General features: G+C 30.8%; 1 protein-coding gene and 1 long non-coding RNA gene across 8 annotated transcripts; one reads left to right on the top strand and one right to left on the bottom strand.

Annotated features, from left to right (window-relative positions):
- Positions 1–26,468: 26,468 nt before the first annotated feature.
- On the top strand, positions 26,469–114,931 carry LOC134693062 (D-glucuronyl C5-epimerase-like). Of its 6 annotated transcripts, none has more exons than XM_063553762.1 (8): positions 26,469–26,655; positions 65,051–65,203; positions 92,722–92,796; positions 103,481–103,617; positions 104,478–104,652; positions 105,251–105,422; positions 106,796–107,035; positions 108,239–114,931. In XM_063553762.1, exons 4-8 carry the CDS (start codon positions 103,502–103,504, stop codon positions 109,270–109,272), a joined length of 1,737 nt encoding a protein of 578 aa, XP_063409832.1. In that variant the 5' UTR covers positions 26,469–26,655; positions 65,051–65,203; positions 92,722–92,796; positions 103,481–103,501; the 3' UTR covers positions 109,273–114,931. The 6 variants fall into 6 exon arrangements, with proteins under 6 accessions (XP_063409832.1, XP_063409834.1, XP_063409833.1 ...); XM_063553764.1 differs by lacking the exon at positions 26,469–26,655 and adding an exon at positions 47,864–48,020; XM_063553763.1 differs by lacking the exons at positions 26,469–26,655; positions 65,051–65,203 and adding an exon at positions 66,785–66,888.
- On the bottom strand, positions 90,291–101,779 carry LOC134693063 (uncharacterized). 2 transcript variants are annotated; one of them, XR_010102323.1, is made up of 4 exons: positions 101,723–101,779; positions 96,272–96,386; positions 95,340–95,471; positions 90,291–90,405 (listed from the first exon to the last, which is right to left on the bottom strand). It is a non-coding gene; the product is annotated as an uncharacterized LOC134693063 (long non-coding RNA). The 2 variants fall into 2 exon arrangements; XR_010102322.1 differs by lacking the exon at positions 90,291–90,405 and adding an exon at positions 93,025–93,185.
- Positions 114,932–144,179: the final 29,248 nt, after the last annotated feature.

The following is a 144,179-nucleotide window of genomic DNA, read 5'->3' on the forward strand; positions in this document are numbered from 1 at the left end:
TTTTTAACCCTGTATGAGTACATTGCCTATGTAAATTTTAAAATTGTTTGTATGCACATTGAACGACAAATTTATGTGATGTATATAATTTTTCTGACGTCAGACACTCAAATTAATCCATGTGTTCGTAGATAGTAGATGTTTTTGTGTCCTGTTTAATTGTTCCTTTTAAAAGTTTTGGATTCTCATAAATTCTATGTATAACTGTTGGACTAGTTTGAATCTCGGTCTATTTTTGTAATTTATTCTTACATACTTTTGATTTTTAACCCTGTATGCGTACATTGCCTATGAAAATTTTAAAATTGTTTGTATGCACATTGAACGACAAATTTATGTGACGTATATAATTTTTCTGACGTCAGACACTCAAATCAATCCATGTGTTCGTAGATAGTAGATGTTTTTGTGTCCTGTTAAATTGTTCCTTTTAAAATTGTTATACGATGATGACTGATGTTCCCATATTTTGACTATTTTATTAAATGTGACTGTTTATTTAACGCATCATGTAAATGTAGCGGAATTTGATGAGACTGTTATTAAAGTGAGAGGGTTAGCGCTATCGAACCAGGTTTAATCCACCATTTTCTACATTTAAAAAATGCCTGTACCAAGTAAGGAATATTACAGTTCTTGTCCATTCGTTTTTGATGCGTTTTGTTTTTTGATTTTGCCATGTGATTATGGACTTTTCAAATTGATTTTCCTCTGAGTTCAGTATTTTTGTGATTTTACTTTTCACAGACTAAGACGTGAACATTCAATTCTGAAGTGATATAACCTATTGAGATCAAGTAAGAAAACCAGTGTCTTCTCGATGTCACTACTTCTTGGTTTAGAGATAAGGAATATTACAAGGGAGATAACTCTCTCTCCCTCTATCTTTTTGATATATTGTCTACCGACGAATTGCTCTTATACATCCCCTCTTGTGCTTATGTTATTTTCTTTTTTTTTCGTATTTGTACAAAGTTATGATGAATTGTAAATACTTAAATAGTTTACAAGGACGAATTGTATTCTGTTTTTATCTATTTGAGCACAAATTGAATTTTAAAGCCATATCAAATTTCAGAGTTTAAAAAACGTTGTTTCTTCAAAGAACTTCTTCAGTTATCGTTCTAGTTTATCTATTATTTAAATTATTCTCTGAAGGGCTATCGTTTAGGTGATAGAGTGTCTCATTAAATTAAGATGAGCTTCAACTAAATAATTAAGAAATTTACTTTTTTCACTGTCAATACTTATGGCGTCATTATGACTCCAAATGATGCTTGATAGTAATCGGCAAACATTTGAAAAGATTCCCAGTCTTTAAATATAATCACGACTCTTGAGGTAAATATCGTCACATCAAAAATACAAGGATAGATATTTTTTGCATTTGCGCTAAACGCGCGTGCCACCTACAAAAGACTCAGCATTGACAACCAAAATTTCCAAAATTTTTTGTCAAATACAACTATTCCTAAGACAGAAATTCTTTGTATTTCAATAATTCTAAGTTTGATAAATGTATAAGTCAGACCTTGTAATTGACAATAAATGTCAACACAGAAGTCTAAATTATCATGATAACATTTGGTATCTGAAAGACCATCACACAGGTTCAGTATTGTGCATTAATCGTCATAGTTATAGTGGTACTTGCTTTGATTCAACACGTCGACATATTGTACAAAGATATCTTATAGGAGTAACACAACACGTGTTACAAGTAAAGCAGGATCTGCTCAGCATTTTTTGCTGTTTTTTGTCATGACATTGTCCTCTTTTTACTAATAATTTTGAATGTTCCTTTGGGTTTTTTATCGTCCCATTTTGCATATGAAATATCAGATGTTAATGTAAAGCCTTGCCTTCGAAAATACGTACTTTAAATTTTGAAACAATTTTCTTTGACTTAGTGTACGAACATTTTTGAGTGAATTGTTGCTAGTTTAGCACTTCTTTATTATCATTCTTTGTCCGCTCAATTCATCAGTGAAATTTCATTTACCTGTGTTTCTACTTGATACCTTTGCTATAGGAACAATATTAAACGAGAAAAATCAAACATATACCAAACTTAATGAACACTTAAGCAAACATATATTGGTTTAATTAAGCAGTTATATATTTATGTAATTCCAAAACATCTATTGATTTTGAACTTCAATGAAATTTATGTATCAATTTAGTTGAAACATGTGTCAAATGTTGTAAGTTTTTACCCTAGATAGCGAAGGAATTATGTTGATTATGGTCGCATTGTTTTGTTTAAGGGAAATACGAGTTATTTCGGTTAACATTTTCTCTGGAAATAGAATAGAATAAACAAAACAGAAAAAGAGTCCAACGTCTTCTATCTGTTTGAGTGAAAGTTTTATCTATTTGTCGCAATGTTGTAGCCAATTTGTTTTGTTTTATAAAAAATAGAATTAAGTAATTGAATCCCATGTTGTCTAACAGAAAACGAGTACAAACAATCTAACAAGAAAGAGAAATGATCATAATTATAAAAATAATACACGGAGTAATTGATAATAAAATTTAAAAGTCAATTTTGCAATAAACAACGTAACAAAGACTATAAGTTAAACTAGCTTTTATGGAGCGAATTTATGACACACGCTATCATCTGTTTGGATACGAACACTTGCGACAACAAAATGCCCATTCGAATAACTTGGTCTATTTTGAAAAAAATGAAACGAGAAAATCGGAGATAAAGACAGTAGAGGGACATTCAAACTCGTAGGTCGAAAATACACTGACAACGCCAATGCAAAAAAAGTATACCAAAGACTTAGGAACACGAACGCCACTAAAACTTGTGGTCATCTCAGGTTCTCCGATCTATTATCTGTTTTCTGTAACTTTACTGATTGAGTCCTTTTCGTCATGACATTTTGAGTGAACATTGAATTGAATGGCGGTCGATGCGACTTATGACGTCACAAATCACCCACCGGCATTCATGCAATACTGCAAGTATTTGTTGGTCATCTTGATTGGTATCTTGTTTGTTTTAGCATTCGGTGTATAAATTATTGCTAATTATCAATAAACTATCGTTGGCTAGATTAAAGCATTCGGATTTTTCCCTCTTTTATGTTACCTTGGAAAAGAGAATTGAAATCTGATTCTTTAACAGACGTACAAGAATCGTTTCAATTGAAATTAGATTAACCTTTGATCTTTTTGTGTAAATGTGTGAATTATTTCATTTTGCGTCGACACCTGGTGTAACACATATACATGACAACAAAGCATATATATCTCTTCCATAATAAGGTCACCATTCACAGTATCACATCTGGTACATCAAATAAGTGAGTGTAATTGTATACTGTTGATAAATTGAGCGGATCTACGTACCGATCCTGTACTAATTGTTATTTTCAATATACCAATAGATTTTCCATGTTGTATTTCAAACTGATCATCTGGTGAACCGTGGTAAATTTGTAGATGAAAAACAAATTCGTACCATGCATAGTCAGTGATTTACTTTATGTTTTAGTAACCAAAGAATAAGTCTGAACACTAATTCTACCTAAATGTACATAAATGAAAGAAACAAGACAAAATATTGTCGTCGTGCATTATACGAAAGGATATGATCATATCACTATTTGGACCCATTAATTCGAAAATTAAAAAGTATTATAGATCTATAAATCTTTGGGTGTACGTAAGGCATAATTCTGTCGGACATCAATATTTATCTTTACATATTGGCATTAAAACGTCTTACTCTATTCCTGTAATTTAATGTAATCCCCTCAGTTGTATGTTAAAATTGCAATAACGTGTGCGGTTTGACTAGCAACACAACCATATAAAACCTACAACTTTTTTTCATAAAAGTGCTTTGTAACATGTGCAGTATATGGCAGTTGTGTTCTAATAGTTCATTTAATGCACGTTGCATTGTCGTTTGTTTTTTGTTGCACTTCAGTGTTTCTGTTGTTTCGTTGTTTTCCTTTTATAGTTGATGTCTTTCATTGAAACAGCGGAGTATTAATGTTGCCTTTCTTTTGCAATAAGTGTAACCCGGCAAAACCTTCAAAGTCAGCCTTGATCTTGTCAAAATTATATAGATTGGATCAACAGCTTTACCAAACAGATATGTTTCTTAAAGAAATATTTTACAGTTATATTTGTTTCGGTAAAGCTATTTCTCATCTATTTTTTTTAGCCAAACCTATGCGTAAAATAATAATTTAAGATCGTGTACGGAAATTGCAGATGCAATAAACAAGTCATAAACGTTTCCATAGATTGTTTTGAATAGTGTTTAAAAAATACAAAGAATAATAAGCAAAGATCATTAGGTCTCCCGGGCAGATACGTTTTTCCTTAGATTAGAATATTCACAAAATGTCAACACTTGTATGATGTATGGACCTGCTGGCTCCTTGTTGTGAAGATTCGAGTAAGATAATCAGTGTCTGATTTAAATCTTTCTCGACACATAATTTAATAATAGGTCACTTTATTATAAAGTCATATCTTTGAGTAGATATTTGACTATGAAAATGATGAAAAAAAAGATAAATAGCCTTTAAATTATATGTGATTAATTCATGAATAAACTAATCTATTAACAACTATAACATTTACGAACATAAACAAAAATTGACTATAAAGGATTTGATAACATATTTTTTTTGGAATGAAGATTTTTACAGAAAAAACGTCAATTGCAAGGTATGGTTCCGAAATAAACAAATAGTAGTATTTTTAATGTTTAGTCGCAAATGTTATGTGATAAAATAGAGTCGAAAGATACAACAGCGATATTCAAAGTTGACGAAAAATAAAAGTACACGAAATACTATGTAGAAATGGTTAGAGTGGACAAAATACACTCACCAAAAAGGTGGTATCAGGTGCTCTGACAGGTTAATGTATGATTTGTAATTTTTGTTGATTGTGTATAACTTGGAGTTAAGTATGACGTCCATTATCACTGAACTAGTATAGATATTTGTTTAAGGGACAAATGGACGCCTCCGGGTGCGGGAGTTTCTCGCTGCATTGGCGACCGGTTGGTAACCTTCTGATGTTGTCTGCTCTATGGTCGGGTTTTTGTCTCTTTAACACATTTCCAACTTCCATTCTCAATTTTAATCATACTCAGTTATTATATGATATCAATGATAACGGATGAATGGTTTGGTTCGAGATAGTCTTGTTTAGAAACTGAACAGCTATTCACTTTATTGAATCAGAAAATTGTCAGGTAGTAAGAGGTAATTGTGAACAGGTATCACTTACATTTGTCATTCATATATAGGACGATAAAAAATTATTATTCATCTCTGTTAAGTGATTCTCCCGGGATTATGGGCAAACATTTGTTAGCAAAAGCTTAATTTAAGGTTGTCACTATTTTGTTTAGCAAACGTGAATATCGTTTTTTTTAATATTCCTCAAATTCAATTGTTGAGATTATTTTTTATTTTTATTCCTGTTTTCCCCAAATGGTTCGATATATCCAATAAGATGATTCACACAAACATAAATAAGATAATGCAATAGCTCAACGCAATTTAAACCTGCATACCCTTCCGGAGCACCCGAGATCACCCCCAGTTTTTTGTTGGTTTGTGTTGTTTATTCTTTAGTTTTCTGTGTTGTGTTGTGTGTACTGCTGTTGGTCTGTTTTTATTTTTTTCATTTTAAGCCATGGCGTTGTCAGTTAATTGGGTTTGACTGTCCTTCTGGTATCTTTTGCCCGTTTTTTAAAAAGTGGTTTTGTCGGGAGAAGCAGTGAATTAAAAAAAAAACACTTGAAAGAGATAATTGCATGACGTTTGCGGTAATAAATAATAATACACTTTTTTTAATGATGATTAAATCTCAATTTTCAACTCAGAACATACATATCAATGTAAAAAAAAACTGTTGGAATTTTGTTTTAAAACAAAATTAAAAGCATGAATTGAAATTATCTTAAAAAAGTATACTTTTAAAAGTACTATCTAGCTTTACAGTTTACATGTTAATACTCGGTAAAATGAATTAACATATCTACTTTCATTCAGAATTGAGCGTATGTTTGGATGTGTTTCGTTTAACCTTTTCATGATTTATTTTATTAAAAAAAAATGTTTAACAAAATTGGTATTACAGAAACACATGGCATGGCAGCCAAAATTAGAACCAATTTACTGTTAAAAGAAACAGTGAGCAACCACACCCCCTGTTTTTGTTGTATATATTTTCATAGCAAAGGCAACTGTTTGGCATTTTATATGAAATAAGTAACATTTTTACATTTTAAGTTGAGATTTTGTATTGTGAAATGATGTAATCTTAATTGTAACGGTATGAATGGAATATTTTCATTAATTTTCACTGCACTGATGCAATATCATAAATAAAATTCAACATGCATCTGCCAATTATCTTAATCTGTACACATTACTTTATAATTCGCTACATCATGTAACAGAAGCCTTTTCAATTATTTTAATACTTGTGAAAATTATATACATAAGCCTCTTTCTTGCACAAGATAATCAACTTATTGAAGTTTTCCTGTGCTGTTTCTGCCGTCTGTTGATTTTAAACACAAACAAACACTATATGAATCCAGCGGTCACAATCACGACTGATTAGGAACTCACGTGGTGAGTTGTACCTTTATAGCAGGATATGCTATAACCTGGACACATTCCCCGTTTCCATTATCTATTATAAATTAACAGTGCCTCAGTTTAAGTAGGATTCAGAAGGAAAAAAAACTTTCTCTATATTTCAAAAGTTTACTAAATTAGTTATGTGTCATGTTTCCTCAACACAAACTCCATTTGTCCTGGTTTACAAAACTTAATGTCCCTAACTAATTGTATGAACTATTGTAAACACACAAATAAAAAATATACATTTATGTAAGTTCAAGTATTTTTCTTATTATAATGCGAACATGTAAACATTGAATAACAATGGGCAATTATGTAGTGTTTTGTGTATAATCATTTGTCTGTTAGTCTTTTTTTACCAATAGGGAATGTCAGTTTATTTTCGATATATGAGTTTGAAAGTCCCTATGATATCTCTCGTCTCTCTTTTGTAAATGAATGGATTGTACTTTTTGTAGAATATGAATGTCTTTTCTTAATGTACATGGACAACCTAAATGTAATTATTTCAATGAGCATGTATACAAATAAATATTGCGTGTTGAGGTCTATACTGCATTACTTTTTACAAATTGTGACTTGGACGAGAGAATTGTCTCATTGGCACTCGTACCATATCTTGACATATCTGAATAAGAATAAGTCGGATGCAAATAATTTGATTCGAATTTCATCTATTTTTATTTTACTGAACGAATTATACAAGCCATTTAAAAAAACTTTAGATACACACTAAAAAAAAAAGGTAAAATGCGAGCTGCGTCAAAATAGAAACCGACCTTTAACAACTGCACTGGTACATGTACATCAATAAGCCTCTTTGTTAGTCTTGTATGATTTTAAATTTTAGTTTCTTGTGTATAATTCGGAGTTTAGTATGACGTCCATTATCACTGTACTCTTATGCATATTTTAAGGGGCCAGCTGAAGGACACCTACGGGTGTGGGAATTCTCGCTACATTGAAGACCAATTGGTTGCCTTCGGCTGTTGTCTGCTCTATGGTCGGGTGGTTGTCGCTTTGACATATTCACAATTTCCTTTCTCAATTTTATCTTGATAGATTTTTGAACATTTTTTACGAACTAAAATATGAATTATGCAAACGTATAGTTAGAGACTTTGCATATATAATTTGTCAATCCGAAATAGGTTATCAGATGTATTGATATTAATTGGCATAAGGTCCATGTCTATCCGACGCAGCTCATATATAACACGACCATGCAATTCGACAACACTAAATGCTTTGTTTGCTGATTCAGTCAAATATTTATTGTCATTATGATGGGCATATAATGACAGATGATATCCTTTATAAATTTATATAAACAGAAAGAACATAAATTTACTTACTAATAAGAAAGAAATTTTTTTACAAAACGTCGATTTATATTTTTTTGACTTACAATTGACTGACATGATTAATATTGATTGCGGATAAATTTGATGAAGTCGAATTTAGTTAGCGGTTATATTGTATGTAGTCGAAGTTAGTTTCCGTATATTCCAGACCGACATTTTATCTAATATTACTTTGAATACTATTATTACGCTTAATATATTTTAACATGGAAAGGATCTGTTTGTGATTAAAAGAACGTTTGATAGAATACATTTGATATATTAAATTTGGCTAGAGGTAAACGAACCAATAAAACATAAATGATAAAAGATTTTTGTTTGTGAATTGTTTTAATGTTTCATATACATTATTACTAAAAATATTTCTAAACTAATAAAAGAAAAACAATTATTAACATTGCAGCACATCCGTTGTTCGTCTAGTTGCACAATTTATCCGAATAAAGATGATGTTTGGATATGATGTTTGAAATAACGGCATACGTTTAACAAGAAATCGGTATTTAACAAGCCAGTAGCCTTCTGAATACATTCACGGTTATAAAAAGATTGGTTATTTCAATGAGCATGTATACAAATAAATATTGCGTGTTTAGGTCTATACTTTGACCTATAATGCATTACTTTTACAAATTGTCATTATGACGGGCATGATTACAAATTAACCCAACATTTAAACAGTTGTATCAAAATTGAGATTTTGACATGTGTATCTTTTGTGGGGGATCATATACAGAGGACATCAAACAAAGGCAACAGTACTGTACCGCTGTAACATAGTCATGAATCGATTACGTAAACACAATGTGGGTCACAAACTAAAACCGATGGAAACACATCAACTATAAGAGGAAAACTATAGAACAACAAAATCACTAAACTGTACAAGGCAAACGCTAACATAAAAAGAAACGGACTATTTGATAACAACTGTCATATTCATGACTAAGTACACAACATTTTGAAAATATCCAAACCTTCAGACACGTTATACAGTTTTATGCTTCAGACGTGCTTTTCTGCATTTAGCTTCCTCTGGAATCCTTAATGACGAATGGTTAAAAGGATGTATAGGAACTGCAACAGATAAGAGTTATAGGACTTATTAAAGAACCTTAACAATAAAGCCTAATTCATGTCAACTTTACCTAAGAGAGTCAAAATCAAAGTTTTTAACCAATTTATAAAACGAGTAATTTTAAAGGTTTGTCCTTTACTAGATCTAAACTCCTTGACACTGCACTCTAACTGTAAACTTCACCTTACAGAATATGATATAAGACGTAAACAGTATTCAGTTTCTTCTTCAATGGTATTCTATCTTTTTATTAGGTTTTAAAGTCGGCAATCTGCCAGTCGTGTGTCAGGATGCAATTAAATAGTGCTTTGAACACTCTACTGTGAAAACGACATTATCAAATAAACATGATAAATATAAAAGGCATAACCAACATTTCCGATAAAATCTATTATTTAAAACTTTCAACACATTTACATAATGTTGAAAGTTTCATATGTATATAGATATATAACATAAAAAAAAACGGAAAAACTTAACCACACACCTTAAGAAACACAATTTAATTGCTTAAATTTCGATGCTTAGAATTGTGTGTAACAACTTAAATAATTTAGCTGAAAGCGGATCTATTAGCTGATGTACTTTGTCTATATTCCTGTTTGTTTATCTTTGTTGACATATTTTTTTGTAGAGAATAAGTTTGGAACACAATGTTGACTGTGGTACCCCTATTTTGACCATTTTAGTTTTATGTTATTCTGTTCGCACATTGTTGTTCATAAAGGAATTTGGTACGATTGTCATGCAAGTTAAAGTTTAGCTAGCTATAAAATCAGATTTGATCCACCAATTTCCATAATATCCATAGTATACAAAGTCAGGAATATTACATTTGTTATCCATTCGTTTAATGTGTTTGAGCTTTTGATTTTGCCATTTGATTATAGACAGGCCGTTTAGAATTTCCCTCGGAATGTCTATAAATTGTGTATATTTCAGCATATTTTATTCTTCATTTGGGAGGGAGGGATTTTGAGAAATTAAATAGATTGGTACACATGCCAATTCAGCACTACTTCATGCAACAATACCGTTTAAATGCAGCGAATCGTTGAGTTTGTCGGTTATAAAGCATTCTATGTGCCTAAATATGTAAATGGATTGAGAAACACGACAATCAAACGAATACAGTCTACTCTCAATTTAGTTTTTGTTTTGAGAAACTGATGTAAATTTTATCGTTTCTGAGTTATTACAACCTGCAAGGCCATTTTAGACCCTCTCACCATGCGTTGCATATGACCTTTAAAGGATCTTCAATTGTTTGATAGTTTGTAATAGCATCAATCACTTGATTTGGTTAAGAACCAGTCTACAATGAACAAAAAGATACGAGGGTAAATGGAAGGTGACAAACCGACTATTTCGGTAATATGCAAATCGACTATTTGGTCAAGTTTTTTGTCTAGTTGACGTTTACCCCGCATTCTGATTCTTAAAAACATGAATATGTTGACTCTAATATAGAGAGTAGGCGAATACTATCACACGTTGTCCAAACAAATGATTATTAATTAGACAAGCCCCTGTAAATTTGATTCAAAATGGAAGCTATAAAAAACAAAAAACGGAAATTGTTTAATTGTATATTAATAATTTTTCCAATCAACGACAATTTTAATAATTGTTTGCATAATGTATTGTAACGCCTTTATAGCATATTTAGATTTATTATCGTCAATGTTAATAAACAACAAAATTATCTAATTTGTTTTTGAATGAAAATGGTTATACATTTCATTGATTTAATCAAGTGAGATTTCAACTCCTGTGCGTGGCGTTTTCTTTTTCGGGTTTCCCGTTGTGATTTCAAATATAACCTCTCTTAAAAATAAGTGACTTCTCTAAAATATAAGATATATAACAATATAGATAATGCAACAACTTAAACATTTCCACCTTACGATACGTAATTTACGTTAAGAAGCAATTTCCAAATCGACTCTAAATGTGAATACTTCCAAATTCAAAATCTTATCATAGTTTCTGCTCTTCAATTTAGAACCGTGTTACATTTAGATTTCATTTATTACTCAATAATATATCCTTACACAACATCTGATATTATTATCACTTTATATTCGATTTCCATTTCGCTTTTGTTTCAGGATCTTCTTGATATAAAAAAAGAAGAAGATATGGTATGATTGCCAATGAGACAACTCTCCACAAGATACCAAAATTATGTAATTTCATAGTCACATCTCGTTCTCCTTTGTTAAATAAATTTTGTTTTCAAAATTAATTTGTGTTAGGTCAAAAATACGTAGATTATTTACATCGAAAAAGAGGCTGAAGTAACCAGTGAAATATTCAATGCATATGTCGTTAAAAGGAAAATACGTTTAATAACAAAAGAAATGAGTGCATAATCTTCACTAAATCTGGTGTTAATAGCACGAACTCTGGAGGGTAGCAGGTTCACGTATATTCAATTACGTTTTACTAATTCATTAGTGCGTCCGTACATTTTATAAAGGTATTGCTTCAGTTATAGCATAGGTTTAATAGCTTTCCTGTAAGCAGCAACATGCTACTAAGGAAATCATGATCGGAACCGCAAGCTAGATGGAATATAACACGAACTATTAATTATGTGTTCCATCTGCAATAAATGCAAGAATGAAATTCATATTTATCATATACTATATTTTTTAATATGAGTAAGAAAAAAAACCTGTTGGTCTTACAATCTGCCTATACCTGAGGTTTTGGAATGATTTACATAATACAGAACAATGAACAAAAGGTGCACAATTAAAAAAGAGAGAGAACAAATAGGCAAAATAAAGAAAACAATATAATGGGGTATGAGACTCAAAGTATAGAGAAAAATGGCAAACACAATTTAATAGAGAAATATATGTCTTAACGATTAAAGATAAACCCAAGTTTTGGTGGGCTTCGTGTTGTTTTGGTTTTCTATGTTGCGTCTTGTGTGTACTATTATTTGTCTGTTTTTCTTTTTCTATTTTTATGTATGGTGTTGTCATTTTATTTTCGATTAATGAGTTTGAATGTCCCTCTGGTATCTTTTGTCCCTCTTTTATAGAAGAACGAATAGACATCAACATCCTTATACATCTGGTTTATACCTACTGAAGAACATGTTATGCATTTATATTTAACAAGGAAGTTGTTTTCCAACCAATAGTAGATCAGTTTAAGTCAAGGTTAAAAACAGATAAAGATGTGGGTTGTTTTGTTTTAATTTTTTTTTCTTTGAATGACACGTAAGCCCTAAATTGAGACGTTTATTTAAAAACTTAACATATGTATTGCACATAAGTATCCCTTGATGACTATTCGGATGTTCTAATGTTTGTGCAACACATTAAGTATTGCATGAATAACAGTTTAGATGTACGTTATTAACTATATAAATTATTCATTACATAAAAGGACTGAAACATCAAATAAGTCATAATAAGCAAATAAAGAAGTATAAAATTGCTACACTTTAGGTCTCTGTTGCATATTGCATGTCAATATATATTCACTTTACCAGACAAAAGTCTGCCTTTCCATGATAATGCATGTTATTTTGACAAATTTTCTACGCAAATGCCTAGAATTTTATTATAGTATTGAATTATAGAATCCTGTGTTGGTATAATTCGAAATCAGGTTGTAAAAAAGTCCATAAACATTTTTTTCAATTTGATTTCATGCTGTTATCCTTTCATTCGTCCCATGTATTAGCTTCATATATTTTTGTCGTAGTGACATTATGGTTTAGATCATTTAAATTGTATATGTATATAATTAACAGAATATGTACTTAGAGTCTGATAAAAGAGTTAGCATACGGGACGGGTCGTTACAAAAACTTAACTTGTTTTTCTTTAGGGGTTCATTGTCGGGTTAGTTCAAGGTCAATGTAAATATTAGGGGAAAGTCTAGGGTCATGGTTAGGTTTGATAAGGGTTTAGTTTATTACTAAGATTAGTTTAGCACAGCTTTATATAGACAAGGATATGTTAGATCAAAAATTTCCCAAAACCATGGGTTAAAAACATAAAAAATAAGTTTAAAGATTGTTTTCTTTGAAATAATTCCAAAAAAAAATGATGTTCATGTGTGGAAAAGCATTTGTTCTTTTTTCATTAATTGGGTAAATACGTTTTGACACCTAAAATGACAATCATTGTAATATAGCTTATTAATTTTTGATTTTCTTTTCATATTATGGATACCGTTTAGTGTGGACTGTTAACTGTTTTACATAAATAAGGCTGTTAGTTTTCTCGTTTGAATTGTTTTACATTGTCTTATCGGGGCTTTTTATAGCTGACTATGAGGTATGAGCTTTGTTCATTGTTGAAGGCCGTACGGTGACCTATAATTGTTAATGTTTGTGTCATTTTGGTCTTTTGTGGATAGTTGTCATATTGGCAATCATACCACATCTTCTTTTTTTATGTTAGTCGTCGATGTCATAATCAGCTAGGAAGTGCGTTGACATTGCCTATGTTATATACATTTGTTTTATCATTTTTTTTGCAGATTAAAAGCATACAATTAAATATCGGTTCAGACTCTTTGGCAATTGATTTTATTCTTGGCTATTCTAAGGATCAATTATGTTTTTGGGGATTTGTTTCTTTCTTTTCCTGGTGACCGGAAATCAGGAAAAGTGTTTCGAATGTATTATGCATCAAAAATGGGAAATGACTATGCTGATATCACCCAAGCATTGCAATAGAATATACAACCATGTTTCACAGTTATTTGAAAAATAAAGATGATTAAACAATTGTATTGAGTGTTCTGTCAAAATTTATGATAGACATGGAATCATCTGTAAAACATAAAATAACAGAAATATCGAACTCTAAAGAAAATTTAAAACGAAAGTCAACTGAATAATCACTAGAACCCTGTTAAGTCGACTTCCATAAAAAAAAATATGTATTATTCAAAGTGATGTGTTGTATCAGATTGTACTTCAACAAACATCTCGCTTGTTAAACATTTACCATATGCATCTATGGACAACCCAAGACATAAAAAACAAACTGTTTGCGTATGCCATTCAAACACAGAACTGGACACCCTTTCAACAACACTTGCATGCGTTTTTACGTGATAATTCCGATCTGACATTAACGTCCTAACAAAGGTATCTAATCAACATAGACATGAATTCGTTGTTTTAGATATTAGAAGCGAGACACAATAATAGTATTATGGTGTTAGGACAACTGTGCACATCAAAATTGATATTAACAGTGCCATTTTAACTTTTTAACTTAAAAGTGTGATAACTTACAAAAGAAAACCTCTTGCAAATACTACCCCAAAACATCTATTTGAAATCATAACAAAAATAAAAATCTCACCATGAAAACAAACAACATTATTTTAACTGCTCTAATGACGCTTATATTTTCATTTAAAACAAACTTCAAAAAAAACATATCATTAAAATTTGATTAATATCGATTAATAGAATCATGACATTAATTTTTCTATAGATACGTATATATATTTTTATGAGATTATAAATCGGTTTTTCGTTATACACACTCTATGCATGCTGTGTCACGCGAATGGCGTACGACTAACATCAAAGACATATCTTTGTCAATATATAAATGTATGTTATGTATATCTGAAACATGCTTGAAGGATTTTTAATTTATTTTGCCAAATGTCTGTTTAAATAGATTAAATTATTCTCCTTTTCTGTAAATGAGCATTTAAGAATGTTTTCGTAAATGGCGATACAAATAGTATTCGGTACAAACAAAAAAGGCAATCAAAAAGGCATACTATTACTTTCATCAATGCATCAATATTTTTGTTCAAAAGATGTCCATGTGATCAGAATTATGCTCTGTTATCTTTTAAGGAAGCTGGCTTGTCATGTTTTGGATTTTTTGTCAGATTTTCGGAATCCTCTGGTTTTATCCATTTGAATGCCTTGAAAAAATTTGTCCGGTGACCCCCTTTTTTCTTTTTGAAAATCTTTTACATGTATAAGGATAAGCCATCTGAAAAAGTCTTATTTTAATTATTTTTTAACAGTTTTTGAGAACTTCAAATTGTCAATGATAAAGCTATGACTAGTCACGAGAGAGTATTTTCCAGCCAAAATTTCAATGGCTAATATCTTGAAAACAAGCACGGTGACCTTTATATTTTTTTGACACTTTGGATTCCTTTATCAATTCCCTATCAATATAAACTAGTGTTTTGAAAAGTTAATTACTTTGCAACTGAGACGCGAACTCCCTTAACTGTAACAGGATTGATGCTCAAAGATTTTAAACAGGACATGTTTGTCTAGACGTTTTAATACATATTAAATATCTCAAAAAAGAAGTAAAAATTCAAAAAAAAAACGAACATTAAAAATTCAATTAGGAAAGTACCTAAAGAAAGATAAAAAAAAATCGCAATATCCTTTAACTGTACTTTCCGCTATATAGATGATGTTCTTTCACTAAAAGATTCAAAATTTGGTGACTATGTTGAACGCTTCTATCCCAGCGAACTAGAAATAAAGAATACTACAGATACAATTAAGTCTACCTCATATTTTGACTAACATCTACAAATTGACAATGAAGGTCGGTTGAAACCAAAACTTTACGACAAAAGAGATGATTTCAGCTTAACAATTTTGAACTTTCCGTTTTTAAGTAGCAACATTCCAGCAGCACCTGCATACGGAGTATTTATCTCCAATTTATACGATATTCCCGTGCTTTCATTTCCTATCATGATTTCTTGATAGAGGGATGCTGCTCACAAGGAAGCTATTAAACAAAGAGTTCCAAATGGTGAAGTTGAAATCATTCCTTCGTAAACTTTACGGACGCCATCATGAGTTGGTTGACCGTTATGATATCGGATATGTTCCGTACGTCGTAACTACAATCCCTTCCCTTTCATTAATGTGACCTACCGATTAAGACTATATACCAGATTTGTTATCACTTAAGTAACATGACGGGTGCCACATGTGAAGCAGGATCTGTTTACCTTAGATCGCCCCTAGTTTTTGGTGGAGTTCATGTTGATTATTCTTTAGTTTTCTATGTTGTGTCATGTTAACTATTGTTTGTCTGTTTGTCTTTTTCATTTTTAGACATGGCGTTGTTAGTTTATTTTGGATTTATGAGTTTGACTGTCCCTCTGGTATCTTTCATCCCTCTTTTATGAAATGGAAAAATCAAAGCTCTTACACATCACACGAATGAAACACAATTGTCATTTTCCTAACTTGTTACAGACATTTTCCAAGACATTTTGGTATATTTTGCCCTTTTTTCAGATTGTTTACACTCCAACAGCACATTTCAAAACGTTTCTGTATATTGTAAGTGTCCATGTTCTTTTATCTCTTAGCTTTAAACAAGGTTTATCCCATCTTTTTAAGAATGAAAAATGGTTGCTGTTTTGCTCGAAGTTAAATAATGCTTAATTTCAACAGTTTTTATGACCTTTCTCTATTTGAATTTTCTTTGGAGCTCGATATTTTTGTTACACCTTGTTATACTTTTTTATATATTCAACTGGGTTAACGATTTTAGATTTACTTCAGTTGTCTCTTATTGTGTTATTATGTCTCATTAGATTCTTTATCTAAATAAAATAATAATTGTTGACATCCGTCTGTTCCCAGTCTCTACTCATTAGAGAACGTTCACGAACACTTAGGTATTGAAATAAGCAATACTGTTGTTAAGCAATTACGCCTATTAGTAAAAAAATACATTTCGTGTTCTTTTCTAATAAATTACAAACAGGAGTTAACGAAGTCCTAAAATATGTCATTAAATGCAATGTTTGACTCTATAATTGTCATTGACTGTCAAATACAGTTCAGCAGTAAATTTAACGGAAATTTTTTACTGAAGATCTAATACTAAGGACAATTTTTAGAGAATAAAAGGAGGCGATAAATTCATAGGGATATTCAAAATTCACAGGACGTAGAGAAATGTGGAATGCACAAAAAAAAAAAGAAATATGACGAAAAGACAATCAAGTCCATATATAGTTCTCAAAGGTACCAGAATTATAATTTAATACGCTAGACGAGCGTTTCGTCTACATAAGACTCATTAGTGACGCTCAGATCAAAATAGTCAAACAAGTACATAGTTGAAGAGCATTGTGGATCCAAATTCCGAAAGGTTGTGCCAAATACGTCTAAGGTAATCTATTCCTAGGTTAAGAAAATCCTTAGTTTTTCGAATAATTCAAAGTAGTGTTTCAGCGCTTCATACAAAATGTACTTATGTCATCCATTTTCATCCAAATAAAATTACAAACAAAAGCATTCAATTCTTAAGTTTTATTGTTTCGAAATTAATTTGTCAACAAAGTCTAAATAAAGTTCGACTTGTTTTTTTATCATCTTTGAGGCGAGTTACTTTAATTATTCCTTGTACTTTAGACGACGACATTTTATTTGTGTGGTGTCTAGTAGATTAACGATGAATGAAAGAATGCGCTAATGCAATGTATTGAGCTATTGAAAGTGATAAAGAATATTTTCATCCGAAATATTGACTGAAAAACATGTCAATAAAAATCAAGACACGATAATAGCAATCACATCATGACCTTGGTTTTGATATTTATCCGTTGATTGATGTTGATATCTGTGCAGTCCCGGATTTAATTTTGCTATGGTTAAATTTTTACCAGCACTGGTTTTTTGGGGGGTTATCATTCGCATGAAAACGGAACGTTTATTGTACACATTGGTCTTTTGACTCTTATGAATTTTGTATTGTGCAATGCTTTATAGTTTATTGCTATTCAAACACCTCTCCGGTTGTTTGAATAGCAATAAACCATTGAACATTGCACAATACCGAACATTTATAAGTCTAGGCGTAGGGTGGTTCACTACCCCTAAGTAAAAGAGGGGAAACACGAACCCCACCAAACACTAGAGGCGATCGCAGGTGCTCCTGAATGGTAAGCAGATCCTGTTGCAATTGCAACATATGGTTATCTAGAACCAAGCAAATAAAAGTGCAAGAAATGAACACCAGGAACAATGTGTCTCAAATATCTTGAGGATTTCGACTGCTGCTATTAAAAAAATCTATCATCAGTGGCGTATGAATATGTTTAAAGTTACAAGCTTATGTCAATGTCAACAGAAATCCTATTTTTGCTTGTAAACATTATTTGGCTGAAATGATTCTATGAAATGGTGTAGATGAAATTAATGTTGCATTTTTACGAAAACTATATAATAGACAGACAAGAACTATATAATATTTCATTAGAAGTACCTTGGTTTTTTTTTAATTTCGATGATAAAAGATCTTTTTTCATCAAAAGGTGTAGGAGGTACAAAAAAAGGTGAGACGCGGAAACATTTAAAAGTATCGAAGCGTGTAAACTATGTCTACAGGTACAAAATGTATTAGTGTTGAAACATAGTACTGTTTTACCTTTAAAATATGTGTGAAATGTTTCAATTTGTAACAAACATTATAATTAACCTTATCTGTATCTTTCTGCTTACTGGTCAAACTATAAATCTTACAAGGTCCAATAAAGCAAATCAGATAAGATACAAAACCGGTTAAAGAAGACAAAAAGGTTTGACTATCATAAATGGTTTCTTTGAAGTGAACTGATACAAAATATTTCGATTACTTGTTGGGATATTCAAACTAAAGTATTTACTTTCTTATGTTCTGTCGATTTTTTTAAGTATACATTACGTTTATCAGTTGTATCTCTATATCGTTATCATTATATAAAATCCTTTAAAAAACAACAATTTTTTCTTCACAAGTTAGATATCAAACGGTATGCACAATAAAGAAAAACAGTGAGAAAATTCTTTAGAATACAGTAAACAGATGTTGAACAATGTTAAGAATTGATCTGAACAGATATGTAGAAAATAAGTCGCGATGTTTTACTAAAGTTGACTACTACATGCGTTTATCATTCTTACTGATATATAAATTGAATAACTTCCAAGACAATGTAGAGATATATAGTGTGTATTGTGAAATTGAAAATATTGAGAATTTATCTGAATAGATATGTAGAAAGGGTCATTTAACTGTTTAACTGAAGTTGGCTGCAACATGTTTTTATCTTCATACATAAAACATGCTTACTGATAGAAAAATCAAATTTATTCAAGACAATGTTGAGATATATTGAGTTCAACATTAGCTTAGAACAATTATCATTTTACTATTTATATGTCGAATGGGATATCAAAATGATAACATACCGGTCGAGGAAATTATAATTCGAATATCATACTGGTGTTATAGAGTTTAGTGTTTTTATACTGATTTTACTGTACGTCGTTTTATGTTGAGTCCGTTATTTACCGTTAAAAGTACCAACCTTTAATAACCTAGATTCATCCAACATTCTTGTTCCTGTCCTTAAATTTGTAATTAAGGAATATGTTGTTTACGCTAAATCACTGATATGTTATGTTATTCAAATTGTTAAAGTCTTTGGGTAATTTTAGTGTTCTTGTTTTTATTTGTACTTAATTCCTATCACATAATACTGTCATTTTAACGATATTGTTAACAATGTCATATCAACGGGAGGTTTGGCTAGCCATAAAACCAGGTTCAACCCACTATATTTGTTTTACAATGCCCTGTACCAAGTTAGGAATATAGCAGTTGTTATCAAATTGTTTGTTTCTACGTATGTTGCATAGGCGTTTGGTTTTGTTACACTTCGTTGTTTCTGTCCTTCTGTGATTTTTCTTTAATAATTGGTTTGTAACCCGGATTTGTTTACTCTCAATCGATTTCTTACTTTTGAACAGCGATATACTACTGTTGCCTTTATTGAATCTTGATAGTTTGTTAATATTTCTGTTTTGACCCTATGTTGACCTCTTGATGTATTTTACTATGTGTTGTTGAATTGCTGTAAAATGGCTATATAACCCTCACATGTTATTAATATAAATAGTACGCTAAACACCACAAGTATTAATAACATAATAAGTTCAAGAGATATCGTAATCACGAATAGACAAATCAAAAATTTGTCAATCATCTTTTTTAATGATGTTTTGAAAGTATCAATGGATATAAGTTAATACAAAATAAATACAGAACAAAAACAAAAACAAGTCTTGCTAGGAGGATGAAAACCGCATGAGAAACTTATTTCTCTATCATACTTCAACAGTTTACATAATATTGCGAGTCAATGTTCTCTCTTAAATTATAAAGTATGTACATTTGTATTTTACCTTCTGTAATAGCGTTTAGAGTCTGTATATTTATCAAGTATGTAACATTGAAAACATGCACATGATGCATACAGAGTCGAAGCGTGAGTTAATTAGGGTTGATAAGTTAGTATGTTGCGTGAAATTGTGTGATGTATTTTTTGCTATATAATTACTTATCTATCAGTCATCTGCGATTGCATGGCAATCTTCTTGTAATTTTTTATGGCGTCTTCTTTTGTTTTTGTTTGATTTACATTTATTTACTACAATTTTTTAGATAGCATTGTTGGAAGACAAACCCGCCTGTTTGTCAATATTTTGGCATTGATTAATATGAATGACGTCCAAAAATATAATTTTTCGTGATTATTTTTTCATAATGAGGTTGCAATTCTGTGAGTCAGATTTCGACGTTTCATGATTAGTGATTCTCTCAACCAAACTTGTTAATCGATTCGAATCGTTCGTCTTCCTTTCACCAACGCTACGTTTGTTAACTTGGGATCTGGTAATGAAAAGAAGAGGATATCATTCAGCAGTTTTCCCCAAAGGAATTCATTAAATTCAAACAGTTCACACCTGATTTTTGGTGGTGTTCCTACTGCTCGATTGTTAGTTTTTCTTTGTTTGTGTTTTGTGAAATGTTGTTGAATGTCCCTTTGGTATATTTTTCCTTTTTAAATTCTAAATGTGAACTTATCAATTCTCTGCGCCATCATTCCATCAGCACTTACATACAGAGCAGGGTTTCCGCTGGCGGTCGCCATTTTTGCAATTTGCGAAAAAATAATAATTGTGGCGATTAAAATTCGTCATTGGCGAAAGAATTTGGCGAAAGAAATATATATAACGATTTATTTTCAGCCATCTTGTTTGTTTACTTTTTTCCAGTTTCTCTGACTTTACCGATCAGACAATACTCGGAATTCACCTTGAACTTGTTAAGATTTCGACAGAAAATCAATAATCAGCTGATTGCATTTATAGCTATCGACATCAAAGGACTAATTAATAAAGGTGTTGATTGTATGATATGACAAAATGATATGGTTAAATGGCTTTTGTCACATGTCTTAAAAGGGATTTATTTACCGCTTTGCGACGCACGTGTTTGAAGCAAAATTTAGGCTTCCTCTCCTTCTTTTGAAAAGAAAATTATTGTTATGACGAAAAAATGTTCAAAAGCTAGAAAGGTCTCTGATTTTAAACTTTATCATTTAACTTGCATATATATCATTGATTTGAGTGGGTACTTCAAAGTCGTTTCAGTAACACAGGTGTTTCAAGCATATTACTTATTAACGATGGTCTAGAAAAGAAAACTGTCGTTATGAAGAAATCTATTTAAAAGGTTGGCATGAGAGTAACCCTTCAATTTAATGACTACACCTTACACGAGGGATCAATTCCAAGTAATAAGATTCTTCGTTTTGTTGTAAAAAAACACTTCTTATTTTTATTTTATTGTTGGTTTTTTTTTTGGGGGGGGGGGGTGCTAGAAAAAAAGAAAATTTTAAAGGAAAATATATTTGGCGAAAAATAATAAAGTGGCGAAAAATATATTGTTTTGGCGAAAGAGGTGGCGAAAAAAATAATTGACCCAGGGGAAACCCTGCAGAGTATATATCTTCATGTTGATACGATATCCTAGAGCTAGTGTTTCCTATCATGAGTTCTTGCATAGAAGGTTGGTGATTACATGGCAGCTATTGGAAGCGGTTGTATCGTATCAACGGTTACAAATGGTTTAGTTGAATATAGTTATCAAAGGTACCAGGATAATGATTTAGTACGCCAGACGCGCGTTTCGTCTACATAAGACTCATCAGTGACGCTTTGTATTTTTAAAGCCAAACACGTAAAAAGTTGAAGAGCATTAATATCCAAAATTCCAAAAAGAATTGTGCCAAAAACGGCGAAAGTAATCAATGCCTGGGATAAGAAAATCCTCAGTTTTTCGAAAAATTCAAAGTTTTGTTATCAGGAAGTCATCCCTTTGGTCGATTTACGGACGCCTTCATGGTTTGGTTGACCTTAATAATATAGCTGGGGCAAATGTTATACGGATATGTGCTACTTGTGATAACCTCAATCATGTCCACTTTTAATATCGATAGTGAAATTGCCAAAAGCGACTATTTTCTTGAAATTTTCTTACTTTAATAATTAGAGAAGTGTGCCACATATGCGGTGTTAAAACCAAAACAATAAATTCCAAAAGGAACACGTTTATATCGTTGAAAAACAAAACATCATTAAGCTTTAAGAAGTTTACCTCATTATGACATTTTCTGTACGATATAAAGCAAATTCATTGTGTAAGGGACGAAATCATAAGTTCAAAGTAGGATAAAAAAAAAACACTTTCATTCATATAGTTTTTTCACTGACCCCCTACCCCTTTCTGAACTTAATTTGAGGAAAATTGATTACCAATAAGGATATATATAAAATCGATGGCAATTAAACAAAACTTGTGGCAATTTTGAAAATTATTATTAAAATAATTTCGTCAAATTGGAAAAGAATGTTTAATAAAAGTCTCTTTTTTTTTTTACATTTCCCTTCAAAGACATTATTAATAATGAATGATATATATCTTTATAGATTATTTCCCAATATCAAATGATGCAAATGACTTATTCAAAAATAAATGTCAACTTACAAAAGAATGCTTCTTCATATCGTTTTTTGTTTTATTTTTCTTCAAAGTCAATATTCGTAATGAAAATTGTATATTTCTACGGATTATTTCAAAATATTATAAAAAAAACTTCTTAATTAAACTTATGAAAGTAACCGACTTATTCAAAAAGTAAATATCTTACATTTTTTCAATTGAAATTGACAGAAACAGCTGTTTTATTAGAAGCCATTTAAAAACTAATTTCATGACTTAGTTTTTTTTAATACTTAACACACGCCGCGAGTAGTAAACAATTTATGCTACACGTGGCGAGGTTATGCATTTTACAAAAGTATTTGGTGATTTGATACGGAGATAAAGATACGGAAGCTGACATCGGCTTGTCTAACTCGTTGTTTACATGCAGGTATGAACCTGTCGAATGGTTTGAAAGATAAAATAAACAGATAGGGAACTTGTTAAATATATTTTTTTCACATCATCAATTTTATAAAGGTTTCATGTCGTGTAATATGAGTAAAATTTAATATATTCTGACATAGTTAAATATCTAAAATATTTACAATAAATCATAAGATAAATGGTTAAGGTTGATGAATAATGACAATATTTAAGTTTTGTATAATAACATCGCTGATGTATGGAAAGATATAAGTCTATTGACTGCGTGAATACCCTTTAGTATATCAGTAATTACACTTAACCATTCAAATATGTCTGAATACGGTTTTCTTAGGGTTGTTGCCGATTATCTTTTTTGCGCTTGAAGTGGCATTTCTTGTATCACACAAACTCCCTTTTTTAATACTAAATGGAATGTGATATGAATAAGTCATGTGATTTTTTTTTAATTTGACTGGTTTATCCTGCATTGTGTTACGAAGTTACGACATTTCCATCAGCTACGTGTAAGGTTTATGCTGACTTTCAAATGTCACATTTCTTCCTTGGCAAAGTGATTTGTCTTCATTTTTTCAAAAATACAGACACTGATATGTTCCACCTTAGAATATTATTTTTATTTTGGTCAAATTTGATTCCATTCTGAAGCTATAAAAAACTTTAAAACGTCTGATATTAAAAATAATCAGGGTTTACTTACATACTATGTCCACTACCGCAATGCTTTAAAAGTGAGATTGCGAATAATAAATTATTTTACGAAGTTACAAGTCTTTTTGAATTTAAGCAAAAAAAAATAATAACTCGTAATACATTAATATTGGTCGGCTATTCCTCGAACGTAGTGAAACCTACAATTCAGTATCTGCATAACTGCTGTTAGACCAATAATGGTTCGGAGGTTTCTGTTTGGTTGCTACAGCACAGGCTCGGCAAATCGTATGTTCATACTCAGATAACATATAAGATTGTACATGCAATATAATTCTCAAACGTGAGCAGCTTCCCTGTAGTACTGTTCGTTGTAAACAAGTTTAAAAACAAATTCAAAGGGGATTTCAAATGCTCGCATAACCATACATCTTGTTGTTCTTTTGATGTAGTGTCTAACATATTTGCTAGCGGATATTGAACAATTACCCATTACTCAATCAACCAGCCAATAAGTCAAGTTTTTGGTTTTATCTGTCGATTCTACTTTCTTATTGTTCGAATATCAATAATTATATTATAAGAAACTGGTATTAACATTGTCTAAATTTCAAAAATATTTGCTCTTTACAAAATGACAGTTGTATGTTATATGTATAAAATACAGCATACATGTGTAGGTTATTGAGCCACTTAGTTCAAAAGCAGCAAGAAGATTTGAACTTTTGGGGGCAAACATATATATCAAAACAATATATAATATTACCCACGTATAACACAATATAATATTTTGTTCTCCTCTTATATTTAATGCGTTTCCCTCAGTTTTAGTTTGTTACCCCGATTTTTTTTAATGTTTTTATTTGTCCATGGATTTATGAGTTTTGAACAGCGGTATACTACTGTTGCCTTTATTTAGGGACACAAGTCACATGCTGAATACAAATGTAATAGAAGAGTAAGATACTTGTTTGCCCCCCACACGTCGTGCAAAGAGAAGACATGTTACAAAAAACTTAGAAAGCACGCGAATCTTTCATAACATGTTTTGTTTAGACATTGTACTAGTATATATTTTTAGCGAATTTCTTAGATTAAAAATAGACTGATTACTATTATTACAATCTGTAATTAGAATTTCATTTTCGGTTAAAAATTCTGTAGGCAACAAATTTGTTTCTGTGCAATGACAATATAAAGCTTTCCAAAGAAGACATGGAGATGTTTTACTCTGTCTGAGAATATGTTTAACAAACGTCTTACGGCATCATCAGATAATGATGATTTCTACATGGTTGAGCATACATGTACCTTGAGATATCATTGATAAAATACATTCTTAATTGGTACGGGAAAGATTGTACGCTAGGTTGTAGACGTCAAATAATTGCTTTCAAAAGAGGGACGAAAGATACCAGAGGAACAGTTAAACTTGTAAATCGAAAATAAACTGACAACGCCATGGCTAACTGTGAAAATGGAAAAAGACAAACAGACAAACAATAGTTAACATGACACAACATAGAAAACTAAAGAATAAGCAACATTACCCCACCAAGTTTTAATTGTTTAATTATTTAAGAGGCATATTATTACATTAGTTATAATGAAAACTGATGTTAATGTATATACTAATTATATACTAATATTGATCTTATTATTTAAACAAAGTAATATACACCAAGCAAGACGTTAAAATAATTTGTTTTAAATTATCTTCATGCGAAATTAAGTTGGTCATTAAAATGCAACTTTATTCATAAAATATAATTTAAGTAATGCTATCCTGCTTGTTTTCGCATATATATCGCTAGTTGATTAAAGTTTGAAATATATACGGATTATATTCTGTCATAAAACCACAGCATCATACCAACATTTTAAATTAATATTCCTTCAAAATGCTAGGTTTTAAATAAACTCGATCAACGGGAGTGGATATATTATTCTTACATACAATTACTGAAAAATGAAAATATATTGTAATCACCAGCGGAATGCAAAAGAACGCGTAACACAACAAGCTGGTAAGAGTAAGAAATGCTATAGCACTTTCAATTCAAAGCGTTGAATCTCTTTTCTCACTTCGTCGTTCTATTATCTTTTTAAAAAAATACTTTTTTGTCAAAACCATTTCTTTGTGTCGTTGTCCATTCTTTGCAGTCGTCCGTAGCATTAGCAGACGTAGATTGTAGTCCACGTGCAATAGATGATTAAATTATGGAAAGGATTTAACACTATGTGAATATCTTCTATACGTTTAGTATTATAATGATATATAACCTCTTAATCAAGCGTAAAGATGATCATAGACCCATTACAATGAATGTATTACTTGTAAGGATTTAATCCATACTACTATATGGGATGTTTCACCAATCACAGTACAGGGAAGAATTAAATCCTCCTCTTTCCATTCATAGAAGTAACTCGAGCTTTTTGCCCACTTGTGGCTGTTTTAAAACTTTTTAAAAATAGAATACTGTTGATGCGATAGTCACTTGTAGGCTGGGGATTTTAGCTCATGTAAACATTTATCATAGTTTGTATAACGTGCATTTTTTGTCAATATTGATATTGTCAGAGATAGAAGGAAGTTAAAGAAGTGAAGTTGACATTTTTTCAATACATTGTTTTCATACCTACCTCGGATAACTTGGTTAACGGTAAGTGTTTTATTTTATAGAAATCATGCTTCATATCCTATTACTCCAGTAAATACCATGAATATTTTGCCTACTTATTAACTCTAAATATAATGGCAAAACATGTGTACGTACGTCTATTTATAAACAAGCCCTTCATTACTATGTATTTTTACTTCTTTTACCTCTAACACAGAATGATTCTTTGCAGTTGCGAGATGAAAACGCTTGGTGATATCTAGTATATGAATTCGTATTTCATTATTTAATATAACTGTTTTTCAGATAGAATGTTAAGGGTTAAATCAGTTTATTTTGCAATAACACTGGTCTGGTAAAGCGAATAGTAAATTTTTTTTTTTGCATGGTATCAAGTGATGAAATGCTACCACAAAACATCTTCTTGCTATCCAAATGTTTGCCACTTCAATCACTTACTTAAATATATGTCTATACGCAGTGAATTTTAATTGCGTACGCAGTACTGATTGAGTGTGTGTATGTTTGTGAAGCAAATAATTTTTTTTCTTCAAATTTCTGTTGAAGCAATATCAAACAATTAATGAATAGATAATTGTGTTCGTTGAATGATTGATTGCATAATGTCTGATAAGAAGTTATTTCTGAATAGGATTAAATGAGAGAACCTTACTAGAAAAAAATCAAATAACTAAAGACACAACTTCTAAACATAAATTACACCTATGTGCTCCCAGGACGTCTTTTCAAAATTGAAATCATTTATAAACGATATTGATGCATATTGAAATAAATCAGCATGTATTTAAAGGATTAAGAAGGCTTATTATTTCCATGTATCAACGTAAATCACTTTTAATATTTAGTTGGTAAAGTCTGGCATCTTATCAACTAGAAAGTCCTTAATGTATTATGACATAATTGTAAATTCATGCATTTCAGTGCATTTCAATGCATTTTTTTAAATTAGAACCAACTCACTGCAGCTGAATGCAGTTTTTAAACTCTATCAAACTAACGCTTAAACGAAGAATGCAAAAGCTGCATAATCTGTTTCAGTATAAATTTAGTGACAAAGGGTATACCGTGCAGTTATGTCTAGTGAAAATTGGAATCTGTTTTTATAGCAATGCAAATTTCATATTGAAAAGTATAATATTTTGCATATTACTGCTGGTGTTGAATATACGTATTTCCACATGATCAATAAAAGAGCTTTGGTTTTGTTCGTACCTGAATGTTGGTATACGAGGTCTGAATTTATATACAATTTCAAAAGTAAGAAACCTTGACAAATGGTTTTTACTTTATTGCAATGCATATTTCATATTGAAAATTAAACATATTAGATATAACCATTGATGTCGTTTTAAAGTGTTTTCACATGAATTAAAGAATTCTGCTTTTTATAGTTATTAAAGAGTGTTATGAGTATGATATTGCAAAAGTTAGTGACATTGACAAATTCTTCTTCGTTTATTGAATTCCGATGCTCTTCATATTTAATTTACATGGGCTCCTTATCAGGATTTGACAGTTTCTTAATTATTCCGACTTTCTGTCCCGTTACCTATCAATCATTTGAAGAAAGTTTACCAATAACATTTATAGAACATGTACGGGTTAATGGTAGATTATCGTTTCGTTAACATTTATGTGGAATCAACCGCAAAATTGTCAACTCAAAGAATAGTAAATATCCGAATGGAAAAGATTATTCATATCAGCGTTCGATAATATGTTGTCAACTAACAATGAGAACTACAGTTTTAGTCAAAGTGTATTTCAGTGGCTTGATTGCTGAGATTTCAGAGGTTTAGTCCAACTTTTAGTCAGAGGCAGACAAGGTACATCATATATACATATCTATTAATTTTCATTTTGTTACTTCTACTTACATTTGCACCTTCTTTATGTAAACTTATTAGGTCATTTTTATGAGAAAACACCTTTTCTGCTTTGAAAGAACATTTTACCTTAAGAGGGTACGATCAATCTTACCATTAATGTGAATTGCAATACATTTGATCATTATTGTAGAAACTCATTGAATGAATATGTGAATTTAAAATGGTCATTGATATAACCCCAGTTAATGCGTCTGATAAGGTCTTATTGTGCTGTTATTTAAAGAAGTACATACAAAAAAACAACACACAAAGACATTTAGAGGTCAACATAAGTACTAAGGTCATCAAAAGTGTGACTACATGTTTGTATTGAATATTTACTTTTATATAAAACTTATAACAAGTCAGCAGTGAAAATTGCTTGAGAAACTGTAATAAGTTAATGAAAAGGTAAACAGGCAAATTAAAAATATGATGTCTTTATTCATGTTTGATACCCTGTGAAACTGCAATTTTAAATACATTGTTAGTTCCCTATATACCAAAATAATCATAGTCGTGTAAAAAAAAATTCAATTTATGTTTTGATAGGTTTGATTATAACTATGTTCATATTCGAATCCCAAGTTTCAATAACAGTTGTACCGTTATTTTGCACCTGATTGGCTGTTATATTTACGAATATAAATGTTTATCACCATCACATTGATTTGTTAAAATTGGTATACTTTGTGTCGAAGCAAGTGTTTTATGCGTCGTGGGTAAACAGTCATCATTGTTTCTTTATTTGGAACTTTAGTAATTCACACGTTAGTCTCGTCTCCACGAGACATGTCAGTGGCAACTCCAAACTGCTAGATTTGTTGTCCATTGTTTATTGTATGTATTTATTTGAATAAAACTTAATTTTTAAGCGGATAGCTAACAGTATCGGGTATTTCTCTCTGTCATCATCATCTTTAAGCACGGATCGCAGCTCTGTAGTACGTAATTTGTTTAGGTCCTATTTCTCAATTTGATATAAAAATAGTGGATAGTATTAATGCCAATGAGACAACGCATAGCCAGAGATATAACGACGTAAAAGTTAGCTTCTATATAGGTCATAATCATAAAATTATTCCTCACATAGTTTTACTGTCAGCAAACACTCTTAAAACAGTAAGGTCCATCAACTATTGTATTAAATCAATTTTCTATATAAGATCAGGTTTAATCTATCATTTTCTACATAAGAAAATGCCTGTACCATGTCAGAAATATGACAGTTGTTATCCGTTCGTTTGATGTGTTCAGGCTTTGGATTTAGCCATTTGTTTAGGGACATTCCGTTTTGATGTTGTCTCAGAGTCTGTTATTTTTGTGATTCAACTTTTCTCAAATCATTTGCAATTATATTGTTGGTTTAATCCTATGAGATGAAATGTTCATTTTTATTTATTTCGTCGCTATCTTTATTCTTTGGTGTATTTTAAAATCAAATTAACTATGGATCGGTTTATCAGGATCACATAAAACCTAGTGGAGAGTAGAAAAATATAGCACATCTTTCCTTTATTATATATTAATATTCTGTGTGAGCCAAGGCTGCATTTTAAAGGCCGTACCTGGACCTATAATGGTTTACTTTTCTAAATTGTTACTTGGATGGAGAGTTGTGTCATTGGCACTCATACCACATCTTCCTATATCTATATATTACAAATTTAACAAAACGTCAAAGTGTACATTTTTTTGGATTTTATGTCAGGAAAAGAGATTATTTTTATGACTGTACATATTAAATTCTTCCTGTATAACCTTTGTATAAAATTTGCCGATCATTGATCTTCATGAGATCTATTGGTATCAATTATGTCATCGGGAACATTTTATAGTGTAATACCAACAGTAACGTCGATACTTATCACAAGACTATCGGTGTATTGCAACAATGTAAAAACATACATTATCACGGAGATCAATCGTCTGGAATGTGACCTCTAGATGTGACCTTATGATTCCAGGGTGGTAAAACATCATCTTTTACAGGTAGATCTACCTACATTGAGAGAGGTTCTTTAAAGGATTGTTCACGATCTTCGTTGTTTTTTATTAATCTAAGTACATATTCTTTGATCGGATATTTGTATCGATATCTAGGAGGATCTTCAAAAAGTGAAATGCACTAGCAATATTGATAACATTACCGATTTCTAAAAAAGGTCTATCAACATAAAAAAAAAAAGAGTTTGACAAAGGGATAAACCAACACCTAACACATTCAAAGGGTCGAATCAAGAAACACTGAAAAGGCGCTATTCGAATGGTTTGACTATATAGCTTGTTTATTCTTTAGTTTTCTATGTTGTGTCATGTTTACTATTGTTTTTCTGTTTGTCTTTTTTCATTCTTAGCCATGGCGTTGTCAGTTTGTTTTAGATTTATGAGTTTGACTGTCCCTTTGGTATCTTTCGTCCCTCTTTTCTTGATTAATATAGGCACCTGTTATTTAGTAGTTGTCGTTTATTGATGTTGTTCATAGGTGATTCTTTTTCTCTTTTTATATATAGATTAGTACGTTGGTTGAGGGCCGAACCAAGGCCTATAATGGTTTCCTTTTGTGTCTCATATAGAGAATTGTCTCATACCTCATTTTCTGATATCTATCGTCAAAGATTTTTCAAAACATTATTTAAGTAGTTCCGTACTATAGGATAACTGCAGTAAGGGAGATACCATTTTATTTTTATGGGGGGGGGGGGGGTCTAGGATGATCCTAGTTTATCCTGACTTTTTATACCTAAATTGTCGTCCTGACTTTTTTTTTTTTGCAAGTGTCTTATCCTGCCTTTTTTTTTTACTCAAAACTCATGTCCTGCCTATTTTTTCAAATTTCATCCTACCCCCCCCCCCCCCCATAAAAATCAAATGATAGCTCCCTAATATTTATAAACAGAGGAATATTGTTCCGAGCATTATCCCATACTGACCGAGCCTGCGAGTGCATTTTCATATAATGTAAGGGCAAATGTTCCTCCATATAAGTACAGTCACGTTTTTTTTGCTTGCATGCAACTATTATTATATCAGTAATCTCTCTAGAGCGTTTCATACTTTAAGGCAAAAGTCTAGAATCAACTATCAGTAAAAATAATATGTTTAACTCATTGAAAATGATTTGTAGTAAAGCTATCAGTAATATTGCGTTTTGTACAAAGATATTTGCTTGAAAGATTTCATAATATATTGCATATTAACAGATAAAAATACTGCATGCTGGCAGAAATGGTTAAACATCATGTATTTCTGAAATTGTACATTTTGTAATTTCAGTGAAAGGTTAAATGAATATATCCGTTTTAAAGTTGGTCTCCGTAGTTAACCAATACAATTCCTCAAATAGCTAACTTTTATAAAATGTTGTACACATTACAGTTAAAATTTAATAATTTTTTTTAACAAAATACACTTATTCAAATATAATATAAATCCATTTCCGACATTTCTTTGGACAAAATTAATATTTTCGTTTCTTCTCAAATACATACGCAAACATTTAACGAAAAGATGATAATATTTTACAGCCCTTTCATTTATAAGTACCCTATTCAAATGGGTACATCAGTCTGATTGTTCTTGATTTTCACTTATCATTAAGAATCTCATCTTTTAAAGGGACCACCGAAACCGATTATCACTAATACTTTGCGTGCACTGTGCAATAAAAAGATTCATCACTAAGATAATTTTATTTAAATACAGAAAATAGATTATGAATAGTTAATTTGAAAGCAATAAGTACCAAAAAGAATACACCAAAAGCATATTTTATTTAACAATGAACAAATTCCTGACCCTTGAAACACCCATGAACATTCGTCATTTACTAATGAAATCTTAGACACTATAACAAGGTGGCCATTTTGTAAAGCACGAAAGATCTGTTTCTTCTTCCTCCATATTGTAAATACCCATGATGCAATAAACACTCACCTTTTGACCTTCTGGGCGATCTGAAAAGCAATCACCGATGGTCTATTGTCAAATATTGTCGAGTGGAGATAATAAATTGTAAAATACAAAAGATCCAAACCTGTTGGTGTTCAAAAATGTATGCATACCTTCGGAGGGTGGTCATTCAATGCACACTATTAGAGTAATCCCATTAAATCAACACTTGAAAGCAGATTCTCTGTTACTATCATTATACAGTCCGTCCATGTAATCTGTCTATTGTTACGTTTGCATATTTGAATCTCCACTTTATCATTATAATTTATTCACTGTTGATACAATGTACCCTTCTGACCATCTGTTCAGACCACAATTTAATTGTAATTTAAAATGAAGCTTGTTAGGAAGAAATATGACATTTGATTATTTTGTTTCTTAATTAGGACACACTATCATTTGATACTTGTATTTAAGTAAGGAAAAGTCAAGATTAAAGTATTCTATAGGAGAAGAAAGGAATTATTTGACCCTGGTGTTTTTCTTTTTATTCAAAGAATCATTAAATAGAAATAGTCGTACCAACTATGTTATCGCGGATCCAATTTTTACACCTGTGCATTCCCAGGGTACTATCAATTGTTCATCCATACAATTCTTGTCCTCACTGTCAGTGATACTTGAATTGGCTACAGTTGACCAAACGTCAACTTATCTATTTGATTTACGATGATAAACGTACAAAAATGACGAAACGTTTTGACACCTAATTTTCAACAGTCTAAGTTGAACTTTATTTTAGTTTAGTTTATAATTTGATAGAAGTAACATTTGATCAATTTATAAAGAAACTAAAGCTTCGACTCCCTTAGGCACCGTTGACGTTAGATGCATTTGGCTGTTGGTTGTATGTCCTTTTATTGTCAGATGGCTCTTTTATACATACTTAGCTTTAAAATATTGGACTTTGAGCGCTCCTGGCGAAAGTTAATCAAGAAATGCATTTGAACATGAAATCTATAAAATGCTCAGAATGTGCCGCTCTGTTCATAAATTTCAGACTTTTATAACCTTTATTAACTTATATATTACAACCATTTAACAAGATAAAACGGCAAGACCAATACAAATTTATTTTAAGAAATTATACATTATTTTTTGTGAGTCCTTTTACATTTCCTTATAACGTAATGATCATTGTAACGCATCTACACATCAGCTACTAACCCTACTTTCATTAAGATTGTACCTTTCTCGCTCATTGATTTTATTTGAATTATTTAAGTCTATCGCCGTGCCCTGTATAAAAATATCTTTCTCAAGTTTGTCACTCGAAATATTCTAATATGGGAATCACGATGTCTCCTTCTTGTTTTTCGTTAATCAAAACGCATTTCCATCATTTGTTTGAGGCAACAAACATTTGTTAGTCAAACGTGTTTTGTCTCCGTCAATAAATATTGTAACAATCCACCACAGATTTCCATAACCTTACAATTATTTTCCATTCACAATAATGTCCTTTCCCTATAATCACTAATAAACAATCAGGAAAAGCATTAGATAAAAGTGTTTTATTGATGAATTCCTTCATCAAAATTCATAATAAATGAACACTCATGACTTTGCTTTAAATATCCAATACTTTTTTATTCCCTTCAATTGGAACAAATAATGATCTCATGTCTGGGACGATTTTTAATGGCGAATCAACTATGCACTTACGAGTTTGTTAAGCGGTATGAAATATCGTTTTCACGAGTTTCGACAGACATGTTCAAATTCTAGAAACCACATTCTTGTCCTCTACTTCAAATGTAAACTGCTGTGTAAGATCACAGTGGTTGTACTTACATGAGCATTACGTTCCTTACCAGTCATTAAAATAAAACATCTAGATGACAGAGATACTTCCAACCGGAACTACACATACATGCTTTACTCTACCTGTACCCCAGTTTTGTTTTTTCTGTTTTTTCAGTAACCTTATTACTACTATAGAAATTACGTGGGGAGGTTGGGTGGGTAATTATCAGGTGGTAAGTAGAAAACTTCATTCATAAAATCTGAATTTGAAAACAAATTTAGAATTTCATTTCATTCATTTTCTACTTACCACCTGTTTTCCTTACTGTAGTAACTTAGTTCATCTCTTGTTTTTTTGTTGGTCTCGAGTGCTTTAATTAGTATATTCAAAAATCCCAAAAGGGAGTTTGAACAGGTTCCACTGTATCTTTGCAGCTCCCGAATGACGGAAGAATTGACCAGCACATACATACATCAAGTGTTGTGTTGCTCGTTGGCCAATTGATCTGAAAGTATACGTTACTATTTTGCCTGTATGTCAGTTAATATTATAGCATTTGTGATCATCTTTCCCCGTTCTATTCGCCAAATTTTTAAAAACGTCTTGAACAGTGTTATACAAAATGCCTCTTTCACACTGAAAGACTTGCCAGAAATTGCATTGATACTTTTCTTAAATTGAATAGTAAGATGATGTTATAAGTAAAAAAGTAAAACGAAACTATTGACAATTGATTTCACCAGATGCATATGGATGCATAACACGAAAACCCTTACTTGTTACTTGTTATTTTTAGGAAATTAATAACAAAAATACCGATCTCTAATGTTAATTCCAATAACTTACATCATTAGAATAGAATTCATCGATATATTTTGTTCGTCGTTGGTTGTTAAAAAAATAATTCTATCCCTCCTTTTAGACGATTTTGTTTTCAAAATGATTCCTGTGAGTATCATTTATTTGTTTGTGCAGTAACTTTTTGTGTTCAGTTTGAAACCCTTGGTGTTGGCATCAATCTATCAAAGTGAGTAATATTTCCATTTTTTACCCAATCTGATTAGCTTTTTCTTTGAAGTTGTACATGTGTTTTGCAATCATTGCCGAGGATCTTGTTTTCTTGTGCCAACATGCTTTTGATATATTGTTCGTTAGTATGAGTTAAATCGTGCCCACACAGGTGCGTTTTAATCGGATCTGGCCATACTTTCAATGTTTCTAACTATTTTGGCATTTCTAATATCAACACTTCAATTTGATTTCCACCAGTGTATCTAACAATATCTACTGCCACTATTTCTTTCATGTTCTTCCTAAATACCTGTCATACAGACCCCCAGCGACGATCAATACCTGATATCACTAGACTATGACTACGTGTGTCGCGATTTTAGCGTGCTACCGGAAGTCATACTTGATAAACTACATGAAAGTAAAACGATTTTAGGTACATCTGCAAATATTATCATGCAGTACATCAAAAGTCGATAATTGACCTTGCATTAATCTCCATATTGTCAAAACGCAGTGTGAATTCACCATGACAAAGGTTGTAGTGCGGTTGATTAAAATTTATTCTAGCCATTGCTTTCGTATTGACAGATGTCAGGAAGTTGTGCACTGCATCAAAGGTTCAATTACTGTAATCAAAATGTCGAGCAAACGGGTAAAAGTTTATAACCATTTCATTGAAAATCTTCGATGCAAGAAATGAAAGTTTAGTAGATTTCCCTGGTGTGAAATGTGCAGCGAATATGCAACCAAATTTAATTAAGTTCGACAGTTAACAGGGTCGATTTTGGAATTAACCAACCGAAGTGTGTCATTGTGATGGAATTGCTTTAGTAAATGGTTTAATGGATAATAAACTGTTTCATATGAAATAAAACTTGAAAACACACGATTTATTGAAAAAAATCCGTTACACAAAAAAATACCGATGTGCATCTTAATCCCATACTCTTACTAGTAAATATCATATCGCATGAATAAAAATAAATGCAGAATAAACGTAATCGAAAGACTAACCAAAACATTTGGGACTAATGACCTTGACAAAGGTCAAAAAGTCAAAGGTCAAGGTCATGTCCCATATAGCGAATTTAGTGTTTTTTACCTTATTTAAAGGATTTTCAGTGTGTTTTAAAGCTTTTCAATACATTCTACGTCTATTGGAACATGTATTTTACATTACAAAAGGAAAAACCTCTCAATTGTTCAAGAACAATTGACAGTTTAATTGTAATTGTAATTGTTTTAACACCTTCACTTGTTATTTTATTTCAATTTACAACAAAAAGAAACAATTGACGTATGTTCATTAGCATTTTCTGACGATTTCTTAATATTGTGTATAATGGTAAATGGAAGCTATATTTCTTATGAAATATAAGTTTCATACAATTAACAATAAGTTCTTGCTGTTCTATAATGGAAGTATTTGTTCAGTGCTTCCAGCACCAGATGGCAAGGGATTCTAAATTAGAACCTAACGATTAACAAATGATTGGATTGAGTGAAAACAGTCTTCATCAAAACATTTAATGATTACTAAAGAAAGAAAAACGTCTTATCTTAATTCAAAGGAAGTGTTCATTAAATCCTGTATCAGATGGACAGCGGCTAATACCATGATTTGATTATTAGGGTTACCAAAGTTAGATGTTGTATAATTCAGACGTCGGAAACAGACACATGATCATCAACACTTTATTTGATTATGCGGTTGGAAAGACATTTCAAAATGATCTGATTGGGTATACTGAATTCTCACACACAATTGTGCTACAGTGCTTCAATGTGAATGTATAGAAACATTAACCAAAATGTTAAACGCAAAACTAATCATTATAGCAATAACCGGTTTTTCGAATGCAAGTTACTGAATCTAACAGTTCATCAATTCCTTTCGATGACATTAATAATAAAAAAAAAGGATAAACAAACAAACCGAACTTTAATTTAAATTCAACGTCCCGTCCATTTAATATGAAAAAATCAAATGTAAGGCCACATCAACCAATGGAATGAAAAGATAACAACAGTCATATATTTGACATTGTCAGTGCGATATTTATAGATTATCGTTTTGAGCCGGGACAGCGAAAGCGAGAAAAGCAATCCAGTTGAGATGACCAATGATAATCTGTTAATCGCTATTTTACCTATGGCGATGTTGTCAATTTCATGTCAATTTCATTGGCAACGCCCACGTGCATCCTTAGTCGAGCGATAATTTTCCATCTCAAGCGAGTAGCATGACAGGAAAAATTATCAAAAAAAGAAGATCAAAGGAAAAATGCACAAAATAGCGGTAATTGGTGATATTATCCTACTACATTCATTTGTTTAACTCCTCTTAGATACCAATAAGTTCTGTTGTTTTTGTATATTGAAAAATGTTGTTTTTTAATATAACCTCTATACAAAGTACCATCATTTGTTATGAATAACATTAAAAGGCCATCATTAGTCCATTTCTGTCTATTTAATGCCAGTCTTCAATATTCATAAATTTCATCAACTTTTAAGCATTGTTTATGATATTCAATTAATGGCAAATTTATAGATTTATCCATAACACAAACATAACGGAAAATAATAGCATTAATTAAATTAATGACACTTCCATTAGCGAAACATAACAGTACTGATCCGTAGTGGTTGTTAATCATTATTACAATACTTATAACATAGACACTATAGTTTTAATTGTTACAAGTATGACAGTGCCATTATTGCCACTTTATCTAATCCTCAGGCACACTTAATATAAAGATGACATATTCGTACGTGTTATAAGTGATATTTTCCTGTTTTCAATGGCGTTATGAGACAGAAGATATATCATGAATAGTTGGTTCATGCATATCAATTCTTTAATTTGCATCTGATGTAAGTTTGGGGTAAACTTTCAGGAATGAATGTTTGGAAATATCTTGCCAAAATTTATTCGGAATTTTTGGTGCTCGAATCTTTTCAATTTTTTGTTTTGAGCGACACTAGTGGGTCTTTTGTAGACGAAAAGCGCGTTTTGCGTTCAAAGTTATATGCCTGGTATCTTTGTAGAGGTTTTTTTCTTTGAAAAAAACACACATACTGTGGCCGCCTTCATTCAAGTTTGTTATAAATGAGCTGTGTCGTATCACGGCATAGTCTTTCAAACACACAATCTATGCCAGATTTTTAAACGGGAACAACTTTTTTAAAAATCACTTAAGGACTTTTGATTTGAGTATCACACTACTGAAATTTCTTTATTGTGCAGAAGAAAGTATTTTTCGTCCTTCAAATTGACTCAGTGTCAAGTTAAAACGTAATGGTTGGTAGTGTAAATATAAAATGTACATACAAGTGCATGTATATGGCACGAAAGGTTGTGATATTCGGCGAACACATACGTTATGTGGTTCGCTATATTAGTAACAGCCGCGTACATGAACATTTATTAATACTTTAATGTGCATCTGTGGAATTCAAAATGACGAGCTTCGCAGTATGCAAGATGTATGTTTGATTGTGGGAAATAATGCAGAATGAAGCAGTAGGCGACTTGATAGCTGTAATTATTACAAACATAAGTTACGTTATGCGAAATATATATTTAAATACCTTTATAAATGGCTATCAAATTTCACTGTGCAAATTGAATTTTAATACGTAATATTAAATTACATTTACTTTGTATGGTCTATAATGATTTTGTAAATATTGTATTTAAGCGGGTCCAAATCGCCTTTTAGTATTACAGCTCCTCGTTTAGTTTATAGAAGTCAAATCACAACTGGTACTCCTACCTCTAAACTAGTGATTTGTCTGTGGTCAATAAGACCATGGAAGTTATATGTCGACAATATAATACGTCATTGATTACAGTAACTACTACATGGTGTGGTTGATAAATTACAATGTATGTCTTATTTGATGACTTGTTATTCATGTTTTAAGTGTCTGTAGAACAGTGTCAAAGTAAAACTCAGTACTAGTATGGTGTTTCCACTACACCAAAAGAAAGAAAAAACAAATTTTAAATAAAGGTAAAACCAGTGTTTTATAACAATAATAGCTTTAGTAACCGGAAAAATGGTATGACAATTTCAAAATCAACTTTCTGCTGACTCGTTTCATTTAGCTTTAAGCGTGCCTGGACTGTACCGTTGGCCTATTTCTATAAGGAATTTACGTGTAGAGTGTTTCTTATTTGAAATTTCGATGTTTTAATTATTTTCAATCTTTATATGTGCTTTCAGATCCATTAATTTATGAAAGGTTTATTCAACAAGTTATGGTAGATAATGTCTTTTATCAGTTATATTTATTAACAACAGATATCAATATTCGTAGTAAGAGTTTAAAACACAAGATGCATTTGTCGCGATATCTGCAATATTTTGAATAACTCAAGAAACTCTGATGCGACCAGAATCCATCTGTTATTAAATGAGTAATGTCAACTAATTATGGGGACTCGCTAACTGAGTGGGCCAAGTTGTTCGTCGCTATCGTAACAACACTAAAGTTTTTCAGTTTAAACCGCGCTAGGCAGGTGGGTTTGAGTCCAAACTTAATCGACAAGGAATTGTATGTTCTCTTACCGCCTGTCGTTGACTCGATCTGGCATTCTGGTTTGTTTCCACCAAAAACTAATGACAAAAAGTATAGCAAATATCAATGAGAGTGTTAAACACCAATTAATATGTATATCAATCTACTTTATAACCGTCTGGGTTTATTTTGTCGTTGCAAAAGACAGTTAATACCCTTCTAGGGTTTTTTTCGTTCCAAAAGACAGGTAATACGTGAAAGGTTTCTACTGTAACTGTTTGTAATATAATAAATCATCTAAACACATATAAACCCCATAATTTGTAAAGAACCTTGAAAGTGACAAATTATTAAAGATACCAATTACATTCTTACGCAATAGGTGTCATCCACAAACCATTTATAAATAAATATATTCTTTGAGGACAATCAAATATAAATGAAATTACGTGCGTCTCAAGGATATCATTAGGGTTCCTTTTCTTCGTCAATGTCATTCCTGTCGTATTGTTGAAAAGCATCTGTGTGTATAATCGGTTAAAGTCTAGTTAAGCAATAGTTAGATAATGGCTAGGTGTCTATCAAAATCGTCTTCTATTAATCAGGAAAGAATAGAAAAATATTTTCAGTACAATAGTTGTCTGCGAGCTGTCATTAGAATCCCTCTTCAAAATAAATTATACTGTCTCAGCGGTAAAACACCATCTGTATTCAAATATGAGAATAGAGACAATTATTTCCATGAAAGAACTGAACGAATTAGTTGTTCATGTAACATGAAATTAAACGTAAATGCAATTTGTGGGTGTTATGATGCACGATGTATGGGATTTTCCGTGATGTGTACTTCAATCAACGTCACGCTGTTTCTGTTGAAATTATGAGGTAAGAAATTATCTCTCTCCTCTGTCTCATGTTGAATAGCCGAAAATTTCTTATTAATGTGATGAAAAGTCGAATATATCGTGATCATAGCAAAAACATCACTTTAATTTTTATATACTAGACGTGTTTTCTACCATCTAAGATGTATTATATCATGTAAACTAATAGTTCACCAAACAAATTTGTTCTATGTTGATTTATGAAGTTATATAGTATTGGATCAGATATCGTATATCATTCTTATATACGATGTTATCAACAAATTCTATTGCGTTCGATACACTATTTAATCACAGCTGTAAGACTGTATAACATATTCATTTGTCCTCCTTTAAGGTTGCAATATGTTTGAATGTCATTACGTTATACAATATACGGAAAACTAGTGTATAAAAGATCTTCCTGTAGTTTTAGTACAGACACTTTTGAATTAATAACATTTCATGAGATTGATACGAGAATTATTCCATTTTGTCTTATGCGAATATATATTGTAGCTCGAATGAAGAATCCTCTATGTCATCCCTTTATAAAATTAAAATTATCTTCATCTTTTTTGTTTGGTTTTTAATTATTACTAATTCTGTGTTTCTGTTTATTCGTTCACGAAGGACTTTTTGTCTCTATCAGACAGTTTGTAACTTAGATATTCATCATCTGTTAAAAATCTTTCCCCAATTAAAGTTCCCTGATGATTTATAACAATGCGAGCTGCCTGTTACAGTCTGTTGTGGGGTATCTTGACATGCAATGAATTTACTTTATTCATTGTGAGGCGCTGCAATTGTCTATAATGATCTTTGTCTGACTTTGAGGCTTCATAAATTTAAAATAACTTTTACCTTGTAGATATATTTCATATTCTACTAGTGTTGTTAAACAGCAACATAACAGTTTCATAATTATTTTTCTTTTCTGCAAAAGTCAATTATTTTCTTATATTTTTTCTACGCACAATGCAAAAGCAATGATTTTAAGTAGAATCAAATCCTTTCATTTCTTTTGATTTCGGAATTGAAATATTAAGTAGTGAAGTACTAAATAATTTAAGCTTATTATGGTAACACAAATTGACTGATACTATAACATGTATAAATAGCTTTAATATCGTCAGTCATACCTAGCAATAATACTATGATAAAACTATTGATATTGTCTTCCCGTACAGTTTTATAAGACATTGCTTTATGCCAACTAATCAGCTATGACGGCGGCACAATTTACCATCAGTAGGTGAGGTACATTAATGCTGCTTTCATGGTCTGTGAGCGTTGCATAATCAGGTCAATTTCGTCATTGTTTCACATACGTATACTTGTAAAGTGTTATTATTGATTAATCCTCTTTTTTCATTGATTGCCTTTTACTTGATTTTTATTGAACATTTGTTAGGGTATCATTTTCCACTAATCGAGAGGAGACTGGAATGGTTTAAATAAAAATAAATAGTTTTGCATCGCTATTGCTATGTCGGGAACTCCTCCAGGCTAATATTTTATCCGTCCCTGATGTGTTGTTCTCCTTAAGGAGTTGAGTGTTGATAGCGAATATTGATCTTTAAAATCTGTTACCCATTTGTCTAAAAGAGGGACGAAAAAGTCAAACTCATAAATCTAAAACAAACTGACAACGCCATGGCTAAAAATGAAAAAGACAAACAGAAAAACAATAGTACACATGACACAACATAAAAAACTAAAGAATAAACAACACGAACCCCACCAAAAACTAGGAGTGATTTAAGGTGCTCCGGAAGGGTAAGCAGATCCTGCTCCATATGTGGCACCCGTCGTGTTGCTTATGTGATATCAAATCCGGTAAATAGTTTAATTCAGTTTAAAGCTATATGTTGATCCGGTTGATGACAAAATTTTAAGACCCCAGATTGTCAGCTGAGAGAAAGGTTCCAGTCCGCGGATTGTCAGCAAGAAGTGGACAGATATTTTTTTTATGGATGCTGTACATCCAACAATCCATCTTCTCCTTCTAATAGTTGCTGTATTACCCCTCATTTAATTTTAGACTATTGTCCTGGGTTGAATCAAATCATCAAACTTCATCTATAAAGTTTACTAGTGTAAAGTTACATCGACTCCATAGGTGTGCCAAGATTGTCCTTAGATAACCCGTCGTCAGATTAACATGTATTAATAACTAGGATCATATGAACATTACTTCACTATACAATAGTTATATTAACATTACTGGAACCCATTCATCCAGTTACTATACCTTGCTCGATTAAATCTGAACTACTATATAAGGGTATTAACACTAGGATCGCATTGAAAAGACCTGCATAGTGACTTTTTATCTACTATTCTTCTTTGATGTGAATAACTGTATACTTGTCAAGCATCAATTTATTATTAGGGATGTAACATTTTAGAAATCCATATTATATAGAATATTGTCATTTTATCTGTAATGTAGAAAATATGTAAATATAATATTTATGAAAAAAGGAGATTAAACATTCAAATATGCAGAATGTTTCTTTAAATATAGACATATTTCCTTTGTACATGGCAATTTTGATCTTATTTCTACATTATAAATGGAAGTCCGAGATTTTAAAACATTTTCAGTAGAAGGAACTGTATTTTAGTATGTTAAAATGATTGTTCAAACGAAGCGATTGACATTTTCCCACTCTTAAAAATAATAAAACTAAATTGTTCTTCCATTTAACATGATGTACATTTCGAGTAGGAGTAGTTTTATTTATCAGGCAACAGATAATGCATCCATAATGTTTGTGAAAAAAAAATATATTCTCTCTTTAAAATGTAAATGTAAGCATTCAATAAAAAAAAAAGGTTTATGACGTGATAACCCAAATTTCAGTTTGATAAATAAATTCAATACAGTTTAGAAAAGAATCAAATATAGAATGCCCTAATTTGTAGAAAAAAATTGACTGTTGTGGAATTTTTTATTTTTAAATAATTCACACAATTCTTAGAAATATGTTGTTTAAAACATTTTTTGGCATTTATATATCAGTTGGTTCATTGTTGTAACATTTCTCTGCACATAAAGCGCTGTATGCATTTACTTTCAAAAGTGTAAAGTGAATACAGTGTTTACCTTTTTAAGCATTATAGGACACCTTTTCTCTTCACATATCCGTGTCATATTAACACGTTTATAAGAAATGTCAATGTTAGTGTATGAAAGACTCTCAATATAATTTAGACGGCCAATTATTTTTTTACTTTATCAGGATTCCCCCTTGGGCAACAGGTAAGAGCTTGTGTTTTCTGCAATGTCCTTACTTCAGTAAAGTTATTCTTGATTTGACACATGTCGCACATGTCAGTACCCCAATAAGTGGACAGGTGCCCGTCAGGTTTCAATGTTAAAGGGTTAATTTTATGTTAATGCTATATTTTGCGGGTATTTAATTACCATAAACTAATTGTAATGTTGTGGTTATTTATAAGACATCTTCTTAGGGTGGAACATTTTATTGCATATCTCTACTGAGGCATACAAGTAAGTAACAATAGAAATATGCTTAAAAAGTCGTATAAAGTTTTGTTCGAGGAGGGTCAAAAGTTCTTGTTTGGAATTCATTTATATAAAAACGATTTCCCTTTTAAAAGACATACTGTCGAACATCATAAAACCATCAATATAACAAATCATAACAGATGGAAATATGTTTAAAGTATTCGGATCGTCATGCTAGTCAAAATTTTATTTGACAAAACAAATATGTTTTTGCCACTTCAGTTGTAAAAATTGCTGACCATTCACTATTGACACAGAATCAGATTCTCTTAAATTATCCCTGATTTGTAACCCTTGTGTAGTAAACCCTCTCTCTATCCACTTTTTTGTCGGTTGAAGTTAAAAGCTTATTTTGTTGTCATTTTGAACTAAAACTTGAAATGTATTATCTCTTCAACTTTGTATTTGTTTGGCTTTTTAACTATTTTGATCTGAGCGTCACGGATGAGTCTTATGTAGACGAAACGCGCGTCTGGCGTATACAATTATAATCCTGGTACTTTTGATAACTAATTATATATTTCTCCTGACTATTGACATGTTTCGTAGAGTCAGATAATCTGTGGTTTCAATGGTCTTCATACTTGTATGGAAAAAACATCATTCTATTCAAAGATAAGTTGAAAATCAAATATTGTTCTTCTTTTCATTAGAATTACCCCTACTGTATTCCATATTTAGTTTATGTTTGTCTACTGTATTACCCTAACTTAATTATCACTGATTGACTGGAAACCATTTTTCGTGTCCAGCAATTAGTGCCTTTTCATAAAGGTAAATATTTAAATTGTATATATAAACATATTTGTCAAAGTTTAGTTTACGTGATATAATATTAAGTATTCAGTCTACTGATTGAGTGCTATTTCTTGCATGCGTGTGTCAATCGGATGAATTACGAGAGGTAAATTGGTTCTATGTTGATATCCGGTAATGTTCTACATGATTATAAAAATAAATTGTAGATTTTGTAGATAAGTGAAACTTTTTGATCTATTTAATATCGTTTTTATCAAATTTTGATAGCACATAATAAAATTGGAATGTTGTTTCGCTTTAGATAAAGTATACAAAAAGATTGCGTGGATAATATTTTTAATGTAATGGTACAGTTGAAAAGGAAAATGAGAGAAATTATAAAAGAGATTACGAAACATTATTATAGGAATGACAATTCACATCAAAGCGAATGATATAATTTCCGTGCTCAATACATAAACTTCCATTAGGTTTGCTAAATGAAACAACCAAGAAGTTAAAGATAGTTGCCCCCTTAGTTTAAGTATACAATTGATGTTCGATTTACGTGTTCCCCAAAGGTAAGCTAAATAAAATGACAGTGACTTAATTATATCTTTGATGTTAGTACCTGTATGATTCCACAACAAAAAATAAACACGGAATTAAAAACACAAGTTAAGCATTTTCTTTATTTATTATACTAATTCTTAAGTGATCACCATCAAGAAAAGAAAGGGACGTGGTTTTTTAATCTAAATGAAAATGTTTTTCTTTCCTTAAAAAAGTCTTTCAAAAAAACATATGGATTACATGTATAGAGTACGTCATAGAAAACATGAAAAAAATGTTTTCGTCTTTTCTATCTAACCTTCATATTTTCCATCAATTGCCATTTTCAAAATATCAACTAAGTATTGATGTAAAATGTTTACCATTATCTGTACCGTCCCTGGGGTGTGACACGAGACACAAATCCTTCTTCAACGATATGTTTGTTGGACAGAAGTAGTTTCATTACCATTTGAATGCATATCGTGTATTTAAAATCCCATGTGTTATAATTCAGATTTTATTTCCATAAATGTTAAACATAAAGCTGGCATTTCGGTTTATTCTATATCAAAGGAAAGTGCATTTCAATATATTCATGCTGTTCAAACATCGATGAGTTTACTTGGTGTGCACAAGTGGCGATTAAAAATGACCTCGGTTTCATTTGAAATTATATTTGCATATTCATTATACAAGGATGTGTTTTGAAGCTCGGATTTTAATTCCATGTAAGTAAACTTGTACTTTTTGCACTTGCTTGTAACCATTATTATAATGCATCATTACATTAACTGATTTTCGCGATTAGAAATGACCTCCCTGAATTGATGGTTTCATTTGAAACTTGAAACTTGCATATGCTTTACATACAGATGTGTTATGGTACTCAAATTTCAATAAAATAACTAGAAAATTATTTTAAATAACTTGTACTTACACAGCTACTTTTGCATAGGTACTATTTCTGACCACAAATCTTAAGTACTGGAAATCTACTTTTAATATTCAGTACTATTTTGTTACTTTAAAATTATTGTAATATTTATGTACCTGTATTTTACAGTACTTGATTTGTACTTGAAATTTAAGTACTACAGATTTTCGGTTACACGGTTACATTTTCAGCATTTTTAAAGTTTGTATTTTTCAAATTACATAAAGTTATGATGTTCCAACATGGAATACTGTGGTCATTGTTGGTATTATTTATTTTACGTACAAATCAAGTACTAGAAAATACAAGTACCTAAATATTGCAATAAGTTCAAAGTAAAGAAATAGTACTAAATATTAAAAGTGAATTTCCAGTACTACAGATTTTGAGTACAGAAATAGTACCTATGCAAAAGTAGCTGTGTACTTGAATTTACTTGATACCATAGTTATACTTTATGAGTTCATTTGTTGACTTTCTGCATTGTTAAGTAACGGCGATAAAGATTCCAGTTAGAGATCAAAAATATGAAAGTCAATGAAAGACAGGGAAAACCAAAATCATAACAAAAAACGAAAAGACGAACAAAAGTCGAACATAACCATGCACACAATCGAAATAGGGAATGTGTCAAAAAGACGACAATTTGACCAAAGAGCAATTACCAGCCGAAGGCCACCAATGTGTCTGCAATGCAGCGAGAAAATCCTGCATCCGGGCGCGTGTTTCAGCTGGCCCCAAACACATTTGCTGTCAAATTTCTATATTACAAAACTTTTAATGTTGTTGAAAATATTAAGGATCATACGAATAGATATCATTCGCTGTATTTTGCAAAACGTTTCGGAATTTTGGATTCTCAATGGTACCTTTGATAACTATTTACTGAGACTTTTAATTCGAGTTTGATAAGTAATTGGTATAAAAATAAAACAATTATACTACAATAAGAAGTCCTTCATATTAATATGTCATAGAATCTTTCTCGTTTAGCTAGGAAAATTTTAACTGAAATATGGATAGTCTACAGAATTTCTTCGAACATAATGTGTTGCATAGATAGGAGAACTTAGATTATTGGTATAAAGTTATTACTTCTTTTGCATTTGATATTCCAACAGCACGACCTATAATTGTCTTTCAGTATTGCCATATTCAATAGAATAGGTGTTCAAAATTGCTATGAAACACAAGTGTTGTGGATATCGAATACAGCAATCTACATTCAATTGCATATTCCGTGTTGGTAGCCGGTAGTAGGATGCGATAGTCCTATATTCAATTGATGATTGATTTTCTTGATCTTGTCAGTAAATTCTTCTAATTCAACCAATCTTTAGTAACATCTCATTCCATGGTCGTATCCTATATAGCACTCCTTTCCATTAAAATGATTATATCTATAAGGTATGAAATGGTACCTACATATACCTATGTCCTTGTGTTATATTATGTAGTTAACACGTGAACTACCTGGTACAGGTGTTTTAAATGTACCTGTTAAAACATCGGATTCCTTTGTCAACATAACTTGTATATTAAAACGATATGTATACATTGTGGCGATTACATGTTCATGTCTTATGTTAGAATGTGAGGATTATTCTTTCGTAAATCAGGACAAAGACCTCGACCATACAAAATCGTAAGTAACAAAGTTGATATGATAAACAGGGAATGATGTCTATATTAATAAAATAAATATGTGTAAAAATTAATTAACTTCGAAATTAAAATCATTAAATGTGGCGATAATGATGTTTAAAGTAAAATGAAAATCTGTATTTTTAATATTTTCCTCCTGATTTCCATTTTAAAATGGATTTAATATTCGTGACTATCTGTAAGCTATTGTTGCCTTTAATATGTTATGAAAACGTTCGAACATTTTATATTCACCTGCCAACGTCATTAGAAGAATAACTATATAGATAACCCTATAGTTTAAGATTCAAATCATCTTAGAATTTATATCTAAAGGAATCAAGTGATGTACATACTTGATGTCTTGTTAATTGAACAGACTACTATACGCTATAAGAGACAACAAACTTACATCTGAATTACCAAGTGTTTACATTGAACCATTAATTCAATAATGTTTGTTTTTGGAATCTACTCTAGGGTCTCCAAATATGTTCTTGTGACTGCAGACTCTCGCGTTCATCGCCAATAAAGATTGAAATCCTGGTATCTATGCTGAGTTTATTTACATGTTAGATTTCAGTTTAATATTCACTTTTTTTTGTGTTTGCGTGGTTTACATCTTGTGTATCTACGCTTACTTTCGTATCTTTCGACCCTCTTTTACTTTCAATATCCAAATGTGAACATCATCATCTTATCTTTATTTTTGCAAACTCCAAATAATGCACATAACTCTTCGGTCGAATTCATAGACGGTTAAATTGTTCATTTTATATACAAAATGACTATGTTAAACGAAGTGTCATACATGCATATATTTCATTCATATCTTATTAATTTCTATTATGATGAACAGTAATCATGTAAAGTAATTGGTTCTACTTTTGACCCAGTTCTATTTCGAGGACATTATTTCGTCGGAATTTGTCATCATCAAAGACATGTAGTACTTCTTTTGTTCTATTTTTATCTTCGACTTTGTCAAATAAGTCCGTTAAGAGATGAATGAAGTTGTTATTTAATTGGCTTGAGGGAGGTGACAAAACACCATTATCTGTCAGTTAGACATCTGAAAATAAAACATCATTATCAATTAGGGATACTTGAATGAATCTTAAACTCATAGAGCCATATATTTGTTTCACCTTTTGTTACCTGCTTTTGGTCGATGACCTCTTACGGTGTTTCGTCCATGATCACCACCTGTATATATCTTCAGTTGTTTGCTGATCAATTTAGTGTATCTTCGCTATACCAGACAAGAGAGTGCATTGTACATAACTTTTCAATAAATCCAGTTGTTTTGAATTCTTAAGCTAATGTTGCTTATTTGTCCATTCAGAATTCGAAATGCCATAGTTCTCACAAGTATTTTAAATGACCTCTTATTTGTGACATTTTTTTCATGTAATTAATGTAATACCTGTTTTGTTATTAAACACTACCATGAAAACGCTCCAATAGCTTCAGCTGATGAAATTTATGATTTTAGTTAGTCCAGCGGCTTTTGCTTTTTTTAGTACTTTTATGCACGTGAAAAGCAGATAAAATGCGAAAAGGGTAATCCTTCAAAAGTCGACCCTCACAGATATCAGCGTCGTTGAAGTAAAGAAACTGCAAACAGGTTGATTGTTGACTTTTAAAGCCACTTTCAGAATATATATCCCTCATGCAAAGCTCTGATTCCTTTTCTGGCTTTGTTAATACTTGTTTGGATAAAAGCTTTTTATCCTATGAATATAAGCTTTGGATTTTCAAATATTTTTGATTCGATCATAACTGTAAAGACAAATAAAGGCAACAGTAGTATACCGCTGTTCAAAACTAATAAATCCATGGACAAAAAAACAAAATCGGGGTAACAAACTAAAACTGACGAAATGCTCATCTGGTACAGAAAATTTGGCACCGTTATTGTAATGTCAGCACAACTTGTTATATCGTAACGATCAGTGCTAATGTGGGAGACAGTCGGGGTAGTATACCACTATGGGGCCCCTTATACTAAAATGAAAAATACAAACTCTTCATGGTCCGGAAACATATCATAGCGAGCATGATGGTGCAAGAAACTCGACACGATACGCATTAGAAAGAAATCAAAAGATATACTAACATGAAACGGGATCGTACATTGGCGGTCCTAACAAATATGCATTTCCAAGTCCATTGATTACGATGGTAACATATAATAATATGCACAGGTCATTACAACTAAGACACTTTGTTTCAATTTGGAACTTAAGACAATCATGTGTATGGCAAGACGCTCGACATGGCAAAAAGTGGTATCTACGTTTAATGTAGCAATTATAAGTAGTGTGTTAACTAGTTTTTTTTCAATACTGTTTTGTACTCGATGTCCCGATCTATTTTGGTGTTTATGTTGAGAAACATTTAAGTATGCATAATTATAAATCAGTTGTGCATAAATGATCTAAAATTCAGTCTATTAAATAATACATGGTATGCGTACATAGAGACGCCTTGTCATTATGAAAATTACCATAATCAAAGCATCGGTTTCTGCAATATAAGAAGCATATATGTTTGCCCTCCTGAACCCTACCCTTGTGTGTAAGATACACATCTAACCTATTGAAGAATTAGTTCCACTGGGGATTCAATTATCTGTCATCACAATAGAGTTTACAATTATGTACTGACATATAAATATCTTAATTATTTAACACAATGTAGGTAGAATCAACAAATTATATGCATTTCGTTTGGGCATTTACCGTGAACTGGCTATTAGAGGTTCGAAGTTTGACACTGTTTAAGGTTAAATGTAAGGTACAAGTGGATTATTGTTTTTTGAAAACACTATGGTCTGAGTAAGCAGCGTTAAGTTCAACATACAAATAACTTATTCATCATCTTATATACAATATTCATTCCCATGAGAGAAGGTTTATTGGTTTATTTATGATAAGCTTATGTTTTGGTCCTCAATGCTCTTCAACTACGTTCTTTTATAAACTTGGTTTTATTCGAGCGTCGCTGATGAGTCTTTTGTAGACGAAACGCGCGTCTAGCGAAAATATAAAATTTCAATCTTGATGTCTATGATGAGTTAGTGGTATTAATGAAGCTATATTCAAGTTAAACTGTTTGCTGATGTATGCATTTTCTGGTCAATGGATGCATAGATAGTTTGGTTTTGAAGAAAAAAATGTCACTAATAAAGACTGTTTGTATTGCTTTAAAACAAATTGTTGTATCTCATTTACTTACTCTAAGATTCTGTGAAATACTCCCCGATAGCAAAAATATGAAAATATAGCGTTATCGGCTATTTACAACCTTATACATGGATTGCACTCACAATTATTCCACATGGTGTGCATGTAGTAATACGTCCGGCCATTTGGCTTTCATTTGAATTTCTCTATTTTTTGAGTTTTTTGTTTTCTGTGGAGGGATTCCCAACTTCTTCCATACATACTAATTTGTTTTCATTTCATTTCTTTTCCAAAACCAATTCTATTCATTCGAAAATGTAGGAATGCTAACGGCATTTTTCAACTGTAAAACGTAGTGGTGCAGACTGTTTTTGGTTACTAAAGAAATGATGGTTGAGATTCAAGTATAATTCAATCAATGTACATCTCATAAACTACAGAACGGAATTCTGTCGATTGCTTTTTCGTTATGTAGTTCATTTGTGGATTTGAGGGTTGACGAGACAAGATTTAATTGTTTTCTGCATTTATGTTCCTGTGGGATATTAAAGAAGAGCTGTTGTCAAAATTTCTATGTCTGAACACAGAGGCGAGTATTGTTTATTCGGACTAGACTTGTCTGGATCTGTCTCTGTTTCTGACAAACCTAATCATACGATTAACCAACGCGTTTTCTGTTCATTTGCTATAAGTGATCACTCAATATGTCTGAATTATAAATGATTTAAAATCAAGCCATATATATATAAATCAAAATGTTGTGATTCTTAGCATAAAACTTGGGTTATTTTTTCTCAGTTAAAAAAATGTTTGCATCTTAAACTATAAGCTCAGGGCAAAATCTGATTTCGTACAGACATAATTTCGAAAATTTGAGTATAGCTGTCACCGTAACGAAGTGGTGCATATAATTACTAAATTTCCAGTACCTGCAAATTTCTCCAATAGCACTCAATACTTCAGATCTATAATTATAACTGTGTAGTATACATGTAGTGTTTTGAATATCTGAAGTCAGGTGTTATGGACAGGTGTACCAGGTAGCCATAAAGTCTATTTACTTTTTGTGTTATATGAGCCAAATTGCTAAATAGGGGTAATCAAAAACGAATCTTTAACAAAGAGTATAAATTATATATGATTAAAATAATCATACAAATTAAATTATCTTAGCATCCGTTACTACAAATTATTTTTTCTACTTATGTGTTATTGGACCATGAGCATCGACGTATTTATTGACTTTTTAGTCGTGCATGTCAATTTATAAGTCTTAATCTTACAGTGCATTATCGATAAAGGAATGAAATAATGCCAACATGCAGGTAGGAATGTTATTTTACATATTATATTTTTAAAAACATACGTTAATCAGGCAAACTGTGTACAAATAAAAAATAATTGAGACGATATTTGGGACAAATGGACATAAACTGAATGAACTCAAATGTCCTCAAAAATGAAATGCATGCACTTTCATAAATTTATCTCAACTGTAAAGGTTTTTTGTATGCGCATTTCTTGTAAGATCTACTATGTCTTTTGTATCTACTTGTATAACTTTTTTCTTCGGAGCTGCATTTAGAATGGACTCTTTGGAAGTAACTGTGTTTAGGTTTATTACATTAGTTTGAATGTTCTAAACGCATTGTTGAGATTTAGATAAAATATCTTGTAAACTACTGTTGTCTCTAATCGTTTAACTATCGATTGCTGCTGCTTTTAACATACCTATTTGTCTTCGGTGGATAGTTGATGAAAGAAGTTATAATAGCGAGTGTAAATATGGTTTATCATTTTAACTGAAAATGGTCCTGCAGTTGAGTTTAAACTGATGTCATACAAGCGAGAGGTTTCGCTAGCTTTAAAATCAGGTTCAATAATGAATTACCCATTTTCCACATAAGAAATTGTATGTACCATGTCAGAAATATGACAGTTGTCCATTTGTTTTATGTGTTTGAGGTTTTGTTTTTTGCCATTTGATTGAGAACTTTCCGTTTTGAATATTCCTCTCTGTTCAGTAATTTTGTGATTTTGCTTTTTGTTATAAGACATGATTTTTATTTGAATTCTGTTGACGAGTAAATAATCGTATTCGATTATTTCATACAGTTTCATAAAGCGAAGTGCAAATAAGACTGGTATCGATATCAACAAGAATGAAAGCGATTTCTCTTCTAGGAATTAGAACCTCAAGGGCAAATAGTCTTAGTTAAATCTTCTTATCATTTGCGAACTTTATTACGATTTGAAGAAGCGCATATTTGAGTTTAAATTGTATAATATCAAATCTTTAAAGCTATTTAAAAGTCTTCTTATCGAAAACAAGCCATCTAGAAGTGTTCAGATCTACAGAGAGCAATTGTATTGTATTGATTCACTGACAAGCCTGAACGTGATGTATGATGAAACTTGGTCTTTACTTATGTTTATCTTATTTTTTACAAGATTCCTGTATATTGGAGATCAAAATACCCATATGAAGTAATCTTTTCGTAATAAGTTGTCTGTGTCTATTGATAAACTGTCAAATGTGTAAATCTTATATTAAAATTTGCGTCAGTGTTTTAAGCTTGAATAGAATTTATGATAGGATTTTTTTATAAATGCATTAATCTTCCGCATATTTTGTATTCCACAAGGACGTGGATAGCAATCCAATATAGGTACTTATATCAGATTAAACATATGTGCAGATGTATGAGGGTGTGAATCGACAAATAATTTTGTATTTTACTTGTTGTTATTGCAAATTCAATTTTTATTCTTCAGAATAAATTCCAGCTGTGAAAAAAAAGAAATTGCAATTTATTTCATTCGAAACCCAACAATGGGTTTTCAGTTTCAATATACGATATCTATACTAATATTGATATTAACTTCTTTTAAATCAAGTCTTTTGTTGTTTACTGGAATGTGGTATTACATTAAACCACAATCATCGTTCGGTATATATCATTCAGTCTCCTGTTCGTTGAAATTATTTCAAAGCAGGCTACACGCGTAATCGGTAGGTTGAAGGCTTAATGTCTATGTCAATAAAGAAACTTGAATTTCATATTCATATAGTTGTAAAATATATCAGATTGCCGAATGACTGTAGTTCTCTCCGTGCACTCATTTGTCCTAAAGCAAATCTGGCAACCGCGCTTCAGCCAAGATTCCAGAGTGGTGCCACCAACAATCAATTAATCCATTATTTTAAAAGTTAGGTTCTTATCGATAATAGCAGTGCTCGTTTATATGTTTCGTTGATTCAGCGGCTTCTCATGGTCAAAAATATCCATCTCTGTCAGTATATTTTTCATGTTAATATTGAAAGATCAATCTGATTATTCCATGCAGTGCAGACGTGATATAAACACGCTTTAAGAATCGAACAAGCCAAATTTCAAAGAGGTCTTTTCACTAAACGAAAAAGCGAATATGCCGGTAGTTTCGGGACTCAAATTTTATGTTGTTTTGTTGCATTAAAAGGAAAGGGGTTGTTTAGTTGGTTTCTGTTAATCGAACTGGTCACCCTTATTCCTTATACTGCTCTTTACAATAAAATGATTATCTTAAACTGGTTGTTTTCTCAAAACAAGACCGTACGTCAGGACCATAAACTAAATGTCTTTTTGCTAATCAACCTTAAACTTAACAATTAAATTATGACAGTGACTTTAATACGACAACCATAATCATGTTCATCGTAATGTTTAAAGGCGTGTAAGCATGTAGGGCATATTACAATAGCACAAAAACCTTTAAGATCAAGACCTGTCAACTATGAAAATATCTGTCACATATATGTGACTTCTAAACTTCTTAATTTCAAAGTTTGTTTGAAAGTTATATGGTGCTCTGTATTTATGGCTGGACTATACATTTTTGTTGGAATAGGAATATTTCATTACCGACACAAATGAGTGGTAGAAATTCGTAATGTATTAATAAGTTAATTTCTAAATGTTGTATCAATTTTGTTGCAGGATCTATATCATATTATCATACACTCTAGGTCATTTTCATTCAATTTTTTTCGCTATGTTTATGTCTTGGTATCATTTATGATTGGCACATATTCATTTCCATATTATTAGAGAAGAAACTGTTTGATAAAATTATACGCTAAATGTTTGATATGGGAAAATATTAAATAAACAGCTGTTTCGGTGTTAGCAAGGAATTGTCAAGGATTTGTATAGCAACAAACTTTCGTGGTCAAACATTCACGTCATTAAAAAATATTTGAATTAAAATCATGAATACTTTTCGGTACATCGAAGGTCAAATGAAAGTAGGATGGGACAAAGTTGACAGCGCTGGACAAATGATTATTGTTTGTAATATTTCATATCTATAATGTTTTCTTTGTGTTTGTCTGTAACCTATATGGTCATCAAATATGGTACACAGTAGACTTATGGGATTATCGTATGTTAGAACGTGATTTCAGTAAGCCGGAAATTATGGTCATTATTACATATGAGTGAATAAATCTCGTTTCTGTCTGAAGCTATTGATGTAGAATTGTAATAAAATGAGATTTAATTGATCGTGAGACTTACCATCGCAATTCCAGATATATTTTTATGAAATAGATACTTATTGCATAACTGTTTGTTAGCTGTTATGCTTAAATCAGCCTGTCAACCTTTGATTAATTGATTGATTGACATATCTATTGGTATACGTAGCTGCTTGGCGTCCAGCGGCAAACTTTTTATGCATATTCAAGACCATGTCATATCATACGAGGATACGCTACTTTTTCTGTGTTGGGTTTAATATTCGACAGAAAAGTCGAGCCATTAAAATGCCGAGCAGACCCGTCTTTGCTGAAATTATTAATACCGCAGAGAGTGAGCAAATATCAATTTTGAAGAACTGAGGTCCATGGTTTCACCCAGTTTAGAATTGGACATAACATCGAGTTGTGTCGAAATTTGAGTGGTAATTCACAAAGTACCTTTCCGCAAAAAAAAATTAGTCTTACTCTTCCACCGAATATCTCATCTTTGCTCTAACTGCTAAATGCCGTGGATAGGTCTCAAATGTCAGCTTTAAAGTCTATGGTTTGACCCAGAAATAAAATCGAACGTAAAAACCGAGGTTGATGCATGGATTACAGATAAAATAGACCTTTAGTCAATGTGGTGTATACGTGATAAATTACGAATTAGAATTACCGTAAAAAGTAATAATTTGATATAAGACATATGGTACTAATATTAAGTTTATGTTAAATTTGTTGTAATTCTATCTAATAATATTTTAACACATTGAACGAACGTTTGCATGCACATATAAAACGATAGCTATAAACTATGTAGACAGGTGCGGATAAAGCATTTTGAAAAAGGACCCCTGATTATACAAAGTTAGGAGTAAAATGTCTATGCCCTACCTACCCTCACTCCTCCCCCTTCTAAATCCGACTCTGAATGAAAGAGACAAATGTAAGTGCGGACGACACGAGCTCTATAAATAGCATTCATTAGATTGGTTTTTAATTGAGGCAACTTTTTTGAAGATATATTGATAAGTCGTTAAGAACTTTAAGGCAACAAAAATCAAAAGAGCTTTTTATTGAAGTTCCCAGACGATCAGAAGTGGTGAAAGGTAACATAGGTATGATCAAATCCATAAGTCGAATACGAACTCGAAATTGACATGGCGAAAAAAACGAAAAACTATCAAAAGACAAATTACAGTATACAAAACGCATCATAGAAAACTTTAGACTGAGCAACACGAACCTTCAGAAAGTCATATTGATAGCCTGTAATGTAAGGTCAATCCAAAATAATAAATAGTTTAATATCGTGTTCAATTTACACAATCTCATTATTATAGCACTAAAATACAACTATGAATGGTCCCTAGTTACGAGACTTTAGACTTCAAACAGTACTCTTTTACATAGTTAGATTATTATATACAAGAAGATCACGGTCAATAGAGAAAAATGTAAAATATATATTTAAGTGCAGTATATATTTGACAAATACATATAACGTCTCAATAAAAATGAATTGTTAATTGTTCATCGGATTGATATGTAATATTCTATTATATCAATCTAGTTTACTTACTATTCCCCCGGAGATTAAATTGTGATACGGGAAAGGCTCAATCTATCAACGGTCCTCAAAAGAACAATATACCTATACAAAAACGAACGTAATCGAGTCAGATTTCGTCGGACAATTACTACTTTTAAAACTTGACAAAAACTTAAATTAACATGATTAAAGCTGGAATTTAAATTGTATTTACCTATAGGTATATATGATGTAATGAAAGTGGATTTGTTTAACAATGTTAACAATAAGGGAACATTTGAAATGCGGCGTTCCAAGTAGGTATATTCTTTACAGAATAATTTCAAATCAGGACAAAACTATTGCTTTTATCAAATTTTAATTGAATTGTCATCTTTAGAAACACGAAATCAGAAATTATATTTATTCGGGTCGAATTTCCCTTCCGAATGGCCCTTGTGGGTACCGTGATGTAACTTCGGATTTCATCTTGGCGGCTGTGTAATTAACTGAAGTATACCGCCGGTTCTAATAAGTGCTTTGAAGTCTTTAGTAAATAATTCAAATTATTATTCAAACTTCTTTCCAGAAGTATTTATTTTGAAACTTATGTCGATGAATGAATTTGAAATGAGATTTCGGGTTTAGAATAGGTGTACTCGAAAAGACTATCAGCCTTCAGGCTTATGTCTTAATCAGAAAATTAATTCAACAAAATGATGAGACACGGAGAACCAACAAAGTGTGAATTGCCCCCCGTTTTCAAATAAATATTGTCATATCAGATAAAATAATCATGACATAAAGTATTAGATTCATAAGTATACCTTATGAAGATGATTCTGGTAATTAAATAAATTTTGTTTTTCCTTTATGATTCTGTGCAACTTTTTCGGTCAATAGCCATGCTTGATTGGACTATACAGCATGTATAAGCTGAGAATCACGGCTCAATTGTTATGGTACTGTTCACACACATGTTTGTAATGTTATACTATATACCATTATGTGTGCATGTATTCTCCGTTATAGTTCTTCTCCTCATTTTATTATAACTTTACTGAGACCTGTTGGTGACCTTCTGCTGTTGTTTTTTCTATTGTCGGGTTGTTGTCTCTTTGACACATTCCCCATTTCCATTCTCAATTTTACTTTATCAAATTTCATTCGTTTTTTTTTCTTTCTCAATTTTATTCAAAGCATTGTTATCGTGACACAGTGAACTTATTAAAACTGGACGAATTTGACTTTGTTCAAAGTAACTAATATCTTATTTTACAAAAGAATGACCATGCATGATAATTCAGTTTCATGTCTATCTGTTGCGAGGAAAAGCGACCAGCACATACCCAAAACTAAAATTATACTCACAAGTATGAAGTATATACCAAATATTGCGAGAAACTAAAAGAATGGGGTAATTATGCATATGAGTGTTTATTAGGGGAAAACGTTTTTGTTGTTGTTGAAAAAGTAAAGCATAAACAGATTTAGAGCAACAACACTTCATTTATATCTTAAAACAAAAATATTCAACCTCATCGTGTTTTGGCGTTCTTGACGAAGGAATTAAGAAAAAAAAACGCTTTTGATGCACCATAACATTTTTTTCTCAAATGGCTTCTGTCTTTTGAAAACCAAAAAGATAAGGCATTACAAAATGATCTACTGTCAGCATCATTGCCACTGACTTAGCATGCATTTTATTTAAGAATTGAATGCTTCTTTTTGTAAATTTATTGGGTGGTAAAAGCGTTGACCGAAGTACATTTTGTATGAAGCGCGGAAGCGCTTCATTCTAAAAATGTACGCACGGTCAACGCTTTTACAACCCTATAAAGTTTCAAAAAGAAGTATTCAATACTTATAATTACACATTGCCAAGAATCTGTCCGGTTTAAGGGAGATAACTCAATTTGATAACAATTAATAGAATCGACAAGGACGATAACCCATCCTCGCTCCACATGCGGTTACATGATAATTTGACATGTGCGATAAGACGCACAATTGAGGGGTCGAACACCCGCTGTTTTGTAAAGATAGTTTCAGTGAAAACCAATACCAGATGTTATCTATAAGATAATTTCGAATATGTTTTCTTTATTTTGTTGCAGTTTGTTAAATGGATTGAAGGCCGGAGAGATCTTCGATCTATGTTAAAACCCGGGACTTCTAAAGAAGATTATAAGTCCTATTTAAAACGTCTCACGATGTTTGATCTCAATTGGTAAATGTTAGATGCATATAAATAAAAATAGATATTATTTTTTAAAATGAATTGAGCATCAAACTGACTGAAATGTAATTGAAATTTTAGTACAACTATTTCACATGTAATTGGCTGAAAGGCTGTTGTCTAACGATTCTTTTTTTTTATTCATATAATCTGATGTCCAGTAGTTGTCGTTTGTTTATGTGATTCACAAGTGTTTCTATTTTTTTTATATACATTAGACCGTTGGTTTTACACTAGTAATTTTTGTGACCCTTTATAGCTTGCTGTTCGGTGTGAGACTAAGCTCCGTGCTGAACACCGTACCTTGACCTATAAAGTTTTATTTATACAAATTGTGACTTGGATGGAGAGTTGTCTCATTGGCACTCATACCACAGCTTCCTATATACCTGGTACCTCAAGAATTCGAAATGTTTTTCATTTTATTTAATTTCAAACATTCATCGACAGTTCAAAATTATTAAATTTAACAGTATACTTTGAGTGCGGATAACAACACAATTCCTCGAGTAAAATAAAGTGTTGGTTAATGTCGGTCATATTTTTTTTCGTAAATTGTTTTGTTATGAATGTAGTCTTCTCAATTGAATAATCTTATATTTTTTCATGTTGGGGCCTTTTATAGCCGATTAAATGGTATGTGTTTCTCATTGCTGAAGGCCGTACGGTTGCCTATAATTAAATACGTCCACTTCATTTGAACTTTTGAGGATAATTGTCTTATTGGCAATCATACCACATCTCTTTGTTTTTTTTAAATATTTTTTTGGATGTGTACTGGTGGATAATTTATCTTCAAATCGGTACTTTAGATCTTTTGTATTCTGTAGATAAGTTTCGTACCAATCTGACAAGGAAGCCTTTTCTACTAATTTCAACAGTTTTGTCGTGTGTTGTGCTTTAATACCACAGATATATTTGAGCACTCACAAACATTTTAACCCCGCTGAATATCACGGTTTCTAGTTCCGTTTTATAAAGCCAGGAACAAATTACTTGTAACTATATATGTGGTTGTCGTTTCTTGCTGTCTGAAATATTTATTTTCTTGGTGTTATTGATTAAGCATATACCTGTTCGTTTAATTGGGTTTCCCCCTATTTTCATTGTTTCGACATTTAACATATAATCTGTTATATAGCACGTTTCACCCACCGCATTTTTGTGCTTGTCCCAAGTAAGGAACATCTAGCCTTTGTTAGTCTTGTGTGCGTGCGTGCAAGGTTGTTTTTTTTAAACTTTGGTTCATTTATGTTACGGAGTTAGGTGTGGCGTTCTTTTTGATGAAATATAGTTAACTTTGTGTATAGGGGCAAACTAGCGCACGTGGAATATTCTTGTGTTGCATTTAAGACCAATTTGTGGATTTGGGCCGTTTTTTGCTCTTTGGTCGGATTGTTGTCTATCTTTTTTACACATTTTTCGTTTCCATTCTCATTGCCAATCATACCACCTCGTCTTATTTTGTAAATTATCGTATTAACTTCTAAGTTAAACCAGAGATATAAATAAGTAGATATACAGTACATATATCTATGAATATCTATGGCGCTGTTTAAATCATTTATGAAGGAAAAGAAAGTGTTTCATACATCATGACAGCCAAATTATTCAATTAAAGTTTACAGAACCCTATATAGTAGTAGCCTGTGAATTTCGTGGGTGGAGAGTAGGTCATCCCGTTAAAATTACATAATTAATATCTCAATAGAGACGTAAAAAATAATTAGAACAAACAGAGACATGTATACTAAATGTATTTATATGTCTCTGGAACAAAGGACGAAACAGATTTTTGTCAAACAACATTTTATATATGTATATGAAATAATTATGTACATTAATAATAGAGTATATATCATGGAGGACAACTTTCAAAATAAATCATACATGCATTAAGATGATAATTTCATTTACAATGATCTATTAGAATTAAATTGTAAATTTTACGATTCTGATGATTTTTTAAATGAATATCAATACAAAATAAACAAAAAAAAAGTCTAAAATATTTATAGTTAATGTTTAAAAAGCCAACCTCACCACTTCCTTATATATATACAAATATTAAAATCCGAAAATGTCTTTTAAATTTCCAAACGCATTTAATCCCATTAATTAAAAAAAAAGTGATTGTGTATTGATAATTAATACAATTCGTTTAGATTACGATTGCATCCTCATACTTTATTTAATATCGGTTATAAGCACGTGAAAACAGACACAAACAAAAACTTTGATTATAAATAACTTCAATTATAAAAACGTGAATTTCATATTATTTAGTGTTTTGTAATTCCTTCAGCCCTAAACATAGTTAATACAAAACGTCGTTTAAACTATATCACATGAATTATTATGTCTCAGCGTGACTGTATAAATAAGATGGTGTAACAGGCTGCTATCTGTTTACACAAACAATGTATCCTGTTGTCAAATAAAAGTTGATAGAATAAAAACTTAAAATCGCCTACTTTTAAATCAAATTTGGTGCAAGTAGACAATAACCAATTTAAAAATAAACTACACCACATTAAACTATAACTTTTCATCTTTCTCTTGGTCTCAACAGGTAAGGAATGTCATCAGTAAAAGTATTTTATTTATTTTTTCAAAACTGACCACTTTTCTTAAAAATGACATTTTCTGCAAGAATAACGGCAAATGTAAGCCATTTGACATCCCTTTATGAAAAATCTAAATTTGTTGCATTAAGTTTAAACATTAATTTAAAATAATTTATATCATTAAAAAGAAGACACATTAAGGATTATGGTGATCTCAACAGTGAAGAAAAGAACTGAGAAGAAAATCGAATATCGTCTGTTAAAGATTATTTTCCATACAACTTCTATATAACGATTGTATCCATGTAGGGTATCTGAATTCACGCATGCGCAATGTCGACCGGACTGATTCTTGACAATGTTTTTTTAGGTAAAATCTTGAAAACACGATTTTTTTCCAGTTTTATTTAATTCACCTGTGCACTTTTTTGTGGGACCTCGTGTCATCATGCATGATAAATGTTATTGTCTGATGCAATTGTTTACGGAATAACATGTTAGCCAATCAGAATAACGTATTATAATGAAACTTACATCTAATGTAATTATACCACTCTCAAGATACCACTGTCTCCCTCCCTTTGCATTCTTTGATGTTTGACACAGATAAGACAAAAGTACGATATCGCACTTGAAAGGGTTTTTTCTTCACATTATTGCTTTTTTCTTTTTTCTATTGGCCAAAAAATGCGACAACTATATTGCGGTATAGTAGTAACTGGCAAAAAATGACACTACTTGAGTATTAACTTGACATAAACATTTTACTCAGATTTCGATGTTCTTTTATAAAAAAACAGCGTAATCTCAACACATATGCTTGAAGTTATATTCTGATATGCAAAGGTAATATCTCAAACAAGAATTGGTGTAAAAACAAGGCAAAAAAGTGAACTCAAGATAATTGCTTTTTTTCGGAAACGACATTTTTCAAACTAGTACTTTTGGTATAGACTCGTTCCGATTAAAATAGGAATATTATTTTCCTATAACGGATTGATTAGCAACGTCATTACCTCCCCTGTAACTGTATCGTACGGTGGCAAATATTTTATTGATGTTTGTTTAACGTTCAGTGGCAAATATTTCATTTAAATTCGGGATGAAATATAAAAAAGAAGATGTGGTATGATTGCCAATGAGACAACTATCCACAAAAGACCAAAATGAGACAAACATTAACAATTATAGGTCACCGTACGGTCTTCAACAATGAGCAAAGCCCATACCGCATATAGTCAGCTATAAAAGGCCCCAATGTAAAACAATTCAAACGAGAAAACTAACGGCCTTATTTATGTAAAAAAAAATGAACGAAAAAGTATAGTATCATTCAAGGGTATAAGTTATGGCCATTTTCATCTCCTCGAAGGAAAACCTATTGTTTAATAGTAAAAGGATATACAATACTTGTTATTTTTCAATCCCTTTCAAAGGATTAGTCAACTTAGGATAATCCAGATTTCTAGCAACTTGACTCTTTAATGTTATATTAAATTCATCAAATTTGTGTAGTTCAAGTGTGCTAAGTCTAATCTGATTTAACGGTTTGTATATAAATGTGCCAAAATCTGAACCTTCTTTGTTGTATTTTCTGTGAGAATTTTTTTTCCAGATACTTTACCTGAAGGGTAACTGGAAAATCTCTTCCTTTTGTCGCGATCTCAATGTCATGTCCTCCTTCCTTACCGGGTCCCCATTTGAACCTGCCTGCTTTTATGTTTTGTCCAAGTTATATTTATTTGTTAATTTTCTTAACACTTTGATAGCAATTTCGTATATAAACTACTTGTAAATTCTCATGCACCTTTCTATAAATTCACTGTTTTCATCTCAGTAATAATAAACTTTGAATACAGTTTAACAGCAGCCTTTAATAAAAAAATAAAATTGACAAAGAAGGCCATTTTTTTTTATAGTAAATAAATTTTACAAGCTTTTAGATTGCACGTCTGTATATGGAAAGGTTGACACGAGATACGTTTGTGACTTCTGGTTAAGCAAAGGCGGGTTAAGGGGATGTGTTTCGGGTAAACGCCCCTCCTTTTATTGGGAAAAAAATAGTTTATTGTATAGGGAATCACTGAAGCTGTAGCGGACCTCTCTTAGGCAGTCGTTGTCATTGGTTTTCCAAACTTCATAATTTGGGAGTTCTTGGCAGTGAACTTTAAAACTTAACCAAAACATGATCCGATAAGAAATTTAAAAAAAATCATGTATTTCAAGACAAATTCACAATTAATTGAAGGCAAGGTCGTATATACGTCCTTGGTGAAGGCAAGATGGTCGTCCTTGTGATTTTTTATTTTGAAATCTCTTGCTATGTTTCCAATTTATGAAAAACATATAAAAGTCCTTCTGAATTTGTTTTTGATTTATGTTAATATTTGTAATAACAATAATATTTATGATTTTGTTTTCGTGAATTGACAGATATGCTTTTTACAGTTGACTCCTATCATAGGTGTGCTTGAATACAAATTACAGTTAAATTTGGGAGGTTCTCTATCAATAAACTATATAAATAAAGTTTAAAGAAAAACAAAGGTATAAAAAGCATTTTTATGAAATAAATTAATGTCCATTCACGCCTTAATCATTCATTTCGATTAAAAATTACATAAGTTATCTTTCTATTAATAGATATAAACTGCTATATATATAAGAAAGAAATCGAAATAACTGCATAAGAAATTAGCAGATGACAATTAACAAAAAAGCTTATTGTCACAATAAAGGTAATCAAATTAATGCATTTTTTTAAAAATTTAATTCCAAACTTTAATATTTGTATGAAATTGTGTTTGGAACTTTCTTTCAAAAAATAAATATTCTTGGTGTGTTTTGACAAGACAAGACCCTGAATATACCAATCACTCAAAATATTTGTGACTGACAGACTTAATTAATTAACAGGTACATTGACAAATATATAGATCAAAAGCCACCAGGTAGACAGTCATATCCTAATCAATCATCTATCTTTTGTTTCCTTTTAATTACAGGTGTGAACAGGTAAAAACAAGGAATATTAATTGGATTTTGTGAAAAGACTATTATTTGTGTATAGGACTGAGAAATTTCATTCAAGAATTGGTGACCTTGCATCGAAGACGATAACTTGGACTTATAAACCACCCAAAGATGAGATGCTAAAGGTATGTTTTTCATCTTCCTTTGTATGTATGTATGTATGTATGTATGTATGTACGTAGATCCCTCCGTTTACGTAGCACCCCTCGAGAGCTGCGAGGGTACAGTGGAATCCGTGTACACTCCCTATCGGGATTAATGGAGATGTGTCACTAACGTATTTACAAGGTTCAATATTTACAAGGACAATCCCAACCCAACACCAGGCAATGTTAGGACACCGGGCAGAGTCTGTTATTATTTTCTATAAATTGAGTTATTGCACAAAAAAGTGTTATTGAATCAACAGGTAGTTGATTATTATAAAGTTCAGTAGTTTGTATGTACTAAATGTATATGGCATAATTTGATCTGTTTGAATTGCTTTAAATTTGTCTTTTGGTGCTTTAGCTTGAGGTGCTGTAGGGGTTTTGCTCATTGTAGAAGGCAACACAGTGATCATGAGGTTCAATTTGATCCCTGGAGGAGAGTTGTCTCATTGGAAACACAACTTTTTATTTTTTACATTCTTGTACTGTTTTATGATTGAGTAATAGGTGCTAAACATTCTTACAGTTAACTTAAAAAGACTGTATTGCCACCAGAGCAATTCAGCCAGGGTTTATGAAATTGGGGCATAATATGTACGAAATTGGGGCATAATATGTGCATGTATATATATACACATGCACATGTATACTACTTCAGCAAGTAAGTTATTCCTTTTTTAATCCAGAGAAAAGATCAATCACTTAAAACCATATTTTTTATATATAGACAGAATAATCATATAAATGCAGTTTTCCCTAATAAAAGACACCTGTGTGTAATAAAAATGATAGAGAATTTTTCCGCATGATCTTTGGATCTTAATACCATTAATATTGTGATACATCTGTTGCATTTAATACAACTTGAGTATAGTTTTTATCAAGTAATACTTTTTTAATTTGATCATTTTTCTAAAAGCCAAAGGTGTGAAAATTGTAACTTAGGGTATGGAAGAGGTCTTTCTTTCTGTTATTCTTCAATTTCATTGACCATTTTCTGTTTTCTTCATTAATTTTGCCCAATTGTCTCCATTTTTTATATTAAAAATACTTAAATTCTTTCATTGTATTATTTCTTTCTTTTCTTTTTTATTTTGGACCAATTTTCAGAAAATTTGTCCAATTTTCAGAAAATTTGTCCAATTTTCTCTATTATCTGTGAACTCCATCTAAATCCTTATAACTTCAAAAAATTCCATCTTAAAACCTATTAATGTTTTCCAAAAGGATAATCCTATACACTATCTAATAATCTATGTTTTCTTAATATCAGGTGTAAGATTATGACTTGGATGACTTTGTATGTAATTTTTAATATGTTAATTGACATATACATCTCTCAATACATGTCTTACTCTAGAGTACATTTCATTAATCCAACTGTACACTTTCTTTAAATAAATCACAACCACAAACATGTTGTTTTAACAATTAATTTTACCTACTCAAAATACTACTTATGTAAATAATAAAGTCATGTCAAGTTTTTTCATGTTATTTTTACTTATATAAACATGTATACTTTTACTTCTAATGTTTGTCTTTAATATAAATGTGTGCCAAGTGGTTTTCATAAAATGTGACAATTTGTAATGACCATTGAACAGTTAACGAAGAGCTAGTTTTTATGCTTAAACTTTATGTTAATGCTTCTGTTCAAGGTAGGATCATTTTCTTATTCTATATTTTATCCAATATTTTGCACTATTCTGTAAATAATGTTTTTTTGTACATATGAATCAAATAAAAAGATCCAGGAGCAACTTCTATTTTGAAGAAAGCTTTTTTCTTTCTTTTGTAGTCTAATAAATTCAACATTGATGAAAAATGGAAATGGGTGACCAAAATCAGTAGAATAACTTTAGACCCTTGTTTTTAACAAATTCAAAATGAATAGTTATCAGGACAATTTCACTTTTTCTATGAACGATCTACAGGTTGTTTTTTTTCAAATGTCAATTTTTTTTCCTTCATCAATTTTTCAAACTAATTAATGGACATAGTTATTTTTTTCCCTTCTATTTTAAGACTAATACCATAAAAAAAAAAAAAAAAAATAATTCTTTTTTAAAAATATCAATGAACAGATTGCAAATTTGCAGAACATTGTGTTGATTGAGGGTGCAAGACAAAAGATGATAAGTTCTACATTTCTCTTTTATTGCTTCAAGTTAAAGGGTTACTACGTACATGTATCAAATCAAAACTTTGTTCATCATATTAGATATGCATTGTATGATTTATTTCTTAGACACACAAGAGGTCATCCATCAAGATTTGAATTGGCTAAAAACATGCCAACGACAATCATAAAATAAAATTTTAAAAAAAGCGAGTTAGTCACAAAAGTACATCTTGGTTCAAATTCTTTTACAACACAATGTAATAGTCCTCGTCGGTGAATGATTTCTGTTCCAAAAGTAGATTGCATTTCCTGCCGAAAAGTACATGAGACATTTTTATTTATATAAGATAGATGACTTTTTTAAAATTAAACACAGAATTTATCCTGCCACCATGTTTATCATCAATCTAGTGTCATGTCAAATTTTAGTATGTCAAAATATGAATTGTAGGGAGGTGAGGACTTCCAGGGTGCAAAATTTCAAATGTTTTGTATGTCAAAATATGGAATTGTAGGGGCGTGAGGACTCTCAGCGTTCAAAATTTCAAATGATTTGTATGTACAGTTGCAATTCTACTTTTGGAACCTATCGATATACATCAGAAGATACATTTTAATTTTGAAATCTCTATAGTGATCACTAGCACATCAACACTAAGTTTGCAAGTTCAAATCCTGCTCATGGTTGATGCCTTAAACTCTAATCTTCATAGCATTTTTTTTAGCTGACTAAACAGTATGGATTTTTCTCATTGTTGAAGGCCATTGGGTTGCCTATAATTGCTTACATCCACTTCATTTGAACTTTGGTGGATAGTTGTCTCATTGGCAATATCTTTATTTAATGCCTAATTATCAAGAACATAAATCAGTCTAATTTGAATCTCTACACATGTATGGGTTACCATGTGTAGACTTTCTTCAAAGAAGTTAATTCATATGCAAGCCTAATTTTTGATAATTTTTTATTTGATTATAACAAAAAAAACTGTCAATGCATTGGGTTCCAACCCGCCTTTCTGGTATCCAGGATATGTCTCAAACTGACTTTAGCTTTTGATCAGACCCTTCCATTGTCAGTCTCACTGACTCTAACTTTTCAGCAGACCCTTCCATTGTCAGTCTCACTGACTCTAACTTTTGAGCAGACCCTTCCATTGTTAGTCTCACTGACTCTAACTTTTCAGCAGACCCTTCCATTGTCAGTCTCACTGACTCTAACTTTTCAGCAGACCCTTCCATTGTCAGTCTCACTGACTCTAACTTATGAGCAGACCCTTCCATTGTCAGTCTCACTGACTCTAACTTATGAGCAGACCCTTCCATTGTCAGTCTCACTGACTCTAACTTTTGAGCAGACCCTTCCATTGTTAGCCTCACTGTGAATATGTCCAATACTTAAATACCCATACATCTCTTGTCAACGCAGTGTCAATGTCAAGTTATTATTTCAATTTAAAAAAACAAATGATTTTAAAATATGAGTAATCACATTTAAATGCAAAAATTATGATTTATAAGTTGAATATATTTCCTTCAGCTGGTTCATAACAAAAGTTTCATAATACCATCCAATATTCCTCGATCAAGGGCGTCTCCAATTTCTTATATCCCTGAAAAAAACACAGTATCATCATGATTAAACAATTTTATATTATATTTTATTGACATTTTTTTTACAATTTATATGTTATAAATTAGGATATAGTACAGTTAAACCCAAGAAAAGCCTTTAGGCTTAGGCAGTGCAGGTTTTGAATCACACCAATATAAAAGACAATGATAGATTGGTAATCATTTATGGCAGCCAGAATTCATCTGTTTTTCATTATTTCCTCCCAAACAGTCAATTTACAAGACCTTTGCATAACTTAATTTTAAAAGTTTACTAAATAAGCAGGTAGACAACAAAAACTATAGTTTTGGCTTTTCTGAAGCTACTCAGTATTCTCTAGATTTACCTTCATCAGGATCTCTTAAACCAAAACAATTTTTCGACGAGGATGTAAATATACTAAACTTAAATGACAAAAGGGACTAACAAAATAGCCGATATACATATATATAACGTAAATTTTGCCTGAGGAAGTTGGAACCTTAGTTTACTAATTATTTATAAATTGATCAATCTAAGAAAGGTATTTTCTTTCAGTTTTTTGCATCGTTGGGTCACTGTCTCATCTACTTTAGCCACACATCACCATTTAATTAAATTATAACACTATATCTTAAAACATGTAAGATCCTACATACAGCAGTTACTATATAAAAGTTCAAAACTTTAATCATCATTTTAAAAATCTATAAAAGCTATATATTCTGGATAATAATAAAGGGAAAAGCAGCTGATGAGAGAAATCACAATATTCTGGGAAAAGGGTTTGATGCCTGAAGTGCTTTCTAGTTAATAAGTACATGCATTTATAATAGTTTTCACAAAGTCTTAAAACATTTGAAAATTTGTTTCATCTTAATCATATGGTTTTATTTTTAATATTTATCATACTTTGAAAGGAGGTGTAATATTACATCCTTTATATAGCTAGAAGTTCAAAGTTTTCTGGTTACAAACTTGACCTAAAATAATTACCAAGAGCAAAAATGTTTTAAAAAACATTATTTAATTTTATCAATTCTGTCTAAAACATTATAATCTTTGTTATCCTTGATTGATAGGGAGATGTTAAATTACACCCCTAATAGTAGTTCAAAGTTCTCTTATACAAAATTGACCTAAAATGACCCCAAACAAATTCTTTTCCTTCCTGTGAACTGTATCAGATTTTGATGCATTAAACTCTGATTGATCACAAAAGCTATGTAAGCCTTGAAAAGATAATTCTCTTTCACCGTGTAATTTTTAAAAGGTGCACAATTCAAAGATTTGATGTATTTCCTCAATCCTTTTACCTAATCGCTGCCTTAAATACTTTCTTGTATTGGATATAGTTTCCCCTTTCAAAAGATCCTATGATATATTGGACTATTTTACCCTGGTCCTAATCCCCGTATGACAATGGGCTAACTGTATTAAACAAGTAAACTGTGGGCCGACTTTTATATTTTGTGAATGTAATAGTATTTATATAATTTGTCATACGTTTTATATCATGTAAAGCCTGTAGGATATGATTTAAGATAAATGGCGAGCTTAAGGAGTCGCGACAAAAACAGATTTTCCGACACAAATTCATTAGTTCTGGATTAATTTCCTTTGTTAAAATTGACAAGAGTTTTTACTTTTTATTAGAATTAAGTACTTAACAGAAAAACAAGATTACTGCCATATTTTTTTTAATATTTTGAAGATTAATTTCCAGTGTTCTCATATTTTTTTGCACGTGCACTGAACAACAATATTCTTTCATTTTTCAAACCTTTATATCTAATGACTATTGGTACATAAAAATAAAGATTATAATGAAAGGTTACATTCACAACAACATAGAATGGTGTTCTGTACATGTTAAGAATACATAATATGGAGTTATAACCCTTTCTAGTGAAAGATCCAGGGGGGTATAAGCCTTGAATATCATTCAACATTAAGACAATGTTTTTTTGTCAATAAATATAAATTTATAACAAGAATGCACACATTGTCATCCAAAGCTAAGTCCTGAACATTCATGAACTATTTGCCACTGGACATCAAGCATTTCCCAAATCAAAGTATACAAAGTATTGGAAAACAAACAGTATGTCTGACAGATTTGAAAGTGCTGAAACCTTATAACTCATCATTGTTTGAATGCTGACCAAATATGAAGCCATTCTGTTTTTATGTGCCTGAGAAAAGTGTGAGGTACAAGGGCAGGGGCAGATCCAGCCATTTCTAAAAGGGGAATTCAATTCCAGGATAAAGGAGTGTTCCAACCATATGTCCCCAATTCCCTTTCAAAAGCATCAAATGTCAAAAAGGGGAGTTCAGACCCCCTCCCCCTACATGGGAAATGCAATACAGACCCAAATAACTATTCTTTTGATTCATAAAAAACTCAATTGCATGTGTCAAACAGGAATTCATGACAGAATTACAATGAAAAGAGATAAAATAAATATATTTCACCAAGTAAAAAGGCATATCTCCTTATTTTTATATCAACTGTAATCACTTCTGAATACTTTTATTATGGAGATGAAATCTACTGAAAATATTTGGCAACGTTTCTAAACGTATTGAACTAGCTAAATTATATACAGTGCATTTTAAATGGTTTTGTGTGCAGTAATTAAATTTTTTAGATATTGAGCCATTTGAAAGCGGTATAGACAGTTTAATGTGAAACACCTACGTACATATTACATAAGTCCGTTTCCAGGTGTAATACAAGCAGGTCTTTTAATTACAGGTGTAAAGAATTCCTTTTTGTCACATTCCAAAATCCAAGTCATAGATTGTTGACAGAAGAATCTGAATTGAATCTTTAGACATACAAAATAAATATAATGTATAAGTGCCTTGACTACGATATAAAAAATGCAAAAAAAATCACAACAAATCACTGTTAACTTTTTAAAATTGTAAATGTGGAATATTTCAATATCAATAAAATTAAATTATATATGAATATTTAAATCTAATATGAAGGACCAGGATCTTATAAGAGGTTCTGGATGGGGTATCAGAAAAGATAATGATAGACGAATAATGCAGAAAAATAGTGTGAAAAATAAAAAAAAAGTAAAAAAAGTAAAAAATATTTAAAAATTGAAGAATTCAAAAATAAAAGGCACATGCAATTTTAGCACTTTCCAGACACTCTGTTGAACATAAATTAATCAGCATTTATTCATTCATTTAAGGCAAAAAGCCAAAAATATCAAAATTTTCCTTTACTTTTAAACTTTCATTCCCTGTTATTACACCAGATTCATAAACTAATGGGAGATAACTTATTTGTTTTTAACTTATCCAGGCCTCATGTGGGTTAGGTGTTACATTTATAATGCCAACAGCTTCAAATACCAAAGACCATTAGATTACCCATGATCCCAGTAATTCCCTGTTATTACACCAGGGTATTGTAAATATAAACAAATATTCCCCACTTCAAAGTACTGTTATGTCATAGTCTGATTAGGGAATTAAAGTAGCTAATATCCCATAAAAGGGTCATCCCCACTTAATTTGAAGAAATAAACCAAAGTAATTGAATAATCTAATCTATGGGATTCTTGTGGCTTATTCAAATGTTTACTAAATCAATCCTATTTCTGAAAACAATTTCAATTATTATTATCAAGTGGCTGATGGGATTATAATTGAAAATAAAGTTAGATTGAAATTTTGAAATACAAATATTGCTACTCTGAAATTTGAAACCAGTAATTTTGTTTAAATAAATGCATTAATTGCAGCAGTTTAATTTTTAATATGTGTTCTCATAGAAATGACAAAAAAATTCTCCAGATATGTTTATTTTCAATTTTGAGAAGAAAACTGTCAAATAATCCTCTATTTTTTGGTGCTTTAGGTGTGACATAGTTTATCTAACATATTTAAATGATCAAATTATCTGTTTGAGGCATCTGTTATATTGATAGAAAAAACAAATTTGCAACATCTCTTTGCATATTTGACCTTTGAGGGTTGCCTGTTAGGTCCATTGATTTATAGTAAATTTTCAAATTTGTTTACTGCTTTCAAACGCCTTTTATTTTTTATTTCTTTTAATATTTTATTTTGGTTAGAGTAATAAGCCATATCCTTATAAACTTTGGAATAAAATGCATAATACAAGCAAATAAATTACATCATAGTGAAGTAGGATTTCCTTATTACCTAGAATACCCTTAAATAGAGATTGCACTCGACTGACATCCTTGATTTTTTGACAATGTTCCTTTTATGGTCACCATAAATAAGAAACTGTACTGAATTAATTTAAAGTTTCTAAACACAAATATTTGTTATTTGTTCAAGGTCACTAACGATCTCATCATGCGTTTGATGAAGAATGCTCGTACATTAATCCGAAATAATTACAAACTTTGATGTGATACAAAAAAGAAAGCAGTGTGGTCGGGTACTTACAAGAAGTAGCCTCTTATACAAAACAAATACAAGAGTAGCCTCTAATACAAAACAAATACAAGTAGCGCCACCCGTCGTTGACCAAAATATTGTATAAATATTTATGTTTTCTCACCCGATTTAATCATTTATTCCTAACTGATAAACATATTTGATTTAACTGGGGTAGAAATCTGATACAGGGTAAAATATGGGCATCGTAACACTCTAATGTAAATAAAATTAAAAACTCTTTTTGAAATTATATTAAATTACGTTTAATGCTTAAAGCTAACCTATTGAAAATGTTAATATTTTGAGCAAAGTGTAACTTTCTGAATCAAACAATGTTAAAAGTTAATTTGTCTTTCTTTTGTGTATTTGTTTAGAATAAGATAATACTATATACCACCCAGTTTAGTTTGAGCTATATGTGTTTAACAACGAATTATCGTGACAACTTTCATATATTATCTACCAATTTTTTATTCACCAAGGACATGCAAGGTTTAAATATAAATCCAAATTTGTTAGTCATTGATATATATATAAAAGGATATACATGTCAATGGTAAATTAGGATCGCTTATAATATGCACGATATTCAGTAAAAAAAAAAAAACATGTACAAAAATATAATACCAAATTAAAAGTTCCCTGATAATCAATATTGAATAGAAAATTAGGGGGATAATAGTTTAAATTCTCATGATTTAATTATAGTATCAGTCTACATCTAGCATGTTCGTCAATGTTTATAAGTTGTTCATATTAAGGTATTTTAATGCCCCACCTACGATACTAGAGGGGTATTTTAATGCCCCACCTACGATACTAGAGGGGCATTTTAATGCCCCACCTACGATACTAGAGGGGTATTTTAATGCCCCACCTACGATACTAGAGGGGTATTTTAATGCCCCACCTACGATACTAGAGGGGTATTTTAATGCCCCACCTATGATACTAGAGGGGTATTTTAATGCCCCACCTATGATACTAGAGGGGCATTTTGTTTTCTGGTCTGTGCCTCCGTTTGTCCCACTTCAGGATAAAGTTTTTGGTCAAAGTAGTTTTTGATGAAGTTGAAGTCCAATCAACTTGAAACTTAGTACACATGTTCCCTATGATATGATCTTTCTAATTTTAATGTCACATTCAAATATTTACTCTAATTTCAAGGTCCACTGAACATGCAAAATGATAGCGCTAGTGGGGCATCCATGTACTATGGACATATTCTTGTTTATTACAATTTTAAAACAGCCATGCACATGCAGGAATGTGTCATCATGTTTGCTTCTCTGGTTATTATTGATTTTTATATTGAAAGTCTTTAACATAAAAGTATAAATACAAGAAAATGTATAGCAGAAACTTAACATTATCAAATTGATGATTATTGAAAATAAGTTCAAGGTCAGATAATTAATATCAGACAGACATGAACTGTGACCTACAATCATTCTATACACCAGATGAAGTTGACCTTTTGCTATATAACCTCCTTTTTATAGTATCTGAAACAAATACCTAATCACATAAAACTTCATGTTAACTAATTACCTATGAATATGAGGTCAAGGTCAGAAAGACATGTATTAAGAAAAATCATCATATGCTCCCAAAAAAATGACCTATTACATTTACAGACCTAATTAAGACCATGTAAACTATATCAACATTGATTACTGAAACTACAAAGAAGGTCAAGGTCATTTGAACCCTGTCTGAAGGTAATGAAAAACTTTCAGTTAATCTGTATACTGAATACTAGTATAATTGTCCCATTATTCATAATACTTTAAAAAAAAATCAAGATGCCATTAAGGAAACCATGAAACTATGAACAAGAACAACGATTCCTGAAAAAAAGTTCAAGATGCCATTTAAGAATAGATACCATGAAACTAAGAACAATGACAATTAACATATACCAAATGAATATCTTTATAGACCATAATGCATCTGTTTGTGCTTTATAGAAATTATCTTGCTCTGATATACTCTCAAGTACATGGAGTACTATTTGAAAAGAGAGTACATCTAGCTACTGTCAGATGAGCATCCCAATAGCACAGTTTTAACTTCATAAGAGATTCTGGCATTTAGATTGCAAATTTTACCCAATAAAATTTTGACAAGATTTCAACCAAACTGATGTTACAAACTTTAGTCCATTAGAATTTTTCACACATTTACAGTTATATATGTTATGTTTGATACATTCCAAAAACTATCAATGACAATAACTAAAGTGGTCTGAGATTTTGAAGTTGTTACAATAAAATTATCACACCTACCAACTTAGGTATATAAATTATTTAAAGTCAATTACTGGCAAATATTTCTATGTGAAGTAGGCTGAAAACTGACAAACCTTTAGGTGTTAGACAAACAATGATATAAGTCTGAACATGTATAGAAAATACGTTTTAAAATATGTGCAAACACGAGGATATAAATACACTTATTTGGTAGGGTCCACAAAAAGAAGTTAGACTGTTCAAATCATGATCAGGGGAAGGTTTTCAAAACAATTGTGTCGGTCCTTTGGTCTGTTGCAGTTTGAAGATGAATTTAGTGGTTTTGTATCAAGTAAGGCAGCAAAAGTAAATTATGTCAAAAATGCTCATAATTTATGGAGAAATTGGACCAAATCTGACATTACAACACAAACATTGTATATTTGAAGGGACTATAGCTTCAATCATAACTTATAATGTAAAGGCCAAAAAGAAATTATTTGGTAATAGTAATATCACAACTGAATGTATGTAAATTGTTTAGTATTTTTGGCCTTATAAAAAAAACCATAAAATTCTTAGAGCCAATTTCAGTCCTTTCTGAATCTACTCCTGTATTCAAAATGTACTTTTTTATTAGTCTTGATAAAGTTTAAAAGTCAACAACTGTTATACATATTAAACTTTATGCTTCCAATAACAATTACTCAAATACTCACTTGACTGTCACAGTTATGATGCCAGATCCCATGACAATGACTTAAAATATACTCAATTCACACAATATAACATTGTCTTTTAATGTCATTTTCTACTCCATGATCATAAACCTTTTCACTGAAAAAACAAAATAGAAGAAGAAATTCTTAATTTAAAAAAAAATCTGAAAATATAGAAAATGTGTGTGTGTGTGTGTGTGTTTGTAAAAAGGGCTGATTTAGACAATCAATTAGTTCAAACCATATACATGTGTACTGCTTTTTTTTTAATAAATGCATTATAACTACATAAAATAAAACATAATGTTTATAAGTATACCAATTTCTTCAAATATGAAGAGAGGAGATTTCAACAACATCACATCCCCTAAACAAAAATAGCAGATTGACAATAAAAGTTGGTGCTTGATGATAACCCCAACCCCCTCATAGATGGTTGATTGTTGGTTGATTAAGGTGCAGTGGTAAATAGTTCATGCATGATCAGGTCTGAACCTCATAGATATTCCTATTATGGTATACATTTTTGTAAAATAAACCAGAAGCAAAAGAGAATAATAATATTTAGATGAGAACTTCAATGAACATGTTTCCAATAAGAATTGTAAATTTTACTGGACTATCAAAGTGGTCTCATTGGGGTCTAAGCATGGCACAGGATTCCTGATTTTTTGTAAGGGTGACACGTAAAAGTCAAATTATTGTGTCGTGAAAACAGGAAATGAGGTCTTGCTGGACGGGGAAAAGACAAAAAAAATGAGAATTGCTTACGTATATAGTGTAAGCGGGATACGGGGATCTGACAAAACAGAAAGCGGGATCTGGTATCGGAACCCCCCAATGAGACCCCCATCAAAATGTGATGAGCTACAATACATATGCTTCTCACTGCATTGAAGACCTTCTGGTGACCTTCGACTGTTGTCTGGTCTATGGTCATGTTGTTGTCTCTTTGACAAATTCCCCATTTCCATTCCCAATTTAATATATCACAGAAACATTTCAATTTAAAACATTACCATCACTAAACAAGAAATAGATCTAGAAAAAAGATACTTTGTATAAATTAAATTTTGCAAGGTATGCATTTTATATATAAGTTAAAGCAGATGGTTTCAATGAAATTTATTTGATTTTTAAATCCCTGTACTTAAATTCTATGCTGTAATTTATCATGTTTATAGTTCATATTTGCACAAAGATGACCGTTAAGAATTGTTTTCTGAATGAAAAACGATAGCGTTTCATTTACTATCTTTTAATGGATTTGTATGGCTTTTTACCTACTCTTTTATCTGTTTACAGAGATATATTACGGGAACTTTATCAATAATTTTATGAAAATTTGTATGAATTTGTAAGTATTTTAACTCGTTATGTGTGAAAACAGGATATTTACCTGAAAATTTTAACCTTTTCATTCATACAAACCAAATAAAACGAAAGTAACAACATAAATATGAACAAACTAAACATTAGATAAAGTGACTAAAATGATCCACGGACTTTTATAATTTTTTTACCTAGGTCAACAATTAAATTTGTCAAGTTTTGTTAAAGGTACACGTCCCTATTGATATAATTTTAGTATTTACGACAGTTGACAGTGCAGTTATTGTTCATTCACATAACTTTACACTTAAATGATCGAACAGCGAAACTGTGGCAAACATAATCAAATTGTCGCTGGTTGATCGATGTCTCGGACAACAGGATACAATATCAAAGGTGACATATACACTTATAACAAGATATATTGGACTGGTCTGATATGCCTAATATCAATTAATGTTTTGATACAATTATTGTGTGAGCTTGACTAACATTATAAGGTAAGACTAATTATAAATTATTCATTTTTTTATTTTTTAATTTGTCACTTTTCTGTATTGAGATAGTTCATAACCCAATCAAATACTTATTAAGAAAGCGAAAAATTCAAATTTTTTTTTTTTTCATTTTCATTCCTATATCGATACTTGTTTACTTTGACATAGGTGTTGGCTGACAATAAAATATATAGTCTAAAAGGAAATGAATAGATACTCAATTGCTAAATTTTTAAATGAGTTCTTAAATGTATTCTATCAAAATAGTCAAATTTGACTTCTTTGGATGTAAAATTAATCAAATTGATCAAAGTTATATATACAAGTAGGTTAGGCAGCAACCATTTGATTTTCTGGGGGGGGGGGGCTATGGTTTTTTTTGGAAAAAAAAGTTAGTTTCCAGGTTTTGGTGAACAAAATAATTTGTTTTGGACCCTGAGAAAAAAAATTTGTTTGATTCACCCTTAGCTGCCACTAGATGTAATGCTTAAATTGAAAGAAAAAAAATTGTTTTCGGTTTGTCGCAAAAAAAGAGATTGTTCTTCGGAAGGCGAAAAAAAAAGATTCCACAGAAAAAAAAACCATAGCCCCCCCCCCCCCGAAAATCAAATGGTTGCTGCCTTATAATAATCCTGGTATCTTATCATAATATCTTTGGTATATATAGAAATTTACAGTATCACAGAAAATTGTGTAAAATTTAATTATAATGATAAGTAATTCTATTCAACTGATCTTTAATCTGTAGAACTTTATATATATCAATACTGGAGTGGAGGATATTGTTAAAATTATATTGATGGTGTGTTAAAAGTTATTGCACTTGAGTCTAAAAGTAGGGAAGTTTAATTATGTCTTTCTCAAGGTCAAGTGATTATTCAATTTTATTGACATTTCGATTCTTTTCATTCAGAGAAAGTTTTTATCAATGGGCTCTTTTTTTCATAGTAATAAAAGCACTGCAATTAAATAATTGCACTATTGATACAGTCCTGCTGAGAGGGGTTGAGTAAAAATGTCTTAAGGACTTACAGTAGGTGGTCCTCACAAACATTGATCCTTGAAAAAATACTTGCCATTTTTGACGTTTATTCTGTTTGAGCCAATATCAAGATATGTGGCTAGCTGTCGTCTGCTCATACTAAACCCTGCAGCACATGTTTCCTTTCTATGAAAGCAACTTTCTGTATCAATAGCCTCCAAACTAAAAGAAAAATAATAAAATCAATATAAAAAAAAAACTTATAAATAATTCATTGCATATTATGGTCATCAATTATGCAAATTTACTTAATTACAGATTTTGATTGGTCATACCAAATTTACTATTGCTCCTGATAAAAGACGAGGTCTGCTTAATAAGAAATAAAAGTCAATGAAAAATATGCATTGAGCTCATGTATTCAAGGCTATTAAATTTACAAAATAAGAAGACAAGTGGCTAATGTTTTTATGGTACTATCATTTCTCTATTTTCTTATAACCTCAAGTGTTTTTATGGTTGAAGATGAGCTTTAAGTTTCATAAATACTTGAAATTCATAGTTAATAGATATTGGCATAGGCAGAAGTGCCATATGTCAGAAATTAAATTGTGTGTTGTATGTTTGTACAAATTTTGTACAACATATGTTTGACCATAATTATGTAGGCTATAAAAATGAGTTTTCTGACTTCTGGACATGAAATCAAACTTTGGCTATTTTCCAAAAAGTTAAATTGTAAAAATCACGTTTATGGTCTATCTTTTCACTGATATATATACTTTTCTTTAGGCCTTGTAGGACTTATAAATTTAGAGAGCGATTATTGTACAGTTCAGACTCAAAAATCAACCAATCAAAAAGCATAGGTCTCATGGTCTTTTTTTTTTAATTTTGTGGGAATACAAAATTTCACCCATATTTATTTTTGCACTGAAATACAGTGTTCTGTATATTCAGATATTATTGCGAGGTTCTCATTATTGCATTTATCTAAACTCAGATTTTTCAATTTTTTATAGGATTTTTTTCAATATCACAAAAATTTTAATCACATTTTAATCTTGCATGACTTTATCCCAATAAAAAAAGCAAGCATTAATTTCTGAATTTACAGTTTATAACATATATACTTCAGTTAACATAGCAGTTCTTTTTCTGGCACAATAGCATTTCACTTAATATTTCACAACATGTGCAGCTAAAATTAGCTTCATAGTACAACACAAATATGCAACAAATAAGTATAGTACAGAAGTTATATAATATAAGTTATTAAACAAATAGGTGACAAATTATACCTCATTTGTCTAATCATAAAGGAGGGTGTGGATTGGGGTTTACAGAATTGACAGAAATGGTAAAATTAAGAACAGATAAAAAATTTACCAAAACAAAAAGAATAGAGAAAAGTGGGGTGGTAAAATATAAGGAATAGAGAATAATGGACCAAAAAAATGTAAAGAATAGAGAAAAATAGCCTCAAATATTAAAGAAAATAAAAATGGAAGACCCATCATTACCCCTTGGTCTAATCATGAAGCTTTTTAGTTTTTTGTGCAAAAAAAATTAGCATACAGAGAAGAACATAAATTATATCATCATAAAGTTATGTAACTATTAGTAAACGAAACAATGGTTTCCCTCTTGACATCTGGTTGTACATGTATTAGTTATTGTGGTTACGGTAAATTCAAATGAATTGAATTATTACTTGTCATTTGTGGGGGCTTTATAGCTGACTATGCAGTATAGTCTTTGCCCATGGTTGAAGGTTGTACGGAATTACCTATAGTTTGGGAAGAGTCGTCTCATTGGCATTCATACCACATCTTCTTTTTTATATATAATTCCACGTATAATACTTCTTTAAAGTAAAGATTGACTTTATTAAATCACCATTTATATCAGCAAAGATAATGTAAAATTAAAAGCTCAAAACCTCAGTGAAAAAGATTAACTGATTAAATGGCGCCTGATATTGAGCAACACATACAAATATCTAGTGAAAACATATCAAAATAAAATTTCACTAGTCTGACGTAATGTTGCAGATTTTCAACATCCTGAAATTTCTGTATCTACAGGATGTAGCCAGCATGAAGACAGGCGACTTGATTTTTAACCAGAGCAAACCAGTTTTGCATCTTTACTGGGTTCTCATTATTGCTTAATTCACTTAGGACTTAATTTAATTGACTAACTTGACTATATTTTGTTATAATTTCACATAATTTACAATCAGAGCACAACTTTCAAAATATTCAGTTCCTTTCAAAAATGGACATAAAATTTAACATTTTTTTCACGTTTTGTTTTTTCGAACAAAGCTTAATCAATAATGTAAACCAATTCAAATCAGACAACTAAAGCTGAGGATTTCATGCCAACAGATTCAATTCCATTAACCTAACATATTAATCCTTAGATTTATGGTGATAATCTCTCAATTCAAGGACCAAATCCCATCAGCAAAGAAATACATAGTGTTGATGATCTTGTAATTACCCCTATTAATAAACAAAGTAATGAGTTGTCTGCCCCTTGTGTAAACTATTCTACTACCATTATTACACAATATTTGTTGATCATGAGTATTTCTTGTCATACTTAATGTCTAAATCAAGTGTATCAAAAAAAGATTACAGTGTTTGGAAACCCCTAACCTAGTAGCTGTTATACCTATGGAAGGGAGATAATTGGCTATAATTAAAAACATTCGTAACAGATGCACTGATATTGATCTTTATCAAGTAACTATTGTTTCTATGCTGTCAGAAATTTGATGAGTTTGGAAAATGTACAGAGATTTTATGTGCTAAACTGTCTGTGATGGTGTTATTCACTATATCAAGGTAAAATTTAAGCTTTGTTGTACAAATTATAGCAAAATGAAAACAGTTAAAACAAGATTTATTTTAATTTCACTTTATAATTAAAGTTAAATTTGATTTTCAAATTCAGACAAACAGAACTCATTTCCATTGTATTGGAATTTGTGAATGTTAAGTACTTCAGTACTAAAACTTCAAGAAAGATACAACTTAGAGTTCTGGGATATCTTATACTTTGATTTCATGTGTGAGTATCTTTATCTTAACATAAAAAATAATTAAAATTGATAAATTATAAATCTCCTATGTTAATTTGATAAAATAAACTAAACATAAATTTTTGTAAAGATATGTAATTCCCACTTATTTATCCTCATGTGTGGTAACTTAAAGTGAGCTTGTTAAAGGAAGTCACTATTGAATAGAAGTAGAACTGTCTTTACATTTGGAATTGTCAACCATTCAACTGCAATTTCAATGCTCATCATTGGAAAATTGATTTTATATTGTTTTCTTTGAATGAATATCATTTTATATTGGAAAGAATGATATCATATATATATATATATATTCAATAAGAAGATGTGGAAATGATTGCCAATGAGACAACTCCACCAGAGACCAAATTATGTAGACTTTATCAACTTTAAGTCACTGTACGGCCTTAAACAATAAGCAAAACAGATACAACATAGTCATAGATGTCTATTTCTGTTGATATGTTGCTATTCAATTGCTGTTAACTACACATAACTTTTTACACATTTAATCTCAAGTACATTCTTATGACTTATATTTCTTTTTACATCTGTGTTATAGGATAAAAAATTGCAATCTCATACTGATATCAGAAAACAAAGGTTGAACTTTGATTTCAAGTTAACTATCATTATATCTTTCTAATATTTCACACTGAGCTATATAAGTATTTAGATTTCAAAATATATACTTTAAGTGCAGACACTTGTGTTTTAAATATTGCAACTTTAAGGTCTAGGCGGTTTTTGAGGGTGCTGGGGTGCCCAGGGCCCCCTCTTATGGTGCTTCATTTATGGTAATCCATACTTTTCACCTTTAGTTTCAAGTCACATTTGAAAGACCTCCCCCTCTTTCAAAAATTCTGAATCTACAAGGAAATTACTTTTTTTTAGGTACAGTGACATATGGTATGTCTCTTTGTAAAATAATGTGGTAAAAAATGCAAAAGTCAAATTAATGTATTATTTCTTAAATATCTCATTAGTTTTTTACATCAATAACACTGGTTCAATGCTATAAAATTTGTTTTTGCTTGTTGAATCATATACATGACTTAACAGTCTAAAAATTTCTGGGAGGAATAGATCTACTTGAATATTTTGACTACTTTTTAAAATCACATAAAATTGATAAATTAGCAATATTTACATAACTTATTATCATAAATTATCTGGACAATTAATGTTCAATGTGTAATGGAGCCTCTTAGATCTAGTACATTAAATTCCATTTTTTTCTAGATTCAGTGCATTTCTTTACACATATATATGTTAAAATTATCACTGAACTGACAAACTGTTGACAATAAAAGTTTTGATAAATGAGTAATCTTGTTTGAAAATTTTTGAAATGCAAAAAAAATTAAAAAAAATTATCCATACAAACATTTAAATAATGCATGTGTTAATTTTTCTTTCTAACTTTCTAATAAAGTTTAATTACAATAATAAATCTTGCTAGCAAATCAGTTAAATGCAAAATTATCTCTGCATGTTTTCTCTTGCAAACATCATATATTATGCATGTGTTAATTTTTCCTTCTCTACAGTATTAAAGTTAATATCAGTTATTAATCATACTAAATAAAGTTTGACGGATGTTAGGGAATCATTGAATTGCAAAATTTCCTCTGCATTTTATTTTCATGCTTACAATGCTTATAATATTATATTTCTGTATTTTTTTTTCTTTCTATTAAAGTAAATATCAGTTAATCATACTTAAGTTATAATAACTCAACAAGCTTTTATTTTTTGTTTATTTATGAAATGAATATGTTTTCTTCAGTTAATTGAGTAGCAAATAAAATAGTAACTCCTGTCATAAACAAGAAATAAATGGGATTGATTTAGAAAATAATCTCCCAAACTTATTAAGAAAATTAAAGAATGTTAAAATTCCTTAAGCAGAAAAACTGTATTTTTTTCCATTTTCACTGGGAAGGTACAAAATTTAAAGCAGTTATCCATGGGTGGATTCAGACATTTTCGAAAGTGGGGTTCCCAACCCAGGAAAAAAAGGGGCGGGTGGGGTTTCCAACCATATGTCCCCAATTCAAATGCATTGATCTTCCAAACAAAAAGGGGTTTCCAACCCCTGGAGGCTCCACCTCGGGATCTACCACTTTTATCAATGTAAATATATACAAGTATTTGTAAATGATAATATATTGCAAAGATAAAGAATTAAAATCTGTCAATGCACATTCCAGGGGTGCATGCACCTAGTTTTAACCACGGAAATGAAACAAGTGTCATAGCTCGTCCACTATCAGTCAATGGAGTTGTTGATATCACATCACGGCATGTGCCCCTTTAACTAGATTGAGATTAGGTGTTAGTAGTGTTATCTATATAGATAAACAAGTAACAAACAATTATAGATCAATTTCCAAACATGATAGTTAGTTCTGACCAGCAGGACATAATCATTATAGAGATTATATGATGATACTAGATAACAGTCCAGGGTTTGTATACTTTATTAGTATTATACTATGTACAAATTCAAGTATCTAATGACTCAGAAAATTGACATTTTTCATAAAAATTGGTGTGAGGTCTAATAGAATTTAAAATTTTCTCAGAAAAAGGAATATTAAGTTTTTATTCTAAACTGCTTCATACATGTAGGAGATTTTAAACTATGTATGCTAAATTCAAGTATATAATGACTCAGAAATTAGAGGTTTTTCATAAAATTAGGTTCAATTGAATTTGAAATTTTCTCAAAAGAAAGAAATGATAGTTCTAAACTGTAATACATGTACTTATTAAGTACTAGTATATGTATTAACAAAGCTGTAAACTAGATGTTAGATTCAATTATGTAATGCCTCAGAAACACAACCTTTTCAAAAATGTGGTCTAGAGAAATTTGCTTAGAAAAAGAAATATTATTTTTTATTCTAAACTTATACATACATGTACTAAGACAATTGTAAACTTTGTATGTAAAAAATTTGGTGAGGTCCAAATATTTTTTGAAATTTCTCACAAAAAAGAAATATTTGATACTATATTAACATTCATCATCTAACATAACATATTTCATGATTAGAAAATTACTAATTGATTAATTAAATGACTGACTGTGTTAATAATTATTTTAAAAATGATGAGTAAAACTAATTTAATATGCAAATTAATCTGAACCACCTAAGAAGACCACCTCTCATCACGACAAATTTTAACCTTTGAATATAATTTAGTGATGTTAAATTTTACATTGGCTATAAATTACATACTGTAATGTTAATATTTCATCAGTAGCAGTTGATATCAGTTCATGAGCATTATCATGTAAGTAACATTGAGTCAATACATTATGGATTAATTTTTTGGTGGATTGAGGAAATTTTTGATTTCATATTTTTTCTTAATTCTGCTTTCAAATCTAAAGAAAATTTTGTATTAAATTGAACATTTAAATTTGTGGTTCACCACTACTTTTAACATAAATTGGTATCCAATTTATAATTATGAATCAACAGTAGTTAAGGTATGAACTACCTCAAATGCCATTCAGGGGGATTGGGGAAGGTCCTCTAAATTTTCAAATTACTGTTTTTAGTGCATTTTTCTGATTTTTTTACCTCTAGCCTCCTCTCACTTTCAAATGGGGGACTCTAGGGCCCCAACCTATCTATTAAGAGTCAGAGACTGATGCTTAGCATTCTAAATAATAAGTCTAAAATGTTTATCACGGCAGTGTCTACTTTAACACAATGGTAACACCATATCTTACTAAACTCCCAAGAGTTAAATTAAAAGAGAAGTATACTGTTCGGCTTACAGCTTTTACTTTTTCATCTAATAACCTTGTGACACTATAGGTCTTGTACTTTATCAATGTCATCAAGTTTTGTCACCATATATCAAGCGGTGTTTGTCCCCCCACAAACTTGTAGACTTCATGACCATGTAATGCCTCATAAAAAGATGTGTTTATGCCGATTTAATACCGGAAGGATTGTTAGGATTAAAGGAAAAATCTGTCGTAAAATCACAAACAAATTTATATTCTTTAAATCTCTACTAAGTTGCTGGTTATGGTGGCAAATTCACACATCAATTTATTGGTTTTTAAAGCCTGGGGATGTCGGGATGGACGTAAGTAGTTTTGAATGACCGTACAAATTTGAGATTTATTCGAAATTAAGCCTCCGACTGTGTGGATTATGGAATATAAACCTATAAAACTGTATAAAACGTGTAATAACTAGTAATTTACACATACTTTGTCAAAGGGAGAGTGTTTAGGACTCATAGTTAGCTTTAAGGTTGAATTGGGCTGTGAATGATAAGGACTTTGGATTAAAAACTCATCTTTTCCCCAAAAATTTAAAAAGGTCATATTATTGAATTCATGAGGGAGATTTACAGGTTAAAAAGCCATAACTACTACTTAATAGGGTCAGTGAATGTGTTCACATAACCATTTACAATTTGGAGGTCGAAAATTGACTTCAGTGCAAAGTTCTGACAGGTTCTGTGTGGTTGGTTACCTTTTTTGGATGTTAAATACCTGGATTTAAAACAAACTTTTGTGGTAAGTTTTTCATTGACAAAAGATTGTTTTAGATACTGTATATTATTCATTACATACCACTTCAGTAGGTTTTGCAAACTAGCTACAAACTATCTTTGTCACAGCTTTCCATTCATATCTTTTTTCATTGCCTACAAAGACTTTTTTCTATAATAGACTATCTGTGTATCTGCAAATACAAAACTTGTCATAGAAAATTAAAATTTTAACAATGAAAATATTTGCCTGACTTAGCAATTATGCAACAATTCTTTGATGCTACATTTTTTGTGACTGCTGCTGCTGTGCAATGTAAAAAGATGTGATTATAATCTTCATTCTCATTTTCACCTTTGTATGCTTATAATATTTAGATATTACAGTATAACATTTTTAATAAAAATTAATACATTGGAATTTAAAAAGAGTACATGAATTAGTGTCAATAATAAGATCTTTATATGGAAGTAAACGTTAAATTAATTTTTCAGATTTTAAACCAATATTGCTTTTAAAGGTGAAATATTTTCCATTATTGTAAATTATTAAATGTGTGATCAAATTATATGAGTGATTGGATTAAAATACAAATAAATGCAATGTGTAAATAGAATATTAAAACCAACAATAGATTGTTGAAATATTTCCTCACATTATATTTATCTAAATGATATAACAAAAGAAATATGTTAACACCTTCAGCTCAAAAATTTACATTTCACATTTGGCAACAAATTACTTATAATAACTTTTTAAGGCAATTAGTACTCAATTTCAATTTTTTTGACAACCCGTTGAAAAATTACTGTCACTTTATTTAACAATCAATTAAAGTACATTTTTTTAACTCAAGGCCAATTGAAGACCAAAAACTAATTAAATTGATGATAGTCCATCTTTTAGGACATTTCATTTGTTCTTGTATGACCTTGAGGGGTATACTTGACAAATTTATGATTTATCAAAATATATATTTAGGATGTATACAATTCATTACTGAGTTCACATGTTGTTGTGTTAGTAGTGAATGTTGAACAGTGATTTAACATTACAAGTTTTTATATCAATTTAATTTGGAGGACAGTTGTTACAAGATCAGGTCAGTTTGAACTTTATAATAAAAGTTGCTCTTGAAAATGGATTTATAGCAAAACAGTATGAAAACTAAAAAAAAAAAGGAAAAAAAGGGGGGATAAACTTTCTGATTCCTTCCTGTTTTATTAATTTCTTTGATTTAAATAATAATTCCAGTTTCATTAACTTATTCCTTGTTTTTAATAATAATATTAACATCATGGTTACTGATGTGGGCCATAGAGAAAGGCAAACACTAAAATTATTAAAGGCAGTCGAAAGATATAAAGGGTTAAAAGAATATAAAGTCAAAATTGTCATAATGTGAATAAATGCTACCACTGCTACCCTACTACGGTAACAATGAAATCAAAAGATGAAATATTCCTCCTGTTAGTTTTTTATGGTAATCTTCTACAGAAATCACATCACCTAGCTGAATTAAACTCATATATTTGTCAGATGTCGAATTTCACAATATTGCTACATGTATTAAATTCTAAATTTAAAAAAAATAATCATTTTTCAAATAGGAAATGAACTATAGAAAGACAGGTTCATGTTTGATTGTTGTAACTTATTGTGACATTTGTGAATATTGCTGATGAAGCAATAATGTTTAATTTGCTGAATATAACAAATTTCAATCTGAGCTCAAAGATTAAAATAAAAGCATGAATTTGTATCATTAAGTTTTGTTTTTAATTGGAAATCTGTCATGTATTGCTAGTATTCTGCATAACTAACAAAAATAAACCTCTGATTTTTGTCTTCGATAAAAATTATGTAAATGGATTTTCAAACCTCCTTGATCATGGACTGTGATCTCCAAAAGTCAATATCACCGTGAACTAAATCCTAGATCAATTTCAATGTGATAGACAATTAAGAAAAAACAATCAGAGCCGATATACCATGAACATGCAATAGAAACCTGAATATATAAGATCGAATCGTTCTACCATATTTTTTTACCTATCAAGCTTGCATCGATTAAAGTCACTCTATATACCTGCAGAATCGTTATTGTTATACAAAGGTCTTTCGGTAATTTGCAATTAGTTGTTCAGTTTATCGGAATTTTATAAAATTATTGTTGATGGTAAAGTCATATTCCTGATGGTTAAGAAATTTATTATTGATGAAATAATTGATTAAGAAATTGACTGACTTATAGATGGAGCTATGTAAGTAATTTTTATTTATATAGTGATTATAGGTATTTCTACGAGCTCAAGACAAATTAAAAAAATTTCCTTCTTTTTGTCTTTCAAGGTGAAGCAGTTAAGACAGATTCATTTATCCTACGGATTTAAACTATAATATGGTTTCCCACAGTTCACATCTGATAAATATCTTGTAATGTTTTTTGCATTGGCTTAAGGGCAATTACGCAAGCTTTATCAGCTTATTTAGATCTATTCTATTTCTGAAGTGCTGCAATATTGAAATGTGTAACATTTTTGCACTGAAAATCTGAGTATTCACCCAGGCCTCCCTTGAGAAAATGATAACAAAGTTACATAATTTTAGCATTTTGAAGCTACAACTAGTAAATAATAATTCAGTGCAAATTTGAACTACATATGTTCATGTCTTAGATCATTTTAACCTAATTAAATCGTAACAAGTATGGATGACTCGACAATATCTCTCCATCAATGACTCCATCTTAGACAATCATAATTTTTTAGGGGTTAACATTATAATTATTTAACTTTAGATGTCCAATTTCTCAATCCATCATATTTATATAATTAAAGTCGCTCAGAGGTTATTCCAGGGTAACATTTGTAATAATTATCGCCCAGTAATCAAAATTATCGCCCTGAGTTATAAATTATCTGTCAATATCTATATCTGAATACAAATTATGGGATAATACAATAATATCACATGGTAGTCTTCCAAGGACAGGACAGATTGAAAACATATTACACCAACACAAGAGGAAATACCAAACAGATATATTGTGCATCTAATGCATTTTTCATCCCCTTCAATCAAACTGATGTTTTGAAAACTAATTAAGTTGCAGAAGTTGTAAACAACAGATATCTTCTGCTATCATATCTGGCACAGGGTAAAACATGGAACAATCTTCTGTCAAGAATAGTAGAAAGTCAAGGTCGAAAGGTCAGATAAGGATATAGATGGAGAAGTCAAAATGTTTGCCTATGCAGAAAAGAATAGGAAGAATTAAACAAAAATCTATATTTATTTATCAGAAAAAACAGTATTTAGTGGACCCCTGGCCTCTTCAAAATTTTGGACAAAATTTTTATATCAAGTTTAAATGAAAATAAAAATTTGAATTTGAAGCAATATTGTCTATTAAGGTCTTTTTTACATAATACAGTACTTGTATATTTCAAATTAAATTCAGATCTAACTAAACAAAAATTCAGACGGAATAATATTTATATATGATATTACCAACAAAAGATAAAAATATTCTGATTCTTGCTGTTCATTATTCTGCAAATAGGATACTGGTAGTTCTTCTTCTAATAACCTTTTCTTTTCTGTCTAGAAAATTCTAGGTGCCATTAAACTTGTAAAAACCTGCAATTATATTTCAAAACATGTAAAATAAATAATATTTTTTCAGTTAATAAATTTTAAAATTTCTTGAGCTTCTGTATGTGCCATAATTTTTTAATCATGTCACTTCTTCTAAACTGACCTGTTGGTCAACACTTAATAGGACACCTACAACAGTATATTATCTACTGAGCCTATCTTATCACAACATAATGGACTTAACATAAATTACATGGTCAATTCACTGGTCAATTTCAATGGTCATTTACCTTAAACTGACCTTTCATTCTATTGCTTGCGAAGTAGTGTATTTATTTGATAATTTATAAACTTGGTTGTGTTGGTATGTGTCGAGTGGAGAGTATTGTCCAGTGATAATTGTAGAATGGAATGCCTTAACAGCCGGTATGATTCATTTCTATATGAATAATGAAAAATAATGGAGAAAAAAGGGGGAGAGGAGGGTATAAAAGACGGAATATATTGTCCAGTGATAATTGTAGATTAGAATGCCTTAACAGCTGGTATTTCTATATAAATATTGAGAAATAATGGAGAAAAAAAGGGTGGAGTAAAGGATTCAGTTAAAAAGAGACAAGTATTTTCCAGTGATAATTGTAGAATGGAATACCTTAACAGCCAGTAATATTGAGAAATAACGGAGAAAAAATGGAGAAAAAAGGGAGGGGGAGGTGTAAGGATTCAGTTAAAAAGAGACACAAGCATTATTATAGTGATAACTGTAGAATGGAATACCTTAACAGCTGGTATGATTCATTTCTATATAAATTTTGAGATATAATGGAGAAAAAAGGGGGAGAGGAGGGTATATGACTTCAGTTAAAAAGAGACACAAGTATTGTGTAGCGATTATTGTACAATTGAATGCCTTTCCAGAGTTTGTGAAATCTTTTTTTCCCTGGTGGTACTTGAAGAAAATCTACTGGTCCTCATTATTAATTCTATCGAAAATTACTAAAATTGTGTCAGTCCTATGCACAATTTTGGTGGTAAAATCCTGAGGAACTCTGCTTTACAGCCAGTATGATTTAACTTCTATATGCATATTGAGAAATAATGGAGAAAAAGGGGGGGGGAGATCATGATTTCAATTCAAAAGAGGGACAAGCCATTAAAAATGGTTTGGAACGAATAGTAAGGACAACAAAGTTATAATTAAATAGTACGGCAAACTTTATCCATCATTGCAAGACATATCATAAGTCTTGTGAGATTATGATGTCATAATCTCAATTCTTAAACAAATATTTTCAGTTCAAGTGATTATTGCATGATATCAATGCTACAAAGGACTGTTTTCTGATGGATGATTTAATAACATTATGATATATGCCTGCTATACATTATTTCATTTCACATGCTAAAATAGTTTCAGAACTCTACCATGCAGAAAAATCATTTCTTTTAGAAAATGGCCAAAAAAAAGCCATTTTAAAGAAATTACGCTTGATCTAAATTTACAGCTGTTGTGAAAGTGATTTAAAACAACTGCATTAGACTGTGCAATGGGTTTTATGTTCAACTCGCACTAAATGTTTCCGTCTTACTTTGTCAAAACAATTTCTCTGAAAACAATTATTCAAATTTATTACCAAGTAAAACAATTATCTCTCGGCACCCTGAGAGCCATATAGACTGTATAATCATACAAATACTAGTTAAATTTGGGTTTTATTATTTTTCAATAATTAAAATCTGACTGAGGCCAATGATTCTAACTGTTCTTTGGTGAGTTACGGCAGAAACTAAAAATAGAACTGACCATTTGGTTGATAATTGGTTAACAAATATCTGGTTTATGATGCAAGGTTACTTAGTATATTTCCAGACTAATTCAATGCACTAATTAAGTACATCGCAGTAGAAAAAGGAGGTTTAGAATAGAAGCACAAAGCAGTTTATTTGAGATCTAATTAGTTTGATGAGCAAAGCTAGAGGTGTCATGGCAGACAATAAATTTGGAAAATTCACACCCATGCCAGAGGGTTTGCAATCCCCCCTCCCAAATAAAAAAAAAAGAAATATGATATTAAATGAAATATTAAATTATTAAAAGACAATCTTAGTCCAGATTTAGATTGAAGTTTGTTAAAGTTGGGAGTGTAATGATTCCCAAATACCCCCCTCCACAAGAGACATCCCAGCTACAGGCATAAAATAACATACAAATTAGTTACAACTTCTTCCAGTTGAGTACACCTTGCCATTAATACAGAAATACTGAAATGTCTCTGAATACAATACTTGTCTGAAATGTTTCTCTTTTTAAGTTTATATTCATCTTAGTTTCAACCATTACTTTCTTTCTCTTTATAGGAATGACATGAAAATTTAAGTTGAAAAGGAATAATTCAGTTGGAATAGAAGAGAATTATGCTCATGCTTTGAACTGTAAGTATAATCAATATATAACTAACAATATTGTTGCTAGGTGCTTCAGGGGCAGATCCAGCCATTTTAAAAGGGGGTTCCCAACCCAGGATAAAGGGTGGGGGTCCAGCTATATGTCCCCATTCAAATGTATTGATCAGCCCCAAAAAAAGGAGATTCCAACCCCTAGAACCCCCCACTGGATCCGCCAATGTGCTTGGTGGTGTAGTTCACTCAAAGTGATTATATGATCCAGTCAACTCCAAAAGTCCTAAACCTGCTCATGGCGAGGTGTGTTCAATTCCTATCTTAATTGACAAACATTGTCATCGTTCTGCCATTTGTCTTGGTTCTCTCTTGGTACTATGGATTCCTCCACAAATACAAATGCCATGTTATAGCCAACCATGCTGAAAATGGAAATAAATGCCAACAATCAATTAATCATCATTATAACATTAAACAGCATAATTAAGAGAAGGCAAGACCTGTTTAGAACTAAGTTAATATCAATTGAGCCACTGCTGATTGTTATTATGTAGGTTATATTTGTATCCTCTTATGAAAACCAACCTTAATATCCTCTGAGGAAATAGAAAGGTTTTTTGTATGCAAGTCAATCAGGAATTAATTATTTTTTGTTAACGAAGCATGATGGAGGCATAGATGGGAAAATATGAGAAAAGCATATGCAAAGTCACAGTTTAAAATCGTAACATCTTATATGTTCAATCTATAGACTTTGAGTTGACTATTTCAAGGAAGTAAAATCGAGGGAGAGATAGAAAAATATGAGTTAAGCATATGTTAAGTCACAGTTTTAAATCGTAACCTTCTATAGATATTAAATCTGCCTCACAAGTCAAGGTAATAACTGTTTACATAACAAAATATCTTTAAGGTAAAAAATAATAAATTATCCTTTCTACATGCTTAATGGACATGACAAAACATAAAAGGAAAAAACGGCCCTTTTAAACGTCATTTAAAACATATATTTTAAGGCTAATTGACTTTTGACTCTTACATTCAAATATTTCAAACTATTTTAATGGATATTCCCTGTTGGTAAAAGGGTATCTTGTCTATTTACTTCGCTAAAATCTTAACAAAAATGTGAATATAAATGGTCCTCAAAACTGTGTTGAATTGCAAGCTTATTAATTCAAATTTATACAAATTTATGAGGCATTTAATTTATGGAATCTTGTCAACATTTATCAAAAAGTTAGCGGATACGTGTAAAATTTTAAAGTGCTTTTTCTTTTGTATGCATGTTGAAGATGATCTTTATACCTAATAATAAAACCATTTTTCAGGATCTCTGTATATTTCTATATGCCTAGGTGTGTAATATTAGACCCTATCAAAATTTAATATTCAGACTATTAAACTACAAGTATAATACTGGCTCCCATCCAAGCTTTTGAAAACAGTGCATTTGTTAAGATTTGACAGTTTGATAAATGGGAACAAACTTGTTGTGCATGTTATTTGTTTGTTTTTATTTATAAAACATTGAAAAACAAAAGGCTTTTATAAATCATGTGTTTAATTCTGATCAGGAGATCATTATCAATTTGTCTACAATATTGGACATGCTTAATTGAAATCAGAAATTTCATAATGAATTTTCAAATCTAATGAACTAACTCATTAAATTCTCATGTTTAGCATGTTCAAATTACATTAATTGCATAAAAAAGTTGATTGACTAAAAACAAAAGCCTCAATTGAAATAGGTATGCAACATACAGATGCTGTTTGCAGCAATAAGAGGTCAACCATTATGTGAGTTCCAACCAAAACCATAGATTTGGAAAGTTGTCATGTTATCTCCAGTTGTTTTAGAAACCTAAGTGTGCATCGGAACTATAATTTCTTGGGCGGAAAGCAAAAACATTGTAAGATAATGTCACTGGAAGCAATTGTTCCTTCCACAAAGTACTGACATTTTAAAATGTCTTACGGTATCTTAAAAAAGATTTGGATTTGTATGTTTAATACCCATTGGTAGTCTTTGGCTGTTTTCTGATCTTTTTTGGTTTTTGTTTCTTTGACACAATTTCCCCATTTCCATTCTCAATTTTATAAAATGTTTGACTTCTCTAGATAAAATTAAAGATAAATTTATCAGTTTCTGGAACAAAGGTTAACACTTGTACAAATTTAGAATTTCAGTGAAATTCTGGGAAAACCCAAAGTGCATTGGCAGCATTTATCATGTAATTGATCTCAAAGAACTTTAATGCCTTAAGCCATTCAACAAAATGCCTCCAATTTTCTAACTTAATTCTGAAGAAAATCCTAGATGCTAAGCTTTTATTTGATAATTAAACAAACAATCTTCAAAATGCAGATTGCAGAAAATTACAAGTTTTACTATTACTCCTTCACACAAATTTAAACACGAATCAGGAATTTGAACGAAATCTAAATTGCAATATAAAGTCAGTTCATCAATCTGGTTACTTAATTAAAAGCTCAATTTTCGTTTAAATTGCTATTTTTCAACAATAAGAACAGAAAAACAGAAAAACAGAAAATTCTCACAATAGATTTACCTCAGATCTCCTTAAAACCAAAATAGAAACTATAATGTTCTCATCAAATTCTTAACTGCATCAAAACACTTGATGCTCACAATCAGAATTATCCAACAGTTCAATCTTCTTACAAGGGTTCTTCTATTGATTCTGTAATAATATAACAGTATTGGCTTTTATTATTCTAAATGGTTCAATTCATATGCTTAAATACAAATAATTACAGCTTAACACATTTTGATTTTTACTTTTATATTCTAGTATCATAAAAACTTGTTTGGAATTCATAAAAATGTATTTTTTCTATCTTTATTGTGAGATTGGAAATCTATTTACGTTTAAGTACTAAGAAAAGGTTATTGGTGTATTTCAATAACACATACATTTGTATTATATAGTTATTTTTCATATCTGATATATTTAATATTCTGTGGTTGTAAAGAGGTTTCCATTTCAGTGGCGGATTCCAGTCATTTGAAAAAGGAGGAGGGGGGGTGTTCCAACCCAGGACAAAGGGGGTTTCAACTGTACGTCCCCATTCAAATGCATTGATCGTCCAAAAAAAAGGGGGGGTTCCAACCCCTGGAACCCTCCCCCTGGATCCGCCACTGCATTTACTATAAAGTAAATTTTGTTAGGTTGTGTTGAAACTGATTCAAGGTGTGAGGCATTTCTCATGATAATAAATCTTTTTTCAACCAAATGTCCCCATTAGATTGGAATTCAAATGCATTGGATCCGCCACTGATTGCTCGTTTTATTTTAGAATGAATAATTTGGTATACCTTGCCTTAAGGTAAATATGCATTCAAAACTATTGTGAGCCTGTTGTCACTATTAATGCTTTTGAATCAAAAAAGCAGCACAACTCAAGTGCTAATGACTGAAGTTTATTGTACAGAAAGTTTCTTTTTTTATTTATTGTGCTATAAGATGTAATGTTGAAGTACACTCCTGATACCGTCATCACGACCTCTACAGCTTCATCATGACCTCTACCCGCATCTTCAACTTTCTGTCAGGAAATTCTATATCTGTGGCTATGAATTTAATCTTTCTTCCTTCCTGGAAAGAAAACAATAATGTACAAGTAATTTAATAAAGTCCACAGCGACTGTGCATGTCAACAACATTATATCTGAAATGATCTGTATACATTCATACCTATACAAGGTAAACATGTTTAAAAGCTTTTGAAAAGAAGATCGAGGAATGTATGTAAAGATTTTATTGAAAACAAATTTGAGTCATCATTGATTTATGCGATATAATTGATATAATACTATGGAAGCTATAATAAAGAATGCATCTGATATACATTTGGATTGAACGTATTTAGAATGCAATCATGAATAATGGTTTGCATTCTTTAATTTTTTATTTACAATACATCTGATTATGAAGCTCATTGTAAAATGTTGGATTTTCTTTCGATTATTTGATATGATATAACATTTTGGAACTCATTTAGATAAAAAAATAAATAACAGAAATGAGTTGCCTTGGAAGAGCATACATATTGGAGTACAATTTTAGTCATATATATTAAAGAATTGTCCATTGTTGTATGAAGTGAAATACAATATTGGCACACTTAATTTAACATACAATAAAATTTGTTTCTTTTCAAGCTTCATAAATTTTAATGCATAAAAGAACAATGGTCAGCTTGAGTGACAATTTGTCAAAGTAGATGGTCATCGTCTTGACCTAAACAAATATTTTTTTCAAACCACTATAGGGGTTTTGATCTTGACTTATAGAAACATACAAAAATGCCAAATTTTGGAGATGTATTTTCTTTCCTGGTATTAGATAGTGTAATATCCAGAGAAAAGTATCTTCCTTCTTCATTTGGGTCATTTGGATCATCAAGGTCAGCTGAGGTTAATGCCATTGTAATAATGAGCAACCACAACAAAATATTTCATGTAAAGATATTTAAGAATATAAATTAGTATACTATATAACAATCGCTGAAGTTTCCTCTTACCACATGCATTTTATTGGGACTTAAATTTGATTTATTAATCATACTGTTTAATTTATATGACAGTTGAAGAGTTACCTCCCATTGTTATGAAGTTTAAGTTTGTAAACAGACCAACAGTTTCTGACTGACAACTCTATATCATGTTTAAACAATCTATCAATAAATTATGTAACTAAACATGACAGCTCTGTGTGTGTCATAAAAAATACAGGTGCATTGTGGGGAACTAGAAGAGCCAATTCTGGATTAGATAATAATTAAACAATTTGTGTCTATTTTAACTGCACCAGAGTAATGAATAAATATGACACTATCTCATTGATGTTAACTAAATGTGTGGGTTTTGGTCAATACCTACATAAAAAAATATCTTCTTCATTCTGTTTGTTATAAGATTGCTTTCTGGATAAGACATACAGATAGTTGTATCAATGTTTGATTTGTCAAGGTCAACAGGTTTAAGTTCATTAAAATGAAACAATAATTTAGGGATGAAAAAGGAATGAAAGGGGGAAGGATTTGAGAAGATTGATGAAATTTCAAGTGTTCTCGAAAATAGGAAAAATAAAAGTTTAGTACAATTGTCATGTCAGGGCCTTTTACAGCTTGTTAATATGCAGCATGGGTTTTTCTCATTCTTGAAGGCTGTATTATTAAAGATGACCTATGGTTACTGGCTTTAATGTCACTTAGTCTTTGATGGATAGATTTCTTATTTTCTCTGTTTTGGAAGCCTTGCTTCTATTTCATGTGGAAAATGTTCCTTTAAATAAATTCCCTCCTGAAAAGATTTCTACCCCTTTAAACCAACTGTATAACATCTTCATTCACTGTGCATGTATAAATTCAGAAAACAAAACTTCTGTATGAAATTTAAATATATAATGAGCAATCAGATCTACCATATTTCAGAATATCTTAGTGAAACATTTATGTCTAACAATACTTGTATAAAAATGAAGATTAATGGATTAGTCTCAGCTGTTAAGACAATCAGAGCGCTATATCTTCTTCAAGACATTTTTACAAAAAAAATCAATCTTCTTAAGACAGGAAGTCATGATATATTGTATCCATGTCATTCCTTGACCTTTTCATTACCTACTAATTGACTTAAGTACACGGTGAAAGGTAACACAAGGCCAAGCGTTTTTATATTACACTCTGACTAAATAATGGTCAATTAGGTCCTAATTGACCATGTTAAACATCTGAGGAGTTATCTCCTCTTTAACAATAATTGATAATTTACTGTATACTTTATCTTACTAGATATATCAGTAATAGGTCATTATTGACAGGTAAAAGCTACCTGTAATTCTTAACTATCATTTTCTATAGTGTTGCTGGGTTTTACACTGGATGGGGAGACTATATATTATGTTACTATATGGGAAAAATGTACTATCTAGAAAATTCATTGATAAGATTTCAAACTAAACTCAAGTACTCTTCCAGAGACATATACAATACAAGAGATTAGTAACACCATTCAATAGTCAATAGCATTTGGTTCTCTCATTATTTTTCTAACAACTTTTTCATGTGTAGACATATTTATTTAATAAATTATACCTCCAGATTTTTACAAATTTTTGCATATATAATTTACTGTGGATTCACTTATTTTCGTGGGTACCAATTTTCATGGATTAAAGAAAACTCACATGTTCGTGGATATTTAATTTTGTGGTTTTGCAGAAGATTGCATACAAGCCTTTAGGAAATTTGTCATTTGTTCAACACTTAATTTGGTTCACCTTTACCCATGAAATCCACGAAAATTGGTATCCAATGAATAATATTATCCACAGTAAAAGGTTTGAAAAATTTGTCTTTATAAATTAAGATTTCATTAACAATTCATATAAGTAAAAAATTTACATCAAGCTATTGTCAACGGAATAAAGTTGCAAAAAGAAGCTGCATTGTATAGTTAATCCTATTTTATTTTGTATGGATGTTAATTAAACCTGAAAATCTAAACAATTTTTTGTTAGAAATTGCGCTCAATGTATGAATTTTTTTTGTGATTTTTTTTTTACATAAATCTTTTATTTCTACTTTCCTATTTATAAACAAATCATGAAAGCTGTGTGATATCATAAGTCAAACTCTTGTTGACCTAGAGGTCTCTGTCTCTTTCTTACTTAAAGATGGGCAAACTTGACATTTTACAAATCATTTTGTGTTGTCCCTAAATCATGGATGAATATCTCCCCATCTCCTATAGCTTTTTACTTATAAATTTAGGTTGAAAATGCAATGAATTACTAAGGTTATATAAAATTGAATTCATTCTAATTTTAATAGTTCAGTTGGATCCATAAAACAAAAGATGTCCTATATTATAATGAAGGTGTAATGATCTACAATTATATAAATGATTTTATTCTTTGTACAAGGTACCATCATTGTATATTTATAGCTTTATCTAATGCTGTTGTCACCATATATCATATATGTAATAGATATATCTTTTAAATAATCAATTAAATATGTAAAATAAGCAAATAAGTATGACAAATGTTTTTTTTTTGTCCCCATCAAATTACTAGATATTTAAGCTGAATGTGGCTAAAAAATAACAAACGTAATAATGAGTATATATTTTATCTGTATATTTTTTTTATTGTGCATGTTTAGGAGGGATAATCGCAAATTTTGAACATGAAACAAACTTAGTTTCAATTTTGAAAGGCTGTATTACTTTTAAATGGAAAAATAAATGTCACAAACAAGGAATTGTAAGCATAATTTGCTTGCAAAAAGCATAGTGGCATTAAAGAATTTTTTCTTTTTCCCCATAAGAGAAATAAATATTTAATTTCAATCATATATAGCTATATTTTTTAATAAATAATTGTTTTTCTTGTCTTGATTGAATGTAACATATTAAATATTGACCATTGCTACTGTTTGTAAAATGAAGGAGATATCATATGATTGCCAACAACTATTTATCCATTTTTATGGAGTTTTCTGAGTATCATTTTGAAAATTAAGATAAGTTCTATCATTGTAAGATTATATTCCCTTTGATGTGAGTAAAATTTGGTCAACAATATTGTGGGACAACCACAAACAAAAAATGGTATCTCTCTGATAAAATAGTTCAATTGATCTTAAGTTTGGAAAGTTATTAAACACTACCCCTCCCACCGAACCTATTATCACCTGTTTGTCACTAAGTTAAAGCAGCCCTGACCCTGCTTTTCAGTAGCGCTGAGTTGAAAATAGGATTGATTTAATCATCACTTACAATTTAGAAATGTTGGTAAAAGAAGTAAAAACATCTGGCCATTGAGAAAAAATCATTTTCAAGAATCTCAAAGATAGGACGTCACCATACAAATGGATAAATGTCTTTTCAGAAGTTTTGCAGGATAGTAACTGAAAAGTCTGCATAACTAGACATTCAGAGGTCAGTCATTGAAATAACTTTCCCAAGTTCTTAAATGGGTTGATATTACATTGCAGAGCTCTACATGTACACTAGTAGTCTGTTTTGAGACATTCCAGGAGCAGACAAATTCAGGATGATAAATCTGCTTGTAGTATTTGGTATTGGTACTTTAGTGACCATAGTTTTACAAAAAAAAAATTATTAATTAATTTAATTTATTTATTTCTATTTTTTCAACTTAGTTTTATTAAATATTTATACCGATATCTGAAAAAGAATTGTAAAGCAAACATTTTTGGAAGGGTCAAACATAAATTTGACCAAAAATCCACTACAAAGCTCAGTAGAAAAGGGTTACAATTATATTTAGCTCTGGGTTCTAAAACAAAAAGCTAAACAGTTACCCAAACAAAGTGAATGAAATGAGTTTAAAATACTTTAAGGACAGTAAAAAAGATTTATTTAAATATCAGTCGAAACCTGCAACTAAATCAAATAAATTGATTTTTTTATCTTTTCAGTTATAATCTAATGCATAATAAATAAAATAAATCTTTTCAGAAAACGTGTCCCATAAAAACATAATACTGCAGATGTAATATCAACTAATTATTACCATTTGTTAACAGCTAAAATCTAGTAATTTGATGCAGGCAACATTTGTCATACTTTATTTGCTTATTTTACATATTTAATTGATTATTTAAAGGGTATCTATTACTTATGATATATGGTGACAAGCAGATGAGATAAAGCTAATAATGTACAACGGTGGTGCCTTGCACAAAAAATAAAAATCATTTGTATAATTACCCCCTCATTATCATATTAGAACATCAATTGTTTATTTTATTCAACTCAATTACAAAATAGAATGTTTTTAATTTAATATAAACTGAGTTTTTCGTGGCATTTAAAATGTTTTATATTGTATTTGAGCTATTGTGAAAATTGAACTTGTTTTCGTTCTACCAAAATCATCATAATGTGAAAAGACCACACCTGTGCTGTTTCAAGCAGGTAAATTTTTCCTCATGGATTACTTCCCTTGGAATTAGCTCTTCAGTAAAGGAGGTATAAGTTATGTCTGGCATCTGGATTACATATTTGCGGAATATTTCTTTCTTTGAACGAATTAATTAGGAATTAAGAACAAAGGATGGTTTTATTTCACTTGAAATTTTGACAGATAATCAATGTTGCCATGGGTAAGATTATGAATCTTAAGTTTCACTGTTTTAGAAGGTTGTTATGATTGAAGAATATCAATGAATATCGAACTTTATGAACTTTAAACCTTTCACTTACAGTTCACTGACACTGTTACATACATGTACATTAATATTAATGTATTTGCTCTACACTAAATACTTTTTCTGTTTTTCTCATAATAGTGTATTACATTTGGTGTGTACATTATACAGTTATTATTCAACTTTTCAACATTGAAGATTTATACCATCTGTCAAAAGTGTGTTTCCAATTTTATTTCCATCAGCATATGTTTGTTTTCATTTTGAAATGCATATCAAGTAGGGTGATATTCTGTGGTCTTGGATTATAAATGTGTTCATCCAGAATATTAAATGAATAGTGATCATGGTTATGTACAAATGATGTATGACCAACATTTAAAACAGATAATTTGATTCCTCTGAAAAATTGTTATGAAACAATTCTATGGTATGTTTTGTACATGTGTATCGGCTCCTGATGAAACAAATATTATATATACATCTGGAACAAATACTTCTATACTTATTTAGGAAAATTTAAATATCATAAATACTTGTTCGGTTGAAATAAAAAAAACTAAAAAGAAACTTTTATTTCATTTTAGACACTGTACCATGTATGACAACAATGTATGAAGAAAATGAATTGATGGTTTCCCCTACAGAAAATTTTAATGACCTGGCTGTAAAAAAATGACCCTTTCGTTTAGGGGAAACCATCAATTATTTTTCCATGGCCCTGTGCATTGAGGTTTATAATACTGAGCTTTATATAGTAACACACAAAACATTTAACATGTTGTGTTTTATTTGTGTATTGAAACTGATCTGGTACAAACGATCACTCCCAAAACCTGGTCTGAAAATAAACAGACCATATTGACCTAGCTAGTAACCCAAGTAGGAAATGACACAACAAATGTGTTACAAGTATGTGTAGGAAAAAATTATAAGGAAGTTATTCAACACTTTTTTTCAAGAGTTATCCAATTGAGCCACTTCAACTGATCATGTTGATACTTGACTTCTCAAGTGTCATTGACGCAAATAAACTTAGGATGAAATTTTCATTTCTAATTTATATATAGTTTCTACAAGAAAAGATGTATACTTGATGCACATTTTTTGTAACATACTCATTATTTTTTTATGTACATGTACATCATGAACTTTTACGTCATTTATATTGCATCATGTATTTTGTATGTACATGTAAATTACACAGTAAGTTTTTCATTAATTAGATAATTAATCTTATGAATTTTACAAATACATGTATGTGCCAACCTAAAATAAAAGATTTTTCCCTATTGTCATGATTGTAGGAAAAAAAGTTTTAATAAATCTGTACTTTTTTAATGCCTGATTAGAAGGATGTTTCATTAATATTATCTGAGATTATTGTTTTAAATTTTACTTCTTAAATTCTTATAATTTAGGTTAAACAAAAATCTTCCCATGATGTATATCATGTATATAAGCATATTCATTGTAACTAAAGTTTGAATTTGTTTTGTATTTTCAGGTTGATGTATACAAGTATACCATGGCACGGGTGTCAATAAAAAGTGCTATAATTTCATTAGGAATCTTTTCTGTGATGGTCACTGTTTATCAATGGGGGAGCTGTGACATTGGACACAGGGATGATAATTTCTATCGGTAAGTATTAATATCCTTATTTGGGAAGAGTTGTTTGACTTTTAAGGGGGGTTTAACTAACTTGACTACCCATAATGAGGGTATCGTCTTACACAGTAAGGCATGTTATAGACTTCTATGTTCTAGTTGCTGTTTATCAGTGGGACTCAGGAAGGATTGATTTCGTACAATGTATAAGTATCTAAATGTATGAACACATATATAGGAAGATGTGGTATGAGTGCTAATAAGACAACTCCATCCAAGAATCAATTTATAAAAGTAAACCATTACAGGTCATTGTACTGCCTTCAACACAGAGCCCTAGCTCACACCGAACAGCAATCTACAATGTATAAAGGCTCCCAAAAATTACTAGTGTAAAACCATTCAAACTGGAAAACCAATGGTCTAATCTATACAAAAACAAGAAACGTGAAACGTGAAACACTTTATATATAATTATGAACCACATAAACAGAAGACAACCACTGAACACCAGAGCCTACATTATGGCAACATGTGTTGGTGACCAGAATTATGTCTTCTTTAATATTTATACATTTTTTATGGACTTTAGTTATTGTTTATCAGTAGGACATCTTATTTTTGCCACACTCAAGGAGTAGCATTACATGTGTATTTGCATTTATAAAAATCTTGCAATTATAATATCTGAATGAACAGAATTTAAGACAAATTGCACCTGTTTGACAGGGTCAACCTCTCAAACACAAAATGAATTGTAATCTATCCTGATATGGTCATGATGGTTGTACATTTTGTACCCATAGTTATATACATGTACATGATGTATGTTAAATTAATGTGAAGATTTGAAACAGGATGTGAAGATTTATTTTTAAACTATTTAATTGCAGGGAAAATGTAGGATTCCAACCTCGTGTTGCACAGTCTTTTAAAGAAAACAGTAACAAGAACACATTGAAGTATAAGGAAATAGAATGTGTCATCAATGGAGAAGATTCACAGAAATGTCGCAGAGAAGCTAAAGAAGTGTACATGCCATTTTCATTTATTCAGAAATATTTTGAGGTAAGCAACTTTTTCGTTTTAAAATTAAAAGTTACCATCTACCATGTCTACTTTCACCATATACCTCATTATTTATTAAATACTTTAAATGATAAATGACTCGAGAATGCAAGCTGAGTTTACCTTAAGTTAGCTGGAATCCTGGAAGTGGATACCTTGGGTAAATTTGTATAAGCTGTGCCGTCAAGATAACTATACTCAAATTAGACTCTTATTTACAACAACACTTTAGGAATAGCTGACACAAATGTATAAGACACCCTTACCAGAATTCAAATTTTTGGACATTTACAATACTTCAAATACATGCTAAAATATTTTTCTATGTTGTAAGGGAGATAACTCAAGCTTGCTGTTACACTTTGTTAAATTATAGCTAGTATCATTTATATAATGTAGTAAACATGAAAAAAGACAGGAACTCAACAATATATATAAAGAAAAAAAAGACATCGCGGTTAAAAAAAATTGTCCTCAATAATGAACAAATCTCTAAATCACTCTAAATTGTACTTACTTCAAATACTTGTATTTTATTTGTTTAAAGAAATCATGTATAAATAATAAATTATGTTTTTCAAATTTGTTATACATGTAGGTTTATGGATCCATTGAATCATATGACGGATATGAAAGATTTGAATTCCAGCACAGTTATTCCAAAGTCCATCCCATCCCAGAAGAATACTCACCAGGTGGCATCTTCATGTCGTTTGAGTTCTATAATGTAGAGGAGCGCAACAGAGTGAAATGTCTCACAGGCCAATATGGTAAAAAATTAAAAATAGACATTTTGGTCTTTTGAAATTTTTATTTCAAAAGTTGACATATCTGTTTAACTGATATATGATTAGATGAGGTCTACTGTATTAAAATGTATAGTGTGAGTCGAGCGCTGTGTTGAAGACTGTACTTTGAACTATAATGGTTCACTTTTTACACACATATTGTGAATTGAATGGAAAGTTGTCTTATTGGCACCCATACCACATCTTATAATTTCTATAAAAGTTAATATTAGATAAATAGATAACCAAAAAAAATCTTGTAATTTTTATTCAAGTAACTTCTGTGAGTTGACTTTTAAATAGCAAATTAGCTGAAAATCTGTCAAACTTGGTCTTCCTTTCAAAAAAAATCAAATGGTAAAAAATTTTGTTACATATTTGCTTCAAAATCACCTTGAACGTTCAAGGGTGGAAATAAAAATCAGCAAAAAATAAATAGGTTGACTGTAAACTACTTGTATGAGAATAAAATATTATAGATCAAATGTTATGTTGTTCTCACAATTATATTTAAGCCCTTCACTCAGGTGTTTGATAATTTCAATGCCTGTTTGAGTGCAAATTAATTCAATCATTTATTATTGTGTGTCAGCTGCAGGAAAGATTACTTAGTTTCATCAACCAGAAATGTTTACCACATATTTAGTTATGTTACTTTATAATCGGTTAAATATTACAATTCAATTCAAAGATTTTATTGCTTAAATCAATTAGATTTAGACAAAAGGATTCAATATCAGTTCAGCCAGTGCCTATATAAATCCATTCCCATACTAGATGGATAATTGTAAGAAATGTCCTATTTTCTCTCACAGTGTAAGGGGAGGTAATCCTTTGTATTTTCAATTCATTCTTTAAAAAAAGGATAATAATGTACCTGTATATCACAATATGGACCTTAAACTTAAAGACTTACTAAACACAAACATCAAAATAGATAAAAAGAAGATGTGGTATGAATACTAATGAGATTGAGTTTTTATCATGAATACTTATTGTTTATAAACATCTTTCATCATTTTTTTCTACACAAATTTTACATTTTTGTTTATTTATATCTAAGGTTATATATACAACATACTGTAAATTCAGAAATTATTTTGTGCATTTATTATTCCGATTTTGTCATTTTAGACTTAAATTTGATTACAATTTTTGCAATATCGAGACAAATCCTGTTAAATTCATATTCAAGTTTCAAAATACATGTTTAGGTTATTGTGATTATGATCCTGTTGCAATTTTCGCATTAATAAAAACATTGCAATAATTTCTGAATTTAAAGTATAAAATTTTTCTATACACGAGACAATACCTCAATTAAATCCAAGCCTAATACTCTTTTTTGTAAACAGGTGTCCCAATGTCGACTCAGTGGACATCAAGTGGCCATTACTATCCAATACAGATAGCCCAGTTTGGTCTGAGTCATTACAGTAAACATTTGGCTGGACCCAAACCAAAGGTCCAGGTCCTAGAAGACGGAGAGTCGGGGGATACATCAGAATGGCTTTTACCAGACAGAAAGTCACAGTTAGCTGTAAAAACTGACATGGATTTTACTGATAATAGCATCATTGAATTTGATACATCAGGTACTTGTTTGTTAAGTATAGAAATAGTAAAATTAAAACAATTTAAACCGAATAATGTTCATTAAAAGCAATGCAACTCTTTATATTTTAATTTTATAAATTTTTTTTGGAAGACCAATTCAAAGAAAAATAATACTTTCATTTATCACTTGTAATAATTGTTTGTACATTTTTGTACTCATGGTACCTAAATACAATTTATAAAATTATAATAAATTACAAAGTAATAAAGATTTTTTAGGTAATGCAAGAAATGTTACAGGACAATCATCTTACTTACAGAAAATTGCTTTTCAGTTAAATTTGTAATGTTCTGCCACAACCAGCATTTTGTAGTGGAGATTTGTATTCATCAATACATTAAAAAATAATAATAAAAAAGAAGATGTGGTATGACTTCCTTGTAGATAATAAATATCAATTGGAGTTAAATTGATGAAGATACTTACATGACTTAAGCATATGTCATCCTACATTGTCCTACATCCTTTAACAATGAGAAAAATCCATACTATATATTCACCATATAAAGGCCATGACATAAAAAAAAATGTGAAACAATTCAAACGTGAATCCTTACAGCCTAATTTTTATATAAATGCAATTTACAAAAAAACAAATATGACCAACTACAATCAGCAACAACCACTGATCTATATGCTTCTGACTTGAGAGAGGAACATAGATACATGTTTATCGCTATTTTGTGCATTTTTCCTTTGATCTTTTTTTGTGATAATTTTCATATCATGCTACTCGCCTGAGATGGAAAAATTATCGCCAGTAACTAAGCATGCACGTGGCGTTACTAACGAAATTGACACGAAATTGACAGCGTCGTCATAGGTAAAATAGCGATAAAAAGATTATCACTGTTCATCTCAACTCGATTGCGTTTCTCGCTTTCGCCGTCACGGCTCAAGCGAGAAAATCAATCTCGTTGAGATGATCACCGATAATCTATAAATATACAGATCACAAAAAAAAAATTGTTGTAATTTAATAAAGACAGTCAGTTAAGATAATTTTGTATCCCAAATTTTTATAATTTGATACTGTGTTCATGCAAAATCCACACGGGCTGTTGTGTACTTTCTACAACAGCTCTGTGTTAGAGAGAAGATAGGATTTTGGGTACTATTTTTTTATTCTGTCTTTAAGGAATAAATTGAATGCAAAATCAATAATTTTCATATTTTGTAGAAAACCTAAAGAATCCTGGAATTACAATTTCTATGGACGAGAAGAAGTTGTCAACTTTATCATTAGACATTAAATTTATTTCAAACGGTAGTTTAACTGTCTTGTTACGGACAGGTGATGGAAATTTATTCAGAATTCATTATGTCTTGGGAGATACTTTAATTTACCTTCAAAAACGTGATCTTTATTATGGATTGGGGTCAAAGGCTAAAGGTAAATGGCTACATATTACAAGAATGGTTATGGTTGACTTCCAAAAAGGATTAGCTCTATCAATGTCTAAATCGAAAGTGGCAAAATTTAAAAGAAATGCTAGAATAGCAGCGATTTGTTTACGTGGACATGGACTGGTTGATAATGTTACACTGTCGTCTGCAGCCCATCTGGAACATTTCTTTGATGCTGCTAATTATTTAGTAAATCAGCAAGATGATCAAGGAGGATGGCCAATCATGGTCCAAAGGAAGCTTGTTCCTGCTGTCCTTGAACTTGATGCAGGGTGGTACTCTGCCATGGGTCAAGGTCAGTCAATCTCATTGTTAGTGAGAGCATATATTGTTTCAAAAGACCAGAAATATTTAGACGCTGCTGAGAGAGCGCTAGACGTGTTTGAAATTAAAAGCGGTGATGGTGGTGTGTTGACTAAGTTTGCCGGGGTGTATGATTGGTACGAGGAGTACCCAACAACACCCTCAAGTTATGTGTTAAATGGATTCATATATTCATTATTAGGATTATATGACTTAAAGGAAGTGGCATCAGGCAAGGGTGCCGCACATGCCACAAGACTATTTGATGTTGGCATGAAGACATTGAAAAACATGTTACTTATGTTTGATTCAGGCTCAGGGACGTTTTATGACTTGAGACATTTGACACTAGGTGGAGCTCCTAATCGTGCAAGATGGGATTACCATACAGTTCATATTAATCAACTAAATCTACTTAGTTTAATTGACAATGACCCTTTGTTTACTACAACGGCCAAGAGATGGACCGACTATATGAAGGGCAAGCTATCACCTCATAATTAAAGACTTCCATTATTTACTGTTTGCTTTCGTGCTGTAGTCCTACTTTTTGTTATATAATGATCATGAGGTAGAAATTAACATTATGCATACAATGTTTGTCAGAAATTGCTATGCGAAATATAAAACTTACATGACTTATAGTAATACATTTACAAAGTGTATTTTAAACAAATTTAATTCATTGTGGATGGCACAAAACTTTATAACTGCAATATCAATAGAAACCAAAGTATGATTTTATTGACTTAACATGCTTAAAAGGTTTCACAAATGTGCAAATGTCTATTACTGACAAACATAGCAATCTTTTAACATTTAATATTTTTATAAATAAATGAAATTTGACATTTTACTCAACAATATTGTAGTTTGGTATACATTATGTACATGGTCTAGTTTTCATGATCTTAAGCAATTTTTTTCATGAGCCTAAGCCATTTATTTACTTGTGCATGTTGATCAGAATTAAATTGTTGTTTGCATTATGTTGATTTCTAACTCTTGTATCTTTATATTGTTAAGTATTTGTTTTGTTTTGGTATATTGTGAAATAGCTATACATGTACCAATAATTTGTTATTGATGTCAAAGTTTTAATGTGTTATGAAGAATTGTTACATATGTTTTAATATGGTGCTGCCAAGTTGAATGTCAAAAACAGTAGTATATGATTTAATCAATTAATCAATATTTTTAGTGACAAAGAGTTTTGCTCTTAACTTTTTGTTTGGAATTTTGAAGTACAATTTGAACTGGGGGATTTTGCGATGATGATGCATTTTTGCTATTTTCACAGACAGTTTGATGTACATATGTAATGGACCAATAGCCATTAGTCATTCGATAACCATGATAATTTTGATCATTCACAATACAAATTTGATATTAAAGAATAAATAAACTCTGATAGAAGAAAGTTAAAACTTCTACATTTGACTAAAGGGGATAATAATTGTATTTCCTGTTTACTTCATTTATAACGAAAGAGGTATTTTAGACACCTTTTTGTTGCTTATACATTATTTTTGTTCATGATGTAAATGTCTTGTTTGTAAATAGTTGTACAGTTTCTTAGTTGTGAATTCAGTGGTAAATATTTTAAGTAATATAGTGCCATAGAAGTAAATAATGCATGAATAGTAAACAGATAAATAAGTCATTTGAAAGAACTAATGAGAAACATGAAGTCAGGTATATGTTGGTTTGATATCATAAGGGAGATAATTCTCGATATTTACTAATCCCTAGAACTATTGCAACATAGGGACATGTTTTTCTTTGAATATTTTAAGCTCACCAATTCATCTTTTTAAAAATTAAATTTTGAATTGGTGAGGTTACACAAAAAATAAAAGATTCATGGCTTTTTTATTTAGTTTATTATGTAATATTAACATTCCAAATTTAACCTGTGACTATGATGTATGATTTAATACTATTTTACATGTACATGTATCATTCTACAAAGCTTTAATCATTGAATTGATCTCAGTTAAGGGGAGATAATACTACTTTGTGAAGGGGAGATAATTATATCTTAATAGTGACATGTGACATTTAAATTTAACTATTGTTTTAATTTGGTTGGAATAAAACATCAGTTATAGATTTATTTTTGCTGAAATATAAAATATCACTTTTAAATTTATTTAAGTTGATATAAAACTACAGTCATTTAAGATTGGAAAAATATTGTTTGGAAAGACTGTGCATTCTCAAAATACAAATATAAAATGAATGAGCTAGATTCTTTAACCCATTACTTCAAATTGAAAAGAAAAAGCTAAAATATCGTATAAAACTGTTGCACTTGTAAGTCCTAGTTTTTACAACAGACTTTCTAATAGCACAAAATTTTATAGCATTTTTTAATTGTTTTTTCCATCAGTTAATCATGTTAATGAGTTATGTCAACGATTCAGGTTATTGTAATAAATGATGAAAATGTACATACAGAAAAGTTTAAAGTGACCAACTGAACATTTTCTATTATATGTAGGTCACTGTAGCACAATTTTCCATAAACAGTACAATGTTGTAAATAATTCATTAACAAAGCTGTGATTTTATGTAAATGGTTGTGACTTAACAATGGTTGTTGAAATAGGCTATATTATTATGATACCTAGATTTTCATCAGGTTTGGGTATTTTTTATTTTTTTGGGGGTAAATTTCAGTGGATCGGCTTTTTTCCTTTCCTGTCATAAATTTTGAAATGATTATTTAAAGTAGACAATGGATCTTATAATTTTATATACATTTATATAAAACAGAAGAACTCTTCATGGTAAAAATGTCAAACAAAAAAAAACTCTGTAGACATGTCATCTGAAAAGGTTGTTAATAAAGGTTAGGACATAAAGTTACATTTTGTAAGATGGGTATCTGGGAAATAATTTTTTTCGTGTCAAAAAAATAAAAAATAAATTCTGCAAGCATCTCATTGCCTATGACTAAATGGTAATAAATCACAAGAAATGTTAGGGGTGGAGTTAAGATGAAAATCTAGGTATTAATTTTATTTAGCCTGAGCCAAAACAATGTATTTTTTTGGTTGTTGTAACATATAATGCACATGTAGTGCTGGGTCATCATATCGTGTGTCGGTCATTTGTTATATATAGTAGTTCAGGACAGTGTGAAAGAAATATTTTTGCATGCATATTGGTTTATATTTGTTAGTAGATATACATTAAGAAGAAGGGGTATGAGTGCCAATGAGACAACTCTCCATCCAAGTCACAATTTGTAAAAGAAAACCATTAGCGGTCAAAGTCGTGCTGGGTTTCTACACAGTCTGATACGTTGAAATTTAGTACTTTGTCAAGTATTGCTTATAGATTGTAAATTCAAAGTGCAATCGATTTTATCGATTTTCTCTAATACAAATTTTCATTACATGCCTACTGTTGTTTAGATAAAGCATCATAAATTGAAATGGTTGAGAGGATCATCCAAATACTTGATTTAAATGTTAAGAAAGAGTTCTATGTAACTTGAAAATAAACTTATGCAACGGAATTAGAGGGCCTATATTATTAAAATCTGTAAAGATAATTTCGATTGCAATTTATTAATTTTAAAAAAGAAGAGACCATTGTCATCCCTTTCATGTTTCTCTGTTGTGAAATGGTTGCTATGTCAACAAACAACTTTGCTCATTGTTGAAGGCTGTACGGTGACCTATAATTGTTAATGTCTGTGTCATTTTGGTCTTTTGTGGATAGTTGTCTCATTGGCAATCATACCACATCTTCTTTTTTATATAAACAAGATGAGTTCATACATGTAGCCATGGTTTAATCCATAAAAAAAGTTACTGTGGATTCATTTATTTTCGTGGGTACCAATTTTCGTGGATTGTGGAAAAATAATGTTTTCGTGAATATTTAATTTCGTGGTTTTTCAAATGTCTGCATATCAACGTATAGAAAATTTCTATTTCGTTGAATATCTTAATTCGTGGTTAACATTAACCCACGAATTCCACGAAAATTGGTATCCCACGAATATTAATGAATCCACAGTAATTTGCACATAGTTAAGTTAAGATATTGATCTCCTACTTCATACTGTTCTGAACCACTAAACAATGCTGACTATATACTATATATATTGTGTTCTCTTTATTTTTATCGTAAGCATATCAATGTTTTTATTTCCAATCATTTTTATCAGTAATTTCATTACCAAATATATTTTACCATTGTTCATATATCATTGCATCACAGGATCATAATGTTTGAAATTAAGTGATAAAATGCAGATTATATTCTGCAGTTTTAAAATTGATTGATTAAGTGATTAAATGCAGATTATATTCTGCTGTTTTAATATGAAGTGATAGTTATATATAAGACGCTGATAAAATTCTCCAGTTTAAAATATTTATTAGCATAATTTGTATTAACAGCACCCAATAAATCCTTCTTAGATTTTTGGACAGTTTGTTTGTTGTGAGGAATTTTTAAAGACTTGTTCAAGTGTTAAATAATCTATAGAAGTTCAAGTTTAATTTTTTTTTTTTTTTTAAATTTAAGAAAAAGTATATTTCAGCATTATTAAATAAAAGTATTTTTTTACTTATGATTTAATCTTCACAGAACTTGTGATTTACTGTAAATTCACTACTTTTGATAATACTTACAAGAACATGTACTATTGTTCATCTGCTTTCAACATTTTTTTATCAATATTGAAACCTGCTGAATTATGCATTGTGATGTTTTAAGTGAATTCAGAGAACTGAAAACCAATTTGATTGTGTGTATTCAATGCACATTTGTTTATGGGTAATTAAGGGTCTGGATTTGGTTATAATTTCTGGTTTCTTAATTTTTGTCCCTTTATCTCTATTCTTTATCTTATTGACCCATTATTCTCAATTCTTACTCTTATTGACCCATTATTCTCTTTTCTTTATCTTACTGACCCATTGTTCTCAATTCTTACTCTTATTGACCCATTATTCTCAATTCTTTATCTTATTGACCCATTATTCTCTAGTCTTTCTTTGTTTTTCTTCTTGCCCCATTCCCCCTCCCCCTCTATTCTGAATTGAGTGACCCAATCTTAATTCTCTAAACCTATCCAGATCCTTGTGGTTTATTCACTCTATTGTGCAATTTTTTTTTATAAAACCAGTTCGGTACCTCTTTGTATTTTTCATGGTGCTTTACTGTAGATTTCTCTAAATGTATTTTAACCTTATGTCATTTTTTTCCGAAAATTTTATTGAACATTGTATTCCTTCTTGCTTGATCTATGAAAATTTATAATCAAACTTTTTTTTTAAAGTTTTGTGTAAATTTTCAATTAAGATATATATAAATTTTAAAATTTGATAATATGAAATTTTTAATTTTTATAATTTTAAAAAATTGCAAAATATTCATTTTTTTGTCACAGTATCTTTTATACATTGTTAGATAATCAATTTACAAGTGTAACTTTAACCCAAAAGATATAAAGGTTTATGTACAATGAAGTGTATGTAAATATTATTTTATTTTTACTGATGCTGATTTTTACTGATGCTGTCATTGACATGCAAACAAATATTATACTCATTAGTCGTTTGGTTGTGTTGAATGAGCTGATTTTAAACAGACCGGTGTAAACTTATGTTTCAAAAACAGTTAATTTTATTTTTACGGTCAAAGTATCAATCTTTTTTATTAAGGTTTAATGGGAAAAAAACAGCGCTCTATTTAAATTAGAAACGAACTTCACATTTGCATTTGACATTAGAAATACCAGGTTTTGATTAAGATAGAAAATTTTACGTGATTTATAACACAACAATTTTCATAAGAAGTTGAATTTGAGAGGATATTTTTAACAGTTCAGTTGTTTTAAGACTAAAATGATACTTCCCAAAAGTTTTACTGAAAATTGAATTTTAGTTAAACTTTTTACAGTAAAGTTATTTTAAGACAACAATGATATACTTCTTAAATGTATTATTGAAAAAGTTCATATTTTTTGTACATGTATAATTTTATTCCAGTTTTCATTGTATGAATGATAAGTGCAGAGAGAGTTATTGTATTTTCATATCATTGTTAAACATGTAATTGACTGGAAGGATATTCTGGACAATTAATATAAAAAAATTATGAAAAAACATTCATAAAAATATTAAAAAATGAAATTTGATATTGTGTTGCATCATTTTTAATACCAGAATCATTTAGCTTTAGAGAAGTGCTACAAGTTGGATCAATTTGCAGTTTTAGAATTTTAATGCTTTCTTGGTAATTTTTTCAAAATGTACCAAAACGTTGCGATTGATTTAAAACATCTTGAATAGTGGAAATTCAACCAATGGTGTACCTTTATTTTCATTTTGGTGTACGGCAATGAGACATCCTTTTGATTCTGAAAAGGTGAATTACTTCAGTTATTGGCTTCATAAAAAAAGATAAAGCACAACAATTGTACTCAGATTTAGAAATCAACCAATCAGAATACTGGATTTCTTGTCTAGAGCACTCAAAGTATCAAGTGAAATATTATGACCATATGCCCAGTTTGTATACCGTTAGTCTATCCAATTTGGTTGATATACAGAAATATAAATGAGGGTTTTTGGATGTAGCTAGACTTATTGTTTCTTCAATATGTGTCGGGTAAACTTTACCAGTGGGTTCCAGTAAGAGCTTTCTTGATTATATAATTTATCATTTTGTCTATTGGATCAGTTTAAGTAAGATAAAGAGATATGGATGATTGCCAATGAGACAATTGTCAAAGATATTATTATTTTTTTTTTTTGGGGGGGGGGTAGGAGGGATCCTATAAGTCGCTATTAGGCCTTTCACAATGATCAAACACCCATACCATATAATCAGCTGTAACAGGCTCTGACATTTAACAAAAAGTGAAACAATTCAAGAAGAACAAGAGGCCTCATTAATAACAAAATAATTATGACATATGGCAACCTTGGACATACACAGAGTTACAGGCTGTTGTCTGTTACATTAAGAAATGTTGATAATGTTTCAATGAGCTAATAGTGTCAAATACCTTCATAGACGTAAAACTCAGTCATTAAAATGTTAGTAAGAACTCAAAAAAAAGTTTTTATTTATTCCATTGCAAGAATCAAAGAGGAATCAAGTCTGCTATATGGATTGACCTGGTAATACACCTTATCGCTATTTGTATGCCATTACTGGACTTCACACAGGTTCCCGTACAATTTTGACGTCATAAAACAAAATATCTGACGCCACATTGGAAAAGTAATTGTTGCATGCGTCAAAAGTTCAAGCAGCCGGGATTAGCGAAAAGGTGTATTACTTGTTATGCACCCTGATTTTGTTAATTTGTATGCCCCTGCAGTATTGGAGGGGGCATGAAGTTTAAGTCCCTCCCTATATCCTGAAATTGGTTTCTGTTCTCTAGCTTTAGTTTGCCTCAACCAAATGTTGTGAAACTTATACACAATGTTTACAGTATTACTGCAAAGAAAAACAGATTAGATTTGAATTTTTGTGGCGTCACCTTTACCTTTCTAGTTTCATATATTAGGTTTATTACTCATAACCTTTTGATAATATTTCACTTTTACACTCATCCTGTATAGTGCAGTACTTTTCATGCCTGCAATATTAGATTATCAATGGTATTCCACTTTTATGCTGATTGTGCATAGTACATGTACAGTATTTGCCATGTTATTGGGAATATGAATAATATATCACTAGTACACTCATCTTGTATAGGACATGTACAGTATTTGCCGTGTCACCAGTCACAAGTATTAGTAATATGAATGACATTTCATTTTAGGACTTGCCATGTCATCACTCATTAGTATTAGGAATATCAAGGATATTTCACTTATACACTGATCCTGCAGAGTATAATACGTGTCATGCTGGCAGAATTAGGAATATCAATGATATATTTCACTAGTACACCACTCATACATATATATGGCTATATTTTCCATTTTATAATTTGAAGTATTAAAAATATCAATGATGTTATGTAAAGCAAAATTTTATCTGGAGGAAAAAATGTCATAGTAGTTGTTGTTATTTTTTTACCCGGAGGAAAATATTTCCCTGGGATATTTTCTCCTTTGCCGTGAAATTCTATCTGGGTAGTTAACTTATTGAATAGTCATCAGAAAAAAACTTATCCTTTACAAATACTATGAAATAATATTTTATAGTGTATTTGAATTAAAGCGAAATTGATAAAAAAAAATCTATTATAATGGGAAATAATTTCACAAATTATAATTGAAAATATTTCCTGAAATATTTAAGTCAATATCATCCTTTTAAAACGAAAATAATCATGAAACATAGGGAAGAAAACCAGAAGTAATTTCAAAGGTTGTAATTGTAAAAATAATATCATGATTATTATTAAGGTTAGTGAAATACATGTAAAAGTGAGTTGTTTTCAGATCTCAGTACAAATGTAAATTAAAAAGTAAGGTAGAAATATAGTTGCATTACTACTGTTAACAGTATTAGAATAATTTGATTATGATGATATTTTTTAACTATATAAATAGTTTTGTCTGGGGACAGAGATGTAGTTGTTGATTATATCAGATAAATCATAGCACAACAATATATTGGAACAAAAGCATGTTTAACAGCTGGATAGTATTTACCTGTGAAATGTTATCTGTCTTACTAAATCAAGTTGTAAGTCATCTTTTTATATAAATGAATATATAAAAAATAAGTTCCAAGGAAAAATACACTATGAACTTGATTCAGAAATATATTATATTAATATCTTTAAAATATAAACTGCTCATAATTACCTCCCTTTGATAAATTATGCAAATTTGTTCTACCTTTGTGAAACATATTATAATTATAGTCAGGTATAGATTGATTGTGAGTAATTTACATAGTAGTTACTGGGACTCTATTTCACACGGTTCTGTGAAATATAGTACGGCAAATATATACCGGTAGATATTATCCGCATAACACAGATAGATTTTCACTCCTCTGGAACAAATCTACCTGTGAAATACCATGCCTGGAAAAAATTTACCGAGACAAATTATCCTCAGGATAAAATATCACAGAGGAAGAAATAAACCACTAGTATAATCATCCTGTATGTAGATATAATCAGATTTGGTATGAGCGCCAATGAGACAACTCTCCAACCAAGTTTAAAAAAATTAAAAGTAAACCACTATAGGTCAAAATACGGTCTTCAACCAAGAGCCTTGACTCAAACCGATAAGCTAGCTAAAAGAGCCCCAAACGACTTGTGTAAAACTATTCAAACGGAAAAACCAACGATGATATTTCAAATGAAGCTCATCTTGTAGTTAACATTAACAGACGTAGTTGGAATAACAATGATAATCCACCAGAACACCGATCCTGAATACGAATTGTTGCGGTTCCAGTGAATACTTGCCATTTCTGTAGTATTAGAATTATCAATGAAATTTTACTATTAGTTAACCCTCTATAGTTAGTACAGTATATGTCATGTCAGAAGTATTAGGAATATCAATGATGTTTTACTATTAGCTAACAGTCTATAATAGTTAGTACAGTATATGTCATGTCAGAAGTATTAGGAATATCAATGCTATTTTACTTTTAGCTAACCCTCTATACTATTTATATACAGTAGTTAGTACAGTATATGTCATGTTAAAAGTATTTGAAGTACCAGGTCATGAGTAGCTTATCCGGGTTAGTAAAGTACTTGTCCTTACAAGCATTTAAGTAGTATTGATAGGATTATAACTGATAATTCACCAGTACACTCAGTATGTACAATAGAGTAGGGGCCTAAATGCCTTGTTCGTGGATGAACATTTCAGAGACTGAATTTTCGGCTCGCCCTTCACATCATTTGCGAGTATGGTATTGAGGAAACGATGATAGTCCGTCGGGAGAAGACGACAAATGACTGACCCGTGAAAAGAGAGAGAGAGCCATATCTCTTGAACGTGCATGCCAAGAAATTGCATCCGTTGAAATTCTGCAAACACCCCATAGAGCAAATTGCATGGATGATTAATATTGACCATTTGGTATATGGCTGTGTTCTAAGCGACAAGTACATGAAGGTCATAAATTAATTTGTTGAATGAAATCAAATCTTTACTTAGGTGATACCAGAATAAAATGATATATAATATATAATAACTACTAATGGGTGCCGTAGGAGGTCGACCGGAATTTTTAGCGAGGATTTCTTGGCATGTTAAGGCAGCAACCATTTGATTTTCGGGGGGGGGGGGGGGGGGGGGGGCAATGGGATTTTTTTGAAAAAAAAAACAGTTTGTTTCCAGTTTTTGGAGAGAAAAAATAATTTGTTTTTGACCCTGAGAAAAAAAAAATAGCTTGCTTCACCCTTAACTGCCACTATATATGTAATGCTAAAATTGAAAGAAACAAATTGTTTTCATCTTGTCGCCCAAAAAATGGATTGGTTTTTTTGCGAAAAAAAAAGTTTGCGTAGAAAAAGCCCCCCTCCCAGAAATTCAAATGGTTGCTGCCTAAAGACACCCTTGTATATTTCGAAAAAGAGCAGGCTTATGCCGTTACAAGGCAGCACTCGCACCCGCAATGTGGAAAGGGATGAATAAAGTTATCCACTATAAATAAATGTTTAAAACCAACAGTCCAATACTGAGAAATGTATGTATACAATGTATAAGGTTACATTTCCATAAAATGTCGGCATTGGTTTTTTTTGTACCATAAAATCGCGCCAATGTGGCAGTGAGTTTCTATAATATAAGTCTTTTAACGCATATTTATTTACCGTAAGTCAAGCCATTCAATTGAGAAAACTAAGGCAACTAACGGCCTTACAAATTATTACAACAAAACAATTTACGAATAGTCAATATGACAGACATGAACCAACGACAACCAATTAACAAAAATGATGCTCCCGACTTATGTATGTGTGTGTGGTGTGGGGAGGGCATGTCTTGAGGTGCCAGCCATTGATCGAAATTGATATGAATCCGCTCTGACTTTAAAAAAAGATAATTTGCCAAACTGGCAACTCTAACGTTTTCGTTTATATGGTTATATATATATAAACGAGTCTAAATTGAAAACTACGTTCAAACCTATGATTGCGTTGGATAAAAACCGCAATTTTTATACGTGTGCATGTTAAACAAATTTCGTTGTAGAAGGGTCTAAAAACAGCACAAACAACATTTTCAAAAAGACCAAAAAAGTGAAAAAGTATATTTAAACAAAACGCATTTGACTAACAGGTCGAACAACTGATGTTCTTTAACCCTGCTGACTGCCATTGACGATTGCCAAATAAAATTGATCACAAAATGTAACAAAATGGATCTGAATATAAATTTAATACGTCACAGAAAGAAAAAAAATGTTGTGCCACAAACATTCGGTGTCAATATTTCTTTAGTACACCAGATCTAGATTTCGACAATATATGTCTCTTCAGTGATGTTAGGGATCGAAACGGTATTTGGAAGGCCATATAATTTACTCTCAATTTAAGATTGACTCTTGAATTTTAAGAGACAATATAGGATGAACGGATCATATAAACCGGAGGAAAAATATGATACATGCCCAAACAAAAAATATAAACGAGTCTAAATTGAAAACTACGTTCAAACCTATGATTGCGTTGGATAAAAACCGCAATTTTTATACGTGTGCATGTTAAACAAATTTCGTTGTAGAAGGGTCTAAAAACAGCACAAACAACATTTTCAAAAAGACCAAAAAAGTGAAAAAGTATATTTAAACAAAACGCATTTGACTAACAGGTCGAACAACTGATGTTCTTTAACCCTGCTGACTGCCATTGACGATTGCCAAATAAAATTGATCACAAGATGTAACAAAATGGATCTGAATATAAATTTAATATATATATATATATATATACGAGTCTAAATTGAAAACTACGTTCAAACCTATGATTGCGTTGGATAAAAACCGCAATTTTTATACGTGTGCATGTCAAACAAATTTCGTTGTAGAAGGATCTAAACACATTACAAACAACATTTTCCAAAAGACCAAAAACGTGAAAAAGTATATTTAAACAAAACGCATTTGACTAACAGGTCGAACAACTGATGTTCTTTAACCCTGCTGAGTGCCATTGACGATTGCCAAATAAAATTGATCACAAGATGTAACAAAATGGATCTGAATATAAATTTAATACGTCACAGAAAGAAAAAAAAAATGTTAACTAATGACTACGATGTTGTGCCACAAACATTCGGTGTCAATATTTCTTTAGTACACCAGATCTAGATTTCGACAATATATGTCTCTTCAGTGATGTTAGGGATCGAAACGGTATTAATATATATATATATGTTAAAATTACATTGTTAGGCAATCTATAATTTTATTTGTGTAATTGAATTAATCTCTGTACTGATTAATCCACACTCCCATAGATTTGTATGTCATGTGCTGCTATTTATAGGCACTTATATATATATTATAATAATAGCCCCGACAATTTTAACTGTGACATAAGTCCGTGACCTGGAAACTGTTTTCCTAAATAAATTTTCGTGATTTCTTATAACATCTATTAGTTTTCAGATGGGATCAAGAATTTAGAAAAAAATGGGGGTTGGGTACAAGTATTAACTACTAGTAGGACTAAGTCTTGCTCTTTTTAACGATCAATGCATTTGAATAGGATCATATAGTTGGAATCCCGTTTATCCTGGGTTAGGAGCCCCCTTTTTATAAACGGTCTGGATCCGCCTATGTTAAAATTATATCTCCAAAAGCCACCAACCCAAGTCCGTTTCTGTTTTTTTTTACTCTAATCCACAGTGACATCAAATTTGTCGATATCGCCGTTATTTGTTCAAGAGAGACATACTTATTTCTTTTTGTATGGTACGCGTACGCAATTGCCTACAGATCTAGAGCTTACTGACTGAAGATCAATATTCAGCTATGTTATTAAAATAGGCTGGGGCGTGTGGGATTAAACATGCTTTCGAAGGTAAATAATATTGCTGTGGAACTTTTTTTTTCTTAGAGTGTACAAGTGTGGACACAGATGAGTGTGGATAGTATGTTTGGATGTTTGACAGTGTCTTATGACAATAAAGTTCTATGTTTTTCCTATATGGTGTTAATAACTGTGTTGCACGGTGACAACCGATCTGAGCATTAGGAGTGTTATTTATTTGATATTTTTTTATGTTCAATACAGACATGGGGAGACAGTAATTACATTAGTTACCAAATGATTATGATAGAACATGTTCTACATCTTTGGTTTTGGATACATTTTGTAGCTGGGAGAGCAATTGTTAATTTCTGTGTCGATTTGGTCTCTTGTGGAGAATTGTCTCATTTGCAATCATACCTCATCTTTTTTATATGTATTTGCTTACTATAGGTATGGTTCTATTTACATTACTTTGTGGTGGATCGTCAGTATCATTAGTATTTTTTTTTGTTAAAATGTCGAATTTCTTCCTCAGATTAGAATACATTTATTGGTTTTAAGTAATGACAATGGCTTATGTCTGACATGATTATTGGGGCTAAATAAGATAGAAAGTAAACCTCTGTGCTGATTTATATCAATTCTTTATATCTCCTCAAAAGCTGGTCGAAGCAAAGACAAATTTTGACCAATATAAAAATGATTTCACCAAAAGAACCTTTGTGAGCATGCTTCAAAGACTCATAACTGCTCCAAAAGTAATCTGATCGAATAAGGGAAATCACACTATTTAAACTACTAATAATAATTCATTGAAATTTTGCATTTAGACAGATCATACTTATTTCAATATTTTAGGCGAAAAAAAAATTGGGGTCACCGATGTTGTATTCGAGATATGACGTCATAAAAAAGTTAAGAATTGCGTTATACTGTAATAAAGAAATAGCGCTCAAAAATGCTAAAAGAAGGCAAAATTGTTGAAAAACTATGTTTAACTGGTTTAACTAAAACGGTCAATTGTAACTTTTATCTTATACACATTTATTTTTCTCACTTTCCTTATTTTTAAGGCCTTTTTACATTTCCCGCCATTTTTAGTTGCCGTTTATTATAGATTTTTCTTGAAATAAAAAAAATCTACTAATGTTTTTTCCTTCAAAGTTCTGCATTAGTTACAGCTTCAGTGGAGATTTTGAAAGCATTAATAAAAAAGGGGGGTCACCGATAATTTAAATCCGCTACAGAGGAAATAATCTTACAATCATTTTTTGGCGGGAATTATTACTTTTTCTCCTAACGTTATGGAACGACGTTGCTAGCATAGCAGCATTTCTTGCAATGCTTGGAACTATTGGGTTTAAATTATATATTTTTACGTTTTACGGCGATTACCGATTATTTGGGATAAGTTTTGTATTTTGCTTGCAATTTTTGTTTTGCATATCAATATGGATACTTCTCATAATGTTTTGTTGTACTGAATATGCATTGAATATTTCCCAATGAAAGTAACGTAAGCAACACACAACAAAATATATCGTATTTGGGTAATGCATAAGCTTTATGAAATGAGAGGATATAAACGGTATGATGAGACAACTCTCTACCTGAGATCAATTGACATAAACCGTATTAAAGTGCAATATTTTCCCATTTAGATCCGAAAAGGATGAGGATATATATTTTGCTTTGATATAAAAAGTTTGTCGAGAATTACAAGTTAAACGGGTCTTGCTTATAAAATTCACTATACTTTCATCAATAGCGGTACAATTAGATTATGAAATGAAACGATTGTCAGAAAAAAAGGTAAATTATAATTCCCCTCATATGTTTACAAGCTTTGTATGATGTGGAGAGGTATATAGCCACGCTTTAGGCCCAATTTTATTTCACTTTCAATTCTATACACATAAATCTTATTGCAGAGAAATAAAAAAAAACTCGCGATCGCAGTCAGTTTACGCTTCCCAAATTTGAAAAAAAAATGATAAAGATAATTTGTTATCCTCTTGTGATACAAAACTTTTTTCACAACTTAAGAACCGAATTTACACAAACTAGTCTAGTTTATGGATATAAGTTTTATATGACTTAACTGTTATGATTTATAGTATTGACGCAATAACGTGCGTAACTTCCAAACAAACAGTAACAGTTTATTAAAAAGTAATTACCAAAGTTGAAGTCATCTGAATTTTTTAATTGCATTTGTTGTATAGGAAAAACTAATGTGTGCTTCATGCTGTATTATTAAAATAATTAATTTACGGCTTGCAGATTTAGAATCTTCTACTTCGGAAGATTGCGGGTATCTTGGCTGAAAAGTAACACGTTCCATTTAGACTACAAACAGAATAAATTCACTTACTTGTCCATTGCATCGGGAAGAAAAAAAATCCGAATTGTCGTGTTTAAAAATCCACAAACTCGGCACTTAAAAAAAAGCTCTCAATGACACCGTTTTCGGAAGAAATTTAAAATTGTTTAACATTTCTGTTATTACACAACGCTCCATAATCGACACAAATTAAGTTCGAGTTTCAGTTTTATTTTAATTTCGAATATTTTTTCCAGTAAGATTTCTAGTTTAAGCTCGAGTTACACTTAAAAACTTCTTGAGTTATACTGTTAGATAGAGTAACAATTCTGGTGAAAGTTTAAATTTTGAGATCCGATGAAATTAAGAGTAAGAATGTGGTTTCTTTTTTCTGTTGGTGCATTCTTTTTGTTTGAATGTATATTCTTTTATCACATTTATCTTTCATTGTCACAGTGGTAAATGCACCTATTTTTGCCAATACTGATTAATGAGGGGGCAGGACCTTTTTCGTGACGTCGGGATCAAGTGTTTTTAAACTCGGGATTTCGGAATTGACCCTTTCGGAATCCGGGATTTCTGTTTTCGATGTTCGGGATGTCAGGAGTTTTTTTTTTTAATTCTGAACCTCGTGATTTCATGTTTTAAGGTCGGGATTTCGGGATCAGGACCCCTCTGCCCCACCCCATCCCTCATTAATGATAGTTAATTTGAAAAAAAAGAATTGAATTTGTGTGCCAATAACGGTTTCCGACAATATACCTTTATCACTGTCGACAGTGATCACATTGAGTGATCTAAACTCGAACCTACATCTGAACTTTTATTACTATTTATTAATTTACCATTGTTTTCTTGAATTTTGAAAAACTTTCAGTGGCAAATATTACATGAACATCAGCACAAAACATTTGTCTATATGAGTGGAATATTCTTTCACCAGACGGACCATTAATGTGTTTGTTACAGTTAAGCAGTACTCTGTGAGACATGTGTATATCTCTACATAAAGACATGTTTGTGTGTGTGTGTGTTAAATATTTCTCTTGTTGGAGACTGATAAAGCCAAATGTATAGTACGTGTTGGATTATTTTACGCCCGGTTATGGGACTTATTATAGTAAACATCTGTCCGTCCGTCCCTCGTCAACATGTCGGACATTAACTCAAAAACGCTTTGATAAATTGTTTATATCTGTTGATGTAAATACCCTTATAATTTTCATAAATTTCTAATATGACATTAAGAAGTAATGGATCTTTCTGAAATTGTACCACAAAGTTCCATATATAAATATATATATATATATATCACAAATGAAAGGCTGAAATTAAGGGGTACATGTAATTGCTCAAAACGGTCAGGAATTGGTGGCCACAAACAAGCATTTGACTAAAATTACTATTAATAATTTTACAATAAATCGTGTTATGGATCTATCTAAAATTGTACTTCAAGGTTCCATACCACACAGGGAAGGCTGGGATTGAGTTTGGTGATAATTACTCCAAAAGGGGAGCGGGTGGCGTTTCATTTGTTTTTTTTGCAAAGTTTTCGAAATATCTCGAAAAGAAATCTCCTATTGCACAATAGATTTTTAATACCTTTGACCACATTTATTTTGTGTCAGAAACCTAAATTATGTCAAAAATTGTATCACAATCCAAATTTAAACCGTATCAAGATTTAATATTGTATCCAAACTTGTCCCAACTGTTCAGGGTTCAGAAGCGTTAGATATCAAAGGAAATTTGGCAAAGATGGACGACATTTAGATAATTTCTGTCGTCACATGTGAAATAAATAACGATTTCAAATAGAACTTCACACATGTACGTCCAGTGGCAAGTTTAGTGCATATTCAGTATTAGAACATATGAAGTTGACTCTGCTTTATAAAAACCCGACAGGCTGAGCCGGATAAATACTTTTATGAAATGAGATGATTGATGAATTATTTATAAATGTAGCATAGAAGACTATAATAGTTATGACGTTGCATGCATGTGAAATGAGAAAACTGTAAGTCGAAATTCCGATTGCTATACGCTAACATGCTGGAACTCTTGGTCTATATGTACCTCCGCCCGCCCCACCCCCCCTGACAATATACACTGAACCCTACAAACCGCATCGCGGCGATACGCTGCCAAAGTTGTGCCATTTCATGACCACTTTCGGTCAAGATGAGTCCATAATATTTTTGGAAATTTACAATTCAATTAGATATTGAACATATACATCAGAAAATTAAAAAAAAAATATATATGTCACCGACTTCGTTCTCGAGAAAATGGTCGGAGAGGGTACTAAGTTACATTGAATATGCTTTGAAATTCCAACGTTCTTAGTGTTGATTATGCATGATGATTATATGTATTGTATTGGTAGATCCTTTTTATCATATTGGTCTGGATAGTGGGTCATTCATTTATTAATTAGATATAGGAAGATGTGGTGTGAGTGCCAATGACACAACTCTCCATCCAATGTTTATTTTGTGTTTCCAATATTATTCTCTTATTTTAGCACCTCATCATTCAATCTTTTATTTTTGCCTTTTATTCTGCAGTATTTGCCCATTATTTTGTATTCCGCAGGTAAACCCCAATACAAACTAGAAACTCGCTAGTACAACATATCATTTGTAAAACATATGATATGTCCATTATCATTTCTCCTGCTTTAGTGGAACATGCCTTCGAGCGTTCGCTTTTCATATCAAAATTAGCAACCTTTACGGCGAAATCGAAAACGGCGACGTCATAATAAGGTCACAAGATAAGATATTGAACTCTCAAGGGAGAGAACTTTTAGATCTCTGTGCTACTGCCCAACTCAGACTATTAAATGGTCGATTTATAGGAGACATTTTGGGTAATATAACATGTTTTAATACAAAAGGTTGTAGTATTGTAGATTATGCGGTTACAAGTATGAGTCTGCTCTCTTCAGTGAAATATTTTAAAGTGCAAGATCCATCACCATTCTCAGATCACTGCCAGTTGGTAACTTATATAACATGTAATTTTCAGATCAGTAAACTTCAAAGCCAATATATAAAACAAAAGTTTAATTATAAATGGACTAAACTTTCTAAAAAATTATTGGAAATGGAACTGACTAAATCAAATATATATGAAGAAATAGGCAGGTTTCAGACAAACAAATTTGAGAAAACATCAGAAGGAATAAATCTTGCAAGTAATGCAATATGTAATATTTATACTAATCTATCAGAAAAGTGTATGATAAAAAATTGTTTTAAAAAGGTAAAGAAAAAAAATAAAGCACCATGGACAGATAATGAATATCTGGAATTAAGAAAAACTGTACAAAAGATAGGCAAAAAACTAAAATTATCTCCCTTTGACCAAAACTTGAAATTAAAATTTTTTCATTATAGTAAACTTTTGAAAAAAGCATATAAATTTAAAAGAAAGCAGTATAAACAAAACATATTAAATAAACTTAAAAATCTGTCTCCTACAGAGAGTAAGGAATTTTGGAATATCTTAAAAGGAATTAATAAAAGAGAAACAAACTCAAATGATTCACCACTTTTTGATCTTAATGTGCTAGCTAAACACTTTAAAACACAAGGAGAACCAGATAAAATAGATGAAAATTTCAAAAATTTAATATCTAAAGAGGTAGGAAACAGAGAACAAAAATTAAATGAAAAACAAACAGATGACCCTATTAAAATATCTGAAATAAAAAATGTTATAAAATCACTAAAGAATGGTAAAAGTACTGGCCCAGACTTAATTTGTTATGAAATAATAAAACACAGTAGCCAGGTAATGCTAACTTCATTAGCAAAATGCTTTAATCTAATATTAGATAGTTCAATTTATCCAGATGAGTGGAATAAATCATATATAATACCTATTTTTAAACAGGGAGACTTACTGGATCCAGCTAATTATAGGGGTATTTCCCTAATGAATTGTTTAAGTAAGATATTTAATTCTGTCATAAATAACAGGTTGATAATAATTTTTGAAGATAACATGAATCCATCACAGTTTGGATTCCGAAAGAATAATAGAACTTCAGATAGTTTGTTTATTTTAAAAACAGTTATTAATAAATATATAAATAATAAAACCCAAAAAATATTTGGATGTTTTGTAGATTTGAAGAAGGCATTTGACTCAGTTTGGAGACTAGGCCTTCTATATAAATTGATAAAGACTGATAATATTAGACCTAAATTATATAAAGTGTTAAAAAATATGTATGAATGCACTGAAGCTTCAGTAAAATATAAAGAAAACATATCTGATTCAGTATTTATAGATAGAGGCTTGAAACAGGGTGACAGCCTCAGTCCTAATCTTTTTAATATTTATATAAATGACCTTCCTGAAATTTTTGATAGTGATTGTAAACCAGTAAATCTTAATAACATGTCATTAAGCTGTCTTATGTTTGCCGATGATTTACTTTTATTGTCTGAAAGTGCAGAGGGTTTACAGAAGTCATTAGAGAAATTAAGCAACTATATGTAAAAAATGGCAGTTGTCAATTAACATAAATAAAACTAAAGTGATAGTATTTCAACAAAAAAACATACCGTACACTAAAGCAGAGTTTACTTTGGATGGTTATAAATTAGAAAAAGTATTAAAATATAAATATCTAGGTAATATTATAGAGGCTTCTGGTAAATTCCATACATCACATATGGAACTATCAAAAAAAGGCACAAAAGTTCTATTCAGTTTGTTTAAATATATGAATAATATAGAAAATATACCTATAAATATACATAAAAAACTATTTGAATCTTTAATAAAACCAATTTTAATGTATAACTCAGAAATTTGGTATATGGACTACTATGAAAAAGTACTGAGGTCTCAGAGTAGAGCAGTAAATAATGATAAAGATTTTGATTTACTTACGTCAATTGATAATAGCTTTATTGAAAAGGTGAATTTAAAATTTTGCAAATTAATTCTAGGTTTAAGTAAAAAAGCAGTTAACATTGCATCAAGGGCAGAGTTAGGACAATATCCATTAGATGTATATGTAAAGGTTCAAGCACTAAAATATATGGCAAGAGTATCTAACACAGAAATTACTCCGTTGTTATATGATGCATACTGCACAACTAAACTGTTGGATGAATCAGGAACCTATTCTTGGTATACTTTTGTAAAAAATATAACTCATGAAAATAATTTAAATATATCTGATATACAAAATATTGACTTCATAAAAGAAAAATATAAAATGAATAAACACATGAAAGATATTATGCGAGAAAACTATAAAAAGCTGTTCTTTAAAAAATTAAATTCTGTAACAGAAAATAATAAATTATTTATCTATAGTAAAATCAAAAAGAAATACGAAACTGAGCCTTATTTACTTAAAGAAAATAACTTTGAAATAAGGAAAAAATTTACTAAATTAAGGGTAAGTGACCATATTTTGGAAATTGAAAGGGGTAGATACAAAAATATAAAAAGGGAAGAACGTTTATGTCAACATTGTTGTCTAAATAAAATAGATGATGAAGAACATTTTTTATTTACATGTATTAAAAATAAAGATTTGAGACTTGAATTTTTGCAGAAAGTTAGAAATACCTATTCTGATATAGATAATATGGATAATGTGGATAAATTGGTTTTATGTCTTTCGTGTCCGTCAATTATGCAGTATACGGCTCCATTTGTTAAAAAGTCATGGTCACTGAGGAGAGTGGACTCAACAACTGCATGATAGATACTTATATGTATATAATGTTTGTTCTTTTGTTGTTATTTTTGTATGATGTATTGTGTTCATTTATATATGCCTTCAACCCCATTGGGGTATAAATGTGCATTTATTCAATAAACATAATACAGTTACGACACTATGGCGGCGCCGAGAGTGATGCGTATAAACAATAGAGTGATTTCCCTTTAATATGTCTTAATATGTCTAAATACCTAAAAAGCTATTTAGTACTCAAAAGGTATTGCAAAATTATTCCTTTTCCTTTTTTGTTTTGTTATATGGATACAAATATAAGTGATACATCATGTACCAATACAGTATTTGTTGTGGTATGCAAGTGTAGTAATTAACATTTACTGTAACAATGTTAATGCACACAAATTAAGAAATAACAAATGAATGGAACTGATACTCCGCAGGGTGCTGCTGTATACGACTGCAGAGGTGGAAACCTGAACGGTTGAGGCTAGTATGGACACAACATTCAAGCTGGATACAGCTCTGAATTTGGATTGTGGTTAAATAGTTGACACAACATAGGTTTCTGACACAGATTGAATGTGTAAATTATTGTTTGTTTCCCCAATCCCGACCCTGCCAAGCCAGGTGTGGATAGGTAGGTAGGGAAATAATTTATTTTTTCCAAAAAGCTTGAATATTATCGGACGATCCGGCAAGCCTGAAAATCCAAAATGAATAAAATAATATTCCACTTAGTTTTGACAATAAAATTTTATGAGTAGCACCAATTTTGAAGGGTCGGTTGGGATTGGGAAACAAACAATATTTTATTTAAGGCCTAAGAAATTCAACTTAAAAAATTTAAATTGGACATTTACCTATTTTGGTCCAATATCCAGAATCTAAATACATGGTTAAATTCAGAATATCATAGAACCCGAAGAATTCAATTTTTGATGAAATCAAATAATGTTTAATTTTAGACCCTTGAGACCTCCATGTGGACCAATTTGATTACCGGGCCCAAATATTAAAAATCTAAATACACGGTTAGATTCGGCATATTGAAGAACCCCATATATTCAATTTTTGTTGAAATGAAACAAAGTTCAATTTTTGACCCTTTGGATCTTAATGTAGACCAATTTGAAAACAGGACAATACTGTGCAATTGAATATTCCTGGCTATTGGCAATACTGTGCAATTGAAAATTTCTTGCTATTGCGCAATATTGTGCAATTAAATATTTCTTGCTATTGTGCAATACAGTGCAATTAAAAATTTCTTGCTATTGCACAATACTGTGCAATTGGAGATTTCATGCTATTGTGCAATACTGTGCAATTGCATTTCTTGCTATCGAACAATACTGTGCAATTAAAGATTTCTTGCTAAATTGCAGAATACTGTGCAATTGAAAATTTCTTGCTATTGCACAATTATACTTAGTATAATAATTTTTGACCCAGATTGGGGCCAACTTGAAAACTGGGCCCATAATCAAAAATCTAAGTACATGTTAAGACTCACCATATCAAAGAACCCCAAAAATTCAATTTTTGTTAAAATCAAGCTAATTTTAATTTTGGACCCTTTGGACCTTAATGTAGATCAATTTAAAAACAGGACCAAAAATTAAGACTCTTAACACGGTTAGATTTGGCATATCAAAGAAGCACAATAATTCATTTTTTTGATGAAAGCAAACAAAGTTTAATTTTGGCCCCTTATTCCTTGGGACCAAAACTCCCAAAAATAATCCAAACCTTCCTTTTGTAGTCATAAACCTTTATAGATTTCTATTAACTTCTTAGAGTGTAATAGATTATTACTTTCTGTTTGGTGGAATTGTGAAATAGAAGTCAATACGTTCTTGCTCAATCTTTTGTCGCTTTGAAGGTGTCAGCCTAAACAATGTGTTACATGTACTGTAATTTGAATTTCAAACAATGACTGCATGACTTTTTTCGACGCGCAGGTCAACTCTCCCGTACTAGCGAATCACATGACTTTGACATAGTAAATAATATATTACAGCGAATATGAGTGAAAATGTCTTTATAAATAAAGAACTGTCGCATAAAAATTAGATACACGGAAAGTTCACTAAGTCTATTCTTATTTTAAAATCATTTTACCAAAAAAAATTAAAAAAATGTAAGCCAATAAAACCTACTGTAATCCAATGTCACATAGTAAATATAAAGGAAAGAACAGTGAGTTCGTACCAAATGTAGTTTATTATAAGAGTTAAATGCTTGATTTTGGTTTTAATTCATAGTGTATTGTTGTGTGTACATCTAAATGGCATACTACCCATAGGGGACCTCAATTGGAAAAATATGTTTTTTCTTTTAAAGTTCTCAAAGATGGTAATAGCGTTAGCCATATACATAGACTTCTTCCACTAACAGTTTTTAACCGTCGTCCTGTCATCATGCATTTTTAAAATTTCATTACCACACAAGTATTCATGTGCAGCGGTATCAAATAGTTATAACCTTACGGTCTTCAACAATGAGACCGCTGAATGTATCATAGAACAGACCGACCTATATTTGATATTCTTAAAGAAATGGTCAATATAAAATAGTTATTGTTCAATATTTATCTATTGTTAACCTAAAATTATCAAATTTACATTTTTGAATATCAAATTTTGTTATAATAAAACACCCATGCAACCACGCATCCCATATTGCTGATAGGACCCGACACAAATATCAATTTCGTGTTTCGGTAGTTAAGCTTGGGATGGTCAATTTAAGATGCATTATTTGAATATAATCAAATATGAAAATTATTCATATTTATATTGATATATTTATATTTTTATTCTTCTTCTTTATATCTAGTTATTATGACAGATCTACCATCATCAGGGGTCCAACTGTCAATTTAATGTTAAAGTCTTTAACTTTGATCTACTAAGCATATCTCCAATACTTTTATGTTTGCTATACGCAACTATTGGTGCTGCATTGAATATTTGTGCACAGTCTTCATCGAACTGTAATAACTGCCAGTGTTTCATTATACGTTTCTTTATTTTACGTATATATGGATTATATTTAGTTATTAAAACTAACGGAATACTTTGCTTCTCTTTAGATTTGTTTTGTTGTAATAAATCAGTACGGTCAATTGCTAAAGCATCAGTAATACTATCATCTATTTCCACGTTATCATAACCCCTATCTAATAATTTCACTTTGAAATTAGTTAGATTGTTTATTAATTTGTTATGGTCACTTGTATTTCTAATTTGCCGTATTGCTTCACCTTTAATAAATCCTCTGAATACATGCTGTGAGTGACAGCTATTTCTGTGCAGAAACAGATAAGAATTTGTTTCTTTAAAATGTATTTCGAGGTCAAGAATGCCATATGTTGTAAATCTTTGACCTTTAATTACATCAACATCCAAGAACGACATTTTATCGTTTTTGATTTCATAGGTGAACTTTAATAAGGGGTTATAATCATTTGCTAGACGAAAAAAATCTGTAATTTCATCTGATGTTCCATCATATATTATGAATCCATCGTCTCTATATCTGCCATGATAGAATATTTTGTCTTTATATTGAAATGCAGAAATAATTTCATTCATTATTTCAAACATAAGAATGTCACAGATTTCCGGTGACGGAACTGCACCAATTGCCGTACCTATTATTTGTTTGTAAATTTTCCCATCAAATTCAAATACATTGTTTTCTAAAATGATTCTCAACAAATGTATTAATACATTGACTGGCGGAGCATTGACCTTGAAGTTCGATTTGTCAAAACTGTCATATGCTCGTTCAACTGCACGCAATAATGCTTCTTGAGGTAGATTTGTAAACATCTGTGTTATATCATACGAAACTAACAGGCTGTTTGCCATAGGTTTTAATTTCTCAATGATATTAATGAACGATGTAGTATCTTTTATATATGTGGACTGATTTTGAACTATTGGTATAAGAAAATAGTCAACGTAATGACCTATAAGTTCAGTTACAGAACCACACTGTGATATAATTGGTCTGCCAGGTGGAATTATATTTAATTCATTTAATCCATCTTGTTGTATTTGTTTAAACGTCTCTATTTCAAGGCGGTGAATTTTTGGAAGAATATAAATTCTCCCTAATCGTGCATCTCTTAATTTTTGACCATTTGTTAAAAATCTAAATGATATTTTGTCGATTATGCCTTGATCGTATAATGATTTAACATACTCAATGACTTGGATTTTCAGTTCTGCCATGTTAAATGAATCTAATTGGCAGTAATGTTGAGTATTTAGTTGTCTTGTGACTTCTGTTATATAGTCTAGCCTGTCTAAAATAACACAATTTGAATTTTTATCTGCCTTTTTTATTACTATTGTTTCATCATTTTTCAAATTGCTTAGCGCTATTCTTTCGCCCTTAGTAAGATTGTTTTTTACATTTCTTTCTATTGGTAGAAAAGACAATTCAAGCTTGGTTAACTCTATATAATTTTCCAACGTATGGCACGTAGTGGCAGGTTTATATCCTGTATTGTTACGAAATGGATGAAGGTCAGTTTTTTCTTGACTGAACATATACCTACATCGTAATTTTCTAGCAAATTCATTGTAGTCTTTTAGTATAGACATTTTTGCATTTTTGCTTGATGGCGTTGGTATAAATTTCAAGCCTTTCGCCAACAGGATATATTCCTGATTTGATAATCTGCGTTTCGATAGATTAATTACATGCTTTTTGGCATGTGCAGTTCTTTGCTGCATATTGTATTTATTCCGTTCTTTTTTATTGTAGAATCGGAATTTTTGCTTTTTAGCATTTCTATTAAAACGACGTGCCATTTTTGAGTTCACATTGGGTGATTCTCTTAGCTACGTGCCTTTGTTGAGCTCACATTGGGTGGCTGAAGAATTTTTAGGTTTACACATGTTATAAACCTTGAAAGAAGATCCGCCCATTTTGACGTGGGTTGATAGGCGGGGATAAGATAGCAGTGAGAAATTGTCTGTGTTGATGATGTATAAATGAGTCACATTGTTGTGTGGAACTTTTCAAAGTAAATCATGTCATGAAGTATTTTCAACTCAAGGCTAAAAGCTTTGTCCACCGGAACAATAAATTAACACACACCGTATCCCATCAATCAGGCAATGCGGATCGTCCTCAATGCAGAAAACGATTCTCGGTAAGGTGCAGAAGGACAGCCGTCCATGAATACATTTTGTTATAATAAAACACCCATGCAACCACGCATCCCATATTGCTGATAGGACCCGACACAAATATCAATTTCGTGTTTCGGTAGTTAAGCTTGGGATGGTCAATTTAAGATGCATTATTTGAATATAATCAAATATGAAAATTATTCATATTTATATTGATATATTTATATTTTTATTCTTCTTCTTTATATCTAGTTATTATGACAGATCTACCATCATCAGGGGTCCAACTGTCAATTTAATGTTAAAGTCTTTAACTTTGATCTACTAAGCATATCTCCAATACTTTTATGTTTGCTATACGCAACTATTGGTGCTGCATTGAATATTTGTGCACAGTCTTCATCGAACTGTAATAACTGCCAGTGTTTCATTATACGTTTCTTTATTTTACGTATATATGGATTATATTTAGTTATTAAAACTAACGGAATACTTTGCTTCTCTTTAGATTTGTTTTGTTGTAATAAATCAGTACGGTCAATTGCTAAAGCATCAGTAATACTATCATCTATTTCCACGTTATCATAACCCCTATCTAATAATTTCACTTTGAAATTAGTTAGATTGTTTATTAATTTGTTATGGTCACTTGTATTTCTAATTTGCCGTATTGCTTCACCTTTAATAAATCCTCTGAATACATGCTGTGAGTGACAGCTATTTCTGTGCAGAAACAGATAAGAATTTGTTTCTTTAAAATGTATTTCGAGGTCAAGAATGCCATATGTTGTAAATCTTTGACCTTTAATTACATCAACATCCAAGAACGACATTTTATCGTTTTTGATTTCATAGGTGAACTTTAATAAGGGGTTATAATCATTTGCTAGACGAAAAAAATCTGTAATTTCATCTGATGTTCCATCATATATTATGAATCCATCGTCTCTATATCTGCCATGATAGAATATTTTGTCTTTATATTGAAATGCAGAAATAATTTCATTCATTATTTCAAACATAAGAATGTCACAGATTTCCGGTGACGGAACTGCACCAATTGCCGTACCTATTATTTGTTTGTAAATTTTCCCATCAAATTCAAATACATTGTTTTCTAAAATGATTCTCAACAAATGTATTAATACATTGACTGGCGGAGCATTGACCTTGAAGTTCGATTTGTCAAAACTGTCATATGCTCGTTCAACTGCACGCAATAATGCTTCTTGAGGTAGATTTGTAAACATCTGTGTTATATCATACGAAACTAACAGGCTGTTTGCCATAGGTTTTAATTTCTCAATGATATTAATGAACGATGTAGTATCTTTTATATATGTGGACTGATTTTGAACTATTGGTATAAGAAAATAGTCAACGTAATGACCTATAAGTTCAGTTACAGAACCACACTGTGATATAATTGGTCTGCCAGGTGGAATTATATTTAATTCATTTAATCCATCTTGTTGTATTTGTTTAAACGTCTCTATTTCAAGGCGGTGAATTTTTGGAAGAATATAAATTCTCCCTAATCGTGCATCTCTTAATTTTTGACCATTTGTTAAAAATCTAAATGATATTTTGTCGATTATGCCTTGATCGTATAATGATTTAACATACTCAATGACTTGGATTTTCAGTTCTGCCATGTTAAATGAATCTAATTGGCAGTAATGTTGAGTATTTAGTTGTCTTGTGACTTCTGTTATATAGTCTAGCCTGTCTAAAATAACACAATTTGAATTTTTATCTGCCTTTTTTATTACTATTGTTTCATCATTTTTCAAATTGCTTAGCGCTATTCTTTCGCCCTTAGTAAGATTGTTTTTTACATTTCTTTCTATTGGTAGAAAAGACAATTCAAGCTTGGTTAACTCTATATAATTTTCCAACGTATGGCACGTAGTGGCAGGTTTATATCCTGTATTGTTACGAAATGGATGAAGGTCAGTTTTTTCTTGACTGAACATATACCTACATCGTAATTTTCTAGCAAATTCATTGTAGTCTTTTAGTATAGACATTTTTGCATTTTTGCTTGATGGCGTTGGTATAAATTTCAAGCCTTTCGCCAACAGGATATATTCCTGATTTGATAATCTGCGTTTCGATAGATTAATTACATGCTTTTTGGCATGTGCAGTTCTTTGCTGCATATTGTATTTATTCCGTTCTTTTTTATTGTAGAATCGGAATTTTTGCTTTTTAGCATTTCTATTAAAACGACGTGCCATTTTTGAGTTCACATTGGGTGATTCTCTTAGCTACGTGCCTTTGTTGAGCTCACATTGGGTGGCTGAAGAATTTTTAGGTTTACACATGTTATAAACCTTGAAAGAAGATCCGCCCATTTTGACGTGGGTTGATAGGCGGGGATAAGATAGCAGTGAGAAATTGTCTGTGTTGATGATGTATAAATGAGTCACATTGTTGTGTGGAACTTTTCAAAGTAAATCATGTCATGAAGTATTTTCAACTCAAGGCTAAAAGCTTTGTCCACCGGAACAATAAATTAACACACACCGTATCCCATCAATCAGGCAATGCGGATCGTCCTCAATGCAGAAAACGATTCTCGGTAAGGTGCAGAAGGACAGCCGTCCATGAATACATTTTGTTATAATAAAACACCCATGCAACCACGCATCCCATATTGCTGATAGGACCCGACACAAATATCAATTTCGTGTTTCGGTAGTTAAGCTTGGGATGGTCAATTTAAGATGCATTATTTGAATATAATCAAATATGAAAATTATTCATATTTATATTGATATATTTATATTTTTATTCTTCTTCTTTATATCTAGTTATTATGACAGATCTACCATCATCAGGGGTCCAACTGTCAATTTAATGTTAAAGTCTTTAACTTTGATCTACTAAGCATATCTCCAATACTTTTATGTTTGCTATACGCAACTATTGGTGCTGCATTGAATATTTGTGCACAGTCTTCATCGAACTGTAATAACTGCCAGTGTTTCATTATACGTTTCTTTATTTTACGTATATATGGATTATATTTAGTTATTAAAACTAACGGAATACTTTGCTTCTCTTTAGATTTGTTTTGTTGTAATAAATCAGTACGGTCAATTGCTAAAGCATCAGTAATACTATCATCTATTTCCACGTTATCATAACCCCTATCTAATAATTTCACTTTGAAATTAGTTAGATTGTTTATTAATTTGTTATGGTCACTTGTATTTCTAATTTGCCGTATTGCTTCACCTTTAATAAATCCTCTGAATACATGCTGTGAGTGACAGCTATTTCTGTGCAGAAACAGATAAGAATTTGTTTCTTTAAAATGTATTTCGAGGTCAAGAATGCCATATGTTGTAAATCTTTGACCTTTAATTACATCAACATCCAAGAACGACATTTTATCGTTTTTGATTTCATAGGTGAACTTTAATAAGGGGTTATAATCATTTGCTAGACGAAAAAAATCTGTAATTTCATCTGATGTTCCATCATATATTATGAATCCATCGTCTCTATATCTGCCATGATAGAATATTTTGTCTTTATATTGAAATGCAGAAATAATTTCATTCATTATTTCAAACATAAGAATGTCACAGATTTCCGGTGACGGAACTGCACCAATTGCCGTACCTATTATTTGTTTGTAAATTTTCCCATCAAATTCAAATACATTGTTTTCTAAAATGATTCTCAACAAATGTATTAATACATTGACTGGCGGAGCATTGACCTTGAAGTTCGATTTGTCAAAACTGTCATATGCTCGTTCAACTGCACGCAATAATGCTTCTTGAGGTAGATTTGTAAACATCTGTGTTATATCATACGAAACTAACAGGCTGTTTGCCATAGGTTTTAATTTCTCAATGATATTAATGAACGATGTAGTATCTTTTATATATGTGGACTGATTTTGAACTATTGGTATAAGAAAATAGTCAACGTAATGACCTATAAGTTCAGTTACAGAACCACACTGTGATATAATTGGTCTGCCAGGTGGAATTATATTTAATTCATTTAATCCATCTTGTTGTATTTGTTTAAACGTCTCTATTTCAAGGCGGTGAATTTTTGGAAGAATATAAATTCTCCCTAATCGTGCATCTCTTAATTTTTGACCATTTGTTAAAAATCTAAATGATATTTTGTCGATTATGCCTTGATCGTATAATGATTTAACATACTCAATGACTTGGATTTTCAGTTCTGCCATGTTAAATGAATCTAATTGGCAGTAATGTTGAGTATTTAGTTGTCTTGTGACTTCTGTTATATAGTCTAGCCTGTCTAAAATAACACAATTTGAATTTTTATCTGCCTTTTTTATTACTATTGTTTCATCATTTTTCAAATTGCTTAGCGCTATTCTTTCGCCCTTAGTAAGATTGTTTTTTACATTTCTTTCTATTGGTAGAAAAGACAATTCAAGCTTGGTTAACTCTATATAATTTTCCAACGTATGGCACGTAGTGGCAGGTTTATATCCTGTATTGTTACGAAATGGATGAAGGTCAGTTTTTTCTTGACTGAACATATACCTACATCGTAATTTTCTAGCAAATTCATTGTAGTCTTTTAGTATAGACATTTTTGCATTTTTGCTTGATGGCGTTGGTATAAATTTCAAGCCTTTCGCCAACAGGATATATTCCTGATTTGATAATCTGCGTTTCGATAGATTAATTACATGCTTTTTGGCATGTGCAGTTCTTTGCTGCATATTGTATTTATTCCGTTCTTTTTTATTGTAGAATCGGAATTTTTGCTTTTTAGCATTTCTATTAAAACGACGTGCCATTTTTGAGTTCACATTGGGTGATTCTCTTAGCTACGTGCCTTTGTTGAGCTCACATTGGGTGGCTGAAGAATTTTTAGGTTTACACATGTTATAAACCTTGAAAGAAGATCCGCCCATTTTGACGTGGGTTGATAGGCGGGGATAAGATAGCAGTGAGAAATTGTCTGTGTTGATGATGTATAAATGAGTCACATTGTTGTGTGGAACTTTTCAAAGTAAATCATGTCATGAAGTATTTTCAACTCAAGGCTAAAAGCTTTGTCCACCGGAACAATAAATTAACACACACCGTATCCCATCAATCAGGCAATGCGGATCGTCCTCAATGCAGAAAACGATTCTCGGTAAGGTGCAGAAGGACAGCCGTCCATGAATACATTTTGTTATAATAAAACACCCATGCAACCACGCATCCCATATTGCTGATAGGACCCGACACAAATATCAATTTCGTGTTTCGGTAGTTAAGCTTGGGATGGTCAATTTAAGATGCATTATTTGAATATAATCAAATATGAAAATTATTCATATTTATATTGATATATTTATATTTTTATTCTTCTTCTTTATATCTAGTTATTATGACAGATCTACCATCATCAGGGGTCCAACTGTCAATTTAATGTTAAAGTCTTTAACTTTGATCTACTAAGCATATCTCCAATACTTTTATGTTTGCTATACGCAACTATTGGTGCTGCATTGAATATTTGTGCACAGTCTTCATCGAACTGTAATAACTGCCAGTGTTTCATTATACGTTTCTTTATTTTACGTATATATGGATTATATTTAGTTATTAAAACTAACGGAATACTTTGCTTCTCTTTAGATTTGTTTTGTTGTAATAAATCAGTACGGTCAATTGCTAAAGCATCAGTAATACTATCATCTATTTCCACGTTATCATAACCCCTATCTAATAATTTCACTTTGAAATTAGTTAGATTGTTTATTAATTTGTTATGGTCACTTGTATTTCTAATTTGCCGTATTGCTTCACCTTTAATAAATCCTCTGAATACATGCTGTGAGTGACAGCTATTTCTGTGCAGAAACAGATAAGAATTTGTTTCTTTAAAATGTATTTCGAGGTCAAGAATGCCATATGTTGTAAATCTTTGACCTTTAATTACATCAACATCCAAGAACGACATTTTATCGTTTTTGATTTCATAGGTGAACTTTAATAAGGGGTTATAATCATTTGCTAGACGAAAAAAATCTGTAATTTCATCTGATGTTCCATCATATATTATGAATCCATCGTCTCTATATCTGCCATGATAGAATATTTTGTCTTTATATTGAAATGCAGAAATAATTTCATTCATTATTTCAAACATAAGAATGTCACAGATTTCCGGTGACGGAACTGCACCAATTGCCGTACCTATTATTTGTTTGTAAATTTTCCCATCAAATTCAAATACATTGTTTTCTAAAATGATTCTCAACAAATGTATTAATACATTGACTGGCGGAGCATTGACCTTGAAGTTCGATTTGTCAAAACTGTCATATGCTCGTTCAACTGCACGCAATAATGCTTCTTGAGGTAGATTTGTAAACATCTGTGTTATATCATACGAAACTAACAGGCTGTTTGCCATAGGTTTTAATTTCTCAATGATATTAATGAACGATGTAGTATCTTTTATATATGTGGACTGATTTTGAACTATTGGTATAAGAAAATAGTCAACGTAATGACCTATAAGTTCAGTTACAGAACCACACTGTGATATAATTGGTCTGCCAGGTGGAATTATATTTAATTCATTTAATCCATCTTGTTGTATTTGTTTAAACGTCTCTATTTCAAGGCGGTGAATTTTTGGAAGAATATAAATTCTCCCTAATCGTGCATCTCTTAATTTTTGACCATTTGTTAAAAATCTAAATGATATTTTGTCGATTATGCCTTGATCGTATAATGATTTAACATACTCAATGACTTGGATTTTCAGTTCTGCCATGTTAAATGAATCTAATTGGCAGTAATGTTGAGTATTTAGTTGTCTTGTGACTTCTGTTATATAGTCTAGCCTGTCTAAAATAACACAATTTGAATTTTTATCTGCCTTTTTTATTACTATTGTTTCATCATTTTTCAAATTGCTTAGCGCTATTCTTTCGCCCTTAGTAAGATTGTTTTTTACATTTCTTTCTATTGGTAGAAAAGACAATTCAAGCTTGGTTAACTCTATATAATTTTCCAACGTATGGCACGTAGTGGCAGGTTTATATCCTGTATTGTTACGAAATGGATGAAGGTCAGTTTTTTCTTGACTGAACATATACCTACATCGTAATTTTCTAGCAAATTCATTGTAGTCTTTTAGTATAGACATTTTTGCATTTTTGCTTGATGGCGTTGGTATAAATTTCAAGCCTTTCGCCAACAGGATATATTCCTGATTTGATAATCTGCGTTTCGATAGATTAATTACATGCTTTTTGGCATGTGCAGTTCTTTGCTGCATATTGTATTTATTCCGTTCTTTTTTATTGTAGAATCGGAATTTTTGCTTTTTAGCATTTCTATTAAAACGACGTGCCATTTTTGAGTTCACATTGGGTGATTCTCTTAGCTACGTGCCTTTGTTGAGCTCACATTGGGTGGCTGAAGAATTTTTAGGTTTACACATGTTATAAACCTTGAAAGAAGATCCGCCCATTTTGACGTGGGTTGATAGGCGGGGATAAGATAGCAGTGAGAAATTGTCTGTGTTGATGATGTATAAATGAGTCACATTGTTGTGTGGAACTTTTCAAAGTAAATCATGTCATGAAGTATTTTCAACTCAAGGCTAAAAGCTTTGTCCACCGGAACAATAAATTAACACACACCGTATCCCATCAATCAGGCAATGCGGATCGTCCTCAATGCAGAAAACGATTCTCGGTAAGGTGCAGAAGGACAGCCGTCCATGAATACATTTTGTTATAATAAAACACCCATGCAACCACGCATCCCATATTGCTGATAGGACCCGACACAAATATCAATTTCGTGTTTCGGTAGTTAAGCTTGGGATGGTCAATTTAAGATGCATTATTTGAATATAATCAAATATGAAAATTATTCATATTTATATTGATATATTTATATTTTTATTCTTCTTCTTTATATCTAGTTATTATGACAGATCTACCATCATCAGGGGTCCAACTGTCAATTTAATGTTAAAGTCTTTAACTTTGATCTACTAAGCATATCTCCAATACTTTTATGTTTGCTATACGCAACTATTGGTGCTGCATTGAATATTTGTGCACAGTCTTCATCGAACTGTAATAACTGCCAGTGTTTCATTATACGTTTCTTTATTTTACGTATATATGGATTATATTTAGTTATTAAAACTAACGGAATACTTTGCTTCTCTTTAGATTTGTTTTGTTGTAATAAATCAGTACGGTCAATTGCTAAAGCATCAGTAATACTATCATCTATTTCCACGTTATCATAACCCCTATCTAATAATTTCACTTTGAAATTAGTTAGATTGTTTATTAATTTGTTATGGTCACTTGTATTTCTAATTTGCCGTATTGCTTCACCTTTAATAAATCCTCTGAATACATGCTGTGAGTGACAGCTATTTCTGTGCAGAAACAGATAAGAATTTGTTTCTTTAAAATGTATTTCGAGGTCAAGAATGCCATATGTTGTAAATCTTTGACCTTTAATTACATCAACATCCAAGAACGACATTTTATCGTTTTTGATTTCATAGGTGAACTTTAATAAGGGGTTATAATCATTTGCTAGACGAAAAAAATCTGTAATTTCATCTGATGTTCCATCATATATTATGAATCCATCGTCTCTATATCTGCCATGATAGAATATTTTGTCTTTATATTGAAATGCAGAAATAATTTCATTCATTATTTCAAACATAAGAATGTCACAGATTTCCGGTGACGGAACTGCACCAATTGCCGTACCTATTATTTGTTTGTAAATTTTCCCATCAAATTCAAATACATTGTTTTCTAAAATGATTCTCAACAAATGTATTAATACATTGACTGGCGGAGCATTGACCTTGAAGTTCGATTTGTCAAAACTGTCATATGCTCGTTCAACTGCACGCAATAATGCTTCTTGAGGTAGATTTGTAAACATCTGTGTTATATCATACGAAACTAACAGGCTGTTTGCCATAGGTTTTAATTTCTCAATGATATTAATGAACGATGTAGTATCTTTTATATATGTGGACTGATTTTGAACTATTGGTATAAGAAAATAGTCAACGTAATGACCTATAAGTTCAGTTACAGAACCACACTGTGATATAATTGGTCTGCCAGGTGGAATTATATTTAATTCATTTAATCCATCTTGTTGTATTTGTTTAAACGTCTCTATTTCAAGGCGGTGAATTTTTGGAAGAATATAAATTCTCCCTAATCGTGCATCTCTTAATTTTTGACCATTTGTTAAAAATCTA

Source organism: Mytilus trossulus, chromosome 12 (assembly GCF_036588685.1).
Source record: "Mytilus trossulus isolate FHL-02 chromosome 12, PNRI_Mtr1.1.1.hap1, whole genome shotgun sequence".
Taxonomy (NCBI): Eukaryota; Metazoa; Mollusca; class Bivalvia; order Mytilida; family Mytilidae; genus Mytilus; species Mytilus trossulus.

Bases quoted from the DNA above. Each gene is read 5' to 3' on its own strand.
- LOC134693062 (XM_063553761.1), top strand. The intron at 104,653-105,250 runs GTAAGCAACTTT...TTATACATGTAG, and splicing joins TTATTCAGAAATATTTTGAG to GTTTATGGATCCATTGAATC. The intron at 107,036-108,238 runs GTACTTGTTTGT...CATATTTTGTAG, and splicing joins CATTGAATTTGATACATCAG to AAAACCTAAAGAATCCTGGA.